Source organism: Cervus elaphus, chromosome 3 (assembly GCF_910594005.1).
Source record: "Cervus elaphus chromosome 3, mCerEla1.1, whole genome shotgun sequence".
Taxonomy (NCBI): domain Eukaryota; kingdom Metazoa; phylum Chordata; class Mammalia; order Artiodactyla; family Cervidae; genus Cervus; species Cervus elaphus.
This window is the reverse complement of record NC_057817.1, coordinates 2,953,959-3,070,622: the sequence shown is the minus strand read 5'-3', so window position 1 is coordinate 3,070,622 and position 116,664 is coordinate 2,953,959. Positions and strand designations below refer to the sequence as shown.

The 116,664-nt window shown below is 37.8% G+C and overlaps 3 protein-coding genes and 1 non-coding gene across 7 annotated transcripts; 1 reads left to right on the top strand and 3 right to left on the bottom strand.

The window, feature by feature from the left end:
- Window positions 1–17,062: 17,062 nt before the first annotated feature.
- Window positions 17,063–42,216, bottom strand: TMEM19 (transmembrane protein 19). Of its 2 annotated transcripts, XM_043879485.1 has the most exons (6): window positions 41,588–42,216; window positions 39,571–39,684; window positions 30,442–30,579; window positions 29,794–30,048; window positions 28,434–28,643; window positions 22,276–26,553 (listed from the first exon to the last, which is right to left on the bottom strand). In XM_043879485.1, the coding sequence occupies exons 1-6, from the start codon at window positions 41,715–41,717 to the stop codon at window positions 26,390–26,392; spliced, it is 1,011 nt and encodes a 336-aa protein (XP_043735420.1). In that variant the 5' UTR covers window positions 41,718–42,216; the 3' UTR covers window positions 22,276–26,389. The 2 variants fall into 2 exon arrangements, with proteins under 2 accessions (XP_043735430.1, XP_043735420.1); XM_043879495.1 differs by lacking the exons at window positions 22,276–26,553; window positions 28,434–28,643 and adding an exon at window positions 17,063–17,250.
- Window positions 42,217–47,094: 4,878 nt separating this feature from the next.
- Window positions 47,095–63,828, bottom strand: THAP2 (THAP domain containing 2). The gene is made up of 3 exons (XM_043879472.1): window positions 63,094–63,828; window positions 55,644–55,839; window positions 47,095–51,025 (listed from the first exon to the last, which is right to left on the bottom strand). The coding sequence occupies exons 1-3, from the start codon at window positions 63,162–63,164 to the stop codon at window positions 50,636–50,638; spliced, it is 657 nt and encodes a 218-aa protein (XP_043735407.1). The 5' UTR covers window positions 63,165–63,828; the 3' UTR covers window positions 47,095–50,635.
- Window positions 57,744–57,850, bottom strand: LOC122686623. The gene has a single exon (XR_006338861.1). It is a non-coding gene; the product is annotated as a U6 spliceosomal RNA (small nuclear RNA).
- A 13-nt stretch (window positions 63,829–63,841) lies between the features above and the next one.
- On the top strand, window positions 63,842–114,464 carry ZFC3H1 (zinc finger C3H1-type containing). Of its 3 annotated transcripts, none has more exons than XM_043879440.1 (35): window positions 63,842–64,675; window positions 69,233–69,649; window positions 78,869–78,933; window positions 81,375–81,573; window positions 81,794–82,017; window positions 83,364–83,487; window positions 85,301–85,398; window positions 86,643–86,852; window positions 87,044–87,208; window positions 88,424–88,561; window positions 89,187–89,308; window positions 89,719–89,868; window positions 91,246–91,420; window positions 91,660–91,791; window positions 92,150–92,692; window positions 92,778–92,887; window positions 93,765–93,896; window positions 93,997–94,118; window positions 95,029–95,130; window positions 95,329–95,448; window positions 96,584–96,767; window positions 98,242–98,428; window positions 99,713–99,901; window positions 100,543–100,780; window positions 103,718–103,823; window positions 103,905–104,103; window positions 104,663–104,757; window positions 108,872–108,982; window positions 109,244–109,348; window positions 109,465–109,630; window positions 110,738–110,838; window positions 112,454–112,555; window positions 113,096–113,135; window positions 113,395–113,457; window positions 113,586–114,464. In XM_043879440.1, exons 1-35 carry the CDS (start codon window positions 64,081–64,083, stop codon window positions 113,721–113,723), a joined length of 5,967 nt encoding a protein of 1,988 aa, XP_043735375.1. In that variant the 5' UTR covers window positions 63,842–64,080; the 3' UTR covers window positions 113,724–114,464. The 3 variants fall into 3 exon arrangements, with proteins under 3 accessions (XP_043735375.1, XP_043735393.1, XP_043735383.1); XM_043879448.1 differs by having other exon boundaries at window positions 63,870–64,675; window positions 81,378–81,573; XM_043879458.1 differs by lacking the exon at window positions 109,244–109,348 and having other exon boundaries at window positions 63,863–64,675.
- The last annotated feature ends 2,200 nt before the right edge of the window (window positions 114,465–116,664 follow it).

Sequence of the window (116,664 nt, the reverse complement as noted above, 5' to 3'; positions counted from 1 at the left end):
CTGTGAATTAAGCCCTTTTGTTTCTCTCCTTGCTCAGTCATTAAGCAGCCTCTGTTGACTGCCAGGCAGGCATTTTTGCCTTCGTAGCGCTTGTCTGTGTGGCAGGCAGCACAGAAAACAGCTACAATGAGGTGGAGTGGCCAACTCGGCGTCCCCAACTGCTTCTCCTTTGATCGGAGCCTGTTCCTTGCTCTTGCATCCACTCTCTCCTGTGCGGCACATGTGCCTCTAGCTTCCAGTTGGGCCTTATCTCATTTCTCTACAGCTCTTTCTAGCTTTTAGAGGCCACAGTTCATGCATGTGAAGCAGCAGCTCAAATGCATCTTCCTAGCAAACAGACATTGAGCTGTAATTGTAAGCACTGGACACAGAGGGGCACTAGCAGCTCAGTGGGATTCACCAGGCTGGCCAGCGTGCTGTCAGGACTGATTCTGAAGTCAATTTTCTCCTGAGTTGTAGAAAACAAGAAAATTCCAAGGGACATACAGGCTGGGGGAGGGAGAAGAGACAGTGTCCAAGCCATTTAGCCCTCAGATGCCAGTGGTGAGTAAAAGTGTCAAGAAATTTTACATATACCTGTCAAAGAAGGAATTTAAACCAAAACTTGCAGATTCTCAGAACTTATCAATTTATAGTAAAAATATATAATCTCAACAGTTAAAAAGGGAGGGCAAACAAAGAAGCCAAACAGTTTAAAAGTAATGTGTTTTTTATTTTTCCATTTATAAACTCTATGTGTATTTTGAAATAAACAGAGCATGAGGTTGTATCAAATGGAAATGCATGTTCAACATACTTGGCAATAGAACTGTGTACAAAGGTATCTAACTGAAAAGGTTCAGTTAGAATGGTAGCAGTGTGAGTCAGTCTCACTTTTTAAAACTAGATATCAGTAGTTAAATGGAACTGGAAATTCTAGAGATTTGTCCACTTGAACTAGGCCTGAATGACTATTCTATCTTGGGAAATAAATCAGTGTAGAGATAGAAAAACCTCGTAGAAAAATTGTTTTGTCCTGGTGAAATAATTTGGCTGAATTTGGTTCTTACGGGAGATTTTTGATGTTGAGCTTGGAGAGCTTTTTGATAGCTGTGGACTGTCTAATCGGAAGTTTGTAGGTCGTACAGATGTATACCGAGGATTATAACACTCAGTACCACCTGCTTGAGTGTTTTCTCCTCCTGTCCATTCATTCCTGCCTTGTATCGTCTCATTTAAAATCTTATCATTCCTCCATACCATTTCTAAATGCTTCATAGCATGTGTCTTTGAATATTACAATTGCCCATTTACCTATCATTACTTAAGCTGTAAGCTCTATGGTAGCAAATACCTGTCTGCCTTGCTGTCCATTATCTTCTGTGAACAGATTAATGTCTGGAACATGAGAGATACAAAGAAAACCTGACCAAATCTCCCAAATACCAACTCTTTTAGGCCTCCCTTTTCAGTATATATATTTTCTGCATTTGCACAAACCTCTAACTCCTTGAACCTCCATCTGCTGCCAACCCCCAACCTCCATTTGTATAGAGGTCTCACTCTTGAATATTTTAGATTAAATTCCAATCGTGTGGGTGAAGGGTGGGATTCCATGAGGCAGGGCAAAGAACAACTGCTGAGGAAGGAGCATTTCCAGAGAAACTGTGCTGCAGAAAGTTCACCCTCATCCCTTAGTCCATCTCTCTGTTGGCCTGCTTTTGATCTCTTTATACCCCTCCTTCTAGCTCCCTCGTATCCCCAGACTCCTCCAATGTGTTTAGACTTCTCTTTGAGCACCTAGATTCTCTCTGACCAGCATTCTTGGTTCTCTTATATCCTTATATTGGGTTGGCAAAGAAGTTCGTTCACGTCTTCCGTAACATGTAATGAAAAACCTGAAAGAACTTTTTGGCCAACTCAATATTTCCACTGCCATCATAGAACGTCAACCTTCAAGTTAACTTCTGGAAAAATCTTCTGAGCCATCTAGACTTTGTACATCAATACAAAATCATAGTCCTCAAGTCCATTCTTCGGCTACCTGTCAGCTTCCTTACTTTTCCGGCTTTAGCTTCTCCCCATCCTTTTTACTACTGTCACAAACTCTCCTCAGTCTACCTCTGGCTTTAATTTAAATTCACCACAGTATCTCCTTAATACCTTTTCAGTGTTAATGGATACACAGTGATCTTTCTTCTTTTATACCTGATACTGGTTATTGTATATTCTGTTTTTTCCCTTGGTCAGTCTGGCAAGAAATGTATTAATTTATCTTTCTAAGAATCAGTTTTTATTTCATTGATTTTCTCAGTTATTTTTCAGTTCTTTTCTTTCTTTTTTAATTAGTTGGAGGCTAATTACTTTACAATATTGTAGTAGTTTTTGCCATACATTGACATGAATCAGCCATGGATTTACATGTGTTCCCCATCCTGATCCCCCCACCCGCTTCCCTCCCCATCCCATCCCTTTGGGTCTTCCCAGTGCTTAATTTTACTGAATTCTAATCTTTGTTATTTCCTGCCTTCTGCTTGCTTGGGTTTAATTTGCTCTTTTTTCTCCAGTTTCTTAAGGCAGAAGCTTAGATGGCTGACTTAAGATCTTTACTTTTTCTTGCTTTCTCTTTTGAAACTGTGGTTGTGCTAGGTCTTCTCTGTGGTGCAGGGGCTTCTCTGGTTGCGGAGCTCACGCTCAGCTGCCCCAGAGCACGTGGGAGCTGAGCTCCTGACGGGGACTGAGCTCACGTCCCCGCACTGCAAGGCGGGTTCTTCACCCCGGGACCACCAGAAAAAGCTCTTTCTTCTTTTCTAACTATCTGCTATGGCCACATTCACAAATTTTAACACCATATATTTTCTCTTCCACTCCGTTAAAATATATGCTGTGCTGTGCTTAGCCGCTCAGGTGTGTCTGTCCCTTTCGCAACCTCATGGACTGTAGCTCGTCAGGCTCCTCTATCCCTGGGATTCTCCAGGCAAGAATACTGGAGTGGATTGCCATGCCCTCCTCCGGGGGATCTTCCCCACTCAGGGACTGAACCCAGGTCTCCCACACTGCAGGTGGATTCTTTACCAGCTGAGCTACCAAGAAAGCCGCATTAAAAAAAAAATATATATATATATATATAATTTTTTTTCCTCGTGAGATCTCCTCTTTGACTCATACGCTATTGTGGAAGGCAGGATAATGTCCCACCTCTCCCTGTCCCCAACCTCCAAGATGTCTATATCTTAATTTCTGGATCCTGTGAATATGTTAGGTTACATAACAAAGGGTAATTAAAGTTGCAGATGGAACTAAGGTTGCTAAACATCTGACCTTAAAATAATGAGATGACTCTGAATTATCCAGGGAGGCCCAGTGTAACCACTGTGCTGTGCTTAGTCACTCAGTTGTGTCTACCTCTTTGTGACCCAGTGGACTGTAGGCACATCTGTCCATGGAATTTCCAAGGCAAGAACACTGGAGGGGGTTGCCTGCCCTTCTCCAGGGGATCTCCCCAACCCAGGAATCAAACCCAGGTCTCCCACATTGCAGGTGGATTTTTTACTGTCTGAGCCACCAGGGAAGCCCTGTAACCACAACAATTCTTAAAAGTGGAAACAGGAAGCAGAAAAGGAGATGTGAGGAGAAAAACAAGATCACAGTGATATGACCCACCACTGCCGGCTTCAAGATGTGGGAGGGCATCAAGAGTCAAGGAGTGCGTCCAGATATCCCTTCTCTGCGCTCCTGAGATCCTCTGCATACATTCTTAATTTTGTGGTTATGTAATGCACCGTAATTAAGTGCTCAGGAGCCTGTCTACTCACTGTCTCATAAGCCTCCTGACATCAGAGACTGTTTCTTATTTTTGTATGCCCAGTGACTGCCGTGAGTTTGAGTAAACTCTGGGAGTTGGTGATGGACAGGGAGGCCCGGCCTGCTGCGATTCACGGGGTCGCAAGGAGTCGGACATGACTGAGCGACTGAACTGAACTGAACTGAAGTGACCACCATAGTGCCTGGCACACTGTGGGCATTTAAAACTATCTTGTTAAATCAACAAATAATTGAAAACCATCTACTGATAGTGAGTATATTATTTGTCTCGCCTCTTCACAGGGAACCAAAAATCTCTCACAGGCACAGGTTTTATGAGCTACGTTAGTTATTTTGATTGAATAAGAAGGAGGTGAATCTTGGCTCAAAGTTAACCATTCTCTTTTTCAATGGGATCCCTTAGGATGCTCTAAAGACATCCTAAAAAGATTTGTCTTTTTTATGTACCTACAACTGACCCCAGTGTGATTTTCATTAGGAAAACAACTTGAAGTGAACTATGGACTTGATATCGTTAATAGAATCTTTACTTCTTCCATTCTCGTATGCTTTTTCCACATTTAGGAGCAAAGGAACTTTCATCAACTGTTTTCAAATGTTGTAACTGTTAAGTTTTAAGAACATCAGGGACTGTTACAAAGAATCTGGTTATTAAGTCAAGGCTGTCTTTCTGCTGTTCTGGGATTCCCCTTCCCCTAACTGAAACAACTAGAAAAAGTAGCGGGGGAAGTAGGGGGAAATATGAGACAACTAGACAACAGTCAGCAAGGGACTGTGATCTTTCAGCAAAGGGAAGCAAACTAAGTGAGCGCGAGGAAGGCCCTAACTTTCCCTAAGGACAATTTTCATCACAGTGCCGGAAAGTCTTATTAAGATGAGAAGATAGAGATGAAAGTTCAGGGAGGCCAAGATAGCTAAAGTATGTGGGACAGTGACTCGGAGAGGAAGGTACTAGAAAGAGAACCCCAGAAACCTTCACAGATGTCTCTCCCTTGATTCTTTTAGACTGACTTCTAGTCTTGTGTGTGAAAAGGAAACTCCATGAGATTGGGCAAAACACTGCTGAGGAGAGAATGTTTACAGAGGAGCTATAATGCAAGAAAATTCCTAGAGCTCGTCCAAGCCTTGAGATGCTTCTAGTGCCCATCAGACAGGTGAACAGACCTCACTGAATAAATGGGTCATTAAGAAGAGATCTCAGAGGTCCCGTCTTAGCAGTGGAGCTAAACTGGTTCTAAATAAAGGCTTCAGTTCAGTTCAGTTCAGTCGCTCAGTCGTGTCTGACTCTTTGCGACACCATGGACTGCAGCAGGTCAGGCTTCCCTGTCCATCACCAACTCCAGGAGCTTACCCAAGCTCATGTCCATCAAGTCGGTGATGCCATCCAATCACCTCACCCTCTGTCGTGCCCTTCTCCTCCTGCCCTCAAGCTTTCCCAGCATCAGGGTCTTTTCAAATGAGTCAGCTCTTCGCATCAGGTGGCCAAAGTTTTGGAGAGGCTACACATACACATACCTAAAACACACTTAAATCCAAACCTCAAAAAGATGAGTTGGGGACTTCCCTGGTGGTCCGGTGGCTAAGAGTCCATGCTCCCAATGCAGGGGGCCTGGGTTCGATCCCAGGTCAGAAAACTAGATCCCACATGCCGCAACTAAAGATCTCCATGCTGCAACAAAGACTGAAGATCTGGTGTACGACAGCTAAGACATGGTGCAGCCAAATAAATAAATATTAAAAAAAAAGATGAAGTTGACCTCAAAGTAACGTAACTTTCTGTCAGAACAAACCCTAACACTCATCAAGAAATACTGAAAAACTTTTAAAGAAATATAATTTTAAAAGTTGGGGAGGCAGATATGGGAGCTCGGGGAGGTGGAAGCTGCTAGAATTTCTGAGACAGAACTTGGGAGTAGGGCATGCCACAAAGAGAGATGTCTGGAGAACTGTAGAGGGGTCTCCTCAAATATCTGAGTACTGATATGCACACAAGTGAGAGGAATCAGAAACTGCCACGGAAAAGGAGTAAGCAAAACAATTCCTGGTGTTCACACAGGGCAGAGAATAGTTAGTGTTCACGCCGGTCACAGACCTTGTCATAAATAGGGCGTTAGTTACAGCCCGCAAGAGAGTCAGGCCTTAGGAGTATGAATAAAAAGCCCAGAGTAAAGTCTTCCCTGAATCCGCTATAGCAAAGCTTAATAATAAGCCTCACAAGGATCAAGTTGATCCTCAAGTAGATTGAACAAAATCAGTAGTCTAAAAGGATAACTTTTGTGCACTTTTGGTGGAAATGTAAAATGGGGCAAAATCTATCCTCACTCCAGGTAATCTATCATCTTTATGACTCTTAAATTCAATGTATATAAAGTATTTTCTCTATTCTAGTTCATAGACCTTTTTGTCTCTTCCTATTATATCACATTGATTTGATAGCATATTTATATTAAATATTCAAAATTTAATGACTTTATTGTTCTTATTTCTTATAATTTTTTGGCTCCCCTTAGGCATTTAATCTTTCATATAAATGTTAGGAGCATTTTATCCAGTTATATAATAAACATGGTTGGAATGATAATCAATATATTAATTTGGGGAGAAATACTATTTTTATGCTAATTTTTGCCATCTACAAATATAGCATATTTTCCCACTTCTTTAGGTCTAATGTTTTCATATTATCCCTACCAAGAAGATTTTATAAATTTCTTTTCATATTTTTGACCAATTTATTTCTAAGAATTTTATAGTCTTCCCACTATTATGAATAAAATGTGGAATATTTTTCTCATTCTTCATTCCTACATGCTTGTTACAAGAAAATTAAAAACCTAATTAATTTAATATATTGTCTTGATATTTAGCCACTTTACTAATTTCTCTTATTAATAGTATAATAGATTAGTATTTTATTGGTTAATAAAATAAGTACTATTTTATTACTTAAATAAATTGTTTATTACTTTATTATTTTTGCATAAAATAAAATAATTAGTTACTTAAATTAATAAATATTTCACTGGATCTCCTAGGTGTTCTAGGCACTCTTTAATTGTCATAGTAATGAATTACATTGGTACATTTCCTGATGTTCAGACACATTGCATTCCTGAAACAAATCTTGTTTGAACCTAATTTTTATTTTTTTGATATACATATGGATTCTACTTACTAAATTTTGGAAGAGAATTATACATTTGTAGTTGTGAGATACAAGTATAGTTTTTGCCTCCATAAAAGAATAAATTTAAAATTTATTCTCATGTCCTAAAATAAATTGGAAAACTTTCTTATATAAACAATAAATTTAAAAAATGGAACAGAATTATCTGTTCTTAAAAGTTGTCAATCCATCTCATACTGAAGTCTTTTTTAAGTGGTAAATTCTTTAAAAAATCATCTTTAATATCTCTTTTGTAAAGACTGTAATTTTATATAAAATACACATATTTGGTAATTTATATTTTGATAGGAAATTATCCATTTCATTCAAGGCTTTCAATTTTTTTTCAGATTTCTTTATTTATTTGGCTACACAAGGTCTTAGTTGCAGCATGTGGAATCTAGTTCCCTTATCTAATTAACAATGTGATAGTTTCAGGTCAACAGCGAAGGGACTCAGCCACACATATATATGTATCTTGTTGTTACAGAATTGCTAGTAGTATTCTCATAATGGTTTTAGTCTTTGCTGAATACGTTGTACACCTTTTTTCTCATATCTAATTGTTGCTCTCTCTCACTTAATCAGACCTATAACTTTATCTAGTTTATTTTCAAACAACCAGCTTATTTGTTTCTTCTATTATTTTTGTTTCCTGTTTCCTCAATTTCAGCATTTTTAAAAAAAATTTTAAAGTTATAGTAAATTTTCTAATTTCTTAAGATAAAGACTTAGTTCCTTTATTTTTATTTGTTTCTTATCTAGTAATAAATTTATTTAGAGAGAAAGATTTCCTTCTAAGTTCAGCTTTTGAATGTTCCCTACATTTTGGTGTGAAGTCTCCTTTTCATTGCTTCATAGTTTATAAATTATCTTTGATTTACTCTTTGATCCAAAGGTAAAAAATCAGTGTATTTCTTAATTTCAGTGAAGTTACATTTTCTGTCATTTGTATATATTTCCCCCTAATTTTTATTGGCTTATGATTAGAAAAAAAGTAGGCAGTGATATCTCTATTTGTTTATTTAATTTGTTAAACTTCTCTATGTGGGCAAGTATGTGATAAATGTAAATTTTCCAAGGAAACAAAATGAATATTGTGTATCAGAGGAACATAAGATCCTTTATATGGGCTCCCCAATGGCTCAGCGGTAAAGAATCTGCCTGCAATGCAGGAGACACAGGAGAGGCAGTTTTGATCCCAGGGTCAGGCAGATCCCCTGGAGGAGGAAATTGCAACCTACTCCAGTATTCTTGCCTGAAAAATTCTGTGCAGACAGAGGAGTCATGCTACAAAGGGGTCAAAAAGAGTTAGACACTGAGCACTTGAGCATGAAGATCCTATATATAGCTATTTAATTAAGTTAATTGATTTATTTAGCTTTCCTAGAATTGATTTCTCAGAGGGATATAGTTAAGTGTTTCACTAAATATCTGATTTTTTATCATGCATTTCTAATAGTTTTGATTTACATATCTGATCGTTCTGATGCTGGGTGCATAAACATTTTTAATTATATCTTTTTCATAAACTGTGTCTTTAAAAATTACATAATGTCAGTCCTTATCCTGTTTAGCACTTTCAACTCCAAATTCCATTTAGTCTTGAGTCTTCCCTGATGTTCCAGTGGTTAAGACTATGCTCTCAACTAGGGGGCTGTGGGTTTGATCTCTGATCTGGGAACTAAGACACCATATGCCACGTAGCCAAAAATAAATAAATAAATAAATAAAAATCCAGTCTGCTTTTTTTTTTGGCCTCGCCACATGTGGGATCTTAATTCCCCACCCGGAGATCTACTTCCCTGGAGTGGAAGCGCTGAGTGTTAACCACTGGAACACTGAGGAAGTCTCTTCTGCTTTCTTTTTGTTTGAATTTTCTTGATATCTTTTGCCTAGTCCCTTAATTGTCAGTTCTGTCAGTTTGATTATACTTCTTTTAAACAGTTTTTTATCTTTTAATGTGAATGTTGTCTTTTTATTTATTTTTATTTACTTGGCTGCACCAATCTTAGTTCCGGCACTCAGGATTTTTAGGTGGATCTAGTTCCCTGACCAGGGATCAAAGCTACCTGCATTGGAAGTGTGCAATCTTAGCCACTGAACCACCAGGGAAGTCCCTGGGTATTGTCTTTTTTAAGTCAGTGTAATGATTGGGCTTCCCAGGTGGTGCTAGTAGTGAAGAACCCACCTGCCAATGTGGTAGACTTAAGAGAAGAGACTTGGGTTTGACCCCTGGGTTGGGAAGATACCCTGGAGAAAGAAAGTGAAATCACTCAGTCGTGTCCAACTCTTTGCGACCCCATGGACTGTAACCTATCACGTTCCTCTGTCCGTGCAGGTAAGAATACTAGAGTGGGTTGCCACTTCCTTCTCCAGAGGATCTTCCCGACCCAGGAATCGAACCCAGGTCTCCTGCATTGTAGGCAGACGCTTTACCGTCTGAGCCACCAGGGAAGTCACCCTGGAGAAGGCCATGGCAACCCACTCCAGTTTTCTTGCCTTGGAAATCAGAGGAGCCTGGCAGGCTACGGTCCACAGGGCTGCAGAGAGTCTGACACGACTGAATAGGCGCCTTGGATAATGATCTCTTTATTTTATTCCTTCCCTCATACTTTATATGTAATACTTATGTTTCACTTTTCTACATTTCCATATTTCAGCTGTTTCAATCATGTTAATATTTCACTCTCCCCTCTCTTCAACAGTTCTATTAAAACCTTCTGTTACATTTCTTAATCAGACACACATTTTTCTACAATTATTTGAAAACAAAACACAAAAGATTGCCCTATCTAGACACACAATTTCCTCCACTGAGGAACTCTGTTTCTCCTCCACTTTTTGTTACCAATATGCTAAGATCTTTAGAATAATTTCTCTTGCCTCCTTCTTCCCTCTATCCATGAGGTCTTAGAAACTTTTAATTCCTCTCTTCTTATACTGTCCCTCTGAGTTTCATACTTTCAAGTTTTCCTATTTATATTATACACGTATTCTCCACATGCCCAGTCTATCCTCATCTATTTATATGGAACTGTGCATGTGCCTAGCAATGTGTATTGCTCATTCTGTTTCTTCCACTTCTGTTTTGAAGTATTTGTGCACATTAATTTGTTTTCTTTAATACTTTTCTAGTCAAGGCAGGGGAATGATCTTATCTCTGAGTTATTGCACATTCTCAGATTAATTACATCATAGCTAACCTTGCTTTCTCTCTCTCTAAAGATGCTAATCTACTGCCTTCAAGCTACTAGTGTTACAGAGGTAATGCCAAGGCGCTTTTTTTTTTTTTTCCAGCAGCTTATTCTTTCTAAATGGTAGCATTAATAATATTTATTCTTTAGAATTCAAGAATTTTACCAGGTTGTGCATGTCAGTAATCTTTTTATGTATAACCACGTGTTACTAGCCAAAAAATTCACATGTATACTGTCTCTTCCCCTACTTCTTTGGAGTAATTTCCTAGAGCTACTGAGAGAATGGGCTTCCCAGGTGCTGCTAGTGGTAAAGAAACTGCCTGCTAGTGCAGATTAGACGTAAGACACTCCAGTTCGATCCCTGGGTCCGGGAGATCCCCTGGAGAAGGGCATGGCAATCCACTCCAGTGTTCTTGCCTGGAGAATCCCATGAACAGAGGAGCCTAGTGGGCTACAGTTTATAAGGGTGCACAGGGTCGGACATGACTGAAGTGACTTAGCACAGTGCTGAGAGAATATTTCCTGGGTTATAGTCCTCAGTATGATGTTGAAAAAAACTTAATCCACTACTTTTATGTTGCATGTTTTTCTTTCAGTTGACACTGGCAGTGTAGAAGGCATGCAAGCTGTCTCCTCTCTTGTGAATTCACAGAGGTCTTACAACAAAGCAGGTAAGAATATGGATTTTGAAGCCAGATGCCTCGGTTCAAATACTAGCTCTGCATTTACCAGTGATGTGGCCTTGGGCAAATCATTCACACTCTATGCTTCAATTTCCTTATTTAGCCAATGGGGAAATAGTGAGTATTCTTATGGGTTTATTGTGAGTTATGAGTCTACTTTTGTGAAGTACTACTTTTTCAAAGTCTACTTTTGTGAGAATGGTGCCTGGCAAGCACATGGGCTGTTGGGAAAAAAAAAAAAAAAAAAACTTGTGCTGAAAATAGATGCATATGTGGTGAACAAGAATTGTTAAAACTTTGAGCTTTCTAGCTTTCCCTGCAAATTGTTCTTAATTTTGGCTTCACATTTGAATCACAGAGAATCTTTTAGAAACTCTCTTGCTATGTACCCCAGGCTAGTTAGATCAAATTTCCCCAAAGGAGAAACAAAGCAATGGGAATTATCAAAACTTCCCAGGTGATTTCACTCTGCAGGCAACACTGAAAACATTGCCTTAACTCCTTCGTACACCAAAGAAAATTGAGTGTTTGTAGACTGAGCTTCTTTTGTATTAGTCACTGCAGATGAGTTTCCTCAAAAAGATTCTTTTGCTTTGCAGAATGCAGATCTTACAAAGAGGAATAGAGTGAGGCTAAATCTCAGATTCAAGGAAATTTGGAAAAACTTGGCAGTTGTTTTCTGTGGCACTGAGATAGAACCCAGAGTCTGACAAGTCAAAGCTCTGGCAGGGTTAAGTCCTGTCTGTCAGGGACTCCGTCCATGCTCTTTGAATGACTCTCCCCCCTGTTCACTATGCCCCAGCCTGACAGCCACCTTTGCCTTCCTTTAACAGGCTAAGCTCCTTTCTGCTTCAAGGTTTTTCTGCTGGCTGTTTCTTATTCCAGGAATGCTCTCTACTCCCTACCCACCCACTCCCCTTTTTAAAAACAAACCAAGGAGTAGGCAACGGCAACCCACTCCAGTACTCTTGCCTGGAGAATCCCATGGATGGAGGAGCCTGGTAGGCTACAGTCCATGGGGTCGCTAAGAGTCGGACATGACTGAGCGACTTCACTTTCACTTTTCACTTTCATGCATTGGAGAAGGAAATGGCAACCCACTCCAGTATTCTTGCCTGGAGAATCCCATGGATGGAGGAGCCTAGCAGGCTACAGTCCATGGGGTTGCAAAGAGTCAAGCATGACTGAGCAACTATCACTCACTCAGTGGGCAACAGACTGATTTACTTATGACAGATACAGCATATTTGTACTTAAAATAATTTTTTTTGCCATAGACTTTATTAAACAAAGTTCATAAACCTCAAAAAAAAAAAAAAAAAACAAACAAACCAAACCTGGCCATTGCCTACTATTGTTTCCTCAGAAAAATATTTCTTGACTTTCCAACACAATTAGCCCTTTCAGGTCCCACTATTGTAATCATCCACCAACATATTTGCCTTCACAAACTCCTATCATGTCCTTCACAATGTGTCATTATGTCGTGGGATTATTGGCTTAATGCCTAACTTAATGCCTAACTCCTGGCTAGAGTATAAGATTTATGTTTATTTTGTCTGACTCCCAATGCTTCATGCCTAATACTGTAGAGTACAGATAGTCCCGACTTACAGTGGTTCGGCTTATGACTTTTTGACTTTACAATGGTGTGAAAGTGAAACACATTCAGTAGAAATCATACTTCAGATTTTGAGTTTTGATCTTTTCCCATCCTAGCATTTACTAGGATGCTCTTTGATGTTGCCAGGCAGTAGCAGGGAGCTGGAATTCCAAGGGAGCTACGTGACTCGGAGAAGGCAATGGCACCCCACTCCAGTACTCTTGCCTGGAAAATCCCATGGACGGAGGAGCCTGGTAGGCTGCAGTCCATGGGGTCACAAAGAGTCGGACAGGACTGAGCGACTTCACTTTCACTTTTCACTTTCATGCATTGGAGAAGGAAATGGCAACCCATTCCAGTGTTCTTGCCTGGAGAATCCCAGGGATGGGGGAGCCTGGTGGGCTGCTGTCTATGGGGTCGCACAGAGGAGCCTGAACTGAACGGACACGACTGAAACAACTTAGCAGCAGCAGCCTTAGCAAGGGTAAACAACTGATATACTTACAACCATCCTGCACCCAGATAACCATTCTGCTTTCACTTTCAGTATAGTATTCAATAAATTACACGAGCTATTCAACATTTTATTATAAAATAGGCTTTGTGTTATATGATTTTGCCCAACTATAGGCAATGTTAGTGTTCTGAGCCCTTTTAAGCTAGGTTAGGCTAAGCTATGATATTCAGTAGGTGTATTAAATGCATTTTAACTTAGGATATTCTCGGTTTTCAATGGGTTTATCAGGAGGAACACCATCATAAGTCAAAGAAGATCTGTATATCCAATAGATCACGAATAAATATTGAAGAAATGAATAAATGAAATTTAGCCCTGAAAGGGGGTTTTGATTGTCTGTTTCAGATAGGTTGTGGTTTGGATGAAGAAACTGATACTCAAGTATTACTGTGATTTGCCCAAAATCATTCAGCTAATTAGTGCTAGAATTAGGACTCAGTCTCATTTTTCCCATTTCTCAGTCCAGGGAACTTTCTAGTATGAATGATTTCCTGTACTGATATAAAACAAGAGGATCGAGAAAGTAATTTAGATATATGGAATGAATGAAAGCTTATCACAGTAATTACTCAGAAAAACAATTTTTACTGTACAATAATGTAAAGTGAGTACTAGAAGCCACAGGAAACTGAACCAAGTGAAAGCAGAAGTGAATAAATGCTTAGTTTAACTTTTTTGAAAGTTAATGTTTGGTTCAGATTGGATTACTATTTGGAACATACACAGTTCCTTAGAAAGTGTGCCATCAATCAATAATAAACCTACTAGTCATTAAGTTCCCCTACAAGTGATTTGCATACATGAACTCCAAATCTCTGTGCAACTTTGCAAAGTATATATGACTATTCACTGATAAGAAAATTAAGCTTATTTTTGGCACAGCTTCCCTGGTGGCTCAGAGGTTAAAGCATCTGCCTGCAATGCAGGAGACCTGGGTTTGATCCCTGGGTCGGGAAGATCCCCTGGAGAAGGAAATGGCAAGCCACTTCAGTATTCTTGCCTGGAGGAGCCTGGTGGGCTACAGTCCATGGGGTCGCAAAGAGTCAGACACGACTGAGCGACTTCACTTTCACTTTTCAACATAAGGATTAAAATCACATTGGTGAATTCAAGTTTCTCATCTGACAACAAGGCAAAAGCTGAACAGACAAAGTCAATGACTCTTTGCTTTCTCAGAGAACTGAGGTCACAGAGCAAACTGCTTCCCCCTAGACTGGAGAGAGACAGATGGATACAGAGGATCACAGCTATTATAACAGGGAGCAGAAGCCCAGGAGCAAAATCTAGCAGCTGGAACCAGTATCAGTAGAAAGACTTCATAATTGAGGAATTGTTGGAAGCTCAGTGTAGACTGTCTTGAGAGTTAAAAAGCACTACAGGACCCCAGATTAGAGAGGTTCCACAATTTTCTGAATTTTACCTCCAAGAGTCATACCACAGAGAAATATCCCACCAGCAGAAGAAAAATAATCATTTAAAATGTGCCCAGAGGGCTTCCCTGTGGGTTCCCTTAGCTGAGTGGTAAAGAATCAATCTGCCAATGCAGGAGACACAGAAAACTCGGGTTCAGTCCTTGGGTCAGGAAGATGCCCTGGAGGAGAACAAGGCAACCCAATCTAGTATTCTTGCATGGAAAATTCCATGAACAGAGGAGCCTGACAGGCTACAGTCCAAGGGTCGCTAAAGAGTCGGACATGACTGAGCATGCACGCACACACTCAAGGAGAGGTCACCTTAGCAACCCTGATTTTAACTGGGGAAACAAAAATCTGGTGGTGGGAGGTGAGAAAATCTTCCAGGAGTACCTGCTAACCTGTCATTATGTAAAAATGGGTGAGACTCATTCAGTTCTTAGGGAAAGTGGGACAGTAAGCATGACACAGAGATGGCTCAAAGACATTTCCTCTCAAGCCAGATGATTTTTCTCTTCTTCCACCAGGCAGAAACCCAGTAGGGACCATGGTGATCAGGATATTTAGATAGCACTACCTATTTTTCGTAATGTCTCTAGTTTCTTCCCTCAAAGGGTCTAAAGATAGAGGTTTTGCGGGTAGGAATATGGGGTGGAAATTAAGTAAAAGAGTAAAGGAATTTGGAAAGTGGACACAAATTATTTTACCATATTCCTACCACTCTAGGATCTGATTTATCATGTGCAAGTACATACATCTTCTCACAGATGCCAGTCAACTTCCTGCCAGAAGAGAAGCAAAAGCCTTCTAGTAAGAATGTGTGGAATAACATGGAGATATCTGAAAGCATAGGATATATCCTGAGAGTATTAATAGTCCAGATGGCCTAGATACGAGAGGCATGAGTAAGGAAATAACTGTTGATGAGTTTAAAGAGCATAGGGAGCCCTGTGATTACTATTCAGTTCAGTTGCTCAGTTGTGTCTGTTTGTGACCCCATGGACTGCAGCACACCAGGCTTCCCTGTCCATTACCAACTCCCGGAGCTTACTCAAACTCATGTCCATTGAGTTGGTGATGCCATCCAACCATCTCATCCTCTGTTGTCCCCTTCTTCTCCCGCCTTCCATCTTTCCCAGTATCAGGGTCTTTTCCAATAAGTCAGTTCTTTGCATCAGGTGGCCAAAGTATCGGAGTGTCACCTTCAGCATCAGTCCTTCCAATGAATATTCAGGACTGATTTCCTTTAGGATGGGCAGGTTGGATCTCCTTGCAGTCCAAGGGACTCTCAAGACTCTTCTCCAAACACCACAGTTCAAAAGCATCAATTCTTCGGCGCTCAGCTTTCTTTACAGTCCAACTCTCACATCCATACATGACCACTGGAAAAACCATAGCATTGACTATGTGGACCTTTGTTGGCAAAGTAATGTCTCTGCTTTTTAATATGCTGTCTAGGTTGGTCCTAGCTTTTCTTCCAAGGAGTAAACGTCTTTTAATTTCATGGCTGCAGTCACCTTCTGCAGTGATTTTGGAGTCCAAGAAAATAAAGTCTGTTACTGTTTCCATTGTCCCCATCTATTTGCCATGAAGTGATGGGACCAGATGCCATGATCTTTCTTTTCTTAATGTTGAGTTTTAAGCCACTTTTTTCACTCTCCTCTTTGTTTCATCAAGAGACTCTTTAGTTCCTCTTTGCTTTCTGCCATAAGGGTGGTATCATCTGCATATCTGAGGTTATTGATATTTCTCCCGGCAATCTTGATTCCAGCTTGTGTTTCATCCAGCCTGGCATTTCAAATGATGTACTCTGCATATAAGTTAAATAAGCAGGGTGACAATATACAGCCTTGACATACCCCTTTCCCGATTTGGAACCAGTCTGCTGTTCCATGTCCAGTTCTAACTGTTGCCTCTTGACCTACATACAGATTTCTCAGAAGGCAGGTCAGGTGGTCTGGTATTCCCATATCTTGAAGAGTTTTCCACAGTTTGTTGTGATCCACACAGTCAAAGGCTTTGGCATAGTCAATAAAGCAGAAATAGATGTTTTTCTGGAACTCTCTTGCTTTTTTGATGATCCAACGGATATTGGCAATTTGATCTCTGGTTCTTCTGCCTTTTCTAAAACCAGCTTTAACATCTGGAAGTTCTCAGTTCATGTACTGTTGAAGCCTGGCTTGGAGAATTTTGAGCATTACTTTGCTAGCGTGTGAGATAAGTGCAATTGTGTGGTAGTTTGAACATTCTTCAGCAGTGCCTTTGTGATTGGAATGAAAATTGACCTTTTCCAGTCCTGTGGCCAATGCTGTACTTCCTGGGAAGCCCTTGGTTAATATAGTTTATATAAAAGATATATATTTTTCTTCCCTCTTGAAAAATAAATGACACGAATCTAGTTAATTCCTATAATATTGGAGGTTATCTTTTTCACAGAATAATAACAATAATATCAAAATAACAGTGACTTCCCTGAGGTTCGAGCCCAGGTCCATGAAGATTCCACATGATGCGGGGCAACTAAGCCTGAGTGCCCCAACTACCGAAGCCTGTGCACCCAGAGCCCATGCTTTGCAACAAGGGAAGCCACCACTATGAGAGCCTGCAACTAGGAGTAGCCCCTGCTTGCTGAAACTAGAGAAAGCCTGAGGGCAGCGTCAGAGAGCTTGCACAGCCGAAAATAAATAAAAATTCAGAAAAAGTAGAAATAACTTGCTTTCGCATGGCACTTTGGATGTGTCAAATAGCAATGATGACATTTGCATGTGTGCATACTCACTTGCCCAGTTGTATCTGACTCTTTGTGATCACATGGATTGTAGCCCTCAAGATTCCTCTGTCCATGGGATTCTCCAGGCAAGAATACTGGAGTGGGTTGCCATTCCCTCCTCCAGGGGATCTTCCCAACCCAAATTGAATCTGAGTCTCCTGTGTCTCCCACACTGGCAGGCAGATTCTTTACCACTGAGCCACCTGGGAAGTCCAATGATAACATTAACTATCTTTTGTGTATTATAATGCTAGAGACTGTGCTAGGTATGTTAGAAGGGTGAACTCATGTGATCCTCACAGCAGCACCATGAGCTAGGTGCTACTAATAGCCCCATTTTATGGATGAAGAATCTGAGGCACAGAGAGGCTAAGTAAACAGGGTCATGCAGCTAGTAAGTGGCAGAGCTAGGCTCTGAACCCAGGCAGTCTAGCTCCAGGACTTGTACTGCATCCAGCTGCCATTCAAAGCTCACATGGTCTATTAGTTTTCTGTGGCTGCTGAAAAATGACAAAATGATCACAAACTTACTGGCTTAAAACAACACTGACTTATTGCCTTACAGTTCTGCAGGTCAAAGTCCTGAAGTCAAGGCATCGGCAGGGCTGCATTCTTCTGCAGACCCCAGGGAAGAATGTGTGTCCTCACTTCACCAGCTTCTAGAAGCTGTCCACATTCCTTGGCTCATGGCCCCCTTCATCCATTTGCAAAACCAGCATCTCTCTGACTTCTTCTGTTGTCACATCTCTTTCTTTGATCACAGCCTGGAAAAGTTTTCCATTTTAAGGGATGCCCGTGAGGAAGTTGAATTCACCTGGGTAATCCAGGCTAATCTCCCCACCTCAAAGTTCTCAACCTTAATCTGTAAGTCTTCTTTACCAGGTCTGGTTGTCACAGACTCCAAAGACTGGGACAGGGACAGCTTCTGGGGACCATTATTCTGCCTAGGGCACATGGTTTTCCCAGAGGCTTTTTACTTATATTGACTGATTTTATATTAACCATATGTGAAACTAAAGTATGCACATTAATATCATTTTCCACACACAAAGACTATGTTTTGCCCCAAGGTCACAGGGTTAATATTAGGGTCCTTCACAGACAGATTCCAAACTACCAGGGCTTCCCTGATGGCTGAGATGGTAAAGAATCTGTCAATGCAAGAGACCTGGGTTCCATCCCTGGGTCGGAAAGACACCCTGGAGAAGAGAATGGCCACCCACTCCAGTATTCTTGCCTGGAGAATCCCGTGGACAGCCTGATAGGCTAGTCCACGGGGTCACAAAGAGCTGGACACGACGGAGTGACTGATGCTTTCGTTTTCAGTCTTTAGTCAGTACCAAATCTCTAGCCACGGTGCCTCAAAAGGCCACACCCTGTGGAGCTCAGTACTTGGATGTGTCGTCATGCCCTCTGGGAGGGAGTCCCCACCATCCTGACTTGACAAAGTTTTACTCATCTTTTAGTGTTCCACTTAATGTTTTCTGCCGGGTGTTCTCAGATCACCACCAGCTAGTGGCAGGGTTCCCACTTGCCTCTGTCTTACCCTTGTATCCTGGCTAAAATGTAACGTATGTGAACACACAGTGTTAGGATGCCTAGTTGTGATGGACATGCAAGTATGATATGACTGGCATCTGGAGACTGAATTGAGGCTAAGGCACACACCCTTCCACAGAGAACCTGAAACGTGCTGCAGAACGCCTGGACTCCTCAGCCGGACCAGAGCTATAAAATGCAGCCAGAGAGGAGGAAGCTTCTGTGTGGAGAGTGAACAGTTTCTTTAGAGGGAGTGGTAGCCAGGCTGTGAATCCTCAACCTGGGGAGGAAACTTCACGTGTACCCTGAGAGAGTTTTTCCTTTAGTTCAGAGAGAGAGGGAAGGCCAGTGCCCAAGTCATGCCTGAGAAAGTTAATGCCAATGTTCATCCTGAGGACTGAGCCCTGTCTGGGATTCCAGAGGGCAAGAAAGTACCCAATTCCCTGTTTGATGTTGAAGCCAGAGATTTCACTGAGATTGGCTAGCACTTCCAGGGGTTGTCAAAGCAACCCACGGATTTTTCCCACGGAGCACATGAAGTTCACCTGGTGAAACCTTATCACAAGATTGTCTTGAATCCTGTCCAATAGGGTTACCTGATTGGTAAGATGACCTCAGCAGAAAAAGGCTAGATGCCCAGTAATTGAGAAGTAACAGAGTGGGAGATTGTTAGAACAATGCCCGCCATGTCATCACATGCCTCTGCACCTTTCTCCTTTAGTATGGCTTCCCCGGTGGCTCAGATGGTGAAGAATCCACCTGCAATGCAGGAGACCTAGGTTTGATCCCGGGGTCAGGGAGATTCCCCTGAGAAAGGAAGGGCAACCCACTCCAGTAATTCTTGCCTGAGAAATCCCATGGACAGAGGGGTCTGGAAGGGCACCTTAGGAGCCTGGAGTCACAAAGTGTCGGACATGACTGAGTGACTAACACATGTAACTCTACTATTCCTGCCATGAAGGGTGGAGTACATTTTTCCACCCCTTGAATCTAAGTAGTCTTTTAACTTTTTGGACCAATAATTGTGGCAGAAATGACATCATGAGACTTCTAAGGCAAGGCCTTAGGAGAACTTGCAGCTCCTACTTTTGCTGTCTGGAAACGCCTGTCTCCAGTAGGTAAAGAAGCCTACTAAAGGATGACAGACGGGTCATATAGAGAAGCCGAGTCAAGAGGCAGCATCAAGGTGCCAGTCATACAAACGAAGCCATCACAACCAGCCGGTCCAGCCCCCCACTGACCAGTCAACTGACGGCAGACATGGCTGAGTGAGCCCAGCTGACGTCACTTAAAACAGAACTGCCCAGCTGAGCTCAACCCGAACAGCCAGCCACAAACTGTGAGCAAATGAATGGCTTTTGCTGTTAGCCACTAAGTTCTGGGGCGGTTTGCTTCAACAGATAACTGATGGAACGAACCACTTGGACTACAGATGCAGCTGCTGGTGTTAAGAACTGTGAAGAAGAGGAGAGAGCGAGCAAGCCAGTACCGAGTCATGCCTGAGAACGTTAACGCCAAAGTTCATCCTGGGGACTAACCCCTGCCTGGGACCCCAGAGGGCAAGAAAGTGCTGACTCCCTCTTTGACGGTGAAGCCAGAGATTGCACTGAGACTGGCCAGCACTTCCAGAAGAAGTGCTTCCAGGAAACCTCCAAATAGCCCAAAAAAGCACCCTGCAGGATAATACCAAGTCTAACCTCCTACATGAGACTCATTCAGTAACACCAGCATTTGCCATCTGCCATGCCTCAGTTCAGTTCAGTCGCTCAGTCGTGTTGCTCTTTGCGACCCCATGGACTGCAGCACGCCAGGCCTCCCTGTCCATCACCAACTCCCGGAGTTTACTCAAACTCACGTCCATTGAGTCAGTGATGCCATCCAACCTTCTCATCCTCTGTTGTCCCCTTCTCCTCCAGCCTTCAATCTTTCCCAACATCAGGGTCTTTTCAAATGACTCTGCTCTTCGCATCAGGTGGCCAAAGTACTGGACTTTCAGCTTCAATATCAGTCCTTCCAATGAATATTCAGGACTGATCTCCTTTAGGATGGACTGGTTGGATCTCCTTGCAGTTCAAGGGACTCTCAAGAGTCTTCTCCAACACCACAGTTCAAAAGCATCAATTCTTCGGTGCTCAGCTTTCTTTATAGTCCAACTGTTACATCCATACATGACCACTGGAAAAACCATAGCCTTGACTAGATGGACCTTTGTTGGCAAAGTAACGTTTCTACTTTTTAATATGCTGTTGAGGTTGGTCATAACTTTTCTCCCAAGGAGTAAGCGTCTTTTAATTTCATGGCTGCAGTCACTATCTGCCATGCCTAGACAACCAAAACTATCATTGCAGACTTATTTTCTTCCTACCTCTGTCTCCCTTCCCACTTCTACACCAGTGTCTCAGTCCGTTCCAATGGCTGTAACAAAAGTACCAGAGACTGGGTGACCTACAAGCAACAGAAATTTACTTTTCACAGTTCTGGAGGCTAGAAGTCCAAGATCAGGGTGGCAACGAGCTCAGATTCCGTTAAGGACCCCCTTCTGGGTTGCAGATGGCCATTTTCTCAAGTGTTCTTATGTGGTGGAGAGGACAAGAGGGCTCTCTGGCGTCTGTTTTATAAGGCACCGATCCCATTCAGGAGGATCAATGATCCAGTCACCTCCTGAAGCCCCATCTCCTACCACCATCACACTGGAGGTTACGATCTCAACATGTGAGGCCATATAAACATTCAGTCAACCAGCATCAGCAAAACTTGAGTTTATCAGCAGTCTCAATTCAGCATTTAGAATAGCACAACCTGGGTTAAAAAATAAAAGCAAAACATACAAAAAAATCTTCCCCCACCAAATCCCCACTCTCAGCTTGAACCTGCTTCAGCTGGAAGCCTGCAGTGGGAAAGGGTAATGTGGTTTTCTGCTCTCTGAGAGTTCACCCATTCTCCCACCTGTTTCTAGGAATAAGAAATGTTCATTCACAGCTTGCTATTCACATGGCAAATGTCCACATTTCTATATAAGGTTATGGGAAGTTTGAAGGGCCAATAGAAGACAAAACTAAAGCTGCTTAAATCACAGTCCACATGTCATATTTATTCAACATGCTAGTTACACACATCTGTCTTCCCCACTCTTATCAGACCTGGAGGGCACAGTCCTTTTCCAGTCATCTTTGATTCATTAGATCCAGAACACAGTGCCTGAAGCATAAAGACAGCAGGTGACCGTTGGATGACTGGATTTATGTTGCTTGAAACCCCATTTTACTTTTCAAATTCATTACTAATAGGGCTGTTTACAAAGAGAGGGAATACCATTTAAAATAACAATGGGGAAGGGTGGTGGGGAAGAGGGGTTATTCCCAGAGATTATTTTGTTTACTCTGAGCATTTTTTTCATTTGCAGAAGAAACTTATTTGATTGCAGACTTTTAGAAAAGTATTTAGGGAATTCCCTGGTGGTCCAGGGATTAGAATTTGGCGCTTTCACTGCTGAGGCCTGGGTTCAATCCCTGGCCAGGGAACTGAAATCCCACAAGAAGCACGACACAGCCAAAAACAAAAACCTCATAGAGATGTATTTAAAATTATTTTTGTATTTAACAGTAGCTTTATTGTAAATAATAGATCAAAAACTTAAAAAATTATTTCAAAAATAAAAATAATCTATAATCATAACAGATAACACATTAATATTTTGGTATACATCCTTCTAATCATTTTTCCTAAATAGGTGTTTCTTGGGTATAAGTACCTGACTTGAAGCAGCAAAATGACAGTGCAAATTATAAGAAAATCTGACTGATTAATATACATTAAAATACATCCCAAACAAGTAACATCTAGAAAATATCTCAAATTACTAACAGCTGTTATCTTGGGGAAGGTGGGAGAAAGCTAGATTTGTTGAGGAGGTAGTGGAGGCAAAGGATATTTTAGTTTACCTCTAGTGTTATAATTTTTAAAAAGGATAGATTCAGAGTATTAATTACACATTAAAAAAAATCCAAACATTAAAAAAAGAGTTGCCACATGTATAAAATAAGTTTTGAAGGATGTGGTTATGATAAATGAAAGGGAATTAACATGTATTGTCAGAAAAAATAAATTCAGAAGCTTTGCCCTGTTAATCCGCCTCAACCCTACCCCTTCTACAATCACTTCCTGATTCATTAGTTCCAAAGCCATTAGAACTGTGTCACACGATTGAGAAACACTGGCGTCATGGCAGTCCTGTAAAGTTCAGGTAACCAAACCGGTTTTTTAATTTTCTTCCAGAAATATGTTCCTGATCATCAACTTTTATTGACTCTTAAATGGGAAAGCTGATTAGGCTCAAACAACTTAATTAACATATATTGAACACTTATTTTTTAAATGTTCAGAACCATTTGAAGCTAAAGCAACAGGACTCCATGGTGCAGTTGCACATTTGTGCATGCACGCTGAAAGCTCTTGCAAGTCGCCTGGGATCTGCTGGCCAAGCAGTCTCCTCTCACTGCGGGGTGTCAGGAACACCAGAGGATGGAGCCCCAGGACGTCCACGGGACAGACAGGCAGCAGCTGTCTGCGCTGCGGGCATGTGGCAACATTTACAACATGTCAACTCACGTGATTTTTCTTTATACTACGTCTATGCCTAATGGGGATGAGGTTGGCATTTCTGGAGCCAGCATCCTACAGGTAAAGCAGCTAGAAAAAAGAAAGAGATACCGATTCCTGGGTCAGGAAGATCCCCTGGAGAAGAAAATGGCAACTCACTCCAGTATTCTTGCCTGGAGAATCCCATGGACAGAGGAGCCTGGCAGGTTACAGTCCATGGGGTTGCAAGAATTGGACATGACTTAACAACTAAACCACCACCATACGCACCCAGGCCAAGGCATAGATAACTTAAGGGATGAGAAAAGCTAAGAACGGAATGATTGGTCTTATCAGTTCACTGTTCTCCTGATGGCTTCCTTTGATAAGCCTTCAAATAATACTCCTTGAAGTCTTCAGATATCCTTTAGGAGCTGCCCTGAGCCACATACACCTTGTTCTTTTCTACTGTGTGAGAGTATGGCAAGAAATAGAACGTATGCCTTTAGGCTGCCTAGGTAGGCAGCAGTACACATATTATTTTAGTTTAAATGGCTCCATGGAGCTCCTTCCATGAAAAGCATTTTTTACATAAATTGTTTATTTGTTACAGTAAAATATCTAGTACATGGAAATTTTTTTTTTTAAAAACGCACATTTTTTAAAAGTCTACAATTATCATATCCAAACATGCTCTGCAAACAGAGAATTTCTTCCTAAATTCTGTGACAAAAACTGATCTGACCTGATCTGAGGCACTCAAGAGTCCTTAGTTACCACATTTATTGGTGGTATTCATATATTCACCACAGAAATATCAGTGTATTTGGTAATGGGTGCCCTTCTAGACTCTTTGCACAGTTTTAAGTAAAATATTTTATATTTACCCTATCACTTGTCTAAAATCTGAAAAATTTTGATTCCAAGACACAACTAGCCCTTGGTTTTCAAATAAAGGATTGTAAAGCATACGTCCCCAAACTGTTACCAATGTGGTGACTCCGCCAAACCCAAAATGGTTCCAATGAGTATGTCTGCCCTAAAGAACGTCATGAGGCTAAATCTCCAGGAAAAGAGAAAAGAGGAATGTTAGAACAGCTCTAGGAACACACAAGCTGCACTCAAAAAAATGACAGAGCAATGATGTGGGAAGTCACGCAAGACTCTGTATTACCAGAAGCTACCCATCCATAAAGGCAGCAGCTAGTGCTGCTGCTAACAGCAGTCTGCATAAAAATGAAAAGCCCCACTCTTCTGAGAATTTCAGGTATGGGGTATTCTTTTTTCATTTTTATTGAACTATAATTGACATACAACATTAATTTCAGGTGTACAACAAAATGATTTGACATTTGTATAAAGGTATTCTTAATTTGGGGCTTCCCTAGAGGCTCAGTGGTAAAGAATCTGCCTGCCGAAGCAGGAGACACAGGAGAAGTGGGTTCGATCCCTGCGTTGGGAAGTTCCTCTAGAGGAGGAAATGGCAACCCACTCCAGTATTCTTGCCTGGAAAAATCCCATGGACAAAGGAGGCTGGCAGGCTACGGTCCATCCATAGGGCTGTAAAGAGTCAAGCATGACTGAGTGACTGAGGACAGCATATTCCTATTTCATTGTTTTCAAACTGTTTAAACACTGGACCCTCCTAGGGAGTTTTCTAAAAATAACCCATGCATGGATCTCACTTTCAGACATTCTGATTTACTTGGTCTAGAGAGCGGCCTTGACAACAGTGTTTTTAAAAATTCCCTACACAATTCTAAGGTGCAGCCAGGGCTTTAAAAAGTCCCAATACTCAGTCTGTGTCCTAGACCACATAAGTCAGAAATTTTGGAAGAAGCGCAGATATAAGTATTTCTTTAAAAAGATGCTCAGGTGATGTCAATGTATACACAAAGCAGACAGGTTGAGACCCACTGAGTTGCTTGGCTTAAGGCTTAAGTCTGTCAACTTTTTTTTTTTAAAAATTCTTCCTGAACCAAGTCATTTCTAGATAATCACTGAAGCAGTCACCAATAAAGAATTCTAAGCTTTCTCCACTCTGATAGTGGCTTATTCATCAATCTCTCCTCAATTTTTCTATGAATGCACAAGGCGCAAGGGAAAAAAGATATTGAAATCACATGAGAGATATTTCAAAATACTTTTAGCACAATAATCCATACTATATTAAACTCCTTTAGCACATACATCAAACTGAAGAACGTAAGTGAAAAGTAGAATTCACTTTGGTTGAGGCTATAGTAGAGGAAATCACAGCATCTTCCAGTGAATTCTAGGACAGCAAATGAAAGAATAATTGCACTAATTTTCCAGTGACTCTCACTGGTCAAGATGCCAATGTAAACCACATTCATAGACAAATTTCAAAGAAGGCTACAAAATGCCTTAAAGCTATTAAGTTTAAGATAACTTCTGCTCAGAGACCAACTGAAATATATAGTAAGGTGCACATTTTTTAGATCTCAGATCTCTCTTTTGCTTTTACTTAAAAATAATCTTTTTTGTGTGCGTTCTAATGGTCACATGAAAAAGACATTTACTTTTTTTCCATCACTAACTCTGAGGAAGGAAGAACAAAAGTGGGGAAGACGTTGCAGCTCACCAGGAACCACGCTCCACACTTTTCACAGTAATAAGTGGCAGGTGACGGGAGAAGCCCAAGATACTACACTTAACGCAGGCCTCCGCACGCATTCGTTTCAATACTTAAAACGAATACAACATCTGGGTAAGTGGCATGGAGACATTTCTCCATCACAACTCAACCATTTAAAAATTTTATCACTTTTAGTCCCTCTGCTGATTTAAATAAACAAAATTTGTATCTACCATGTAGGAACTTTCAGTTCAATATATTGGGACGTTATAACTTCACTGTTCAAGTTCCATTCAGCAGAAGAAAAGTAGCTAAATTGAGTATTGTCTTTCACCAGGAAGATATTAGCTATTAGAAACGCATTACAGGGAGGAAAACTGACATGCCATCAATAATGGACTAGAGGAGGAACTGGCACTTCTGCTTTGTCATTATAGGTATTCTTCTTGGCATAAAACTTGGAATTGCAAATTTAGCTAAACTCATCATAGTTTTAACTTTGGTAAATGAAATAAAGTTCACTGTCTAGGCCAAAAACCCCAAGCAGCTGTTGGGAGCAAGAGGGCTACGAGGACAGAAGAAAAGAGATTCACGGCATTGTTGTCGAGAATGGGTTTCCCTGCTATGTACTTCACCTCCTTCCCTGGGCTGTTGACCACCATGCCAGTGCTTTCATCCAAACCTGGAATGAAAAAGGAGCGAATGAAGTGGAAAATCCAAATGACTTGATTTTAAAAACAACAGCAAAAAAAAAACCAAATTAGCTTTCTCCTCTAAAGATGATAACCTTGCAAAGATTCTCGGCCATTCAAAGAATGACTTTAGTGGATAACCCACATGGTGAGTGAGATGGAACCCGTGGTTACAAAAGGCTTCCTTGAAGAAATGGGTCTCAGTACGCCTCAATACTGGTCTCTCAACAATGCTGGAGTTCTTTCAGAAGGAGAAGGAAGGCCTTGAAAAGCAGAGGTGGCGTGAAACTGGCAGACTGGGCTTGCCTTCCTGGGGGCTCCCCTCTAAGACCACATGGAAGGCTCCTGAGAGCAGGGGTCACCTTTGCAACCTCTACAATAGACACTAAGAGGCCCAGCAAGGAGCTCACACAAAGGAGGCACACAGAGATGAATCCAATCTGGCCCCCAGCCCACAGTTTTTTTTCCAACCTACTCAATATGATCAGAAATTTCCAAGTTAGAACTCAGTTTAGAATAAAACCTAGGCTCTTTAACATAAAAGGTGTAATGTGTTGTGTGTATGGTTACTGACCCTTTAGTATAAATTAAAATCTGACTGCTTCCTCCCAGCATCTAGGTAAGACTAATGAAGCTGAGAGCACAGATGTTTTGTTGGTGGAAAGAGATTACACCAGGGCATGAAGAGAACTGGGAGCACTGTGTTTGGGGAACCGTCTGGAGACTTCCAGCCTCTTCACTGTATGAATCAAAGGAGAACATGTGGCTGGTCAGAGGCTGGAGCCAAGACACACCAAAGGGAACAAGTCGGTACACTGACATGACAGGAGAGCCTTAGGTGCAAAGCACAGAAAATGCTGGAGAAAACGCTTATGTATCTTGGTGCAGGACCAGCAGGCAGGACGTCACAGTAGAAAAGCACATCATCTGTGTAGCGTCAGGTTAGCAGAATAATTATTTCTTCAATGGATTTGGAAAACAAATGGAAAGAGGGGCATAAGAGTGATCTGACTCCCAAATTCTGCTTCCCTGGGATGAAAATCCCACAAGCAAATGCATCTGTCTCCTGCATGATCATTCCCTGTACAGCTTCTACTCATTGCTCTGCGGGAGTAATTCTCTTTCAGTCAGTTTATCACAAAAGAATAAGAAATTCAAAATTGTATTAGAGACTTTGCCCTATTATTCTGGCTCCCTCAACAATCTGTGTCTTTGGGATTGTTTTTATTATCTTCTCTTTTTTCCTTTTCCATATTTCTTTCCCACTTCTTTCTCTTTTTTTAAACACATTTATTTCGGTTTTGGCTGCACTGGGCCTCACGGTTTTGCATGGGCTCTCTCCAGTTGTGCAGAGTGGGAGCGTCTCTTCGTTTCAGTGTGCTGGCTCCTCGCTGTGCCGCTTCTCTTGTTGCAGAGGATGGGCTCTTGCACAGGCCCGGCTGCTCCATGGCATGTGGAACCTTCCTAATCAGGGATCGAACCTGTGTCTCCGGCCCTGCTGGGCAGACTCCTACCCACTGCACCACCAAGGAAGCCCCTGTCTCTTTTCTTTTGGTTTTAAGGACACATTTATTCAGTGTCATGATCAGACCTTTAGCAATCAACAAGCAGTGTGGGTGAAAAGAACAACCCTACATTAAATATCTCTGTTGTCATGCTTTCCGCTTTCCACAAAAAGAAACTAAAATAACTTGTTTACAATTAGTCAAAAATACAGTCCTAGAATTTTTTGTCCATAAACATGACATATCTAAGATATGTCTAAAACATATCTTCTCTGAAGCAGCTAGGCACTGCTACTACTGTGTGTGGCCAAGTCCTCATTTCTTTAATACACCAATAAGTTGCAATAATAGGGTTATGTTCTTACCACTAAATTGCATGGTAGCTCCTAAATATGAATCCACAATTGATCCTAGTAGTCCAGCCAGACCCCCAAATGCAATAATTGGCCACTGGGGAGCAGAAATGTCTAAATCGTTAACAAAAACCAATTGTGTGAGGAAGTAAGCGATGCCCACAAAGGTCCCACCAAGAAGACTGGAGGCAAGGCCCACCATCGTCACTCCTCCATTGGTGCCTAAAGAAGAACATGGGAAAATCAGCTGGCAAAGAATCAACCAACACAGGAAGTAAGAAGCAAAACATCTGTTACCTGTCTAATCAAAACCAACTCAAAGAAAGGGTTCACTCTGATGCAATCCAAAGACCCTCCTACTTAGAAAAGAGGCGTTTCTCCTCAATAATTCCTGACATTTTCAGCAGTGAGTTGAGGAGAGCCAGGCTGCCTGGTTTCAATCTCAGTTCTGTCATTTCCAAGCTTGGTGACTGTGATGAAGTTAGGTAACTTCTCTATGCCTTAGTTTACTTGTTTGTGAGATATAAAAAATAAAAGGACCAATGTACATGATTATTAAGAGTAAACAGTAATAATGGAGAGCAGTTAGAATACTGCTTTGCACCGAGCAGGTACTCAAATATATTAATTGTTATGTTGCTGCTGCTGATAATGAAGGGGACAAAAGGAAGGAAAAAGGAGAAGAAAGAGGAGGAGATGATGATAAAGCACTAGTAGTATTATTATTATCATCGGTAGCAGTAGTTGATAACAACAATGGGAAAATAAGATATACACCGAAGCACTGACCACATAACAGGCTCCCAAGAGATACTCTATCATTTCTTTCCTTTTCCCTTCCTACTGATAAGCCCCGCAGGTCAAGCTCTATGTTTCCATACAATTTATCTAGGAGTTATTAACACTTCCTGCAACTACTACTTATTATCACCAGTTTAAATAGCCTATAGTCATTTTCCAATTAAGGGGGAAAATTGAAATTCTCTCTTTTTTAAAAATTATTTGTTTATTTGGCTGCTCTGGGTTTTAGTTTTGGCATGTGGGGTCCTCAGTCTTCCTTGTGGCATGCATGATCTAGTTCCCTGACCAGGAATTGAACTCAGACCTGCATTGGGAGCATGGAGTCTTAGCCACTGGACCACTAGGGGAGACCCCCAAACTGAAACTCTTAAAAGGCTTTTAAATAATAAGCACGATAAATCAAGAGGCTTTTTTTTTTTGGCCACACTGTGTGTCATGAGGGATCTTAGTTCCCTGATTACAGATGGAACCCGGATCCCCTGCAGTGGAACCTCGGGTCTTAACTACTGAATCTCGAGGGAAGTCCCTGTTCAGTTTTTTTTTTAAAAAAGAAACTTCAATAAAGACTCACCAACTGGAACTTTCTCCCAGGTCGTTATCAGCCTTGGCGTGCTCTTACTCAGCACAGGGCCAACTTCTGAAGCCCACGTGTCTCCAGCAGAGCAGGCCAGCGCAGCCAAGAGAGACAAACACATCCAGGAAGCAGTGTGCTGTCTGGAGAAGTCTATCGGGATCTCCCCGGGGCCACTTTCTATCATGTACAGCAGGGCCAGCTCCGTGGGCACAGCCCCATTGCAGAACACCTGGATCCAGTTCCTCTGCCCACCTGGGGTGCAACAAGAAAGCGAGGAGGACAAGGATGCTTCCCCCTCAGGGGGAAGACCACACAGTCACCTGTAACTGTTCCTATTTACACTGTGAAAGTTAAGAAAAGAAAAATGACCACAATGTTTAAAATGACTAACAGTGGGATGATAACACTGCCCACATTCTATATTGTTTCAGAATAATTAATGATAGACTTCAGTACTTCTAAAATTCTGGTGTTCTTGCTATCATGGTAAAGTAATAATAAACTATATCAGGCCACTACTTTAAGTAATTCTCATATAAAATTTATGTTTCATGAGTCTAAATAGGTTCTGATTAAAAGCTTATGATATGTTAAGATGAAATAAAAGTTACTAATTTAAGTGACATTAAATATAATTCATTTTACCTTCCTTGTATTCTGAATCTAGACGTTTCTTTGCTTCTCCCTTCCATTTAGTAAGTTTTGAGGAAGTAAGAAAAAACATCAGCAAAGAGGTGAAAAAGCTGAAATTTGCAATGGTTAGGATAAAGCCAACCACGAGCCCTGAAAGAAACACATATATACAAAATTACACTTAGGCCATACACTAACACTGTGAAAAAAAAGAATGAATTTTTTCAGTTATTTTCATATTAAAACTGGAAATGTTCATTTCTAATATATTTACATTTTTACCAACTAAGACATTACCAAACAGTATGCAATTGCAACCCACTCCAGTACTCTTGCCTGGAAAATCCCATGGACGAAGGAGCCTGGTAGGCTACAATCCATGGGGTTGCTAAGAGTCAGAGATGACTGAGCGACTTCACTTTCACTTTTCCCTTTCATGCATTGGAGGAGGAAATGGCAACCCACTCCAGTGTTCTTGCCTGGAGAATCCCAGGGACGGGGGAGCCTGGTGGGCTGCCGTCTATGGGGTCGCATAGAGTCGGACACGACTGAAGTGACTTAGCAGCAGCACAGTCTTTCAAGTTTCTATTTTTTACATTTTCCCTTCATATCTGGGATATTTTTTCCACTTTACAAAAAATTCAGTAAATAGACCATCCAAGAGTGAATCTGGGAGAAAGAGGCAGATAGAAAACAAATTCCAACATGACAGAAGTAAGTCTCTCCTTATTAGTAATTATTTTAAATGTAAATGGGTTAAGTGATCCAATCAAAAAAACAGAGACTGCAAAATGATAAAAATACTGGTCCAACTATGTGCTGACTACAAGAGACTTGCTTTAAATCTAAAAATACAATGGGGTGAAAGTAAAAGAACTGAAAAAGATAATCCATGCAAATAAGTGACCAAAAGAGAGCAGGGGTGGCTATACCAATATCAGACAAAACACACAAAATAGACAAAACTGTATTCATGTGACATGATCTCTCTATATATATATTTAAAGCATTTCTTTTCTTTCTGGCATAACAGAATGCTTGGGGCTCATCTTAAACCTACTTTGCCCCAGCCCTGAAAGCAGCCATTTCTCCGAGGAGCTCTGGAGAAAGTGGGGAATGGATATTAGAGGTCAAAATCTAGGCTCATGGTCTATCCATGTCTACTGAGATGTATTTGCTTTTTGTGGACAAAGCAAGTGAATACACACATACAAATATACACTCATGCATATATATTCATGCATATACATATGCATGTACATGCATATACATATTCATGCATATGCAAGTCCTTCCAGCCTTGCATTTTCCGAGACTGTGAGGAGCACAATCAGGCACAGCAATCCTCTGGCCCTATCCAGCCACCCGCTAGGGTAATATTATTAACTACAACCTCTTCATCCCTAACTGCATGGTGGACAATCTCTGCTCTCTGTAACTCTTAAGATAAATATATTCATTTTTGCTATATGAAGATTTTTATTAAATAACACAACAAACACTACTAAGTAACAGAACAGATATTAAACAATTAAGTATGCTACTATGTATTTAATAATTTAAGTATTAAATAACAGAACAAGGGCCCAGATTCCTATTTCTTAAGTAATTCCTTCCATTGGTTAGCTCAATCTAGACTGATTCATCATTCACTGAATTACTTGATTATTGGCATTTTACTTAAGTTCAGTACATTTTAATTCAGAGTGCAAGAAACAGGATAACGCTGTATAAAGCACCAATAGTAATAAAATGCTTCACCTCTGGAGCTGAACATTCTGAAGTTAAAACCTGAACTGCTGCATTTACTATTGAAAAACTAGATGTTACCTAACTTTAAGCTTCCATTTCTCATCAGTGTATTAATAATAATTCCTACCTCACTGGCTTACAGTGAAAAGTTAAATGAGATAATTTTAATAATATGTTTATTATATAAGCCAGCACATAGGAAGTCCTTAATAAATGTTAACTACTATCATTGGCAATAATATTAAATAGCAGTTACAGTGGCAAAACCTCAACAATCACATTATTGTTGCAATTATATTATTATGTTATCCAACCTTAAAGTCTTTTCAATTGTTTTTTAATATATTACACAAGTAGTATACAAGTGGGCTTCCCTGGTGGCTCAGTGATAAAGAATCCACCTGCCAATGCAGGAAACATGGGTTTGATTCCTGAGTCGGGAAGATCCCCTGGAGAAAAGTGAAAGTCACTCAGTCATGTCTGACCCAGGCTACCCACTCCATGGCATTCTCCAGGCTAGAATGCTGGAGGGGGTAGCGTTTCCCTTCCCCAGGGGATCTCCCCAACCCAGGGATCGAACCCAGGTATCCCTCATTGCAAGTGGATTCTTTACCAATGGAGCTATCAAGGAAGGCCCCGCCCCCAACCCCCTGAAGAAGGAAATGATGACTCACTCCAGTATTCTTGCCTGGAAAATCCCATTGACAGACGAGCCTGGCAGGCTATAGTCCACGGGGTTGTAAAGAGCTGGGCACAACTAAGCGAATGAGCACATACGCACACAGCACACCAGTCCCGGGGAGGAAGGCCAAAACATACGGAAGTACGTGAAGTATCAGTCAGAGTGCCTTTCTCCCTCACCACCACCATGCCCCACCCTCCTCCAAGGGGCTGCCCTCCACTTCAACCACAAAATACGACATGAAGCAACCAATGTTCAAGTTGAGGATAGGTTCAGAACGAGGAAATAAATTGAAGGCAACATGCTTCAAACGAATGATTTTTTTGATGTAGTCTAAAAATATCTTAGAATTTTTTGTATCTTCCAGTTATGTCTGAACTTTTAGATTAGTAACTGCCATCTGCAGCACATGTCTGTTCCACCTCTTCAACCCACCTCTAACATCTCTAACGGTTCCTCAGTGCTAAGGACTTAATACATGTAACAATGGGAAGCTTTCAAGGAAAGTGAAGACTCAAGGATTATGGCTACCTTCTGAGTTGAAAACATGTTAATTCTGTAACTGGCAGATGTCATCTGGGGAAGTGAGACAACACTGTCTATAAAGAGCTCTGATAGTGGGAATCAGTCAGTTCAGTTCAGTCACTCAGTCGTGTCCGACTCTCTGCAACCCCATGGACTGCAGCACACCAGGCCTCCCTGTCTATCACTAACTCCCAGACTTTACTCAAACCCATGTCCATTGAGTCTGTAATGCCATCCAACCATCTCATTCTCTGCCGTCCCTTCTCCTCCTGCCCTCAATTTTTCCCAGCATTAGGGTCTTTTCAAATGAATAAGCTCTTCACATCAGGTGGCCAAAGTACTGGAGTTTCAGCTTCAGCATCAGTCCGTCCAATGAATATTCAGGACTGATTTCCTTTAGGATGGACTGGTTGGATCTCCTTGCAGTCCGAGAGACTCTCAAGAGCCTTCTCCACCACCACAGTTCAAAAGCATCAATTCTTCAGTGCTCAGCTTTCTTTATAGTCCAACTCTCACATCCATATATGACTACTGGAAAAACCATAGCCTTGACTAGATGGATCTTTGTTGGCAAAGTAATGTCTCTGCTTTTTAATAAGCTGTCTCGGTTGGTCATAACTTTTCTCCCAAGGAGCAAGCGTCTTTTAATGTCATGGCTGCAGTCACCATCTGCAGTGATTTTGGAGTCCAGAAAAATAAAGTCAGCCACTGTTTCCCCATCTATTTACCATGAAGTGATGGGACAAGATGCCATGATCTTAGTTTTCTGAATGTTGAGCTTTAAGCCAACTTTTTCACTCTCCTCTTTAACTTTCATCAGGAGGCTCTTCAGCTCTTCTTCGCTTTCTGCCATAAGAGTGTTAACATCTGCACATCTGAAGTTATTGACATTTCTCCCGGCAACCCTGATCCCAGCTTGTGCTTCATCCAGCCCGGCATTTCTCATGATGTACTCTGCATATAAGTTAAATAAGCAGGGTGACCATATACAACCTTGATGTGCTCCTTTCCCGATTTGGAACCACTCTGCTGTTCCATGTTCAGTTCTAACTGTTGCTTCTTGACCTGTATACAGATTTCTCAGAAGGCAGGTCAGGTGGTCTGGTTACTCCCATCTCTTAAAGAACTTTCCACAGTTTGCTGTGATCCACACAGTCAAAGGCTTTGGCATAGTCAATAAAGCAGATGTTTTTCTGGAACTCTCTTACTTTTTCGATGATCCAATGGATGTTGGCAATTCAATCTCTGGTTCCTCTGCCTTTTCTAAAACCAGCTTGAACATCTGGAAGTTCTCGGTTCACGTACTGCTGAAGCCTGGCTTGAAGAATTTTGAGCATTACTTTGCTAGTGTGTGAGATGAGTGCAATTGTGTGGTAGTATGAGCATTCTTTGGCATTGCCTTTCTTTGGGATTGGAATGAAAACTGACCTTTCCCAGTCCTATGGCAACTGTTGAGTTTTCCAAATTTGCTGGCATATTGAGTGCAGCACTTTCACTGTATCATCTTTTAGGATTTGAAATAGCTCAACTGGAATGCCATCATCTCCACCAGCTTTGTTTTTAGTGACGCTTCCTAAGGCCCACTTGACTTCACATGCCAGGATCTGGCTCCAGGTGAATGATCACACCATCGTGATTATCTTGGCCATGATCTTTTTTGTACAGTTCTTCTTTGTATTCCTGCCACCTCTTCTTAATATCTTCTGCTTCTGTTAGGCCCATACCATTTCTGTCCTTCACTGTGCCCATCTTTGCATGAGAAGTTCCCCCGGTATCTCTAATTTTCTTGAAGAGATCTCTAGGCTGAAAGTTACCTAAAATTGCAACCAAAGGGGCCTGGGAATAATCTCTGGGAGGCAGAAAAGGGAAAGGTACAATTGGAATTTTTTACTCTAATAAACTCAAATGTAATCAATTATATCAAATATACTACTGCCTAAAGACTGTGAGAATCAGTAAGAAGGCTGGTTAGCCCAAAATATAGAATATGAAGGCCAAGAGAACCAGAGGTTGGCAGACTTGAACACTATACCAAGGTCAGAACTCTCTGAACTATGTGTTTGCATTACTGACTGTTTCTCAGTAAGATGTGTCTGTGCCATTGTGTCCAACTCTTTGCGACCCCATGAACCATAGCCTGCCAGGCTCCAATGTCCGTAGGATTTTTCCTGACAAGAATACTGGAGTGGGTTGCCATTTCCTCCTCCAGGGGATCTTCCTCATCCAGGGATGGAACCCATATCTCCTGATTCTCCTGCACTGGCAGGCAGATTCTTTACCACTGAGCCACCTGGAAAGCAACCTTCTAAATAAAGCTGACTTCTCAACTGGCCTGACCTGAACAGTGATGTTTGCACCCAGTTGGCCCAGGAGTTCTATATTTAATCAGAGTAATAATAAAGTAGCACTCTGGCTCATTGATTAGTCCTTTGTGACAGTGGGCAACATAAACCATTTTCTTTGGCTCTGATCAGTTCTGGGTACCTGACAGAATGAGATTTCTATTTGAAAAGATTGAAAACCGTACCTAAACTATGATAACCAAAGAGGTGAGGCCACCTCCGTAAGACCACATGAAGCACAGCCACTGGCCTTTTCTGACAACACCCCACTGGCTGGGCACGCCCATCACCCTCACAGCATCTTCTTCCGGGGATTAAATGCCTCAAACACCTCCTACTTCTCATCTGTTTCCCCGACTAGAAATGCAAGCTCTTTGACAATGGAAATTTTTACCTGTTTTGTTCACTACTTAGTCTTCAGTGCCCAAGACAGTGTCTGGCAAACTAAATATTTGTTGTAGGAATGAATTTAAAAAAGCAAAAATCACTAAACCCGAGAGTCTTGACAAGTGAAATTAAATTTAAACTTGTCAAGAGACTGACGACAAACTGTCTACACAGACATGTTCAAAGGAACGCTGAGTAACTAGTCTGGACAACACTTCCTTGGAGCAGATCACTTGCACAGTGCTTTACAGGTTACAAGCACATTCTCACATAAGCCCGCCTGCCATCCTCTCCTTATTCTAGAGGTTTTCTTTCTCTCGAGGGGAGGAGAGCACTCTAAATACCCAGATCCTGAGGATGTTCTGAAACTCTTCTCAATTCCAAGCACACTAAAGACATGCTATTGCAAAACTGAGTAAAATCCCTATGACTATAATAGTAATTGTGGAAGGAAAACAATACTAACATTTATAAAATATATATTTTAAGTGCCAGGTCCTATGCTAATCATTTTATATGTATGACTCCTCATGATGAGTCAATGCTATAGACATTATTATCCCTTCTCATTTTACAGGTGGGAATAGTCATTAAGACGAAGTTTAAGTGACTTGCAGTCACATGTTAGGACAGATTTCCCAAGTACGATGATACACTTTGAATCAAGAGTAGTTTTTTATCCTTAAGAGGAAAAGAAGCTCCAAACAAAAAAGATACCAACTTTCCATAGAATGAATGATTAGGTAAAGAGTGGAGTTTTAAAATCCATCTACATGTATTTCCCAAGCACTGTTACAACAGTGTGCACGATTCAAAAAAGCATGGGACACAGAAGCATATGATAGAGTCTGTCTGTGGGGAGTTTATTGTATAAGACTTCATAGATTAAAAGATACGAAGTCCCACACATTTTCTTGTTTGAGCGTCACCAAGAAGCCCACAGGGACCTATTTCATGAAGAAAGTGAGGCTCGGAGGAGATAGGTGCCATGGCCAAGTTCACAGAGAGAGAGGTGGCAATGCCAGGGTTCAAATGCTTATCTTCTAATTCTCAATCAAGCCAAGTAGGGGAGGAATAGAGGCCCAAGGGCTAGAAGGCAGAAAAGGAAATGGTAGCAGGAAAGAAACCAATGTGGAGAGCAGAAAAGTAAGAGAAGAAAACAGGACAATAAACAGCATGGAAGCCAAAGGAAGACAGCACTCCAAGAACTTGACACTTCTTCCCACAGGTCAAGAATAATGAAAACCAAGGCAAGGCTACCCGACAAAAAACATTTCTAGCAAGCATAACTCTGTATTATTATATTCCATCAGAGACTGCTCAAATTATTTGCTATAGATGAGTTAGTGCTTTCAAAGTGCTAACAGTGGATTTCTCAATTTCTCAACAGAACTCAAAGAGTGTGTCTCAGTTTTGAAGAACAAGAATGAGCATCATTCCCTGAGGACCTGTGCCTAATAATGGCAATCACCCTGTACATGCTGGCTATATGTCTAGGCACTGAGCTAAAAACTTCACAGAAGTTATTTCATTCTTGCTGCAACTCTAAGAATGAAATGAGGGGTAGATCAAGATTTTGTGGGGCTTGAAGCTCACTTTTTTTTTTTTTTAAATCTTTTACCCCTGAAAAATTTACAAAACAAAAGGACCATGAGAGCACAATGCTAGGGCCCTTCCTAGGACTTTAAAAGGTTCTACTGCAAATGAGGTGCCATGGAGCTTAAGCTGTCACTTTCATGGTGTTGTCCTTCTCTAGGCTGGATTCTTTTAATGCACAGGAAGCATTTATTCATCTTCTGAATCCTTAAAAAGTTGAAGTATAGTTGACTTACAATGGCATGTTAATTTCTAGGTTAGATGTTAAAAACCCTCTTCTCTGAAGAGAAAACTGAGGTACAGGGAGGTTAAGTGACTTTCTCAAAGCCCCACGACTTTCCTAGCCATTATTCAAACTCATCTTGCCTGATTCCAGTGCTTGCTCCTTTACCTATCAGACTATCTTGCCTCCGTGAAGGCCCACTCTAGTTCATAATACATTATAAAATCTCTGCTGTATGTGAACACAGAGGAGAGAAAGCACGTTTACAGTACATTAAGGCTAATGATCAGCAGCCTCTTGAAGGCTGGGCAGGCGGCTTCGAGACCTGCCAGTTCTAAATAATCAGCATCGTGTAGTGATCCCAGTCTATAGGACATATTTGAGGGGAATCCTCATGTCTCGGGGCTTGTACCGTTGGCAGGATATGAAAATCCCAAAGTCATATCAGATCCCATCACTCCTCTGGCTCGAGACAGGGAGATTCTAGCTTGGGATGAAATCTTTATTGTGCTCTGCAGCCCTGTATTATCTGGCCATTGCATCTGTCTTCAATGTTTATCTCTCATGACTTTTCCAGTCGAATGAGTCTTATTCTCACTCCCAAACAAACCAGGCTTGAACATGTCAGGGCCTTTCTGCTTGTTTTGTCAAGCCTGGAACATGCTTCTTGCAGTTCTTCTCATTTCTGACTTTTTCAGGTCCCAGTTCAAAACCACCTCTTTAACACAAAGGTTAATCCTGAGCCTATTCACAGAAAAGTGTCCCACATTCCCCAATATTCACACTTTATTATCTTTAGTTTTTCTCATAAACTTTATCAACATATGAAAAGGTTTATGTATTTTATTAATCTATCTGTACTAAAGAATAGAAGTTCCATAAAATCTGAAACCTTGCCTTTGTTCACAGCTATACTTCCAGTTTCTAGAAGAGCGGCACACAGTAAATGCTTAATAAATATCTGCCAGAAGAAGAAATAAATGGCCTGTCCTCATCGCAATCCTGAAGATTTGAGAATACTCAGTTGGGACTACTCCACTTGAGGTACTAATAGTAATTTCCAAGTGCTATTCTTCCCAAAATGGGCTTCCCAGGTGGCTCAGGGGAAAATAACCTGCCTGCAAAGCAGGAGATGCACGAGATGTGGGTTCGATCCCTGGACAGGGAAGGACCCCTTGGAGCAGGAAGTGGCGACTGGCTCTAGTACTCTTGCCTGGAGAATCCCATGGATAGAGGAACCTGGCCGGCTACAGTCCTTGGGGTCGAAAAGAGCTGGCCACGACTGAGCACATCCTTCCCAATGGCTGCTACACTTTACTTTGAGGTAAAATGCTCCCATGTTTCTGCCTGCAGAAAATTTAATCCAACTCAGAAGCTGAATAATCAAGGTCCTCAAAAGTCTATCCCACTAATTTACTTGTTATCAACTACGAAGTTCAATTTGTTTGTCACACTGAAAGGATATGTTAGTATCTGAAATTCTGGCAGAATAGGAATGGCGAGCAAGGCATAACTTTATTATTGTCTACACGAAGTAACATTGTGGTTTATAGTCTCATATGTTCAGAATTTAGAAACCACCCATTTAAATTACATAAGCAATTATATGCCAAACGTTCAAAAGAAAAACATACCTCCTAAAGCCCCACTGTGATCTAGACTTTTCTTCTTAAACCCATTAGAGACGATCAAAACAGGAACAACAACAGAAAACAGCCAACGCCAAGGAGAAACAGGCTGAAAGTTACCTGAAAAATTACAGAAGTAGAGCATAAATTGTGTCAAGCCTACACAGGTTAGTCTTGGGTGCAAGCTTTGATAACTGTATTCTGGATTAAAATACTGTTCTAAGTAGAGAAACTGAGATGAAGCCACCAAAGTAAAATATTTACGTTGAAACTCAAGAGAGACAATCCTACTGGTGAGTGACAAAATAAGTCCTGTCTAAGTTTTGATAACCATTTACAACTATTTATAATAACAGGTATCTGATACATATTTGAAGATGTGAAATGCATTTCTGGTTCTTTCTTTGGAAAGGAGGCATGTATTCAACCTCAAGAACTGCAGAGAACAAACAGGATCTAGTTTTTTTTTTTAAACAGGATCCAATTATTCCTCTCTCTGCCTTTCACAGAGATTTTTTTAAAAAGGTGACATTCCCACAGGCTACATACACACCTCAGGATTCAAAGGTTAGCAACTGATTTTTCCAAAGGTTGCATCCTTTGTTTTGTTTTGGCAAGCATAATTTTTTTCAGATAATTGAGTCAATAAAGATTAGGAAATTTAGTATAAAAAAATCCAGACTCTTGTTTCCTGTTTTAAAACCTGGATGCTCAGGCTCACATGGCAGAACTGACTACAGGGGAAGAGAAACAACCTCCTTTAGACCATTCATGGCGATACCATGTAAACTCGCCCCTTTAATATAAAATGATTATAGTCAAGAAAAACATGAAAAAAAAACAAACATGAATATTGTTTGTGCCCACATTTCTACTGAAAATTGGGAAATGTTATAGTCAATATTTTATAATAACTATAAATGGAGCATAACTTTTAAAAATTATGACTCACTTTATTGTACACCTGTAACATATAATATTGTACATCAACTAAAACAATAAAAATTTTAAAAAATGAAAAAAAAAAAGGAAAATGCAAGACAAAGAGGGTGAAACATTAAAAAAAAAACTGGGAAAATCCTATTTCTAGAAGTGCAAACTGTTCTCATGTGCTTAACACGCAAAGAAGAGCCTTGGACAGCTTCACTTACCTGCATTAGGTGCCTGGTCCCAAGGGGCCACTTCAATTTACAAATCCTGGCTTACTCTATTTAGTTCAAGTCATAGTTAACCTGCCAGTGTTACTTACTTACCTCCCTCCCCCAGCCATCGTCCCCTACTGGGAATCATGAATGAGCAGCCAGAAATCTGTAGCTTGGAAAACACTCACTAGATTATTCACACATTTCTTTGCAAAACGACTAAGGTCTAAGATGGCAGTCACTTACAACCATTTAAAAGAGTTTACGTTCTCACTCTATTTTTCACTTTTCCTTTCAACTGAACAGTATTCCGTTTTTATAAAGGGGTATCAAGGAATCTGTACAAAAGCATACTTGTGCTCTACACCAGCTTCAAAACCTTCAAGTTTTGAGTTCAGAGTACCTTGTATTTATGCAAATTGGTTTCAGGCTTTAAAACAATTTTGGTCTTTGGCAGTGACCAAACAGCAGGCAAATCTTCCAAATCTCCAAATGTGAACACTGTGTCGTTTATTTTCATTTTTTTTACCGGACACATGAAACTGATGAACTTTATGAATGTTCTTATTAAAAGTACCACTGCAATTGCTTTGCAAAATTATGTTTCACTTCACTTGCTTTTCACCAAGACAGACGTAACAATTACATAAAATATAAAACATATTTTGGAACAGGTATAACTGGTATGACAAGCAATATTTATTAAAAGCTTTAAAACGTTCAAGGCACTGCATATTTCCATGTTAGTAAATCCAAGTCAGGCCACAGAAGTTAAATAAACACAACAGTTTATAACCCTTCAGAGGATATGAGTTTTGGCCTTCAAAATGGGACATTCTAAATTTCACCGATTAAAGACAAATTAGAACATTCATACTCACCATAATAGGTGCTTGCAGTCATAGACATAATCCAGAAAGCTGAAGAAATGCAAATGATCAGGCTCAATATAACTATATTAGTTATCATCTTTATGTATTTTTTGTACGTATTGTCGTCAAGATCTCGCATGAAAAATGATATAAACACCTGGGGAAGAAACTATCTCGCGTTTCGGAGAAAAATAAAGTCAGTTAAGTGGCCAGCAAAACATTCGTACAGAGGCGAACATAAATGCAAACATTTGCCACCAGTCCGGAAAACAACAAAGCCCGAAACTGTCTCTAGATACTGGGTTGAGTACTGCCACGGGAGCTTAGGCGAGGAGATGAAGCCGCACCCGCGAGGAGCGCCCGCTCGCAGAGCTCCGTCACTTCACACCTGAACTTCGCCGCCGCGCACGGGAAAGGGAAGCGGGGGCAGCCAACCAGAGGCCCGGGGCGGCGACCTCCGCCTTCCCCGCCCGCCCGTGCGCAGAGGCCGGGCGCCCGCGGCGCGAAGGGGCGGGACGCGGGACTAGGACGCGGGGTGTCCCGGCTGCGAGTCGCGCCCGACCGCGGGTGGTCGCTCCGCACGGCCGCCCGCGCGGCTCCAGAGGCCTGATCCAGCCGGCCGGGCACAGGACGCCGGAGATCCGCCGGCGCCTGCCCTCTCGTCCGCCGCCCGCGCGGCTCCAGACTCCTGGTCCAGCCGGCCGGGCACAGGACGTCGGAGCTCCGCCGGCGCCTGCCCTCTCGTCCGCCGCCCGCGCGGCTCCAGAGGCCTGATTCAGCCGGCCGGGCGCAGGGCCCCGGAGCTCCGCCCGCGCCTGCCCTCTCGTTTGCGCCCAAGATGCGCCTCCTGTGCGCATGCTCCGCGGCCACCGCGGGCGTGGCCTCGCTCACGCGAGCGTTTAAAGGGCGGCTCCAAGGGCAGGCAGGCCTGGAGGCTCCCGCAAGCGAGTACCTTCGATAGTGCCCTTTGCGTTAGCAATGCTTCTTAGAATCTAGGCAACTGGAACACCCTATAAAGGTCTTGCGTTTGAGGTCATACCCAAGCGCTGAAAAGTGAAACCGCCACCATGAGACTAAGAGGAATGAAGGCAAGTGGATTGAGATCCAGTTAAGTCCATGTCAAGCATCAAATTCGGATGAATTGTTCATGCCATTCAATATTAACGGACTTTCTCGGGGGAAAGGGATATATTGGGCTGTAGAAGGGGAATTTTGACTGAGAACGTCGTTTAAAAACAAGGTCGTTCTGTAAGGTGCTGGACACTGTTGGCCACTGGAGATACACAGATAGCTCAGCATAGCTCCTGTTACTGAACTCTCAAATAGTTACTATCTGGAACTGTGGGAAATCTTTTCCCACACGTCTCCTATTTGAAGTCTGTGAATTCAGTCAGTTCACTTAGAAAGCTCAACAGCTTGTCAGCATTAAAAATCTGAATCTTGTGACTTCACATTTTATTTGAAGTTTATTTTTGTTTGCTGAGTTATCAGTAATTGATAATTACATAATATTCTGAACTTTCCCCGCTAATTGCTGACAGTGTAGCCAGCAGCAACTCATTTTCAGACGTAGTACCCAAATGTGTTTTAACCTGTTAAGAGTAATTACTTATTGAAAACACAGTGTTATATGCAAAGACTATTTAAAACGCTTTCCTTTGGTAAGTAAGTGAAAGTCGCTCAGTTGTCTCCAACTCTTGCGACCCCATGGACTACAGAGTCCATGGAATTCCCCAGGTCAGAATACTGGAGTGGGTAACCCTTTCCTTCTCCAGGGAATCTTCCCAACCCAGGTCTCCCGCATTGCAGCCGGAGTCTTTACCAGCTGAGCCTAAGAGTACTGGAGTGGGTAGCCTGTCCGTTCTCCAGCGGATGTTCCTGACCCAGGAATCCAAGCAGTCTCCTCAATTTACAGGCGGATTATTTGCCAGCTGAGCCACCAGGGAAGCATGTGATTAATTACCTGAGAACCACATTTGTGAAGTAGGACTAAATAGTAATGGACTTCTTTTACTACATGCATATATAGTCTTTTTGCAGAGATTATGTGCCCACTGTAGTCTGGGTCTGTTCCACACAGGTAAACAATTGGATTACTTCAGAAAACATATTGGCCAATCATAGTGATGCTAGACTACTGGGTAGAGTTATTATTAATAAGTGACCTTGTTTTTGTCTTTGCTTAGACAAAGTTATGAACTGGTATTGCTTATTTTTCCCCTTCATATCAGTGTGGTCGTAGGGTGTTCTTGCCTGATCCTGTTCTATGAGATTTTTATCTCCAATAGGAAACCTGTGTCCGGCCATCTTCTGACAACACTCAAGTCCAGCCTGTGTCAGGCTAGTTCCTGAATGTCAGGGATGATTTTCTTGCTCATGAATATGTTAGCTAAATTTGCGTTTTAAATAATAACAGTATCAGTGATTGACTCTTCAAATGAATAGTGGTCTTCCATTTATTCCGATGTCCAATTATTGCTGCTGTTCTTCATAAAATAAGTTATTCTCTCTTAAAGCTGAAACAATTTGGGGTAATTGACATAATTAAAATATTCTTTAAAAAGAAACATCACTTTACAATTTGATAATGTTTATAGACTTTGATAATCTGAAAATATTTCAACAAAGTCTTTTTCTATTTGCTTTAAAAGCCATCTCTAGCAGAATTCCTGGGTAAGCATTTTCTAAACTATGCTCAAGATATTAGTACGTATGCTACCCTCCCCCACCACCTTCCTTCCAAAATAGTCTTAGTGTTAGTTGCTCAGTTGTGTCTGACTCTTTGTGGGACTTCATGGACTGTAGCCTGCTAGGCTTCTCTGTCCATGGAATTCTCCAGGCAGGAATACTGGAGTGGGTAGTCTTTCCCTTCTCTGGGGGAATCTTCTTGACCCAGGGATCGAACTGGTCTCCTGCATTGCAGACAGATTCTTTACTGTCTGAGCCAGGAGGGAAGCCCTCCAAAATACCTCTGATAAAATTTAAGGTTCAGATATGAGGTTTGTTTCCTCAAAGGACTGGGAGAGTGCAGTAAAGGCTCTGAGAAGTTAAGAAACTGAACACTTCCAACAGAGTTGTTTTACCACAGATTTCATTCCCTCATAAAACTTCACAGTTTGATAATTGTTATTATAATCAGAGCAACAGCCTGAAAATTCATTGTTGGACTGATAATCTTTAAATTTCACAATATAAATACTTACTTATGTGGTTTTTGACATAAACATTTTCTGGGGTAAACATTTGACACTCTAGTAGTCTTGCCTGGGAAATCCCATGGACTTAGCAACTAAACAACCACCACCAATTGCAAAAATCATCCTGCTGGCAAAACCACTTAACTGATGCTAGGAAAATATCAGTGCGTTCTGTGTACGATCACTTTGAATCTAAGCCAAAGGAGTGTTTTAGATTTTGTGAAATCTCTAAATGTGCTCATGGCTAATATATACATGTCAGACCCCTGAGGCCCAAACCAAAACACACACACACATTTGGCTGCAGTACAGGAGACCTGGGTTCGATCCCTGGGTCTAGAAGATCCCCTGGTGGAGGGAATGGCTACCCACTCCAGTATTCCTGCCTGGAGAATTCCACGGACAGAGGAGCCTGGTGAGATAGTCCATGAGGTTGCAAAGAGTTGGACAGGACTGAGCAACTAACACTTTCACTTTCACATATACATGTCAGACCCTGAGACCTAAAACAAAACACACACAGAGCCTTGAAGAAACACAGAAAATGAAAATAGATGTGTAGACAATAATGAAAGGATGACTTTATCCAAGTTATGCATAAAATAGGACTTAAGGAGAGAAGCGCTTATGTCACTTTGATAGGTTACAGGAAAGTGTCAGGGAGTGGGAGCATCAGAGCTAATACTTAAAAGGAGTTTGCTAAATGACAAAACTAAAGTACAGCCAGTATATAAAGATTTGGTGGTTAAGACCATGAAAACAGACATTCATGAGAATGGAGGATTTTGAGATAACAAGGTCTGAAATACTTAACTAAAGAGCCTCTTGATCAAAGTGAAAGAGGAGAGTGAAAAAGTTGGCTTAAAGCTCAACATTCAGAAAACTAAGATCATGGCATCTGGTCCCATTACTTCATGGCAAATAGATAGGGAAACAGCGGAAACAGTGACAGACTTTATTTTGGGGGGCTCCAAAATCACTGCAGATGGTGATTGCAGCCATGAAATTAAAAGACACTTATCCTTGGAAGAAAAATTATGACCAACCTAGATAGCATATTACAAAGCAGAGACATTACTTTGCCAACAAAGGTCTGTCTAGTCAAAGCTATGGTTTTTCCAGTAGTCATGTATGGATGTGAGAGTTGGACTCTAAAGAAAGCTGAGGGCTGAAGAATTGATGCTTTTGAACTGTGGTGCTGGAGGAGACTCTTGAGAGTCCCTTGGACTGCAAGGAGATCCAACCAGTCCATCCTGAAGGAAATAAGTCCTGAATATTCATTGGAAGGGCTGATGTTGAAGCTGAAACTCCAATACTTTGGCCACCTGATGTGAAGAGCTGACTCATTTGAAAAGACCCTGATGCTGGGAAAGATTGAAAGTGGGAGGAGAAGGGGACGACAGAGAATGAGATGGTTGGATGGTATCACCGACTCAATGGACATGAGTCTGAGTAAACTCTGGGAGTTGGTGATGGACAGGGAGGCCTGGTGTGCTGCAGTCCATGGGGTTGCAAAGAGTAGGACACGACTGAGCGACTGAACTGAACTGAAATATTTAAATAACTAAAAAGAAAAAGACAGGCACATATCTGTTTTCTTGAAGTTGAACCCAAAGGTTTTTTTTTTTAGCTTTTGGAGCACAAATTTTAAAAGCGTAGGCAGCTACTTAAAAACTGATATGTTGTTTTAGATTCAACTTACTGTAAAAGGGCAATAGGGAGATGTTAGGGCAGGAATAAACAAATGGAATATTCTTTTCCCTACAGACTTGAGGACAGGAATCATGTTCATTATCGTTTGCTTAATGTCTTTTAGTGAATGTTTAAGATAGTGTTTTTAAAATTAAAGTACTAAATAATATTTAATAATCATAAAAAATTATTAAAACATTTTATTTCCTTGTTATGAAAATAATGCTGTAGTAAGCATATCTATGGGCTTCCCTGGTCACTCCGACAGTAAAGAATCTGCCTGCAATGCAGGAGACTTGGGTTCAATCCCTGGGTTGTGAAGATCCCCTGGAGAAGGGAATGGCTACCCACTCCAGTATTCTTGCCTTGAGAATTCCACGGACAGAGGAACCTGGCAGGCTCCAGTCCATGGGGTCGCAAAGAGTCGGACACGACTGAGCGACTTTCACCTTCAAGTATATCTACAATCTGTGTGTGAGCCTCAAATTGTCAGGAGAGACATAAATTTTTATAGCCCTTCATATTTCTGGTGTAGATTATATAACCAGTACTTAAAACAGTGCAAATAAATTATAATGTATGTTTAGATATAATTTGAGCCATAAAATGAAATGATAATTCCTCTTCTAGGCTTTACATATCTTTATTTTGCTTACAGTTTGCTTCAATTTAAGGAGAGGGACTTCTTTTAAAGTATTTCAGGGGTTCAATTTAAGGGGAGGATTTCCACAGAAATGTTTATGTACATATTTTAGAAATAATAGGCATGACAGTAATTTCCTTAGAAAAGCTTTTAGTATCAACATACTCAGAATACATTTTTTTTTGAAAACAATATGCAACTGTTTAATATATTATAAATTCCTTAATTTTTTAGTTTTCAGCTGTCTAAATACCAAAAGAATCCCATAATCTGACATAAAGAGGAACCATTTTCTCTATTATACCAAAATTACAATTTACCCGTATTCTAATATTGAGAAGTGAGATTTAAAAAAACCCCAACATTATAAAGTCTACCTAGAAGAGATCAACAATGACTTCATAGACTGTCTTTACTGTATATCTATGTATCTATCTATATTTATACACACAATATTTTTTGTTTTTTAAGACACATGGCCTGCCCTATTTTAATGATGTATTTAACAGAGGGTTATAATGTAGAGGTCAGAGAATAGGATTTGGAGGCCAGATACATTATAAATGTCTGAATAATTACATTAACAAAGATTTCTTCATCTATAAATTGGAGATAACACCACCTACCACACAGAATGTTTGTAAAGAACAAGTAAGAGAACTAACTGTTGCCATAGTACATTGTGGGGTTTTTTTTTGCCATAGTGCATTGTTAACTTTAAGACTCTGAGTTAAAACTATCTTTAAAAAAATTTGTGACAGTAGGGCTTGTTGTTTGTTTAGTAAAAATATCAATATCAAATAAACTCCAATCTTGGCTTTGATATAATATTTTATTTTGTTATGTTTTCCTTTTAACAAGATATCATAAAGAACAAATTTGTTCAGTGTTCATTTTAAAGGGAGAGAAAGTCTTACAATTCATTAAATAAATACTATGTAATTCACCTTAAAACCGAGTTCTACAAAATCTCCTTTGGTAAGTCATTATAAGAAGAAATCCGTTTATTTCAAAAGAAAACTATTATAAAAAGGTCTAAAAGTTTATATGTTCTCATTAAATTCCAATTTAATGGCATTTACCAAAGCACTTCACACACATCTCTTTCATAGCATTTATCCTATTATTATAAATAATATTTGTTTGTCTCAAAAGACTTTGAGCAACTTAAGGGCAGAAAATTCATGTCATATTCAACTTTATATCAAATTCCTAGGCTTTGGCTCGTTCTCTGTAAAGGTTAGTGCCTATTAGACACAGCATGAATGATGGACATAAAACAGGATATATGTGTACAGCAGAGGACGAAGAGCTACTACAATTTTGATGAGTTTCATGATATATGGGCTAAGTGATGAATTTATCAACAAACTGAAAACAGGGTTTTAAAAGATTCCTTTAATTTTTAAAGTACAACTAAATTCCTTTAATTTTCTCTATGAATGAAAGTAGTTTTAAGGTAGATGGATATATGTTAAAATAATTTGATGCAGACAGAGTTTGTAGCATGTTATCAGACCAGTAACATGAAAATGACATGGGGAAAAAAAAAAGCAAAAAATTTACTGAGTGGTAGTTGATTCAGGGCTCTCAAATAATAATGAAGTCAAGTTAATTTGCCAAAAGTTTGTTGTATTTTATAATGGTTTATTTTTGTGATTTAAAAAGTGTTATATTAAGATATCAAGGTACTGCTGTGCATGGGAATCAGCCTGCATCGGTGTTTTGCTTTGTATTGGGAGGGGTGGTGAACCACATGAGAGTTTATATTTGGAAAACACAGTTTATGTTTAAATGATTATCTGCCCAACTTATTTTGAAGTATGGAAATGGTCAATAAGTGTTGATGATTATGTTTGAAACCACATAAAGACAGTTGAAAACATGAAACAATTCCAATAAGTGACACCCAGTATTAAAGATAACATGACTAATAAGGTTTACACTATACACAAAAGGAGTTTCTTAAATATTTACTTTAAGCGCCTGATGAAAACTAAGAGAGATCTTTCCTACCACTGCTATTGTAACTCGAGTTGCTTGAGAGACACTCCTTATTAAAAGAAACGGTGCAAATAATGTAAAAAGACTGTTGCCAGGATTTAAGCAAATGTTATAAAAACTTTTTTATCATCAAGGAGCCATTACCTTATGGGAAAGATTTACAGTAATATGTGATTATATATATGGCACTTTCATATGGTGGTGTCAGAAACTCAAGTTAGGCCTGGTTAACCTGACTGTACATTAATAAATTTTTATATGATTTGACCAAATCTGTTTGAAGTGTTCTTACTAAACATTTATCTGGCAAAATAAGGCAAACCCTTTAATTGTTCAAGCGGAAACTATAAGAAGAGTTCTGATATTCTCTGTTGTAAAATAATTAGCACCTGTATAGCTTTATCACAGACACATGTATTTTTATAGAGATCTACACTTCATCTCCTTTATGCAGTATGGTTACTCTACATTACTCTTACTAAAAGAGATAAAAAGCAAACTGATATGTAAGATAAATTGATTCTATTTTATGTTATAAGCTGTGGAGATACAATCTGGTAAGTACTTTTCCGTAGTTCAATTCTATTATGGGTTTATGGAAAAAAAAGAAAGCTTAAGAATTTTGGTATCAATACACGTGGAGACAGAGGGAGTATTTCTAACATGAAACTTTGTAGTATGTTTGCCTATTAATGCATCAGCTTTGAAATTGAAAATGTAGTATTTTTATTATGAGAAAAATGTGGTATACATTTATCTTTGTGTTCAATTAAAGTAAAAGCTAGATCTCAATCTCTGTGTTATTTCATAGCATATTTTCTCAGAAGGTGAATATAACCAGTTACCAGTTTTTAGTAGTCTGAGATCCTTGGATAACCCAAAGGTACTTCACGTTTGAAAATACTATTTTCAAAGTATTTTACAAGCTATTGCAAAAGCTAATTTTGTTATGATGGAGGCCATGATTAGCTTATTTTACTGATAAAAAGATATAGAAAGTTTAAATAAAATAATTTGCCCTGTATTTCAGGGGGCTTTTCCCTATAATTTTTCCCAATTACACTGCCAATAATTTAATTAATAAAAACTGAGCAGTTTTACAGTTATATGTCAGTTAATCCCTACTAGGCAAATTACTTAGAATGTAATATCCCAACTTTGGTACTGGAAAAAAATTTTTTATAATATAAATTAAAAGCATTACTTGTAACAGGCTGTTCTTTAAAGAGGTTAAAAAAACAAAAACACAAAACAGTCTACAAATATTCAATTTTCTAGCAAAAATTTTAAGTACATAATTCTCACAATAAGGCACTTCTATTCTCATTTAAATGTTTCATAGAAAGTTCTCCATTTTCTTGTAATCAAGTCTTCATAAATTACACAGTAATGTTGTTACTTCAAGTAAAACTCTATTAACTACTCAATTTTGGAATAATTTCTTTAAATACCTTTACCTGTGAATAGAATGAAGTTTGAGTAACAAATCCTAAATGAATGTACTCTTGGTTTGTTTCAGATTTAGAGAACTGATAATGTTTTACCCTGTTGATCTTGTTCAAGAATCTTGAAATCTTCCAAAGGAAGACTGTTTAAGGCTGCTGGTAAAATGTGTTCTGATGTGCCCTTAGGTAACACGTTACTTGTTTCCAGACTCTTCACCAAGCGCGCGGCTTTAATCCATCTTCGAGTTGCTCTGCGTTCTTTCTGTAGGCAAGTTTTCATTTTCCTTCTTAAGCTTGCTATCTCCTTTTCCAGTTTAATTATCCTCTTTTTTGCTTCCATAGGATTCCTGAAGGCATAACTGTGTTCAAGTAGTACTTGCTGACTACTAATGCTTGATTTTAAATTAGATGGTCCGGTTGGTGTACAACTGTTGTTTTTCTTCAAAAGATTCCTTGACTTGAGTTTCTGAACCGAATAAAATTAGAGGGATGAACATAAATTATGGAATATCACAAATAAGCAAATTCTGTCCAATTTTGTATAACAGTACTTAAACTGCTCTTTTTAGAACCAAACAATGCACTTCCCAGGTTTCTTTCAAATTACTGAATATGATTCTATTGACTTAAAAAATTTATTTGCAATATTCTCACCAAGACCAATATAGAATGCATTTAGACATTTATTTGTGATACTGATTTGATCTCTTTTTAAAGTAAATACTATTCTCCCAATTTGATTAATATTTCAGACCTGTGATCCTACTTAATAAAAACATTTCCAGGAATCAAGCTCCTGAATAGGTTTACTTATTAATTATGCACAGTTATATCTTACAATCAAGGATTTAAGATCTGGTTAGAAAATTTCTGTCCAGATAAGAAACCTGAGGACCCTTTTTCCCCTTTAATTTCTTTCATTCAGGTAGTCATCAAGTCCTATTAATTCTAACTCCTAAATATCTCTATCAGGACGTTTAAGATCTCCCCATCATTCGTAATGCTACTACCCTCATCAGGCCCATATCATTCATGTCTGGCTTGAATATATTAAAAACTTTTTTGATCTCTGGGCTCATTTTGATCCTCACTAATCTATTTCCCTGACCAGTAATGCTGAAAAAGCTGAAGTTGAATGGTTCTACAAAGACCTACAAGACCTTTTAGAACTAACACCGCAAAAAGATGTCCTTTTCATTATAGGGGACTGGAATGCAAAAGTAGGAAGTCAAGAAACACCTGGAGTAATAGGCAAGTTTGGCCTAAGAGTACAAAATGAAGCAGGGCAAAAGGCTAACAAAGCTTTGCCAAGAGAACGCACTGGTCATAGCAAACACCCTCTTCCAACAACACAAGAGAAGACTCTACACATGGACATCACTAGATGGTCAACACCGAAATCAGATTGATTATATTCTTTGCAGCCAAAGATGGTAGAGCTCTATACAGTCAGTAAAAACAAGACCAGGAGCTGACTGTGACTCAGATCATGAACTCCTTATTGCCAAATTCAGACTTAAATTGAAGAAAGTGGGGAAAACCACTAGACCATTCAGGTATGATCTAAATCAAATCACTTATGACTATACAGTGGAAGTGAGAAATAGATTTAAGGGACTAGATCTCATAGACAGAGTGCCTGATGAACTATGGACGGAGGTTCGTGACACTGATGATCAAGATCATCCCCAAGAAAAAGAAATGCAAAAAAGCAAAATGGCTGTCTGAGGCCTTACAAATAGTGTGAAAAGAAGAGAAGTGAAAGGCAAAGGAGAAAAGGAAAGATATTCCCATTTGAATGCAGAGTTCCAAAGATAGCAAGGAGAGATAAGAAAGCCTTCCTCAGTGATCAATGCAAAGAAATAGAGGAAAACAATAGAATGGGAAAGATTAGAGATCTCGTCAAGCAAATTAGAGATACCAAGGGAACATTTCATGCAAAGATGGGCTCAATAAAGGAGAGAAATTGTATGGACCTAACAGAAGCAGAAGGTATTAAGAAGAGGTGGCAAGAATACACAGAAGAACTGTACAAAAAAGATCTTCATGACCCAGATAATCACAAATATGGTGTGATCACTCACCTAGAGCCAGACATCATGGAATGTGAAGTCAAGTGGGCCTTAGGAAGCATCACTATGAACAAAGCTAGTGGACGTAATGGCATTCCAGTTGAGCTGTTTCAAATCCTACAAGATGATGCTGTGAAAGTGCTGCACTCAATATGTCAGCAAATTAGGAAAACTCAGCAGTGGCCACAGGACTGGAAAAGGTCAGTTTTCATTACAATTCCAAAGAAAGGCAATGCCAAAGAACGCTCAAACTACCACACAATTGCACTCATCTCACATGCTAGTAAAGTAATACTCAAATTCTCCAAGCCAGGCTTCAGCAATACGTGAACCGTGAACTTCCAGATATTCAAGCTGGATTTAGAAAAGTCAGAGGAACCTGATATCAAATTGCCAACATCTGTTGGATCATCAAAAAAGCCAGAGAGTTCCAGAAAAACATTTATTTTTGCTTTATTGACTACACCAAAGCCTTTGACTGTGTGGATCACAACAAACTGTGGAAAATTCTGAAAGAGATGGGCATACCAGACCACCTGACCTGCCTCTTGAGAAACCTTATACAGGTCAGGAAGCAATAGTTGGAACTGGACATGGAACAACAGACTGGTTCCAAATAGGAAAAGGACTATGTCAAGGCTGTATATCATGACCCTGCTTGTTTAAGTTCTATGCAGAATACATCATAAGAAAGGCTGGGCTGAACGAAGCACAAGCTGGAATCAAGATTGCTGGGAGAAATATCAATAACCTCAGATATGAAGAAGATACCACCATTATGGCAGAAAGTGAAGAACTAAAGAGTCTCTTAATGAAAGTGAATGAGGAGAATGAAAAAGTTGGCTTAGGGCTCAACATTCAGAAAACTAAGATCATGGCATCCAGTCCCATCACTTCATGGCAAATAGATGGGGAAACAATGGAAACAGTGTCAGACTTTATTTTTTGGGGGGCTCCAAAATCACTGCAGATGGTGACTGCAGCCACGAAATTAAAAGATGCTTGCTCCTTGGAAGAAAAGTTATGACCAACCTAGACAACATATTACAAAGCAGAGACATTACTTTGCCAACAAAGGTCCATCTAGTCAAGGCTATGGTTTTTCCAGTAGCCATGTATGGACGTGAGAGTTGGACTCCTTAAGAAAGCTGAGTGCCGAAGAATTGATGCTTTTGAACTGTGGTGTTGGAGAAGACTCTTGAGAGTCTCTTGGACTGCAAGGAGATCCAACCAGTCTATCCTAAGGGAGATCAGTCCTGAGTGTTCATTGGAAGGACTGATGCTGAAGCTGAAACTCCAATACTTTGGCCACTTGATGTGAAGAGCTTATTCATTTGGAAAGACCCTGATGCTGGGAAAGATTGAGGGCAGGAGGAGAAAGGGACAACAGAAGATGAGATGATTGGATGGCATCACAGACTCAGTGGACATGGGTTTGGGTGGACTCCAGGAGTTGGTGATGTTAGAGAGGCCTGGCATGCTGTGGTTCATGGGGTCGCAAAGAGTCAGACACGACTGAGCAACTGAACTGAACTGAACTGAATCTATTTTCTGCCACTAGAATAATTTTCTAACAGATTTGATGTTTTAATACTGGCTACATTCTTCTTTGCCTCCCTATTTCCTAAAGAACAAAAAAAATCTTTACATGGCATATTATACCATTTAGGATCTCACCCCATTCTGCCCTTCACCATCTTAATTTTCATTCCAAAAATATTAAAACACTTTTAGTTCCCAGATTCTCATTAATTTCATAAGTTTGTGTCTTTCATTCATTCAACAAACATTTACTGAAACAACACAACAGTGAACAAGTAAGATAAATATGGTTCCTGTCCTCATGAAATCTAAAACTGGCATTCTTTCTGCCTAGAGGAATTGGCAGGGGCTCCTTTTTGATCTTTATATTCCCAGCATCTAACTTGGATTTCGACATATGCAAGGCTTAGTAAATATTTGTTGAAAGAATAAATGATCCAAGTGTCAAAACCAAGGTCTACTTCAAATTCAACAAACATCTGAGTGTGTACTATGTACCAGGCACTATTTGAGGTTCTGAGGATTCAGAAGTAAAATGCTTGCCATCTTGGAGCTTTTCTAATATCTGTGATGTTAATATTAATAATTAGTTTACCACAATCTCCTCTCTCTTCTCTCCCATTCAGATATTAACCACACAGATTTGCAAATTTACCCGTCAAAAATAACTCAAGAAAAGCAGTGGTTTTTTTTCCTCTCTCAGAGCAAAAAATGTCTGTCCTCTTTTTCAAAGCTAAATTTTTTAATTTTTTTTTGTTCATTTTACCCCTTAACGTTTCAGTGACCCTGTCTTTCGCAGCTAGTTTTTCCCTTTCTGATTAGATCTTCCTTGAGTAGATAAAACATTGCTTTAATACATTCATACTATACCTAAAATTTCTCCTTCCTTTTAAATATCACTTGCTAATACTTGTTTTCCACTCATCCCTCAGCTCACTCGTTTTTGTTCTCATTTACTACTGCAGCTGCCCTGTGCAAGGTCAAGAACTCTCTCCTAAGTTCCAAACTCCAAGCTCAAAACCAGCCTAAATTCCGGAGTTCTGTGAAGTTTTCTGTTACGCCTCCCTCTGACCTTATATTCTTTGGTCTAATTCTGGTATTCTTTGGGTATGCTGCCGTGAAAGCACTTATCACACATTATTTATATGTTATCCTAAAACCAGGGCAGAATGATGCTAGAGGTTTCATTAAGATTTTTCAGTTTAACCAATGGGTCAGTTATTGATAATAATTAACAATAATGTAGAATTCCAATATGATAAAACAGTTTGGATTGGAGAAAAGAATAATAGAATCAGGAGACCTGAGCACTAATTCTAACCTGCATCTTTACTGCAATTTTCCAACTTCCTTGAGGTACAGTATTATATATTAATTTCAATATATTCTGAATCATTCCATTTTACAAACAAAAAGGGATGGATTCTAAAAATGGTAAAAATGGAGTTAAAGAAAAGTAGGATTACCTACCATGGACTTTATTTGGGTACAAAAATCAAAAATGGTTGGAACAGCATCCATTTTAAGTCGTCTAGTTTGTCCTGTTAGGTCAAAACAGGAAGCTTCAAAGTGCTTTGAACAAAGAAAAGTATGTTTTCCTGGCACAAAATTTTTGCGCCTAACCAGGCGAACCCATTCTTTTCTTCTTTTAGGATCCAAAGGAAACCTTAAAAAAAAAAAAAAGGGGGGGGCAACTCAAATTCCAACTATCACACTTCTGGTTGCACTAAATAGTCAAAAGAAATTTTGAAAAGTGACAATTTAAAATGTCTTCCATTCACATAACAAATTAAAAATTTATAATACCCAAACACTGGAACAGAAACCAATTCATGTTCATCTTTGTAAGTTCTTAAAAATTAATAAAGAGAAAAAATAAGACTAAATTGATCTATATCAAATTTATGTGGAACCATTGTAAGCAGGAATAATTTCACAATGATTTGATCTGCTGTTGATATACATGGTCAAGACAACTCAGATAATCCACAGATTAAATTTTATCAAGACAGATTCTGGTATTCCTTCCTCTGTGTTCATTATGATACTTACCACATGCTTTTTAATTTTTCTTTTAAAAAAATTTCCAGTGAAATGAAAGAAGATGATAAGTTTCTTGAGGACACGGATCATTATATCTTTTTATCTATCTTTACCACTTAGGTATTGCCTTGCAAATAGTTGGGACTCAATAAAAATGTGCTTAGTTACTATAAATATAGAACATATAAATTAATACTATACTATACTACTTCCATGAAGTTAAACTGCATATATTTTTGAAAAATGAACTCTTAAGCTATGTAATACAGTTGAAAGCATAATTACTACAAGAAGTAAAACGCTGATGACAAGCCAGCTAGAATGTTTTTCCTTTTATATTTATTTCAGATATAAAATACAGTGATATCACCTAGTGTACGGCTGTTAAGGAAGAGAAAAATATAAGGGACTTCTAAAAATTCTGATGGTAGCTGTGCTGTGAAGTGAAAGTTACTTGGTTGTGTCCCACTCTTTGCGACCCCATCGACTATGGAGTCCATGGAATTCTCCAGGCCAGAATACTGGAGTGGGTAGCTGTTCCCTTCTCCAGGGGATCTTCCCAACCCAGGGATTGAACCCAGGTCTCCTGCACTGAAGGTGGATTCTTTACCAGCTGAGCCACCAGGGAAGCCCAAGAATACTGGAGTGGGTGGCTTATCCCTTCTCCAGCGGATCTCCACTACTTTATCACTTCCTTAGCCAGGTTCTGCTATACAGAACCACGGTCTCCTGTATAGCAGGCAGATTCCTTAGCTTTCCTGAGCTTTCAGGGAAGCCCCTGTGTTGACTGACTTGGAAATAGAAGAATCAACATTTACATGCAGTAAGTTAGTTTGACTACCTTAAAGTATGAATTATGAACTCACTAGGGCCTAAAAAGAACCATTAAATTTATGTTAGAAGATCCTGTGGCCCTGAAGCCCCCAGCTGAAGATTCACTAGGAACAGCTTTGGCTATATTAGATATAGTAGAGTTGCTCAAATTACCAGCAGGGAGGGGCACAGAGATGAAAGCCCAGGTTTACTTATACACCTGCCGTCTCATGTCCCCATTCCCCACAACCTCAAATACACCCTGATCTGAAGACAACACTTGTATATCACTCTACAGTTCCTATGTTTTCATAAGGTACTTTTTTCCTATTTCACTAGACACTTCGTTTTTTAATTAATTAATTAATTTTACTTTACAATATTATATTCATTTTGCCATACATTGACTTGAATCCTCCATGAGTGTACATGTGTCCCCCATCCTGAACCCCCCTCCCACCTCCCTCCCCATCCCATCCCTCTGGGTCATCCCAGTGCACCAGCCCTGAGCACCCTGTCTCATGCATCGAACCTGGACTGGTGATTCATTTCACATATGATAATTTACATGTTTCAATGCCGTTCTCCCATATCATCCCGCCCTCATCCTCTTCCACAGAGTCTAAAAGACTGTTCAATACATCTGTGTCTCTTTTGCTGTCTTGCATACAGGGTTATCGTTACCATCTTTCTAAATTCCATATATATGCCTTAAAAAATAAGGAACGCTTCATGAATTTGCACATCATCCTTGCGTGGGGGCCATGCTAATCTTCTCTGTACCGTTCCAATTTTAGTATATGTGCTGCCGAAGCGAGCACCACTAGACACTTCTGATGGAGAATTAATCTACTCTGCTAGCTCTCACTTCTTAACAATAATGTATTCTCACTTCAAAGCTCTGTTCCAATATTTAATGATTTGAAAATTCTCCTGAGGACTGAGCTAAAAATTAAGCTGTTAATTCATAAGCACACTTCTTGTTGGGCCCTCAGTAAAGGCTCAGAATAACTAAGTATTACCAGTACTATTGTATTAGCATTTGTATAAGACTCTTCAGATATATGAAGACTGTCAGATATTATTTTTCACACCCCTCTTTAGCTCTTTTTTAAATAATGAAATCAATGCCTCCAACTGGACCTTAACTTCATCAAATTCTACTTCTTTTAAGACTCAGTTTAGGAATCCCATTTTCCTAACAAGTTTTTTCATGATCAGAAGACTTGGTTACATGTTCCTGTATCATATAGCACGAACATAACTATATTCTAATTGTTTACTTTTCTATCTCTACCACTAGATCACAGGTTTCTCCTTATTAGAAGCTGTTTATTTCACTACTTTATCCTGTAAAGTAAGCATTCAATGAACTTTTCTGAGTGAATCAACGAATACACAAACTAGTGGAGTTAGTTTGGCATTACTAAATAATCTTCAGATTATCTGTTGAAATAAAATAAGAATAATCAACAATTTTATATTTGATTTTGGATGTTTTATAAAGATTAACCTTAATTATGTTTTTCACATGTTGTTTGGATTTTTCCCAGCAAATCCAAAGGGTGAGTGAAGCTGCCTGTAAGCTGAATTTAAGTAATAATAAATCCTGTAAATATTAGTTTTAAATAAGTGACGTAGTGTTAATAGATGGATATATTCTTGCCACACAAAAATAGAAACAGGCTTTCAGAAACATTAGATGTTTTGGAAAATCACTCAGTATTTTAAACAGTGCTACTTTGCTTGGGTCTTTAATAAATAATTGAATGTCTCTAACATTCCAAGCACTGTCCTAGGCACTGGAGACATGGTGGTAAATAAAACTGACCTACCTTTATGATATCCTTCTTTTTTGAGGGTATACTGTAATGAGGAAGGTAGAGAATCAAACAGTTTGATGGAGCAGAAAAGAGTGGCTGAGAACAGTTTTTCTGGAATCAAACCAGGTGTCAATCCTGGATCCTTCACATAATAGCTGGGTGACTTTAAGGATGCTGCTTAACCTTTTTAGGCCTCGGTTTTATCACCCATAAAGTTGAGTAATAATGGTACCTAGTGTGGTTCTAGGAATTAAATGAGACAATGTGAGCAAATGCTTAGCTCAGTGTATGTGTGTGTGTGTTAGTCACTCAGTCCTGCCCGACTCTGCAACCTCATGGACTACAGCTTTCCAGGCTCCTCTGTCCAGGGAATTCTCCAGGCAAGAATACTGGAGTGGGTTGCCATTCCCTTCTTCAGGGAGTCTTCCCAACCAAGGGATCGAACCCAAGCCTCTTGCACTGCAGGCAGTCTCTTTACCACCTGGGCCACCAGGGAAGCCCAACCCAGTGCATAGTACATGGTAAATATTAAATACTGTTTTTATTATTGGGTTGGCCCAAAAAGTTCATTCGGGCTTTTCATGGAAAAACCTGAATGAACTTTTTGGGCCAACTCAATATTACAAATGTAATTACGAGTGTAATTATATGAACTTATAAAAGGGTAAGTACAGGATTGCAGGGAACCATAATAGGAAGAGCTAATCTCATCAAGAGGCCTTAAGAGAGTATGGGAATTAGCTAGGGAAATGGTAGTAGTGAAGAATGTTAGAGTATCTTGGGAATAGTGAAGTGTTACGACATGAAATGATGATGGAGGGCCTGCTAAGATAAAGAGTGATTTTGAACTGTATCCAAAATGGCATTGGTAAGTCATCAAGAGCCCAATTTAGAGGTGACTGTTAACAGAAAATGTTTTAACTGGTTGTTAAACACAGCCATGATTAAAAATTATGTAAGTTTGCATTTAAGTAGATTAAAAACAAAGGTAATATATATTAAAAACCCACCACCTAGTTATTTTACTATTATCTACACTCTTAAGGTTACTTACATGTATGAAACATGCATGAAATAAATGATACAGAATAGAGTAGTATTGTACATTTCTTCCCAACTCCACGATCAGTGATGTCATGTTGGTAGCTTAAAACCAGTTATGGTTGGGAGTATTTATATCCTGCAAATTGGACAAACACTACAAATCAGGGCTTTCACCCTTCCCCGGAGATCCTGTTGTTAAACATTTAGCAACACACCATTTACTATAAAAGAGCAGTTAGAAGGACATGAATGGAAGCAGTGAACCAGTTAAGAAGTTGTTTTAATACTTCAGTCGAGAGGGAATGGTGAGAAGTCAAGGGAGGATAACCTCCCAGCTTCTGGGTGGCTGGTGTTTCCTTTTATGAGAAAGGAAATATGGGAAATGTAGTTTTGAGGGAACGACAAGTTCAAGGGTACAGTTTTAGTATGCTGAATGTGAGGAACTAAGAGACGGGGAAATAATTGAGACACTTATCTAAAGGTCTACAACCCACTGAAGATTTGGACTAGAAATACTGACTTAGGAGGCATCAACAAATAAATGTTAACCAAGACCGCAGGAACAGCTGCAATCCTTTTGATGAGAATGGGCTAGGTGGTAGAGGAGTGGAGGAGACTGAAGTTAGGCCAAAGAAGTAAGATGAAAATCACAAAATTACTGCCAAATAATTCAAAGTAGAGAGTATTTCAGGGAGGAAATGACCACATGCCATGAAAAAAGATGTAGGAGTGACAGTTCATGTTAGCAAGGACAGTTTCAAAAGATTACTGGGGAGACAGTCTGGAATGGGCTGAGGAAGAGAAGAAAAATGGGGACAGTAAGTTTAGGCAATGTAAGTTGTATATGGGGATAAAGAAGTCTACCAATGTCCTAGGAAAGGAGTGAATTAAATGTTAATTATGAAATAGGAATTAATTTTATTATGAATAATGCTATCTTAAGGCCTAAACTTCTAAGGTTACACATGAATATGTTAATTTCATAGCAAGCAAATGATCAAACATGGAAAGGAGGTACATATGTTAGCGAACCACCACACATCTCCTAAACATTCATTGTTGGTGCCTTGACTCCACCCTCTTCCTCATCTTCCAAATCAAATTACCATATACAGTAGTTTCTCCTCAAACATTTCTCAAATCTGTCCACTTCTTCCCGTCCCTACTCTCAGTTCCACTCTACTCTAGGCCACTGGGTGGAGTCTCCCTTATTTTATTACAGGGTCCTAACTTTTTCCTCTATCAATTTAGTGCTGATCATGTCAGCATCGGAAGTACATTGTTTAGTTCCACTGAGCTGCATCAGGATTTCCCTGTGAAACAGTAGGTATGCTAACATTCTGTAATGAGCTCCTTTCTCGTCAAATTCATTTCATGATGATGCTTAACCAGCACTTTAGGTAACACTCTAATTCTCCACACTGCAGCCTGAGGACTTTTTAGTATGGAAATCTAATCACTTCATTCTTTGTAAGCCTTCCATAGCTACTCAAGAACTCACTGGATCAAATAGAAAACCCTTAAAAGTATTGTAGAGGACCAGATTTATGTCATCTTTTGGTCTCATTTGAAATTTCACATCCTTTGAGAAGTGTTATTTGACTTTCCAATGCTAAGTTAGGACTCCCTGAAAGTCTCTTCTGTGGCATTTAACCATAATTATTTATGTTGGTCTTTCTCGTTCCAAGTCCTGGAAGGTTAAGAATTTTCTGGATCCTTAGCACCATGTCAGGTGCTAAGAGCTTGGGACACATTCACTTCAGTTCGGTCACTCAGTTGTGTCCGACTTTTTGCAACCCCATGGTGCTACCATGGACTGCAGCATGCTGGGCTTCCCTGTCCATCACCAACTTCCCAAGCTTGCTCAAACTCAGGTCCATGGGGTTGGTGATGCCGTCCAACCATCTCATTCTCTGTCCTCCCCTTCTCTTCCTGCCTTCAGTCTTTCCCAGCATCAGGGTCTTTTTCAGTGAATCTGTGCTTTGCATCAGGTGACCAAAGTATTGGCGCTTCAGCTTCATCATTAGTCCTTCCAATGAATATTCAGGACTGATTTCCTTTAGGATTGATTGGTTTGATCTTGCAGTCCAAGGAACTCTCAAGAGTCTTCTTCAACGCACTGATGCTCCAACAGTTCAAAAGCATCAATTCTTCAGCGCTCAGCTTTTTTTATAGTCCAACTCCCACATCCATACATGACTACTGGAAAAACCATAGCTTTGACTATAGGTACTTTTGTTGTCAAAGTAATATCTCTGCTTTTTAATACATTAGATGGATCAATGAATAAAGCACTACATTTGCATGACATACATGAAAAACATAAACACCACAAGGATTTTAAGTGGCAACTTTTAATAGGGGGTACATTTAGTCATAATGAGGTGGGAAGAAAGGTCAGGGATATCATTTTCTCAATTCTAAGATCTTATTGAGTTGCAAAGTATGTAAACGCAGAACTGTTTGCACTTAACTTCTTGAATGCTTCTTTTGTTTTTGAGTATTTCTTTTCTTCAAGCATATGGCAGGCACTTGCAGAGAAGGCAAATGTTGTACCGAGTCATTATTTCATGCAGTATTCAACGTGCTTTCCAGAGTTCTGGTTTGACAGAACTAAAGAATTTTGACTGCGCTTCAGCAAATGAACGAAGAATGTAACCTGGGTTGTTTGTATACTGCTCTGTTCTAGTAATAATAGAAAGCTTATCTTTTCCATTTTCATTCACATAGCTTAATTCTACTGCTATTAATGGCAATTCCTCCGCAGTTACTGTATGTGACCATCAGAAATCTTAAACGCTTCCCATGTCAATATAGCTAGTGAGAACTGACAAATTATAACAGGAACGTAGTCGGCTTTTTAGGTGATTGCTGACTTGAAAAGGAAGATCTCGCTTCCTCTTAAGGCGTCATTAACATCAAGACCTGGTCGAATACACAAGAAATAAAAGAGGAGAAAATTAAGGTATCCTGTCACTTTCTAGAGAAGGACTAATCACTGTACAGAACTTGAGTAAACCTTCCCCGAAAGGAGAGAAAAACTGGACAGATGTGAGAAACACAAAAGGCAAAAACGACGCGTCCCTGCTACCAAATATCTAAGTTAGAACTGGTAGAATCCTCTTGTTCTTTTCACACAAGTGATACCCAGTCTAGGAACTCCCGTTCCCGTCAGCCCCACTCCCTGCCCAGGTTACCTGTGGAAGCTGATGTTAATGTGCTTGTTGTAGGTAGTAGCACAGCCCGCCGCGGCGCAATTGGTCGGCATTTCCCTTTCCACCTCATTCGGCGCTGTGTTAAGCCTGATTTGAGGCGCAGGATGCTACGCTTCCTTCGGGTGGACCCTAGGCAAAAGAGGCTGGGGAGGGGCCCACTGAGCTGAGTTGCCAGAGATGGCTGGGAAGAAGGGGTGTATGTGTGTGTGTGCGTATGTGTGTGTGTGTGTGGCGGGTGGGGGGCAGGAGGGGTCAACCTGCCCTTTCTCTTTATTAATATGGCGGACTTGAGCCAGCAAAGCCGACGGGCCTGGAGCTCCAGTCGCCCTCGTTTGCCTTCACCAACATGGCGGACGCAACCCGCCCTCTCCCCGGCTCCGGAAAGGGAGTGGGACTACAGCGTCTCTTTAGCTGCGGGTCACCGAGCAACTAGACGAGGTGTGCCCTCCTATCCCCCCTTTATTATGAAACTCTCTTGAGGCCAGGATTAAATACAGGCCCGCCTACCCCGCCACGCACCCCAAACCCCCAAAGACCAGTCAGGAATAGGTACGCGCCTCAGACTGGAAGGAAAATCTCAAAGCGAGCGGCAATAAAAAAGACTACAACTCCCAGGGAGCATCGCGCTCTCCTAATTATTATCGCGTGAACTGGGAGCCTTGTTTCCGGCGTGCAGCAGGAAGTGACGGCCGAACAGAGCCACTTCCAGAGCCACTTTCTCGCGAGGCGGAAGAGCCCCGATCGCGGAGGAGCAAGGGGGCGCTAGGGTAGGGAAGAGGGTTGCGACGGTCCGGCGAGAAAGAGCTGGGGTGCGGGGAAGTTGGGGAGCAGAGCCCGCTAGGTCTCCAAACAGGATAAGGCCGCACCGACCGGGTCCGTTAGGAAAGAAGGAAGCCGAAGAGGAAGGCAGTAGTCGGGCGGATCCCCGGATAGAGGGCTAAAGGTTGTGTGGAAAGCGCTGTTCCCGGGATGGCGACCGCAGATACTCCGGCCCTGGCTTCCAGTGGCCTCTCGCCTAAGGAAGAAGGGGAGCTTGAAGATGGGGAGATCAGCGACGACGATAATAACAGTCAGATACGGAGCCGGAGCAGCAGCAGTAGCAGTGGCGGCGGGCTGTTACCGTACCCGCGGCGAAGGCCTCCTCACCCGGCCCGGGGCGGTGGATCCGGCGGAGGCGGTGGCTCCTCCTCGTCGTCGTCCTCTTCTCAGCTGCAGCTGAGGAATTTCTCACGCTCGCGGCACGCGTCAGAGCGGGGCCACCTCAGGGGACATAGCAGCTACCGACCCAAAGAGCCGTTCCGGTCTCACCCGCCCTCCGTGAGGATGCCTTCCAGCTCCCTGTCCGAAAGCAGCCCCCGGCCGTCGTTTTGGGAACGGAGCCACATCGCCTTGGACCGTTTCCGTTTTCGAGGCAGGCCTTACCGGGGTGGGAGTCGCTGGAGTCGGGGACGAGGAGGGGGTGAGCGAGGAGGCAAGCCGGGGGGCAGACCTCTGGGAGGAGGAGCGGGATCCGGATTCGGCAGCAGTCAGAGCTGGCGAGAGCCCTCTCCACCTCGGAAGAGTTGTATCCTTAACGTGGCGGTCTGCCCTGGGTGTGTCACTAAAGTTCCTTTAGCGTCATTACTGGGTCTATGAGATGAGTAACTTTTCTGAACCGTCAGAACCGCTTATTTGTCATTGTGTCAATATACTTAACGTAGGTGGTTCCTCGGTAAACCCGGTGTGTCAAATTGCCGCGTTGTTTCTTAAAATTGCTTGATTGGGTATATTGCTTTTTTTAACAGTAACTTGTTTTTGGATGGGGGCCAAACTAGTGGAATCTAAGTGTAAAATCAGATTTGAAATACTACATCACAAGTCCAGGTTTCATTAGCCTTTGTTTTTGGTAGTAAAGTTTGTTATGTGAAGTTGTTTTAGATTGTTAGAGGGAGAAAAAAGTATTAGCTGTAAAAAGTTTGAGGAATACTGTTGCTTATATCGTATTGCATTGCCACATTGAAGATTATGAAGTGTCGATACACCGAGTCCTAATGTTTTTATTTGTGATTCTTTTTTTTTTTTAAACTTTTCTTGATTTATTCTTATACATTGCTGCGTTTTTAAGTTGGGGGGAAAAAAACCCTGGTGTCACCAACTATTAATTCAGAGGTTTGAAATTCATGTATCTTTGGCAGAAGCTTTACCTCCTTAACTTCTCTATTTCTTATGTTCATATTTTGGGCATTTTATAACTCTTAGTGCAGACAGTTGTGGACTAGAGAGATAATGAAACTTACCAACATTTTTATTTTAATGTATTGGAAACCATGGGGTTTTTGGGGAGGTGGAGCTAATGGAGAGGTTAAGGAGGAAAATAGCAAATATCTGATTCTTGTCCCCTCTAATCTTATTCTTAGTTATCTTAAACATTCCTGAGTTTATTCATCTGAGGATTTGCTATTTTAAGATGTGTTTGTAGAACTACCCTTACAAAGTTTTTTTTTTTTTTTTTTTACGTTTAGGGTATGTATTTCAAGATACAACAAAGTGATGCAGATGTATATTTATAGTGATTAATTAATATTCTCTTTCAGATTATTTGTAGAACTGTGTCTTGACATATTCCATGATAATTGTGTCTTGTCTCCATGATAACTGCATAAAAATAGTTTATTGAGAATACTTATTGCTGATTGTAATTTCCATGCTGTAGTGATTTTTTAATATATTCATTATATATGAAACTTACATGTAATGACATTTGTTGGGGAGACAGGCAACGTTATTTTCACAGAATAGTTAAGACCAAATGGTCTTTGCAGATGTCAGGATAGAAAGAGGACCAGAAATGTAGTTTAGATAAGGAGGAGGAGCTTCTGATGCTAGTGCTCTGAAAAAACTTATGCAACCACAAGTTGGGTCAGGAGCACTCCAGGATTGTTTCAGGAAAAAAATCACATAGGTATTTAACTTTTAAAAAGAAAATGTTCTTTGAATAAAGATAGAAACCCTTAGCCCAAGATACTTTTTTAAACCAAGGATTTGTTAGTTGTCGGTTCTGAGCCTAAGAACAGAAGAGCTGTTTAATTACAGACTCGTAAATTATTTAAGAATACAAAAATGATTGAGGTTTGACAGAAAACAACAAAATTCTGTAAAGCAATTATCCTTCAATAAAAAAAAATTTTTTTAAAAGGATAAAAAAGAATACAAAAATGAAACTTGTGCGTTGAAGAGACAAATGTTAATTACATTCAGTGTAAAAAGTTCAAATTGAGGTATGTAAAAAGTACTATGGGAGCTTAAAGTTTTTTTCTTATTTTATGTTAGAGAAGGAGGTGATGCATGGACTTGCCTACTTCCTGCTTTTGCCTTCTTTCTGCCCATGGATTCGATATATATTTGGCCTCTGCCATATACCTTTATTAATTGTTAACCTTAGATGTTTTTATTAATGAACAAGCATATGGTGTTGTGAAACAAGTATGGAAAGTATCCAGTCTGATTTCTGTAGTAATTCATCAGAAATGAGCTGTCTTGGTGTTTTTCTTTTCACACATCCTGCACAGGGATGATTGTTTTGATCCTCTGCTCATTGTTTTCCTTGTGAAGTAACATTAATCCATCCTAGAGGTGGAATTCTTTATAAAAACTTGTGAAGAGAAACATAGTTCCCAGCCTCTTTTATGTAACGGGAGCAAATAAATTTTGTAATAAAAGATTTTGTTACTTTAAATTCCTTTAATACCATGATTATACCAAGTTTAATTTTTATTTCCACTGTGTACTTGTAATAGTGACATTTTTATGTTACAAGTATTGCATTAAGAAAGAATAAGAGTTATTCTGTGACTTATTTCTGTAATGTAGAAGTGAAGTAGCATGAGTACAGGTGAGTATTTTTTAAAACTTTTTCAGTAATAATTAAAATATGCTAGATGCAGCTTTAATGAAATAGAATAAACCAGATTCTGTTGGAGGTAGTTATTTTCATTCTCATTCATTTTTAGTTTTCCTTATTGATAGGCACTTAGTCAGTCACTCTTAGCATATGTCTCCTTTGGATGGCTGCAGCTTAAACTTTCAAATCTGGTCATAGCTAAGATAAACCAGATTTCAGTTAGAAGCTCCATGTTGACCAATTTCTTATTAAATCATTTAAGTGTTGGTTTCATTCTAACTGTTCTGTGTAGGTAGAAGTAGGAGACTTCATTTAGCTTTGAAGGAGATTAATTAGTCATAGCTCAGTTGATTTTCCTTTTTTCCTGTCCTTTAGTTATTTTATTTTTTGTTAGTGTATTGAATCTTTTCTCTTTCTGAATGTTTCCAGGGACTCCAGTCTTATTTTTTTAGTTGCTGTGACTCCATTGAAAAAGTGAGATTTAAATGTAGATAATTACCCAAGTTTATGTACAAAGAGTATGTAATGGTGGGGTGGGTGAGCAAATAATTTCTAGCTTCATGTAGCAGAGGGCCTTTGAATTGGGGTCAATTTGAAGAACAGAAAAACCTACACACAAAGCTATGCATAAATTGTGATAAACCTGGAAGAGGTAAGACTGGAAGGAAATCATGAAAGCATTATATGCCATTGTAAGGATTTTGGACTCTATTCTTAGTGAGATTAAAACAAGGGATAAGATCTGATTTGTGTTCTAGAAAGATTAACAATAGGATGGAAGATAGCTTGTGGGAGATAGAACCCCAAATACCTACCACCAGGCAGAACTATGGGAGTGCATTAGAATGCTCAGAATGAAAAGAGAGAGACCAAGTAGGATTCACTGGAGAACACTATTGTTGAAGCAGTTGGGAGAGAAAGATGTCATTAAAGACCAAAAAAAAAAAAAAAAACCAAACAAAAAACCCGAAAACCTAGAGAAACAAAGAGTTAGAGAAATCAGATGGAATAAGGTTTGAAAACACAATGGATAAACTCAGCCAGCAGAAGCCAGATTCCATTTGGTTGAGGAGGTAATGAGAAACCAGTATTATTTCAAAAAACCTAGCTCTAAAAAGGAGATCAGAAAACCAAAGACTTGCTAGAACAATTTTGCTGCAAAACCTTTAAAGATTTTCAGTTGTAATGATCATTTAGTTTCCAAAAATACTTGGTGGTAATTCCCGTTCTTAAATTGGTTATTAGAGAAGTTTAAAAATCTTTGCAGATTGTTTGTCCAGTAAATTGTTTCACAGAAGAAACTATATTTAGGGAAATGTAATGTTATATCCTAGCCAGTTTAATGATCTATTAATGCCTTAGTGTGTTAAAACCAAATAAAATACTTGTCTTTTATTAATTTCTAGACTGGAGAAGTGAGGTGAAACAGTTCTTACATGTGTGAATTATTTTGAATAAAAATTTTAGTTTGGAACTTTGTAGCCACTTCCAACCATGAAGTTATGTTTTATGTATCACTATGTTAAAGAAAAGAAAGACCAAAAATAACAGGTTTTAAATATCCTTATCTTCAAGGAAAAATTAGTTTAGAAGATACATCTTGAATACAACTTAAGGTGTTTTTTTTAAAAAATGGTTTCATTGTCTTAGTTGTACCTATTTTGGATGTTAGTATACTTGATGAGTTCTAAGATTGCTATGTGTTAGGTTTTCAATACAGTGTTTCTTATTCATAACTTAGTCTTAACTATTAATTATCAGTGTTTATTTTTTATCCCTTTTTAAAAATTTGAGATGAGAAATTAATTAAAAAGAAGAAACGTCTTCTGATTATTTGAAGTGTAAATTATCAACATCGGTGACAGACCATTCAGTTTCTTCCCTCTTCCTTCAGAAACAAATCTTTAACAACCCGCTTCTTATGGGCTTTCCTGATCCCTTCAGAAGGATGCTGTAAGCTAACTAGGTGCTGTTCCTGTGGATACTGTGGGTCATAAGTGACACTGGTGATCTTATAAGTGGACTGTTTATATGAATACTTGTTAAATTTGAAATATGGTCACATAATGAGAGTGCTTAACACATAACAGCACATGTGTTAAATGGAATTTAGTAATTTTAAAATATCAATTCATCTTTGAAAAACACAAAAAAGGGAGACAATTCATCTATAACTTAATGTGTTTTTGTTAAATTAACTGAAAAATTTTTGGCAACTGGTTTCCTTAATACACTGTTCAGCCAAAAGTTTTGGAAGATCTCCATCAAGAAAACAGAATTATTCATCAAAAAGTGAAAACTGTGGGGAAGAAACGTTTGAAGATTTACTTCTGAAGTATAAGCAAATACAGTTGGAACTAGAGTGCATCAATAAGGATGAAAAACTGGCTTTGAGTAGCAAAGAGGAGAATGTGCAAGAAGATCCTAAAATGTTGAACTTTGAGGACCAAACAAGCACTGATAATGTCAGTATTATAAAAGACTCAAGTAAAGAAGTAGCTCCTGAGGAGAAAACACAGGTCAAAACTTTTCAGGCATTTGAATTAAAACCACTCAGGCAAAAATTGACTTTACCAGGAGATAAGAACCGATTGAAAAAAGTTAAAGATGGAACAAAACAGCTTTCCCTGAAATCTGACACTACTGAATCTAGTCCAGGTAATGGAATTTAAAATTTCAGTTAGTGATGACATTTCCTTCAAAGGGGTAACTGGTTATTTTGGTAGTGTACTTCATTGAAATGATTCTAATATTTTGTCTGAATTCTTTTTGCACTGTCTACATAGACAGTCATATTGTTGGATGATGACAAATTCTGTTTGATTTTGGCCTTAAGTGCTGATCAGGGCTAATAATACAATTTTAACATAAGTGGTAATGGGCACTTTTGTTCCCTAGCTTACAGGGGATACTTTTGCCATTTACATTTTTTTTTTGATTGGAGTTTAGTTGCTTTACAATGCGTTTCTGCTGTACAGCCAAGTGAATCTACCATACATACACATATATCCTTTCTTTGCTGTTTACTTTTAGACATAGTGTTGGTTAAGTTTATTGTAGGAATTCAGACCTCACTCCCATTCCTTGTTTGAAATTTTCAGCATGAATGGATGTTGACGTTTATCAGATATTTTTTCTTCATTATGGAGAAGAGCATCTAATTTTTCTTGTTTATTAGTGTAATGGATTATATTAATTGATTTTTATAGAGTTAAACCACTGTTGTATGATTGGGATAAATCCAGCTAGTTCATGATACATTATCTTTATACATCATGGATATGGGTTGTTAATTTTTCCTTTTCTTCTTTTATGAGAGTGTATATTTAGATACAGTAAAAATTTATCCATTTAACTGTGTAGTTTTTTGAGTTTTGACAGATGCAAGCAGTTGGGTAATCATTGCCAGCCATCACTGTTCAGATGTAGAACAGTTCCGTTAAGTCCTGCCAGTTCCCTCATGCCACCAACCCCACTTGTAACCACTGGTCTGTTTTTCTGACCCTATACTTTTGCCATTTCCAGAATGTCATATAAATAGAGTCATGTAGAACATTTTTTTAATCCTAGCTTCTTTGATTAGTGTGTTTGAAATTGATCCATGTGGTTACATGTATCAGTAGTTCATTCTGTTTTACTGTTGAATGTCCCATTGTATGGCTTTGCTACAGTTTTTTTATCCATTTCCCACTTGAGGGACATTTGGTTCTTTCAGTTTGGGGCAGTTATAAAACCTTCATGAATAAAGTTTTGCTAATACTTGTTTATAAATTTTCATCTATGTTCATAGCCTGTAGCTTTGTTTGTTTTTCCTTGCAAGTTTTAGTATAAAGTTGGTAGTGTGTCCAACTCTTTGTGACTCTGAATTGTAGCCCGCCAGGCTCCTCTGTCTATGGGATTTTGAGGCTAGAATACTGGAGTGGGTTGCCATTTTTTCCTCCCGGGAATCTTCCCAACCCAGGGATTGAACCTGCCCCTCCTTTATCTTCTGCATTGCAGGCTGATTCTCTACTGAGTGGGGGAAGGGGGAGCCTAGTATAAAGTTACAGTGCTCATAATGAGTTGAGTGGCTTTCCCTCTTTCAAATGGGTTTAAGGTTGTACTCATTCCTGGGATATTTGGTAGATCTTGCAGGTACAATTATCTGGGGCAGGATGGAGTTTTTCTGGGGAGGTTTTAAACTACTGACTGTTCGGGTTTTCTATTTCTGGGTAAAGCAGTTTAGGTAAACTGTAATTTTCTAGTAATGTGTTCATTTCCTGTAAGTTGAACAGTTTATACTAAGTTATTCTTAAATGTCTTACCTTTTTATTATCTGTAGCATTTATAAATTTTATCTCCCCATACCTTTTAAAATTTCCTCAGAAATAAGTTCCCTGCTTGTTAACTCATTAATTCTTAGCCTCTCTACTATTGACATTGTTTTGTGGTATAAACTTCTATTAGTCTCATTTTGGGCTATAAATTTTGCCTCCCTGATAGCTCAGTTGGTAAAGAATCCGCCTGCAGTGCAGGGACCCCACTTCCATTCCTGGTTGGGAAGATCCCCTGGAGAAGGGAACGGCTACCCACTCCAGTATCCTGGCCTGGAGAGTTCCATGGACTGTACAGTCCATGGAGTTGCAAAGAGTTGGACACGACTGAGCAGCTTTCACTTGGGCTGTAAGGTTTCTGTTTTAGTTGCATCTCAGCTTGTAATACGTAAGTTTTTTTCATTCAGTTCTAAGCATTTTTCTGATTTTTGTTGTTCTTTGGCCTGTAGGTTATTTGGAACTATTAACTTCCAAGAATGTAGGGTTTTTAGCTGTTTTTTTGTTACCCACTTGTAAGTCAGTCAACACTGTCAGAGACCTATGTGGTACCAATCTTTTGAAATATTTCTAGAGACTTGCATTATTGTCTAGCATGTGATCAGTTTTTATAAGTTCTTTGTGTGTTTGAAAGGAATGTTTGGGTTGTTAGATCAGGCTTTTATGTTCACATCTTAGAAGGAAGATGTAAACAGTTTTTTGACCTGCTTGACCTATCAGTTACTGAGAGGCTTGCTAAAATCTGCCAGTATGGTGGTGGATTTCTGGTTTTCAGTTTTTACTTTAAATACATTGAGGCTAGGGAATTATTATTCTTATTACTATGTAGTGACCTCTATGTCTAGTAGTAATTTTGCCTAAAAGATGATTTTGTCTCAAATTAATAGCCAGCCACACCATCTTTCTCTTCAGAAGTGTATGTTTTTTGTATGTCATTGCCTATCCTTTCAGTCTTTCTGTATCTTCTTGTTCCAAAGGTTATTTGCACATTAAATAGAACCGATTTCATTTGTAATTTAACCTGATAATCTTTGTCTTTTAACAAGACAAATATAATTTGTTCACACTTTTTCATGATTACTGATCTTTGTATTTCCTTTTTTTCTTTCTTGCCTCTTTTTTTTGTTTGTTTGTTTAAAATTTTTTTTTTTCTTTTACTGGTTTGACAGTTAGGTATTAAGTTTTTGGTCTCATTTTGATTCCTTTAAGAATTGTAACATGAATTCTTACCAGTGTTTAAAGTTAATCAAGGCATTTACTCTCTCCCTGATACACAAGGACAGTTTTTGCCTACCTTTGGCCATGTATTTAACTCTTTCTTAACTCACTCTTTTATGTCTAGAATCACTTAGGCTTAAAATACGTTTTTAAGAATTTCCATGTAGTAGTTTGTGTCTACCATATGAAAAAGTTACTTCTGTTTACCCCCCCTTAAAAGACAGCTTTCCCATGTTTAGAATTCTAGATTAGTTAATTATATTATCAATATGTTGAAGATATTTTCTGGCTTCCATTGTTAACTTTGAAAAGTCAGCTGTCCATCTTAACAGTTTCTCATTTGAAGGTAATCTATCATTTTTCCCTAGTTGCTTTAAAGACCCTGTTTTTGTCTTAATACTCTACAGTTAAACTGTGATATGTTAATTGTATTTTTTATTTTTATTCAGCTTGGGACTTGTTTTGCTCCTAGTTTTCATTGATTCTGAAAATAGTCATTATCTCTTATATTGTCCCATTCTCTTTTTTTTTGAACTCTGTATTGTATCAGTATGTTTTAGTAAATCATCTCACTTCACCTTTCATTTCTCTTAAATTTGCATCTGTAACTGTGTGATACATTCTGGAAAATGTCCTCTGATGTATCTTTCAGTCCACCTAGTTCTCAAATTCTTTATCTCTTGTCTGATTGGCCTTAAGCCCACTTACTGAATTTTAAATTTCAGTTACAGTTTTTGTTTTAGTGTTTCATTTTTATTTTGTTCTTTGGTCATTTTTAAAAATTTTTCTTCTGTTTTTCAAATTTATCTTTATTTCTTTAAACATTTTAATTATGGGCTTGTTTTGATTTTCCTCTTTGCCTGCTAGTTTCTGGTATCTGGGTCTAATTTCTAATTTTTGCTATCCCTGCTGGTTCTCATTTCTTGGTACCTTCTTTTCTTGCATGTTTAGTGTTTTTTGTTCATTGTTTTTTTTAAAGTAAGGTGTTCATTGTCCTCTGAATTATTTTGGTAGGGAGTTTTGGTGGCCTGTACAAAGGTGAATTTCCTAGCGAGGATTTGCTTTTGCTGCTGCCAAGGAGCTAAGTAGACTTTTGATTTGGGACTATGTTATATTTGACCTCTTCAGGCAACTCATGTGATGTAAATTTGATTGCAAACCCAAGTGGTGACTGATTCTGGTTACACATTCCTAGGGACATGTTTATTCCTCCTCAATTTAGCACCATGGTTCCAGACAGGCAGTTTTGAAGATTATACCCCAGTGGGATAGAGAAGACACATAGACAAGTATGGAATATATTTGAGTTATGTATGACAGCCTGGAATATATTTGAGTTATGTATGACAGCCTGCAGTAATGCAAAGGAAGGATCAACTACCTTCATTGGGATTTAGAAAGTTTTCATTGTGACGGTAATGTTTGATGGTAATGTCTTGGAGGATGTATCTTTTCCACTTGGGAATTCCCATCAGAAGGAACCAAATGAGCAGTTGAAAGCCTAAAGAACTTTTAAAGGATATTGAGATTGATCTAATACAGGTGCAGTGTGAAATATACGTATGTTTATTGAGTGGTTGGATATAAATTTATAAAAGTACAGGTTGAGATTGGAATGCAAAGGGCACTGAATATCTTGCTTAAGGGATTTAGATTTTCTTTAAACCTCAGGTGAGCCATCAAATATTTTTAAACAGAAAAATGATATGATCAGATGTCTGCTTTAGAAATATAACAGGCAGCAGTGTAAAAGAGGGAAGAAAACCAAAAAAGCTGAAATTTATCTGAATCAAGAAATTATATTGATTAGTGTTAAAACACATGCACCCCTTCCCCAGTCTTCAGCAAAACTTGCTGCTTTGCCATTAAACCTTTTGGTTGCTATGGGTCAGCTTCCGCCCCCCCCCCCCCCCCCCCCCCCAATTTCTCTTTTTTCAGGCCATTTACTCAACCTTTATCCCTGTTGTCAGTCTGTGAGGTTGCCTCCTATTTCAGGTGATCTCACTCAACTTCTAACTTTTCACTTCCTAATTGTAAGCTTATATCCATATCAATTTTCATTTCAGTTCTCTACTGTGAGGAAGTGGTGACCCTCTCTTTGTTTATGGCCACTTTGTCTTAACCTGATTCCTGGCTCTAATTTCTCTCAGTTTCTCTGGGATCTTACTCCAAAGGTTTTTTATTCTGTGTCCTCTTTAACCACTTTTCTCTTAAGGAGTGCTTACTATAAACACACTGGTGTATTCCATCCCCAAATCTGAACAATCTCTCCTCCCCATTCTACCTTGTCCCTTAACTTCTGTCTTTTCAACCAGACTACCAGAAAGGCCAGTCTGCGCTGACTCTTTTCACTTTACATCTCGGTAACTCAATGCAATACCTTCCTAACAATGCAGTTTGCTTGTCTGCCCCTACCAGAGTACTGAAACTACTCAGGGCAAGATTACTTTAACCTAGTTGCAGATTTTACTGTTCATTTTCTTTCATTTTTTTGTTTCATTCTTCCATTTATTCAAAAGTTAGTTGAGCACTTTGTTCCAGGCTCTTGGGAATACATCAGTGAAAAAAATAAATAATCATTTATTCCTTTGTGGGCTTGCATTTTAAGACGAGGAAACAGTAATTATGATGACTAAGTAACAGTTGTAGAGAGAGAAAAAGCATCGCAGTGAGTGAGTTAGAATGGAGGCAGTGGGTACAGCCTGCAGTATTAGTGAGTGATCAGGAGAGGCCTGCATTTGAAGGTGAGATTTAAACAAAGGCTTTGAAGATGGTGGGGGAATAGCCAAATGTGTACATGTGGGAAAGAGGTTTCCAAGCAAAGAGAAGAGATAGTTTGGAGTATTGGCTTTTTAACTGTGGTCATTAGACCTTCTTTACTTGGGAACTTAATAGAAATGCAAATTCTCAGACCCTATGCCAGATCTCCTTGGAAAAGACCTTGCTGGGGAAGACTGAAGGCAGGAGGAGAAAGGGGACGACAAAGGATGAGATGGTTGGATGGCATCACTGACTCAATGGGTATGAGTTTAAACAAACTCTGGGAGATAGTGAAGGACAGAAAAGCCTCATATGTGCAGTCCATGGGGTCGCAGAGAGTTGGACACAACTGAGTGACTGAACAACAGCAACCCTAGATCTACTAAAGAGGAAACTCTGGAAATGGGGCCCAGCAGTCTGTGTTTAACAAACCCTCCTGTTGATTCTGATACCTGCTAAACTTTGAGACTCACTGAACTAGAGTAATGACCCTTAGGCAGAGGGGTACTGGCACATTTGAGGAATAATAGGGAAGCCAGTGCCACTAAAGAAGAGGGAGTGAGGGGGATGAATAGTGGGAGAAAAGAGGTCAGAGAGAATGGCTGGGACAGATCATGCAGTATCTTACAAGAACTTTAGTTTTTATTCTGAGTGAAACAGGAGGTGTTACAGGATTTTGAGCAAAAGATTGGCATAATTTGCTTTGTATTCTCAAAGACTCACCCTGGCTGCAACTTTGAGAGTATTCTATAGGGAGTAGACACATCTATTACATTCAGTGATACTTTTCTCATTAATCTTGAAATTTCAGGGTTTCAATGATACTATACACATCAGTAATTTCTTACAACTTTCTTCTGACTTTCCTGTTTGTTTATTTTATAACACTTTTCCTTTATAACTTCTTATCTGTTGATATCTTTGGTGTTCTCTTCTCCTTGGTTGTTCTCATTTGTTACAGTTTTTTTTTGTTTGTTTATTTTTGGCTGTGCAGGCTTTCTCTAGTTGTGGTGAGTAGGGGCTAAGTTTCCAGGTGGAGTGTGTGGGCTTCTCATTGTGGTCGCTTCTCTTGTTGCAGAGCATGGGCTCTAGGCCACGCAGGCTTCAGCAGTTGTGGCTCACAGGCTCTAGAGCACAGCTCAGTAGCTGTGGTGCATGGGTTTAGTTGCTCCCCGGCATGAGGACGTCAAATTCACGTCCTCTGCATTGGCAGGTGGATTTGTAACCACTGAACCACCAGGAAAGTCCAGTTATGGTTTCAACTACCCCCGAATCCTGACTATCTCTTGCTCAGTTTAGAATTTCAGGTAATAATTTTAAAAATACTACATGGCTGCACAAGACCCATTTTCATTTTGGAAGTATTGAGTAGGAATTGACATAATAATATTGTAAAGACCTATGACAGGTGGTAGGACAAAAGGACCAAACCACGTATCTGGTCAATTAAACCATAACCTGCTTTTATTAATCTTTGTGTGAAGCTGAATTTATGGTCTGAAATTTATGGCTTGTGCTTGTTTTTCAGGTGACATTGTGCTCATTAGGTATCTGCCAGCTTAGTGGATAGTTGCTTTTACTTCCCTTACAGGGAGGTGCTACTACCTTTTTATAGAGAGCCTCATCAACTAATAGACTTCGCCTAACTTAATGATTCCTCTCGTGTCGGACAAAAGTTCAGTTCTTTTTACATTTATTATGGAAAGTCTGTCTTTTTTTTTTCCTGTTAATTTTTATGTAATAGTTATTACTATTCTGGTATTCTTTGAAGTATGGTCAGTTTTGCTATAAGGTGACATGCATTCCTGAAAATCACTACACTGGAATTACACAATAAAAACCACAGGGTTTATGGGCAGATCATGTTAGGGGAAAAGGCTCTCAACAACCTTGTCAGTGGCACATAAAAAAAAGATTGCAATCTAATAAAAATGATAGTGCAAGTTTACACATTAAATGGGTAAAAATGCCTGAAATACTATAATGTCACTTTACCTTGAGAAAGACCTAAAATGTGTTTGTGGAAGCAGGCTACAAGTTACAAGTGGAAGCAGCTCTACTTACAAGTTACTGTGAGTAGAGCAAGGGAGGTTATGTGAAATTGGACAGTAAATTGTAACACCAAATGGGGATGGGTGTGGCTCATCACATATGTACAGTGAACTGAAGAGCTGGTAGATTGCTCAGAGTCTGTGGGGTTTGTATATTCCTACATGGCTCCTCCCAGGATCGCGTGGGTACAGCTTTCTGCATTCTCGTGGTGTTTCTTGGACACAAATTGTACGTAAGCAAATGTGAAATTTGTATTGTCCTCAAATTATTTTCTAATCTGTTAATCATGTTGCAACAAATTTGTATTTCCAAAACAAGCAATATGGCAGAACTGACCTAACTCAAAGTTTGGTGGTTGCCTTCCATTTACTTTTTTAGGGTAGTTGATTAATTCTATGTATTGAATAAATTGCCTGTTCTTTTACCAGTAGATCTTGAGCAATCAAGTTAAGATATTCGGAATACTGGCAGTGGTATTACGGAAAAAAACCTAGATTTGGAATTTATACTTAGTTTGAATCCTAGCTTTGCAAATCCAGTTGTGTCATCTTGAGAGATTTTCTTAGTTTTTAACTTAATCTGTTTTAGCTATGAAAGAGTCTCAGTACTGTTACATAGGTACTATAACTTAATTGCATGATTTGTAGAGCTGTCGTAGAGGAAATAATATCGTTGTTTAGTTGCTAAGTCATGTCTGACTCCTTTGCAACCCCAGACTGTAGCCCTCCAGGCTCCTCTTGTCTATGGGTTTTCCCAAGTAAGAATACTGGAGTGGGTTACCATTTCCTTCTCCAGGGGATCTTCCCAAGCCCTGGGAAGTTGAACCCACATCTCCTGCATTGGCAGGTGGATTCTTTACCACTGAGCCACCAGGGAAAGCCCAGATTAGATAATATATAAGTAAGATTTTGTAATAACTTAATCATAAATATGGATCTGAGGCTAGAATTCTGGAAGATGTGTGGACGGACTTAATTTTGTCATTTAATCTACTTCTACAAATACTTTTTTGGATAAAGAGAGAACATTTCTTATTTTTCTTCTTCTTTTTGTTTTTAGTACATTTTGGCCACCAGGAAAGTCCTGAGGACATTTTTTTAATAAATCAATACTATCTCTAGATGTTTGAATTCATTTCAGCTTCAAAGGTCTGAATTAGTCGTCATCATATTCTTTTTTCTGTATTATCTATTTAGTAAGGAAGCTTTGTTTTTTGCCTACCTACTCTAAATTCTGTTCTTATTTGAAATAGTTTTTAATTCAGAAGTCATTTTTATCATGGTGCAGTTTTAATTTATATTTTATTGTTTTGAATTATTTTTGCCTTGTAACTTTCAGAAATGAAGCTGATATGTAAAGTTTTTTCAAATTTTCATTCTGGCAACATTCTTTCCTTTTGATGGAGAGATTGAGAAAATGAAACTCTTTATTGAGACCTTTAAAAATAATTATTAGTATAAATGTCACGTAGCATTTTATTTTAAATTGATTGTAGCAGTCTTTTAAAGCATTCAAAGTATGCTGTTTTATTTTAAAGGATTAGAAGAAAAGGAACAAAATTTAACCAGAAGAATTAGTGCCTCAGATATTCTGTCTGAAAAGGTAAGATAATGCTTTGTGGGATTGGATATCTCTGTAAGATTGATTCTTGTTCTGCTTTACTCTGTTCTCTTGAATGGAAAGTTCTGTCTTGTTTTTCACTTTTTTTTTTCATCATTGCTGTACGTCCATTTGGATATAAACCTTAAAGATAAAATCTGGAGAGAGATCTTGGAATATCAATGTCTCCACTGGATTCAATTAACATATTTAATTGAAGTGCTATATGTTATCTGTAGGTGAACTTTCTGCTTGTATTTTGAAACTTTTGCTTTCCAGACATTTTCTGTCCTTTCTATGGGAGGATTACACTGTGGGAAAACTTTGAAGTTAAACCTTGACCTGGCGTCCAGTTCTGGTTCCTCTTAGTAGCTGGGTGGTCTTGCGTCAGCTGCTTAGGCTTTGCCTGCCTCTCTTTTCTTTTCTACAAAATGAGTCTAATGTCATCTGTTCTCTGGATTGTTGTGAGGTTCAGCAGGGTAAAGTGCAAGAGCATCAAGCACTGTGTTTGTTTAATAGGTACTCACTGGGCCGAGCCTTTTGTTTGTTGAATTAGATTATCTGAAATATCTTCAGTTTCTTCTGTTAAGACTTCAGTTTCTTTCTCTGAGTAAATTGAAATGATGAAAACAGCTTAGAAGTTTTAGGAAAGAGATGGTCTTGAATTTAAGGGTGATAAAATAACAGATATACCCACAGGCAATCATGCATATATGTATATATGGTTTTGAATATCCTAACAATAACTCTATAAGGTAGGTTGACATTATCTCTTACAGAAGAGCTGAGGTTCAGATGTGTAGATTAACTGACTTGCTTAAAGTTTTATAAGAATTAGATATCAGAGCAAGGAGCTTGAATGAGCCTCAGTACTCTTCTTATTGATCAAGTAACTGCTTTGAGGGACAGTATCAGTGGTCTCTCTCATTCCAAAAGTACAGGTAGCAAAAGATAATCAAAGACTTTTAAGTCTCTGTGGAACAGTAATGATAGCTTTATTTTAGTTAAACTCTGGATCATCACTGTCCAATAGAATTTTCTGTAATAATGGAAATTTCTATATCTACACTCCAGTATGGTAGCTATTAACCACATGTGCCTATTAAGCATTTGGAATGTGACTAGTGTGACTGCGAAACTAAAGTTTTCATTGAATTTTAGTTAAATAGCCACGCATGACTTACTGGTTCCATTTTTTGGATAGCATGACTCTAGATCTTCAGTACCAAGCAGTAGAATTTGATGTTTAAATGACTTAAAGTAAAAAAGACTCATGATAATTTTTCAGCTCATTTTTTACATATATTTCCCAAGAAAGCAAAGAGTAACTGTATCCTGGTTTGGGTAAACTGAACTACCGAAATATGTGATGGTAGTTCAGTTAGGGATTTATAATAGTCTGTAAAATGTTAAACCACTAGATAGACTCTATTGTTTTCTTTATGTTTAAGAATTAATTTAATTTGATTTTAAAAGTATAATTACAATTCACTTATTAGATTAAGTGAACCTTAATTTTTTTGAGTCTTAGCCTCTTTTTAGTTTTCCCTCCTTTTCTGTTTATACACATAAGGGACAAAACATGCATAGCTTTGTGTTGAACTTCAAGGAGTGGGGATGCCAGAGGACCCCCTTATTGCCCTCCCTCCAAAGACTCATGGACTTCAATCTCACACTTTTGCTTAGGTCGCCGGACATTTTCTGTTATATTTTAGCTAAAATGTGCAGAATAGATAATTTTTAAAATTAACTGAAAAAAATAGTGAAAAAATAAAGGTTATTTCAATTGGAAAAAAGTTATCAAACGTTTATTCCTAAACTGTTTCCCTGTTTTAGCTTCCCTGAAGAAGTCTTGGGTGTTAAAAATATTGTTGATACCAGATAAATATCTGTACCTTTAGAACATGGAATGCTCAAGTATAAGCAAATCTTTATATATTTTTTCCTTCAAAACTGATTTGAAGAATTATAAAATATATTTTTAAAAGTTTGCAAGTTTGAATCTTGACATTTCATTGTGCCTGTTCTGTGTAGTACTTGTAAGGCTAGTAAACACCCATGATTATGGGACCACTTTGTTCTTTGGTCATTACCTCCCCTGGGTTGGTTTCTTCTTGCATTCACTGCCGTCAGATTTCTACTTTGGGAAGCAGTTAAGTGCCAGTCTCAAACTTTTTTTTTCGTCAGTTGTACCCTCCCCCTCTAACCCTTCTCATGTATACATATACCCTCTACAGACTGATCTTCAGTTTGTATTACAGGAACTGAGTTAGAGTATAGGGCTATGGTAACTTATTCAGTTTCCTTGTTTTATTTGTATTTACCATTTAAGTATTTGTTTTAAAACTAACTTTAAATTCTGATCTTACAGCAGCTTTGATTTGGTAATATGTCTAAAGTCAAATAATAGAATTTTTAAATGGCAACTATTTCTTTTGTTAAAGAAGCTTGGTGAAGATGAAGAGGAGTTATCTGAACTGCAGCTTCGTCTTTTGGCTCTTCAGTCAGCCAGTAAAAAATGGCAACAGAAAGAACAGCAGGTGATGAAAGAAAGTAAAGAAAAGTTGACTAAGACGAAAACTGTACAGCAAAAAGTTAAAACCAGTACAAAAACACATTCGGCCAAAAAAGTTAGCACTACAGGTGATCATTTCTATTAAACTCTTTTAATTTATTTCCTATATCAGTATAGTTTCTAGATTTTAATTCAGAAAGTTTTGAGTTGGGAAATTATATAGGGCCCTGAATAAAGAACAGTCCTGTATAAACAGAACTTAATGATTGAAATAATTATTAAAGCTTTGTTTTCTCTTCTTGAAAATTCTAACTCTAATAGAGGCTGATGTTTCTATATTTTTTAAAGCTAAACAAGCATTGAGGAAGCAGCAAACAAAGGCGTGGAAGAAGCTACAACAGCAAAAAGAACAGGAAAGACAGAAAGAAGAGGATCAGCGTAAGCAAGCTGAAGAAGAAGAGAGAAGGAAAAGAGAAGAAGAAATCAGAAAGATTCGAGATCTCTCAAATCAGGAAGAACAGTACAATCGATTTATGAAATTGGTTGGTGGAAAGAGGAGATCAAGGAGTAAAGTAAGGAGTTAAAAAATACAAAATCAAAGTATTACTCAAGTTTGAGTATCCTTGTATTAGCTCATAAATTCAGTCAACTAGGAAAACGTATTAAGTTACTTTGTTTGATAGAGCTTGTTATAGATAAATATTGCTTTGGGAAGAAGGGAAGGTAGGTTATAATTGAGAATGAATTGTTTTTATAGTTACAGATGCTAGAAATAGAAGAAATAGACTAAAATTATGATTAGAAAAGCCTCTCTTTGGCTTTTGTGTCCTTTTCTATTTAGAAGAAAGAAGCATTCCTGAGTTGCAATGAGGACTTATTCTTAAAATTACTATTCCCTTTTAGTTTTCCATTGTTTAGTGATGTAGAATTAGAAATGTATCATAATTAGTTGATATGGACTATTTTTAAGAAAGTTAAATCATCATATCATAATAGCCTTAGTGCATGTGGCTACTTCAGTTATCAAGCATTTGTGAACCTTTATTATGTATAAGTCATTGATAATGACTGGATGAGTCGTTGCCTTTTATGGCTCATGTCAGGAAGTAAACTGGAGATTTAATATTGATCTGGTGCTATTAGCAGTGACAGATTTCAGAATTCTGAACTTTGAGACTATACTTGGAAGTGTATTATTGATATTAAAGAATAGAGGGATATTAAAGAGTAAGAGCTGTTTAATTGTAGGGAGTCAAGGGTTAGATTTAAGTAAGGAATTTATAAGTATTCATACTCTGAGCTTCCAAAAAGTACTTTGATGAAATCTTTCTATAGAAAAGTATTGTATATTACTTGTATTCATTTGGATAGGTTTTGGTAATTTTTAATTTCTTATAAACTGTCTCTCAGTGGAGATTGTAAGAAGTGAAAAAAAAGAAAACAGCATATAAGCATATGACCAAGAGTTTTTAGTTTTCAGTTATCATTAATTTATTCATAACTGAAATGTTAATTCGGGCAATATTCTAAATAAAACTTAATAACATAAAACTTGAATTCATTTCTCTGATTTCTTAATTTGCAGAGAGAGGCCATTAGTATTTCTGATCTTGGTGTCATCTTACTTTCTAGAGGAATAGCTGATTATTTAGTGACTCAGTTCACTGGGGGATTTCATCTGTACATGTAGTACTTTCTAGCTTCATTTTCTGTCTGACAGTTATAAAATGTCTGCCACAATGTACCTATCATGTATATTGAATTTCCCAAATCAGATGTGATAGTTCTAAGTGGATCATCATGATTTTTGATACTGTTCTATGTAAAAGATTACTGTTAATTGTTTTATAATTTCGAGCCTAATAGTAGACTGAGACAGAAAATGCTGTGAAACTAAAAATAAATCTTGTATAATTAGTCTTCAGATCCTGACCTGAGACGATCCTTAGATAAGCAAGCTACTGATAGTGGAGGCGGCATTTATCAATATGATAACTATGAAGAAGTTGCTATGGATACAGATAGTGAAACCAATTCTCCAGGTATGAGCTAAAACTTAAAACATTTGTACATTCACAATTATTAAGTAGAAAATGATCAAGAAGCTACCCAAAACATTGAAAGAAATGTGTAATGAAAGTAAAATTTGCTGGTAGGTTGTACAACCAAAGACATTATTTGGTGTTTAAATACTTCAAAAGCAAACCTCAAACTGTAGTATTAACCTTTATTTTCTTGTATTTCTTCCTGTATAGTATTTTAATAAAAAAGGCAGTATTCTGCTGTTAACTGTTTGATCTAAGAAGTGAATATTGTGGGAAAGGTGAGAACACTGCTTTAAAAAACCAACGAACAAAGAAATCTTTAAGTATCTTTATGTCTAAGGCATTCTTCATTTTAGTAAAAAAAAAGGATCTTTCTTTTGTTCAGGCTTCTTTTCTCCTTCCGCTGATGGTACTTTGTAGGAGTAGAGAGATGGAAAGGGATACCAGTGGTGCCTTAGGATGAGCCGATTATAATTGTTAGGGCTACACCTCTGAGAGTGCACATTTCAGGATGTGGCCCTCCCTGAGAGTTAGAGACTCACTTTAGTTGATTTTCAGGAGTAATGGACTGTGAGAGACCTATCCTCTTACTAATTAAAGCTATCCTCTTACTAATTAAAACAGATAAGAATGGGGCAGACAACAAAATGCTGTTAGTGTTCTAGAAACTAGAATACTTACTTGCAAGGTCATATGGCTAGTGTTTTTCTTCCACTGGTTGTATTGTGAGACCAGATGAAACTAGAATTCCACTTTAGTGTGTCTAGAGAGAAGGCAGAATCTATATGATTTGGTAATGTTTAGGAAAAGTTCATTTTCAGGTTATAATGTTTAGGTTCATATTTAATAATCTTATATTTTCATGTCATAATTCTCTTTGGTCAGCCTTTGATTATTTCTAAGTTCTTGGAAATGATTCATTGTAGTTCTCAAATATTGACATTATTATTACTCTATAATAGTTTTATGATTTACCCTTTAGAGGAATTTTGTAAAAAAATAATATAAAAAAATATAATCAAATGGCATCTAGCAGCTCCATATAAGTCATGTGGTTAATACTCATTGACTTGAAAGACAACTGGGACAAAGAAGAAATATTAAGTTTCCCTAAGGTTATATGGTTTAGAGGTAGCAAGAGTAATCTTCAAATCTGTCAGATTTCAGTGAGTCTAAAGAAACCACTGAAGGTCAAATAAGCAGTTATTTTTATCTGCTACCAAGGAAAAAGTGCTAACAATTTAATTGAGATGCATCAGTAACTATTTCAGAATTACTAAATTTGAAAAAAAATGTATACTTTAATGATTAAATGCATAGGTAATTCTTTTCATTCCTAGTCCTGTTTGCCTTCTCTCCAGTTTAAATAGTCTGTTTCTTCACTTTTCTGCACATTGAGGGAGGGATGGGGTCTCGGCATCACTGTTTCCTTTGGTTATGATACTTTGGCAGATTCAGGGGAAATTTTTGTTTTATTATTTCTTAAAAAGTATGTTTTTTTCCAAAAAGCAATAAAAGCCTTTCCTGCTTTATTCCCTTTTACCACAAGTAGGTGAAAAGTAGAACAAGATAGAAAAGTTTTCAAGGGACTAAATATCAGCTTAAGTGGATGGCTAACTTTATAGTGATATAAGAGCAATTATAAATAGGCAGAGGTAGTCTCATGGAGGTTAAGTATTTTATTGGAGATTAATACAATCTCACTTGTACTTTACTTAGATGTAGTTGTATGTCTTTAAAAATATTATAAATTTAATTTATTCCTGTTGAATATATGTTATTAAACTCCTATAAAAATTTTTCTTAACAGCTCCTTCACCAGTGCAACCACCCTTCTTCTCTGAATGTTCATTGGGGTATTTTTCTCCAGCACCATCTATTTCTTTGCCTCCACCACCTCAGGTTTCTGTAAGTGAGGATTGGTATGATTTCTAAGAAAGTTTGGTTGCCTTGTGTCTTTTCTAATTTGTTTTGAAAAGCTGTCATGTAGTTAATAATTAGGTTTGAGAGCATAAAGTCTGCTTTCCAGAATTAATAGCTGTGAAATCTATGGTATATTAGTTATTGGCAGGCTATCAATCTGGTAGATTTTTTCATAGCTAATTTTTAGTCTCATGTTGGACTTTCTTTCAATACTTAGCATGTTTCCTTCTTTATTTTTGCTCCTCAGAAAATGTATTCTTAAGCAGAATAAGAATTAGCTATTATTTTGGATTTTTTTAGAGGGTAATTGGGATTTAAGTGCATTTAAGGTGCTTCTGGAAACTTTTTCCTTTCTCGTCTTTTGATTATATAGTTGTTTTTAATTTAGAAATTCAGTAAAGGAAAAGCATTGACTGGTTAAAGAAAAGTTGATTTCTTTTCAACCTACTTTTGAAAGAACTGCCAGTCAGTCCCCTGTTAAAAAAAGAGAAAAGGCAGTGGGGGAATCACAAAGTGATTTGTAAGTTTTCTCTGGATTGAGACAACCAGGAGCTCACACTGGCTCTGTCTTAAGGGGTTAGTAGGAGCTTTGCCATTTCACAGTTCCTAGGCAGACACCTGGCGTCCTCCTGGAAAGTTTAAGATGAGGGGAATATTAGAGTAGAGAGTGAGAAAGAAACATTTTTTTTTCTTCCTTGAATTGTTTTAAGTGCCAAGAGAAATATTGGAAGGTCTTTGAAGCAAAAATGTGTGCAAATGCAGGGATTTGGGTAAAATTAACTGTCTTTACAGATGCTCTTTAAGAAGCCATTTCACACGGATTTTATGAGGGTAGTGGTGGTGATTTCTCACATTTAATTCTTGATATACTCTAGACTGTTCCCATCCAGAATCCCTTTGGTTCCTAATTTTTAATTTTTAGTTAAATATCTGTTTTCAGGTAGTCATCTAGAGAGATAGATCCTGTAAAATTTGATTTCTCTATCATGAAGTTCATAAATTAAATTACAGTTGATTTTAACTTTTTGTAAAAATTATACTTTTTCTTGGCTGAATATTGAATTTGGGTTAGTTTTGAGATTTCCAGTATACTTAGTTCACTTATTCTTACAGTAAAGTAACAACCTGATGTTTACCTTTTTCTAATTTGGTATTGCTGTAGCGATAAATGCTTGGAATGAGTAAACTTTGCATGGTAACTATTGTTTCTTTTTTTTTATATTAACTAGTCTGTACCGCCTTTGAGCCAGCCTTATGTGGAAGGCTTGTGTGTTTCTCTTGAACCTCTACCTCCTCTACCGCCTTTGCCACCTCTTCCACCTGAAGATCCAGAACAACCTCCAAAACCACCTTTTGCAGATGAGGAAGAAGAGGAGGAAATGCTGCTTCGAGAAGAGCTACTTAAATCTCTAGCGAATAAAAGAGCTTTCAAGCCAGAGGTAATTTAGGTACCTGAACCTCTAGGTGGTGCTGTTGAGCTTAGTTTTAGGTAGGACTACTCTGCTAGTTTGGGATTTTTTGGGCTTTTCAGTAAAGTAGGGATAAGTCTGTTAACTAATTTGCTCAGTACTTTTAAAGATGACAGGAATTTCATTTAAAATTGCTTAACATCTGTCTCTTCCTTCTTTAGGAAACATCCAGTAATAGTGACCCACCTTCACCTCCAGTTCTGAACAGTTCACAGCCTATGCCAAGAAGCAATCTGTCCATAGTCAGTATTAATACAGTCTCTCAGCCTAGGATACAAAACCCAAAGTTTCACAGAGGACCTCGTCTTCCACGAACTGTGATCTCGGTAAAAACAAAATAATTAGTCCCTACTCTTACTTAAATATCTTGTGAGAAATTTGTATGCAGTTTTGCTGTCCTGTTCCCTGCCTCTAGTTTATTATATACAAACATACTTTTTTTTTTTTTCATTTATTTTTATTAGTTGGAGGCTAATTACTTTATAATATTGTAGTGGTTTTTGTCATATATTGACATGAATTAGCCATGGATTTACATGTATTCCCCATCCCGATCCCCACTCCCAAAGTGAAATGGGAGCAGTTTTTCACTTGAAAACTGGTAGAGTTTATGATAATATTTTTGAGAAAGCATTATTTTCATCTGAGGGGTATTCTTTCCCCTGTCATTTCCTCAACTTTTGTTTTATATAAATTGGTCCTTTTAGATTTTTCATCTATTCTAGAGTCAGTTTCAGCAAATTTTATATATATATAGTTTTTCCTATCTTTGCTTATGTTTTTGTAGTTAATGACTGTACTGTAATGAAAGACTTTATAATGTTTTTCACTGTTTGTTAAGGAGATTGAAATGACAGTTTCTTTCTACTTTGTTTTCTAATGACTTTGAAATAAATGTGGAGAAGGAAATGGCAATCCACTCCAGTCTTCTTGCCTAGAGAATCCCGTGGACAGAGGAGCCTGGTGGGCTGCTGTCCATGGGGTCGCACAGAGTCGGACATGACTGAAGCAACTTAGTATGCATGCATGCATAAAATAAATGAAGCAAAGCCAAGTTGAAATCTTGCCTCTGTTAGGTTAACATATCCTCTGTATATCCTCTATATACACATGAAAGCCATAAAGTTTTATTAGTAATAATATAGAATTACATTTTTTCTGACTTTGAAAGGTTAGTCTAGATTGCATTATGTTTCTTTATAGAAAGTTGGTTAAAATAAAACTTAATGAAGAAGATGATGATAGTAGTATCTAGAATATTTCATTTTAGTATATAGAATATAGAATATTTTAAGTTTTTGGTATATCAGTAAAATACAGAATCTTATGTTTTTGTGTATCTGTGGAGTGGGACAAAGTTGGTCAATTAATGCAGTATAAACAGAAGGAACCATAGACTGCTTGAAACCTATTATTTTTATGAATTTAAATTCATACAGGTAAAGTGACTTCTTCAGTGTCGTGAAGCTAATTGTGGTAGAGCTAAGAAAAGGATAGTGATGCATTTGTTGTCAAGAATAACAAATATATTGGCTTTGCAGCTTCCAAAGCATAAATCAGTGGTTGTAACACTAAATGATTCCGATGATAGTGAATCTGATGGAGAGACGTCCAAGTCAACTAATAGTGTTTTTGGTGGATTGGAGTCTATGATTAAAGAAGCAAGACGAACTGCTGAGGTAATTAAGTGCAGTAATGAAAGATGGAAAGGTTTATTGACAGTTACTAAAATTTGCTTGTTTTTCCTGAAAACTAGACCTTAGAGGTTTAGATTTTTTAATATATTGAATTTATGATATATTTTTTGTACTTGTATCACTGAGTTTATATTATGAAGTGTGTATAAATTAAGATAGATTTAACTATTTATTTATTTATTTTTTCATTTATTCAAGATTTAACTATTTAAAAACCCCTTTTGTTTCCAGACTAATCCTTCTTTCAAAATAGTAAAATAGTGTGGATAATTGTCCTCTGTACTAAGGAAATTTATTGGTTTGCGATTATATTACCAGAAAATAGTTTTACTGAAGTGTGTGATCTACTTTTGTCCCTATATGTATTTGCAGCATTTGTTTAGATATGAAATAGTTCAGTTATTTTTAAACCGTAGGTCTTGACTGCTTAGTGGATTGTACAGTTAATTGGTGGTTAAAGGCCAGGATTGTTTCTTTTAAAGGAATAGAAAATAATGATCAAGATATTTATTTCTAAATATATAGATGTGTACTGGATAATGTAAAATATAGATCTAAGTTGAGGTTATGAAAGTTTTTGATCTGGTTGACTTCAAATGTTTTCTAGCAAGCTTCAAAACCGAAAGTACCTCCAAAATCTGAAAAAGAGAATGATCCCATGCGAACACCTGAAGCTCTGCCTGAAGAAAAGAAGATTGAGTATCGATTGTTAAAGGAAGAGATTGCCAAGTAAGTAGCATTTTTTGTAGTTTGCTTTAAAGGTGTGTGCTATTTGCAACACTTAATCTGGATAGAGTTTATTGGCATTGGGAAATGAAGAGGATGCTGTTATCCAAGATGAAGAGTTAATGTTTTTATAAGTTGCACAGAAGGGGGAGCCAGATGATCATCTATAAACTTGGATGCAGTCAGTAATGCACTGAGATACAGACAGCCTAGAAATACATAAACGCTGTTATAAGGAGAACTGCACCATCAGGTTTGGATGCCAGCTTGGGTCATGCACATTGGTCATCATTGTTATTAGTCAGTGTTAGTCACTTAATATTTTTACTTTATTTTATGAAAAAGATTACATCTTTAAAAAATAATTTCAGTTTTTCAGGGAATAATTTATCAACCTTTATTGATTATTTTAGTCGTGAGAAACAGCGTTTGATCAAATCAGATCAACTGAAGACAAGCTCATCATCCCCAGCAAACTCTGATGTAGAAATTGACGGAATTGGCAGGATAGCATTGGTTACTAAGCAGGTTACAGATGCAGAAGCAAAGCTTAAAAAACATAGGTGAGTCTCATTATCTGGTTATACTGCATGTATCAAAATGTTCTATATTAGAAGGATGCCTTTTTGTGCTGTGTGTCAATAATAAGTACTCTGTATGCTTACTAATCCTTTCATACATGGTAGACCTAGAGAGGCTATAATTTTGTGGAATTGTCCATTTACAGTACATAAAATAATAGTATTAATATTTAAACAAAAATACCAAGACTTCAAAATAGTTTTCTTTAGATTTATGTATGGCCTATTCATTGCTAAAATGAAACTCTTTGTTTTGGAATTTTCTTTAAAACCTCTGGCACGTTTTTAGAAATACCTTTATTGGAAGCATATTTTTATTGTTAAAGGTAGACTTAATTGTTCGGAATAAGTCATTACTTAGTGTGTTCAGTAAGACACATGGTCAAATATTGTTATTATAAAAACTATGATATGCAATAACCTTAAGACATATCCAGAGTATTATTTGCCGTAACACTAAGATGTATGAAGGTTTATAGATGAAATATGGCGGTGACCATAAATCTCTAAGGAAATGGTATGGTATGTATATTTTAAAGGAAATTAAAATAAATTCATTTAGCTTCTGTTTCTTTAATAACTTTCATAACAAATGAAAAGATTTTTAAAAATTGTCTTTCTAGTCCCCATCCTCTTTATCGCATATTTATCACATAGCCTCTGTCTTTATGATTGATTCAGTTGTTGTGACTGTTTGAAATATGGTATCTTTCTGGGAAAGATGCTTTTTTTTTTTTAGCCATAATATTCAGTAGTTGAAAAGATGGAAATCTGTATCCATAAATTTGTCTTTCTGTCCTGATTTATACTTCCTAAGTTCATAGTTGTAAGTTAATTAAATGTGCTTGTTTATGTTTATTAGATGTTTGTGTGTTTAATAAACATTATAAATGAACATTATAAATGAAACCAACATAAGGATTTTCTGTCTTTAAGTCCTGGTTTTTCAGGAGTTATTTAGGGCTAAGTTGAAATTTACTGTTGATAGCTTTTCAGCTATAATTCACATTACTCAGACTTGTAAATTCCCTGGTTGTCCAGTGGTTAGAACTCTGTGCTTTCATTCCAGAGGGCCCAGGTTCAATACCTGCTGTGGATGTGGAACTAAGATCCCACAAACCAAATGGTGGAGCCAGGAAAAGATTAACCCTTAGTTGCTTTCATAAAATTTAACAGTGTGTATCTGAATACTTGTGTGATTGAGGAATATGAAAATATTTATCCTTTTAAATATTTACCTCTCTGTATCATGAACATAATTTTAAAAATGAGCTATTACTTTTTAAGTTTTTTATTCTGATGATGTTAGTCCACTACTAATTTAGAAAAACATTAATAATTTTGTTATTTCCCAACTAGGATTCTCTTGATGAAAGATGAATCTGTTTTAAAGAATCTAGTACAGCAAGAAGCTAAGAAGAAAGAATCTGTTCGAAATGCTGAAACAAAAATTACAAAACTTACAGAGCAGCTTCAGGCAACAGAGAAAATTCTGAGTGTCAACAGAATGTTTTTGAAGAAGCTTCAGGAACAGGTAGTGTTCTTTTTTAATTTAAATATTGTAGTCTCATGTTTACTACACATTTTTATGGGCCAAATTTTTAATAAAACCATAAACCAAAGCCATCAAAATATATAACCTATATATTGTTCTTCATTGAGGCATAATGTTAGCACATTTTTAATTTTCAGTTGAATACCCTAAAGCTATTATGTCTAAGAAGGTATTGCCTCTCCTAAGATTTACATTTTCAGAATTACCCTTTATTTCAGATTCACAGAGTTCAACAACGTGTTACAATTAAGAAAGCTTTGACTCTGAAGTATGGAGAAGAACTTGCTCGGGCAAAGGCAGTGGCTAGTAAAGAAATAGGAAAACGTAAACTGGAACAAGATCGCCTTGGAGTAAGTTGTTGGTAGAATTATTTTATGTTTGAAAAGGAGAAGGTTTTAATAATTCTTTTGGGGATAAGAGATGCATGAAAAATTCAAGGTTTTTCCCTGCATATTCAAAGAGAATAAGATTAAAGCTTTGTTTTTAAATGACATCCACACTTTTGGAAGCTTATTTTTTGTTTTTATTTTTTGTTTTTTATATATCACAAAATAACAAGCAAATCTGTTGGAGGCTTTTGTTAAACTTTTATTCTTGTTATTGACTTAGTTTTATAATATTGGCATTGTTGGGATAGCACAATTATCCTAACAAAAATTGTTTATAAAATCATAGCAATATAAAATATTGATATCATTTTCCCCCCAGCCAAACAAAATGATGAGACTGGACAATTCTCCAATATCAAGTCCAAGAAGGCATTCAGCAGAACTGATTGCTATGGAAAAAAGACGGTTACAAAAGCTAGAATATGAATATGCCCTGAAAATTCAGAAACTGAAAGAAGCCAGGGCCCTAAAAGCAAAGGAACAACAAAATATTGCTCCACTTGTGGAAGAAGAACCTGAATTTTCTTTACCTCAACCCTCACTTCATGATCTGACTCAAGATAAATTAAGTCTGGACACTGAAGAAAATGATGTTGATGATGAGATTCTATCTGGTTCAAACAGAGAAAGAAGAAGATCTTTCTTAGAATCCAATTCTTTTACTAAACCTAACCTTAAGCACACTGATACACCTAACAAAGAATGTATAAACAAACCTACTAAGAATACAGTAGAAAAACCAGAACTTTTTCTAGGGTTAAAAATTGGTGAATTGCAGAAATTGTATTCAAAAGCTGACAGCTTAAAACAACTGATTTTAAAAACCACCACAGGCATTTCAGACAAGGTTTTGCATGGTCAGGTAACTGAACATTTCATATTCTTTATGAAATCTAGAATTCACCCTAGCCTTATTTGCCTTTTGAAATTGCTATTTTCTTTTGCAGGAGATTTCTGTGGATGTGGATTTTGTGACAGCACAGAGTAAAACAACAGAAGTGAAGCCGTGTCCGTTCAGACCCTACCATAGTCCCCTTCTAGTTTTTAAATCTTACAGGTATAGGAGAAAGATTCAGTAAGCTTGAATTTCAGGATTGCTCCTTATTCTTAATAGTATCTTAATCTTTAATGTTTGATGACAGTGAAAAAAGTTGAATCACTGAAAGAACGAGCTCATCATTTTAGGAGATAGAAAGATTTAGGTGCTTTGTTGTAGGACTTGAACCAAACAGGAACTAAGAGTTAACTCAGACTTGGGTTTATTAATTCTTATCAAATTCTAATTTCTGGCTACTGATGGAATTGTGGAAAATTCTGAATTACTATCTGTTAAGGATTTTAGGAAAAGTAACAGAGATTCTTATGTAAATTTTTAATATTGCTTTTTAATTTTATTGTTACTTTAATGAATAAATTAGCTAGCTTTCATAAAATTGATTTGACATTTTCAGATGATTAACTTTGGCAGGTTTGGTTTTTTTTTTGAGACTCTTTAGAAGCTGTGTAACTGTTAAATTGGTATGGTTTTATTAGAATCTGTGAAACTGTTAAATTGGTATGATTTAATCATAAAATCACAAAGCACCTACCTGGTAGTATAGACTTTTTCTTTGGTTTTCTGGGTGGCTGGTAATATGTAGAAGAAATACCAATGTTATATAGCATTTTATTATGTGGTAAGAAAACACTACTTTGAAAACCCTAGGATATTTTTGTTCTTTATTTTCTATTTCAGGTATTTTATGTCCTGAGTGTAGAAGTAGTTTGTCCTTGTGACTTGATATTCTAGTTGTTTTCTAGAGTTAATTTTACTATTAAGTAATTAAATAAATAGTAAACTCAGAGTATCAACACTTTGAGAAAGAAAAAAATGAAAAAATGTAAAATTTTCTGAGGACTGTTTGTGGAGCATCGTAATGTGCCTCTCGTTTTAGATTTAGTCCCTACTATCGAACCAAGGAAAAACTTCCCCTGAGCTCAGTATCATTCAGTAACATGATCGACCCGGATCAGTGTTTCTGCCGTTTCGATTTAACAGGAACATGTAATGATGATGATTGTCAGTGGTGAGTAGTTTACATTTGTGAACATTTTATAATTTAAAAGCCAGTCTTGGTCATTAGCTTTGACATATACATGATTATCTTTTCTGTGTTGTTATTTTAGGCAGCATACACAAGACTATACACTTAGCCGAAAACAGCTATTCCAGGATGTTCTGTCATATAATCTGTCTTTGATTGGTTGTTCAGAAGGAAGCACTGATGAAGAAATTGCTGCTGCAGCAGGTTTTAAAGACCTCTTGTTTCCCAAGTGAAAATTGAATTTAGGCAATTTAAACCTTTTATACTCAGTTGTTGGTATCTTTAAATAGCTATAAAAATTCAGTACAGTTATCTGTGACACCTTATCTAGGTCTGCTCTGTCCAGTACAGTAGTCACTAAAATAAAAAGTCACTTCCTCAGTCACTCTGACCACATTTCAAGGGCTTAGCAGCCACTCTTGAGCTCAGTCGTGGTCAGTAGCTTACCAGTAAGACAGTGCCGATGTGGCGCATTTCCATCATTGTAGGAAACTCTCCACGGAGCTCATCTGACTGTTTCAGTTTAAAAAGAGTGTGCTAACATGGCTGCAGAACTTTTACTGATGATTTTAAAAGACTCTATTTTTATTCCTTTTAGAAATAGAGGGGATTGGAAGTTGAGATGACTGTAGGTGAATTCTACAATGAAGTAAAAAAGAACTTTATACAGTTTGACATTGTAGAAAGTGTAGATTACTGCCAGACATTGTGTGTAAATGTTGTTAAGCTTTTCCCCAGATTTACTGCCAAATATTAAACCTTAAACTACAAGTCTTTTGGAAGTAAGGAAATTGATATTCGTTAAATTCAGTATAATCACAATTCTTAGTGATTGTAACAAAACAATCTGTTTAATCATTCCTAATTAAGGACCTTAATTTTCACTTGTTTAGGTTGTTTACTTTTTTTTCAACCCAAATTGGGGTACGTGATATGGTAGGGTTTGCTGTTTTAGTTGAGATAATGTAGGCCTTGCCCTTTAGAAGCCATAGATGTTTTTGACTAGTACCTTTAATTTTTAAACTGTTCTCTTCTTCATACTCTTTAATTAGCCTCATCTCTTTAATCTGTGTTTTTTATACTTCTTATGAAGATAACATTGCTCTAATTTCAGAAAAATATGTTGAGAAACTTTTTGGAGTAAACAAAGATCGAATGTCAATGGACCAGATGGCTGTTCTCCTTGTGAGCAATATCAATGAAAGTAAAGGCCATAGTAAGTATATATATCTTTCTCTTACACAAAAGGACCTTATAGTTTATGAGAACAAATTTTTGGCATTGTATAAAAAATATATTTATTGTTTCTGAGTAACATGATAGAATAAATTTAGCTCTTTTTGAACACTGGTTATCTTTCAGAACTGTAAAAGACTAGTTCTGTTAAATAACAGTCTTCTCCTATCTACTTTAGCACCTCCATTTACAACCTACAAAGATAAAAGAAAGTGGAAGCCAAAGTTTTGGAGAAAACCTATTTCAGAGAACAATTTCAGTAGTGATGAGGAACAGTCTACAGGACCAATTAAGTATGGTAAGAAGTAATTTAAGATCCAGAATCATTAAATGGTGGTGTCATTTCTTTGTCTAAAACTTTGCTAATCTTTTGATATAATCTGTGGATGCACGCTCAATTGTTCAGTTGTATCTGGCTCTTTGCGACCCCATGGATTATAGCCTGCCAGGCTCTTCTGTCCATGGAATTCTCCAGGCAAGAATACTGGAGTGGGATGCCATTTCCTCCTCCAGGGGATCTTTCCGACACAGGGATTGAACCTGTGTTTCCTGCATCTCCTGCATTGGCAGGCAGGTTCTTTACCACTAGCTCCACCTGGGAAACCCCTTGGTATAATTTACTAGCCTTTTAAAATTTTTCATTTTTAAAAAGCAGTGATGCTGCTTGGTGTTTAAGGCAAATAGTTCTTCCTTATGCAAGACTACCCCTTATGTAACAGGAATGTGGTTCCATGACCCATGTTCAGTAAATGCAAGGATCACCCTTTGGTAAATGTGAAGGCTTTAAATATTGCTAAACCTACTTGAGTGGGGAGACTGCTCCCATTTGAGAACTACTGCCTGGCCTATATGTCCTTCTTGAGAACAGGCATTCTGTTTTGTTTCATCTTTGAGTCTGTGTTTTCTGACATGCAGTAGGCTCACAGAATGAATGAATTAAATGAGTGAACAAAGTAATGTGTGAATGAGTGCTTTACTGTCAGGCACATCTTACGTTACAATCTCAGATTTTCATAATTACATACTATTTGTAGATTAGAAGATGTGTTCTTATGTACTTACTTACATTAACACTTTTTCTCTAATTTAAATGTAGTGGAATATATCATCTTCATAAATTATAATTTTCTCTTAAAACTTAATGAATGTGAATTATCAGTTGGTATCATTTACCCTTAGAGTAGGGAGGTCATACTTCTTGTTTGCCCAGAAGAGTCCTACTTTATATCTGTTGTCCTGGTGTTATTTTTATAATAACACCCCTTTTTACTCTTAGAAGTGTCCTGATTTGGACAATAATCTATATGACTGATTTGGTTTAAAGCTATAAGCTTTAGATTTTTATTGATAAAATTACTTGAGAGATGAAGCTGGTTTTTTCCTTAGGTCTGTGGACTAGAGAAATTGTGAGGCTAACTTACTTTTCCTCATAGCCTTCCAGCCAGAGAACCGGGTAAATGTTCCAGCTCTGGATACAGTTGTCACTCCGGATGATGTCAGATACTTTACAAATGAGACTGATGACATTGCTAATTTAGAAGCAAGTGTGCTTGAAAATCCTTCTCATGTACAACTTTGGCTCAAGCTTGCATACAAGTACTTGAACCAAAATGAGGGGTAGGTCTCCTTTTAATCTTTGTGTAAGCTGTTGCACTTTTATATTTTTATGTTTGAGGTTTATTTCATCTCTGGTAATCAGGTTTCCCTCCTAGTATCAATGGAGCCTTTGTTTTTTGACAAAGCGAAAAGTACTTAATTGTTTAAAAGCTGTTAGAAAAAGTTTAAGATTACATCTTGAGTTATGTGCATGGCTCAGTGTATGGGTAATAATTTAGCTACAATCTTTAACTTAAGTAGGCTACTTCAAAGTAGTATCAGTTAAAACAGTAAATTCTGAGCCGTCCAAGAATTAATCATTGCATTTTTTAAGAAGTCAGGTAGTCATGGTCTCTTAATAAAATTTTGATAAAGTCACAGTGTAACAGGTTAAATTTCATGTTAATTATCATTTAGAGATTTAAAGTTTGTCTAAGAACCTCTAAATTCTGGTGGACTGACTTTTCTGTTAGTGTTACATTATGTATATTCACATAAGATAAATATTAATTTATCTCAAAAATGACAACTCCTATTACATAATTATGTTTCTGACTCCTACTTATTGATAGGTTTGCAGAAATAATCTTTTATGACCAGGAGTAATAATTATTGCTATAATTTTGGAATTATAATAGGTTTATTTTTCCGACTCTTTGCAACACCGTGGACTATAGCCCACCAGGCTGCTCTGTCCATGGGATTCTCCAGGCAAGAATACTGGAGTGGGTTGCCATTTCCTTCTCCAGGGGATCTTCCGGACCCAGGGATCGAACCCAGGTCTCCCGCATTGCAGGCAGACGCTTTAACCTCTGAGCTACCAGGGAAGCCCTAGATTTTAAAGGCTGCTTTATCTAAAAACTTGGTATAAAAACTTTTTTAAGGTAGCACTACAAAGTGCTAGTACATCACACATGCCTGAATATGGTGCTTTTTAACTTGCTCTGTGTGTCATTTTCATGTTAATGGGATAAGTTAAAAGTGTTTTGTTTTCTGACTCATTTACTGAACGAAGGCCCAAAAACTGTACATTATTTTATGAATACGATCATGAGAGACAATTTTCTTCTCCAAGAGACAGCAAGCCCTTGACTGTTGAAAAGAACTATTATATTGAAAGCCTTGATTACTTTTTGCTGGTAGTAGCTGGCCTTGAGAACCACTGTAAATCATGAGATATTACTGAATATGGACAGAAAGCACATTTGAAGTTGATGATCTAGTGGTTTTACAACACCATATTTTTATCTGGTAAATGCACATTTGAACATGCACTTAAAAAGGAATTGTTGGCTTTATGGGAAAATTAGGACATTTTTTGGACAAATGTGATATAAAATTTTAATCTACTTCTCTTTATCATAGGTGATTCTAGCTTCTTGGTAGGTTCTAATAGAAAATGGAATTTAAAAGTTGACTTATTAGACTAGACTGATTTTTTTAAAAGTATTTTCAAGCATTCAAAAAAATGCCGCCTTTTCTTTCAAATACGTAGGCTGTGTTCAGAGTCCTTGGATTCGGCTTTAAATGTTTTGGCTCGAGCTTTGGAAAACAACAAAGACAACCCAGAAATTTGGTGTCATTATCTCAGATTGTTCTCAAAAAGAGGAACCAAGGAGGAGGTGCAGGAAATGTGTGAAACAGCTGTTGAATATGCTCCTGATTATCAAAGCTTTTGGACTGTGAGTAGAAACAATAAAGTTGTGTGTGTGTGCATTATCAAATAATTCTTCAGGCCATCTTAAATATTGATGTGTAACTTCATAGATTATATGCTTTGTCTGCATACAGATATAATAATAAGCTTACTTTCACTGTCCAGTAACCTTAAAACCACTTCTCTGGGTCCGGATTAAGGTAAACTAAAAAAGAAGACAGTATTTAGTGAAGAGGAGTTTTTTTGTTGTTGTTGTTTACTTTCTTGGTAATGAAAAAAGATAAACATTTTAAAGCATTTCACACTTACCTATTCATAAGCAATTTTATTTTGAACACATTAAGTGAATTTTTCCTAAGTACCTGAAAATAATTTAAAAAAAACTTTATTTTTTTTTTAACATATTCATGAAGGCCAGAAAACATTTTGGTCTTTTTATTATGTTCTCATTACTTATGAAAATAATCTGTAAATCATACTAATATTGAACCTTGCCAAATTAAAAAGATTTGGTGAAAAAGTTTTTCCTCATTCTCTGAGAAAATGGGATGTTGCTTACCTATGCTTAAAATTATAATTAATCCACTTCTAAATATTCATTGATATGTTAAGTTTTACTGGCTGAACTCAGGAATTATTAGATTCAGATAAACTTTCATATAAACCTGTGGCTGTCAGATCTATCATTTACTTGCTAACTGAAATTCGGAACAGATAGATTTGGATAACATGATATCCCTTAATGAATGAACATAACGCTTTCTTATTCTACTAACTCACTGAATAGATTTAGACAGTGAAAAATGCTTGATTTTTAACCGGAAGCTTTATATAAAAATTAATGCTGTTGATCAACTCAAGTTAGAGTGTGTAATGTTTTTCCTGAAGTTGTTTGGTCTTTAAAGGACTTCTTAATTCTTACAGTTATTTTGTCACATATTTCTTATATGAATTTTATTCTCGAAATTTTTATACAGTCACACACCTGAGCGGTGCAAATTGTATATGGTCATAAACACATGAGCTTTTGAAGATCTGTTGTGGTCTTGCTGCCATTTATCTATTGATTCAATCAAAGGTGAAATGGCTTCAATGGTAATTCCAACAGTATATCTCTCTTGTTTTAGTTGTTATCTGATTCCACTATCCAACTTAGTACTGGAAGATGGGTTTATACATATTTGTAATTATCCTTTTTGCAGAAATTGAATTTTTAATATATGATAATTTCTTAGTAAAATGTGAAAAATCTGTAGTATTAGATTATTCTTGTGAAGCAGGAGTAATCATCTGAAATCCGTTTGGACAGTTTCTGCACCTGGAAAGCACCTTTGAAGAAAAAGATTACGTATGTGAGAGAATGGTGGAATTTCTCATGGGAGCAGCCAAGAAGGAAGCATCAGATACTCTGTCCTTTCAACTTTTAGAGGCTCTTTTGTTCAGAGTTCAGCTGCACATATTTACTGGAAGATGCCAGAGTGCACTTGCAATTTTACAGGTAAGCATTTATTACAGCATTTAATGGCATTATGTAGAGAATTTTTTAAAGGTTTAAAACAGTAGAGCTAGCATTGCTTAAAGATGAGGTTTTAGATTTGAATCTTTGCCACTTTTTAGTAAGTTGTGTGAATTTGGGCAAGTTTCTGACTGTTTCCTCCTTTGCTTATTTAGTAGGGATAAAAATCTTTAGAACACTCTTTAGAATATTTATGAGGTTTAAATGAAAATAATACTTGTTGAGTATCCACCAGAATAAACTTCAATATTCTAGGGATTCACATCATTAAGGGGATTAGTCCATAGTGAAAATCTTCTATATAGGTGTGGTGGGGTTTTTTGTTTGTCATTTTTATTCTGACTAGATTTTGAATTTTAAGACACTTTAAATATACAAATAAATTTAACCTTTTAATTAATTATGTCATAAACCTTAGTATAGTGAAAATTATGTTAATCTATTACTGATCTCTCTAAAGAGTTTTTTCATTTAAAAAATTGGTGACTATCAGAAGTTGGACTTAGCTGTTTAAGAATCATGCCAAAGAAATAAAACACTTCTAATCTTCTTTGCCTTTGCAGTTGAATCTTATTAGGAATATTTTTTAAAATATCTTGAGATTATTTTTCCATTTTACCTAGAATGCATTGAAATTGGCTAATGATGGAATAGTAGCTGAATACCTTAAAACAAGTGATCGATGTTTGGCATGGCTGGCCTACATACATCTTATTGAATTCAACATTCTCCCTTCAAAATTTTATGATCCATCTAATGCCAATCCTTCAAGAATTGTTAACATAGAACCATTTGTAATGCCGTGGCAAGCAGTTCAAGATGTAAAGACTAATCCTGACATGTTGTTAGCAGTATTTGAAGGTAAATATAAACATTTATAAATTATTTAGAACATCAGCTTATTGCTTATTATTCTTCATAATAAAGTGAAACAAATTTATATATTACAAATTGTAGTTTTATGTATTTTTATAAAAGATTTATTTATGTTTATTTTTGGTTGTGGTGGGTCTTTGTTGCTGCACGCAGGCTTTTCTCTACTTGCAGTGAGTGGGGGCTGCTCTTTCTTGAGGTGTGCGGGCTTCAGTAGTTGTGGCACATGGGCTTAGTTGCTCCTGCTGCATGTGGCATCTTCCTGAACCAGGGATCAAACTGGTGTCCCTTGCATTGCAAGGCAGATTCTTAACCACTGGACCACCAGGGAAGCCCCTGTAGTTTTATTATATAAATGCTTTAAAGATTAAATCAGATAAGGTGAGCACGGTCATGTGTGAAAACCAGGAACTGTACTACATTACATAGGTTTTCTGATTACGGCAAAGGGTTTCAGCTGAGCATGTAAATAATACAGCATGTTTACATAGGGTTAATGAGTTGATTGAGTCACAGAACCAGGTAAATTTTGTAAAGCAATCTATCAATGTGAAATTTAAAAGATAATACCTTATTTTTTCAAGTAGTTAGTATTTTCTCCCTCAGTCAGTTGGGTTTGATTCCTCTCTGTACTAACCAAGGTATCTGCTTTGAAATAATACGATATAAAGCTTGTTCCCTTCTAATAAAAAGTATATCGCCTAGTCAGAAGATAAAATCTATACATACAACATCAATCAACATGTGAGAAGTATAACTTAGCATATAGTCTAAATTCTGTGCTTAGAGAAGAGACTGGGATCTGCGATTTAGAGAATTACACGGTACAGGCCATAAACCTAAAGGGAAGAGGTTATTGCAGGTTGGCACGATCAAGTATGTCTTCATAGAACACTTAGGACTTGGAGCTGCACTTTGAAGCTTGATTATGATGTGACTGACATAGTGACGCTCATTCTTGAAGCTGGGACTCTTTGTTTTATTTCTGTTTCTCAAGGGCCTTTGCAGCATACTGAGTGCTTAGTAAATGTTCATTGAATAAACTAGGGAAGAAAAAAGTAAAAGAAGGACATTCCTATTAGGGGAAGTAAGTAAACAAAAAGCAACAAATAGATAAGAATTGGTGCAATGTATTTAAAGAGAAATTAGAAGAAGGAAGTCCTTATCAAAATGAGTTGTGATGTTTAGTTGCTAAGTCATGTCTGACTCTTTTGTAAATCCCATGGACTTCAGCCTGCCAGGGTCCCTCTGTCCATGGTATTTCCCAGGCAAGAATACTGGAGTGGCTTGCCATTTCCTTCTCCAATCAAAGGGAGACTTTTGTGATAAAGAATAGTAGCAATTAAACTAGATAAGTGGAATGATACTAGGTTTTCAAGAACTTTGTGTGGTAGGTTTGATAGCAATAGAGAATCTTTAAGAAAGAAAGAATGTGCTGGAGAGAAATGATACCAAAGGTAGGAAAACCAACCAGAAGCCAATGGCCATAACTGAGGCATTAAAGAAAGTAACCTGGGAAAGAGTATTTATTGGAGATATCTAAGAGACAGATGAAATATCAGGGAAGAAGAGAAAAAATAGTCAAAGATGATTTCAGGGTTTTGAGACCAGGAAAAGGAAAATATGCTAATAGAAAACTGGTGAATTGGAAAGACTGCTAGTTAGAGTGTGAATGATAATTGGTGTGACTGATAATTGGTCACCAAAGTAGAAATCCTTGTTGCTAGAAGGAAACTAGGAAGTGTACCTTAATTGGGCAGTTATGGAGAGAAATGGATTTGAAAGTTACCAACATAGAAATTGTTGTATTATGTAGTATTTTGCAATTTTTAATGTGCTCCCACACTTAAGTTATTCAGTAGTTGAAGCTATGAGATACTTTCTTCAAGGAAATGGAGATTTAAAAATACAGCAGTAAGGGGTCAAAGAGAGAATTCAGTCACTGAATGAGACCAAGAAAAAATACAATCTCTTAGAAGCAGAAGCAAGCAGAAATTAAGAAGAAGAAGAACATTATCAAATGCTAATATAAAGATAGATTTATTGAGAGAGGATACTTACAAGCTAACTTCACAAGGGCTATTTCAGAGTGGCTTTCACTTAGCAAATCTGAGAAGTTTAGTTTAGCAAGTCTGCTAAGTTTAACTTAGCAAATCTGAGAAGTCATGTCACTATTGGGCAAGAAGGAAATGGAGACAGTGGTGCAGAGTGAAGCAATGGAGGACTATTCTCTAAGGAGCAGATCAAGTAAAGGACTCTTCATAAAGGGACAAGTGTTCTGAAAGAGTAAAGAATTGTATGAATCTTAATTATGCTGAATTGGTTCATAGTGCTTTTCAGGTCTACTGTATCCTTCTATTTGCCTTTATATTCATTCTATTAATTTTTGAGAGTTTGATATTGAAACTCCTACTAAAAATCTTAATTACTTAAAAAATTGTAGTATATAGAACTATATGTAACTCTGTTCTGTGTTTTCCAATTGTCCTGCAAATGTATTACCATACTTTCATAATTAAAAAAAAAAAGATAGGGAAAGTGTTAACCATGACAGAAAACTGGGGAAAAAAAAATCAAGTTTGGGGGGCTATGTTTAAATGACTGTAGATTAGCAGAGCAAGGCCTCTTGAAGCAGGTGAGAGAAAGATGAAAAGATAATTCATTCTTTAATTTTCTTGATATAATTTTTCAGGAATCTAGTGTAAATGCAAAGATATATATTTAGATGCAAGAGCTAATAATGGATGTTTTATTCTTAACAGGAAAGTGAGGATAAGAGATCAGTTTTAGGAGTTTGGAGATAATTTGAAATATCTCCTTTAGGTGAAAGCCAGGAGCTTAATAAAGGTGAATAAGATATGGTCAAACAAAAGAAGAAAAATTCACTTAGTGTTTGATGCATGTTTTTGTGATGTTTTTGAGTAGATGCGGTGAAAGCTTGCACAGACGAGAGCCTCACTGTTGAGGAGAGAGTAGAGACCTGTGTCCCACTTTACACAAACATGATTGTTCTGCACCAGCTTCTTGAGAGGTAAAACTTAATTGACGAGCAGTTAACCTCATATTAAAAATCAATTTTTCATGTGTTAAGATGTGTATTTTTCTTGTGAAGGTATGAGGCCGCAGTGGAGCTTTGTAAATGTTTATTGGAATCATGTCCCATGAACTGCCAGTTGTTGGAATCCCTTGCTGCTTTATATTTGAAAATGAATCAGCTTGACAAAGCCAGGGCAGTGTGGCTTACTGTATTTGAAAAAAATCCTCAGAATGCAGAGGTTTTTTATCATACATGCAAATTCTTCATCTTACAGGTAAAAAAAAAAAAGAAAAGAAAAAAATTCTTTGTTTTTCATAATTCTTAAATATGATGTTTTTGTTTCACATTCATTTGTCCTTTAAGATGTTTCAGGCATCAGGTTCTCCAGGATGTTTTACTGATTGTCTGCCCTTTGCAAACTGTGTTAGGTATTCCTTCTCTTTCTTACAGAATACCCCATCCATAGTTCAGCCATTGTATCACATTGTAAATTTGCTTATGGCTGCTTTATATACTATACTAAGAACTCCTAGAGGGAAGGGAGCTCCCCTACTCCTCACCTAGCACAGAGCCAAACATGTAATAGAGCTTAATGCCTAATTGGTGAAATTGGTGAATGAATTTGCTTGTGGTATATTGGATGTTAAGCTGTTTATTGGTTAGTTCAGTCTGGAGATCAAAATACAAAACTCATCTCTACCTCCACCTACTCAAAAAACCTAATCTACTCATTATTTTGGGAGTGATGTTGATGGTGGGCCTTTTCCTCCCTTGAAAGGTTTTAATTAATTAATTAGCCTAATGTATATCTCTCCTCCCTCTTTTAAAAATAGAATCGAGGAGATAATCTTCTTCCATTTTTGCGGAAGTTTATTGCATCCTTCTTTAAACCTGGGTTTGAGAAGTATAGTAACTTGGATCTGTTTCGGTAAGTTTGTAGAAGACTGAGAAATGGTGTAGCTTAGTGGAAAGACTACCAGTTTTTGGTGGATTGGTTATATTTTAGACTTGATTTTTTTTTTTTAAGATACTTGAATACTGTCTTATAGATCTGTTATAAGAGCAATAAAATTTAGTAAAAATGGACACAAAATGTAAAATGCTTTATACTCTGTATTATGAACACTTATAAAGGAAGTTTTATATTAACATTATGGTGATCCATTCTGCTTTTAATTATTGTCATTGTTAACTCTAGCACTTAATACTATATCAACAAACTATCCTGAGATAATCTCAGTGATTTATGGAAAAATAAATTTCAAATTATTGGATTGGTGACTTCAAGTGAATCTAAATAATATGCCTTTTTGAAAAAAAAAAAAATTCTGAAGAGGACTGCTTCAACTTCTGAAAGCTTATTGAGTTAGAGCCTTGAGCGAATTTTCTTTTCAACTATCACTCAGTAGCTTATCGAGAATTCTGTATTTACTACCTTTATTTGTTTCCCTGTGAGTTCTTGTTCTAACAATAAGAGACCATAGCACATCATAAGGAGTGGGTTTTTTGGAGGCTTTTAAAAAGTTCTCTTTTATTCTTCCTCCTCATCTCTCAGTAGGGATCAGCAGACTTTTTTACTTAAGGGCCAGATAGTAAATATTTTAGACTTGCAAGCCATATGGCCTGTCACTACTAGTCAACCTTGCTTTTATAGCAGGAAAGCAGCCATAGACAGTATATAAATGAATGGGCATGGCTATGTTCCAGTAAAAGTTTATTTATGAAAATAGATGTAGTTTGCTGATCCTAAGTAAAATAGCATTGAAAGGAAAATATTTATCATGATACAACTTTATTATTTTATGTTAGAAAGGGCTGAGAGAAGGAAGGTCTAAGCTGAATATCTCCTAAAAAGTATTCTTATAGAAAATACTGAGCAAAGGTAAAGTCTTGGATTTATATGTGCAAGTCTAATGCTTGCATGCAGTTTTCTTTTCTTAGGTACCCCCTCCCTGCATCCTACCCCTCTGTATCGTAATGTTATATAAAAACATATTTTCAAAAATAACCCACATTTTGTTAAGTCAATGGTTTATCTGCCATAGGTTTTGAAATTTGACAAAAAAAAGTTTGGGGTCACTATTCTTTACCAGACTTGAGTCTTTTCTTCTGTCCTCTGATGGTTGCCAGTTTATTGACATTGTGATTTTATTTATTATTTTTTTCCATTTATTTTTATTAGTTGGAGGCTAATTACTTTACAGTATTGTAGTGGTTTTTGTCATACATTGACATGAATCAGCCATGGATTTATGTGTATTCCCCATCCCGATCCCCCCTCCCACCTCCCTCTCTACCGCATCCCTCTGGGTCTTCCCAGTGCACCAGCCCTGAGCACTTGTCTCATGCATCCAGCCTGGGCTGGTGATCTGTCTCACCCCAGATAATATACATGTTTCGATGCTGTTGTCTCAAAACATACCACCCTCGCTTCTCCCACAGAGTCCAAAAGTCTGTTCTGTACATCTGTGTTTCTTTTTCTGTTTTGCATGTAGGGTTAGCATTACCGTCTTTCTAAATTCATTAGTATACTGTATTGGTCTTTATCTTTCTGGCTTAGTTCACTCTGTATAATGGGCTCCAGTTTCATCCATCTCATTAGAACTGATTCAAATGCATTCTTTTTAATGGCTGAGTAATATTCCATGGTGTATATGTACCACAGCTTTCTTATCCATTCGTCTGCTGATGGGCATCTAGGTTGCTTCCATGTCTTGGCTATTATAAACAGTGCCACGATGAACATTGGGGTACACATGTCTCTTTCAGATCTGGTTTCCGACATCGTGATTTTAGTACTCTTCCTAAAGGTCTTTCTGCATTGCTGTACCTAAATTAACACTTACAGTTAATTACAAAAGAATAATTTGAAATGCAGGTTAAAGAGAAAAATTAAACTATTTTATGAGAAATTTAGAGATTGTACTGCTTCCCCATGCTGACTTTCTCCTTATTTAAATTAGATTGCTTTAACATCTCAGAGCACAGGTTAAATTCAAGGCTGAACAAGACTTTTTAAAACTTGACAATTCTGATTTTCCTTTTGTCACAAAGGTAATTATTTTAGCTTTGAAGAAAATGCTGCCAGTTTGTGCCATGGTCAAAAATGTTGAGATCTTCTTGATGTCAGCTTAATAAAGCAGAAAGTTATTCTGGGTCAATAAAAATTTGAAAGTGGGCTACCTCCAGATAATCTTCTCATTGTTTACTAAGTCATTTTGCTTAATTAATTTGTTACTGTAAATAATTCACAGTTCACCAAGAATTATGAGGAAAAAATATCCTGTGCTTAGTTTATATAGACAATTTGAAGTCCTTCTTTACAGAGTGCATTTCTGTTAACTGAGGAAATCTTTTTTGAGTCAAATATTAAGAGAATGGCAGTAAGTTAGAGAGTATTCAGCATTGCCATACTTACTTGTATTGATAAAACAAATTTTTTTGGCCACACCACTCGGTATGTGGGAACTTAGTCCCCGGACCAGGGATTGAACCCATGCACTCTGCATTGGAAGCTCAGAGCCTTAACCACTGGACCACCAGGGTAGTCCCTGATACAAATATTTTTAATTTATAAAAGAGCCAAAGCTTATTAATAGTTGTCAGTGCTCTTAATAGGTTCAAGATATTTTTATTTCATGAGTAGAAACTGTAAAGTACTTAGAACTGTAATATTAGAATTGGAGTCTCATTTCTCTTTCTATGTTTAACATTTAGTATAAATTTTATACTGTAAAATTTTGCATGTCAAATTTAGTATAAAAACAGAGCTAGAAGGATAATTTTCTTGTGTTTCAAATCAATTTGAAGATGAGTAGATAACCATAAAAATTAACTTGGGTGTTTCATTCACCTTACTGTTAGTAGGGTTAATCTTACATAGATGAGAGTTGAAGTTATTGTCTCTTACTTACCTCAGTTTTTAATTGAGGAAAGCTGATACTCTTAGAAGTTAAGTGATTAGCTCATGGTGATACAGCTAGTTATGGCCAAGCTGGGATGATAACTTCTAGGTTTACCATTTTTTCCCTATCTTATGGCTCCCCTCTCAATCTTCCCCACCCCAAACCCCATACAGCCTCTCTAATACATTAAAACGTAGTCCCTTGAAATAATTTTTTAAATCCAGTTGATTGTCCTTGTTGAAATCAGTGTATTTCCTTTAAAAACATTGTTCCTGAAGATGCTGGTAGTGTTATACACACAGATTCAAATATATTGGGGAAACCTGAATTAGCAAAGTCAAAAAGATAGTATTGTGGCTTTTTAAGAGCAAACTTTATTTTGCAGTATTTCTCAAGTCTTATTTGATCATAGACCTCTTTTTGACAAGTGCCTTATGGGCCAGTATATTATAGAATACACTTTGATATGTCTAAAATTAAGTATAGTGGTATTTGTATGTATGTTATGTGAGGGGGAAACAGTTTTCAGATACCAAGTTTTGTAACTCGAATTTTTTCTTTACAAGAATGTACAGATTTTGTGGGAAAATTGTAGATACTTGGTAGTCTCATTTGTTCTCTGTTTTTAATTAGATTTCATTAGATGATTATGGTGGTTTGTTTAATTTGAACTAAATTTTTTTTAAAATTTGTTTTAGAAGAGTTATTTAAGTAAATGGTGGTGGTGGTTTAGTCGCTGAGTCATGTTCAACTCTTATGACCCCATGGACTGTATGTAGCCCACCAGACTCCTCTGTCCATGGGATTTCCCAGGCAAGAATACTGGACTGGGTTGCCATTTCCTTCTCCAGAGAGGTTCTTCCTGACCCAGGAATTGAACGTGGGTCTCCTGCATTGCAGGGAGATTCTTTACCGACTGAGCTACCAGGGAATCCCATTTAAGTAGGTAGAAGATAATAAATATATGATGCTAGAGATGTGACCAAAATGATACGGTATACACCCGAAAATAAAGTCTCATTACATTATAAAAATATTTCAAGGAAATTTTAGTTGAAACTGAGGACTTTTTAAAAAGTATTAATAATCCATATGTACATAGGCATAATTTTAAAGAGTATGATTTTTTTCCCTCAGGTATCTCCTGAATATCCCAGGACCACTTGACATTCCAGCCTGTTTATGTAAAGGAAATTTTGATGATGAAATGTTTAACCACCAAGTTCCTTATTTGTGGCTGATATACTGGTGAGACATCTACTGTGGAGAGAAATGATGCATACGAGGCTTGCACTTGTTATTTACTACTGAATTACACTATATTAAAATTAACCTGTTGTTAAGATCATTGAAGCAGAATTGAAGGGATGCTAAGGTTTATTCATTATTAAAGAAGATCAAAAGAAGGATTCCATTGTAGTAATATCTGTAGTGTTTATACTTTGTCATTCCTTTATCTAATTGAATTGAGCTGTAGACATACAATGTTTTCCTTCATTTTTTAAACAGCCTTTGTCATCCTCTTCAATCAAGTATTAAAGAGACAGTGGAGGCATATGAGGCAGCATTAGGGGTGGCCATGAGATCTGATATAGTGCAGAAGATTTGGATGGAGTAAGTTTAGTTCCTCTTAATAAGAATGGGGTTTGAAATAAGGGAAATTGGTTGGGTTTCTTGTTAGAGAATTACTGGCTTAATTATTCTAAATTATAATATTTTTCTTTTGGCAGTTATCTTGTCTTTGCCAATAATAGAGCTGCTGGATCCAGAAACAAAGTCCAAGAATTCAAATTTTTTACTGATTTAGTGAATAGATGTTTGGTTACGGTCCCTGCCCGGTACCCCATTCCTTTTAGCAGTGCTGACTACTGGTCCAACTATGAATTTCATAATAGGGTAAGAGCTTAAAACTTTTTTTCTTTAGATATTTGTACAAAAGAAGGGTACTTAAATGATAGCAAAACTGCTGTTTAATATCAGGAGAGCTTTTCTTAGGACCACTTTGCTAGCATTTACTCTTATTCTTGACCTTGTTTTCTATTTATCTCTTCAAAGTCTCAAAACAGACCTTTAAAGTTCAGTTAAGATAAGTGTGCCATATTAATTATGTTCTACTTAAGCAAATTTAACATTGAAGCACAAGTGAAGCGATATTAAGGTTTAATACATATTAAAAAAGAAAGATCAAAAGAAGTAATTGTAATAATATCAGTAATATTTTTCTTGAGTAATTGGAAATTTTACTGAATGAAAAACTCCGTAACTTTAAAATTAATAATAATGTCCTTACATGTTGTAGCTGCCCTATTTATCAGTATTTTGTCAAGCAAATATAGGCATACATGGGACATAAGAAAGCTGAAATCAGATGACATTTGGAATTTTAAAAATAGAATCTGAATATTGGTATATTTATAAGGTCATCATCTTATAGGCAGTGAAGCAAAGTGTTCTTTTAAAATTGTTTTATTTTCAGAGACCCCCATCATTCAGTGCAGTGTAAGCTAAAAGCTCAGTGTAGACTAAAACATCTCTGTGTTTTATTTATTTTTTTGGTGGGTTGGTTTTGTTGCTAATCAGGATAACCAATTACTATGCTTTGTACTTCTATGCCATTCTTTATCCCAGGATCTCAAACCACTTTATGGACATTAAGTCATTTATACACAGGCGTTCCATGAGCAAGATGTGGCAGGTATTATTAGCCATATGACTTGCCCAGATATACACAGCAAGTAAAGGTAGACTCAGGAATAAAAACCCGGACTCCTGGCTTCTTGTCAGTGTTCTCAGTCCATGGCTGTCATCACTGGATCATGTTTCCTAATTCATACTTGGAAAGTCACTAATGTAATTAATGATAGGAACTATAACTCACAGCATCATACGTTATTATAATTTATACATTCATGTCTTAAAGATCATTTTAGTTTTCTCATAAAAATAGATAGGTAATTGGATTTCACATTTTGTTGCATTCCTTTCCCCCCTCAACCTTTACAGGTTATTTTCTTTTATTTGAGCTGTGTTCCAAAGACCCAGCATTCCAAAACCTTGGAACGGTTTTGCTCAATTATGCCAACTAATTCTGGACTTGCACTGAGGTAAGGAAAAATAAAATTCTCAGTTCAGTTGTATTGGCTCTTCATATAAAATGATTCTTGAAAACTTACTAAGAATAGTCGTTTCTTTCACTATTTCCTCATTCCACTTTAGTTTCAGAGCTGTTAAGCAATATGTAGTTTTTCACGTAAAAGTGATTGTAAAAATCTGGTCACTTCAGAAAGCTGCAGATTATAAGGGGACAAGAGTGAAAGAGAAAAGCAGCCATCCATATATATTTTAGTTAACTATAACTTCATTTAGGTCAGTCATTCTTAAATATTAGCATGCATCAGAATCTCCTGGGATACTCATTTAAAATGCAGTTTCCTGAGTTAGAGCTCTCTCTAATGACGTTGGAGAAACACTCATCCAGGGATTTCATACATTCAGTTAGATTTTTTTTAGAGCATGTTTGTAGTTTTTCTGCTCTCATATAATAAAATCCATTTTAACCGTGAACAGTTGATTTAAAAAGGTGCCCTGCGTACTACTGCTCTGGCTTCCACTTGTGCCATCATTTCCACTGCATCAGTTGTGTCTTATGCTTCTAAGCTTGTTTTACGCATTATAAGGTGCCCAAGGACTTCTCAGGTGGCTCAGTGGTAAAGAATCCGTCTGCCGATGCAGGAGACACAGGAGAAGCGGGTTCTATCCCTGGGTTGGGAAGATCCCCTGGAGAAGAAAATGGCAACTCACTCCAGTATTCTTGCCTGGAAAATCCCATGGACAGAGGAGCCTGGCAGGCTACAGTCCATGGGGTCACAAAGAGTCGGGCACGACTTAGCGACTGAACACGCACTCACACAAGGTGCCTAAAGTAGTTATCAAATATTCCTTTATGTTTACATTCCACTTAGCATGTATGTGGGAAAATGATGTAAGAGATTGAAAAAAAATTCAAAAGCCTAAGACTATGACAAAAATAACAAAATAACACTGCAGTGTTTTGTAATAAAAATTCTCAGTCAGCGTGCTGATCTACCAAAGTTAATTACAGAAATTTGTATTATAAATCATCACTTTTGGTAAAACATGTGAAAGAGAAAATGTAGTGGTAGTTGACTAGTTTCTGTAATGGTGGGTATTTTGGAACATAAGTAGTTTAATTGTTGGTTGTATTGGTGAAGCTCCACTTTTGATCATTCTTATTTCCTTATAGTCATTCCTGTCTTATTTCTTTCAGAATAGAGAACTTAATAATTAGTCAATGTACTTACTACATTTTAGCTCAAGGAAATTAAGTATACTCTGTTTAGTAAAGAAAGAAAAATACCAAAAAATCTTATTAATATATCAATTCATTATTTTAGAAGACTTGGGGCTTAAAGGAGGGGCATGTAGAGTGTTAATTTGGAAAGGTGCTTTGGTATCCTGTAGGAATATGTATTAGTTTGTTGAAGATGGTATGGACCTTGACTGGACCTTTTGCTAGTTTGCATGTTTCTTTCCCAGGGTAATTTTAATAAGAGGCTTTCTACAAATACTTGCTGAATAGCCTAAATGGACTTTAGTGGATCAAAAATGATAACTAATCAAACATTCTGCTCATAGAGCACATTTGAGGTTCCTCATACTTGGAATGCTTTTGTTCATTTCCCTGAATGTACTTTACAGGCTCCTTCAACATGAATGGGAAGAAAGCAATGTTCAGATTCTGAAGCTTCAAGCCAAGATGTTTACATATAATATCCCAACATGCCTGGCCACCTGGAAAATGTAATGCAGCAATCTTGTACATGTTCTTATAGCAATTGCTTTTATTTATAAGGTTTGCTCCAGACAGGTAAATCTGAAATGACATCTGTTTCTCCACCCGGAGAGATCTCTAATTTAGATTAATTTTCCTTGAAGGAGACATGTGGATAACAATACTGTTATCAAACAAATCTGTTAAACACATTTTAAGAGTGTCTCTTTTGAAATGCAGGGTTTTCCCCCTGTTATAATTGGATGTCTTCTTTCTTTTATAGGTGTTAGTGCTAAGTATTTTTTTTACTAGCAATTATTAGTATTTTTCATGAACCTTAATTTATGTTCAGAACACTGGTCTGCTTTATTATTGTAAAGTTGATAAAAATTGTTGAATTTTTCTTTTCACTATAGGTTACCCTCCTTGGAAGTTTAGCCTGTTACTTTCAGGAAGTTTTGTTCTCAGATTCCCACAGTCAGTATTCTGCGAGTGGTAGTATATTTCATTTTGTTCAAAGATATATAAATTTTTTTTTCCCTTCTCTATATTCCTTTTTTTTTCCTTAGAGCCATTGCTGCTGAGATTGTTCTAAAGGGACAAAGAGAGGTAAGCCATGATTATCAGATGGGTTGCCTTTTTTTTTTAAGTAGTTATTCTGCCCTTTTTGTTGGTGTCTCAATTTAAAAGGATTAAAATATAGAGGTTAACATCCTAAGAACTCCACATGTTTGGAAACTCCAAAACCCAATATAACCATTTTGTCTTGAATGTTATTATATTATGAAGTACCATTCAGATGGTTAGGATTATAAAGGGGCTTTTCACCACATTTCCTGATGCAATTGTATATATATCTATCTTATAGGTCCACCGTTTATATCAGAGAGCCTTACAGAAGTTACCTCTTTGTGCATCACTGTGGAAAGATGTAATGCTTTTATCTTTTATTTCATCTTGAAGTTTTCCTATAAATTTTCTGCATGTGCCATATCCATTGATGTGGTAATGCTCAAAATCTAGCTAAGTCTTACTTCTATGCTTCCCTGTCTTTTACAGCAACTCTTGTTTGAAGCATCAGAAGGAGGTAAAACTGATAACCTGAGAAAACTAGTTTCCAAGTGCCAAGAGATTGGAGTCAGCCTAAATGAGCTCTTAAATTTAAACAGTTACAAAACAGAAAGCAAGAATCACTGAACACTGGGTGCAGTCAGTTCTAAGTCCTTATAATAATTGCCAAAATTATTTGAATGATCCTTCAAGATTAGGCTGATCCCTGGCTAAGGTCTGTGTAAGGCAGACAAGCATTACTGATCATATCAAGTCCCCTACAATATCCTATCCTCAAAACCGGAAGCAATGAACATGACCCTCTTCGGTTGGATAAATGAACTTCCTGTTTGGCCTGCTTCTAGGCCCTGCCAGATTCTCATAACATCATGTACGTAAGTATAGTTCCTCAAAGTGACTGACATTTATTTTCATTTTGCTTTGTTTTTGTTTTTATTTTTTACTTTCCCCCTTCCTTTATGTTGTGCTATTCCTGATTCACTTGACACTCTCTGATGCCTGAGAGGTTCTTGTTTGGGATTTAATTTCCAGGGCTGTGTTTACAGTAAAAAGCCGGCAGTCCCTTTTAGTTTTTCCTCTTTAAACCTTTTGAGATTCTTCATTTCAGGATTTAAAACTTAAGCAGTCCATCTTAAGGAAAGTGTAACTGCCATGGCCACAAGTCTGCTAGTTGCACTTGAATGCTCTAACAGGGTGGTTTATTGCCCTCTCTACGTTCTGGACTCCTTGCCGAGACTGTTTAACTTGAAGATTAAAGAAACTATTGCAAATGCCAGTGCATCAGAACCTAAGAGTGGTCAAATATTATGTGCAATTTTTTTGTAAAGAAATTTTAATTTATAATAAAGTTTAACAGTTTAAAGAACAGTTAATATTCGAACTGCTTTGTATGGCAATACTACTTTGTAGTATTAAAATTGTTTATAAAATATTTTTAATATAAGTTAACTTTTTGAAAAATGTTGCTGTCTTTATTCACTTTGCACATTCTGGTGGGAAAGGGTTGAAGTAGGAGATACGGATATTCACTTTCTTATCCTGAACATGCTTTCCCATAAAAACATTCCATTGTCTTTTCAAATTCATGAGAAGGGTGGGTCCTTTTCTGTTTTGAAGACAGTGAACATATGGACTTGTACTACTGTTACATTCCTTTTTCTTAAGCCCATAGTATTTAGAAAGTTTTATCCCAACTATAGTGTGAATGACTTACTTAATGACTGCTATCTTATCTTGAATATCAATATGACTCCATTCAAAGGAGACTTTTTGTTTTGTTATCAGTCTATAGTGGATTGTTTGCACTTGATGAAAAATGGTTAATGACACACACACACTGCCACAAATGTGGTCTTAACAGCTACAAGTACAATCTAATTATTGAAGGCAGAGCAGCAGCCCCATGAAATACTAGGGAAATTTATACATCTGTACATTTTTATAATGCTTAGTTAAAGCCATGTTTGAGTCTTTACTAATGTGCCAGCCAGACAGTGCAGATTTCACTAGTAAGTACTGTTTGGTGAGGTCAGGCAGAGAACCCATTTGGCCAGGGTTTCGTTAAACCAAAAAAAGGCTATATAGTTTTTAGAGACAGTGCTAAGTTTTGAACTTTGGTTCAAAACCTGTCATTTGTTGCATTAACAATTCCATTGGCATGACTGTTGCCTCGTTTTCTTTCCCCCTTAAAAGAGAACGCTCTGCGTTGGTGCGTGCAGCTGTAACACCCAGCCGTGCAGACTCCACTGTTCCAGCCCCCAGAGGCCCCCGTTCACATGTGTACAGTCATGCAGGCTGTGACTCAGCTTGAGGTCTTAGCGTATGTTAAGCAGCTGTTTAATTTTTAATCACTTGTCATATGGCTACTTAAAATCATGAAGCTATTTTCTAGAAATTATACTGCCTTAAAGGTAATACCATGTTTTTTCCCTACCGTTTTATAAACTCACTTTAACCTTCCCCCCAAAATAGTAAACATTGCTTACGCGTGTGGTGTATGTTCCTGTCATCCTTCCATATTCATCTGTTGTTTGATGAAGTGTTTTCAACAAGTAATAATTAGAATATTAAACAAAACTTAGGGTTAAAGTTGATAGAGTTATTGTAGTAACATGAGTATAATATTTAACATACTGTATGACTGAAGCCTTTGCTTGGGCACAGAATGTTGTACAGGGTGAGGAGAGTAGTCACTGAGAACTGCAGTTCCTTACCCTCTCCCACTCCTGTCATGGGGAAACACAAGAGGGACTTTTTAGGCTGTGGGGCTTTGTCTCTGATAAAGGAAGTGGTGTGGCAGGTTGCGGTGTATTTTTATGTGTTTTCTTCATTTTAGGGAACAGCCTAATATTTCTATTTACCTTTTAACGGAAAGTGGACCTTGTGACATTGTTGTCACTGGATTATCTAAGGCGGTTTGCTTTCAATTAAAGGGCATATAAACCTACATCATAAAGCAGGCAGGAATCTCCAGGTGCAACATCTAAGGGCACTAAGCAGACAGAAGGTGACTAAGACTGACAGCAACTGGAGGGCCTTTGTTGAAGGTTGTAGTGCAAATATTTACTTTTCAAGGTTGAAAAAGTAGGAACACGTGGCTATAATACAAAACAGGGGCCAGTATTCCTGCTTAAAGCTGTCGTGTATTCACAGATAAGTCATAGTTTCCTTAAGTCACTTGCTCTCATATCTCTGTTAACATTAGTGTGAGGGAAGAATGGGAAAATACAATTTAAGTGACCTTGCAATTGGAGGATATTGCCTGCCCATATATCATTGCCCCTTAGTACAAATTAACAGTAATTATACAGAGCATTTTGGAATAAGAGCTTTTCAAGAGAAGGTAGGCTTCTTTTTTTTTTTTTTTTTTTTTAGTTGGAGGCTAATTACTTTACAAAGAAGGTAGGCTTCTAAGGGATATTTTTTGTATTCTTTTTTGTCCTTCACAGTTTAACAATTGGGTCTCTGTCTTTCCAAGCTGTGGTGGTACTTAATGCAGGTGGTATTGCTGAGCTGAAAAGGGAGGACTTTTTAATTTTTTAAAAAAATTTAGGATTGTATTACATAT

What these genes read in the sequence shown, in the direction of transcription:
- TMEM19 (XM_043879485.1), bottom strand. Translation starts at nt 41,717, where the DNA reads ATGCGAGATCTTGACGACAATACGTACAAAAAATACATAAAGATGATA. An exon ending in GACTGCAAGCACCTATTATG is followed by an intron (nt 39,685 to 41,587) that starts GTGAGTATGAAT and finishes GTAATTTTTCAG; the next exon opens with GTAACTTTCAGCCTGTTTCT. An exon ending in AGCTACCATGCAATTTAGTG is followed by an intron (nt 26,554 to 28,433) that starts GTAAGAACATAA and finishes TTTTCATTCCAG; the next exon opens with GTTTGGATGAAAGCACTGGC.
- THAP2 (XM_043879472.1), bottom strand. Translation starts at nt 63,164, where the DNA reads ATGCCGACCAATTGCGCCGCGGCGGGCTGTGCTACTACCTACAACAAG. An exon ending in ATTAACATCAGCTTCCACAG is followed by an intron (nt 55,840 to 63,093) that starts GTAACCTGGGCA and finishes TTTTTTTTTAAG; the next exon opens with GTTTCCTTTGGATCCTAAAA. An exon ending in GTACCCAAATAAAGTCCATG is followed by an intron (nt 51,026 to 55,643) that starts GTAGGTAATCCT and finishes TATTCGGTTCAG; the next exon opens with AAACTCAAGTCAAGGAATCT.
- ZFC3H1 (XM_043879440.1), top strand. Translation starts at nt 64,081, where the DNA reads ATGGCGACCGCAGATACTCCGGCCCTGGCTTCCAGTGGCCTCTCGCCT. An exon ending in TTCCACGAACTGTGATCTCG is followed by an intron (nt 87,209 to 88,423) that starts GTAAAAACAAAA and finishes TTGGCTTTGCAG; the next exon opens with CTTCCAAAGCATAAATCAGT. An exon ending in GCAAAGCTTAAAAAACATAG is followed by an intron (nt 89,869 to 91,245) that starts GTGAGTCTCATT and finishes TTTCCCAACTAG; the next exon opens with GATTCTCTTGATGAAAGATG.